Source organism: Blennius ocellaris, assembly GCF_963422515.1.
Source record: "Blennius ocellaris genome assembly, chromosome: 17".
NCBI classification, from domain to species: domain Eukaryota; kingdom Metazoa; phylum Chordata; class Actinopteri; order Blenniiformes; family Blenniidae; genus Blennius; species Blennius ocellaris.
This window is the reverse complement of record NC_137666.1, coordinates 10,734,017-10,874,768: the sequence shown is the minus strand read 5'-3', so window position 1 is coordinate 10,874,768 and position 140,752 is coordinate 10,734,017. Positions and strand designations below refer to the sequence as shown.

At 41.1% G+C, this 140,752-nt stretch overlaps 12 protein-coding genes across 18 annotated transcripts; 8 read left to right on the top strand and 4 right to left on the bottom strand.

The window, feature by feature from the left end:
* Positions 1–2,116: 2,116 nt before the first annotated feature.
* On the bottom strand, positions 2,117–7,679 carry fuca2 (alpha-L-fucosidase 2). Of its 2 annotated transcripts, none has more exons than XM_080513230.1 (7): positions 7,438–7,679; positions 6,754–6,941; positions 6,287–6,626; positions 5,815–6,025; positions 4,975–5,165; positions 4,103–4,208; positions 2,117–2,967 (listed from the first exon to the last, which is right to left on the bottom strand). In XM_080513230.1, exons 1-7 carry the CDS (start codon positions 7,632–7,634, stop codon positions 2,830–2,832), a joined length of 1,371 nt encoding a protein of 456 aa, XP_080369356.1. In that variant the 5' UTR covers positions 7,635–7,679; the 3' UTR covers positions 2,117–2,829. The 2 variants fall into 2 exon arrangements, with proteins under 2 accessions (XP_080369356.1, XP_080369357.1); XM_080513231.1 differs by having other exon boundaries at positions 6,287–6,581.
* Positions 7,680–7,947: 268 nt separating this feature from the next.
* LOC308142126 (putative deoxyribonuclease TATDN3) lies at positions 7,948–12,319 on the top strand. 3 transcript variants are annotated; one of them, XM_080512451.1, is made up of 10 exons: positions 7,948–8,222; positions 8,314–8,346; positions 8,440–8,513; positions 8,606–8,690; positions 9,538–9,600; positions 9,685–9,794; positions 11,339–11,394; positions 11,482–11,594; positions 11,796–11,870; positions 12,014–12,319. In XM_080512451.1, the coding sequence occupies exons 1-10, from the start codon at positions 8,169–8,171 to the stop codon at positions 12,155–12,157; spliced, it is 807 nt and encodes a 268-aa protein (XP_080368577.1). In that variant the 5' UTR covers positions 7,948–8,168; the 3' UTR covers positions 12,158–12,319. The 3 variants fall into 3 exon arrangements, with proteins under 3 accessions (XP_080368577.1, XP_080368576.1, XP_080368575.1); XM_080512450.1 differs by having other exon boundaries at positions 11,793–11,870; XM_080512449.1 differs by having other exon boundaries at positions 11,790–11,870.
* A 4,501-nt stretch (positions 12,320–16,820) lies between these two features.
* On the top strand, positions 16,821–25,364 carry LOC308142285 (atypical kinase COQ8A, mitochondrial-like; the record flags this gene model as incomplete). The annotated part of the gene is made up of 14 exons (XM_080512633.1): positions 16,821–16,955; positions 17,856–18,158; positions 18,288–18,354; positions 18,483–18,554; positions 19,033–19,158; positions 19,321–19,406; positions 19,599–19,739; positions 19,824–19,905; positions 20,035–20,128; positions 21,381–21,522; positions 21,619–21,726; positions 21,808–21,873; positions 24,064–24,150; positions 25,083–25,364. 14 exons carry the CDS (start codon positions 16,821–16,823, stop codon positions 25,362–25,364), a joined length of 1,791 nt encoding a protein of 596 aa, XP_080368759.1.
* Positions 25,365–26,470: 1,106 nt separating this feature from the next.
* On the bottom strand, positions 26,471–33,246 carry LOC308142284 (proton-coupled zinc antiporter SLC30A2-like; the record flags this gene model as incomplete). The annotated part of the gene is made up of 8 exons (XM_080512632.1): positions 26,471–26,592; positions 26,858–26,992; positions 27,060–27,165; positions 27,271–27,451; positions 30,964–31,117; positions 32,335–32,481; positions 32,896–33,098; positions 33,185–33,246. 8 exons carry the CDS (start codon positions 33,244–33,246, stop codon positions 26,471–26,473), a joined length of 1,110 nt encoding a protein of 369 aa, XP_080368758.1.
* A 10,587-nt stretch (positions 33,247–43,833) lies between these two features.
* LOC308142409 (dnaJ homolog subfamily C member 5-like) lies at positions 43,834–50,240 on the bottom strand. 3 transcript variants are annotated; one of them, XM_080512790.1, is made up of 6 exons: positions 50,100–50,240; positions 49,686–49,815; positions 48,176–48,389; positions 47,920–48,079; positions 47,596–47,652; positions 43,834–45,921 (listed from the first exon to the last, which is right to left on the bottom strand). In XM_080512790.1, the coding sequence occupies exons 2-6, from the start codon at positions 49,796–49,798 to the stop codon at positions 45,830–45,832; spliced, it is 636 nt and encodes a 211-aa protein (XP_080368916.1). In that variant the 5' UTR covers positions 49,799–49,815; positions 50,100–50,240; the 3' UTR covers positions 43,834–45,829. The 3 variants fall into 3 exon arrangements, with proteins under 3 accessions (XP_080368916.1, XP_080368917.1, XP_080368918.1); XM_080512791.1 differs by having other exon boundaries at positions 47,596–47,649; XM_080512792.1 differs by lacking the exon at positions 47,596–47,652.
* Positions 50,241–51,929: 1,689 nt separating this feature from the next.
* Positions 51,930–53,938, bottom strand: tp53i3 (tumor protein p53 inducible protein 3; the record flags this gene model as incomplete). The annotated part of the gene is made up of 5 exons (XM_080512631.1): positions 51,930–52,115; positions 52,296–52,492; positions 52,666–52,878; positions 53,348–53,615; positions 53,798–53,938. 5 exons carry the CDS (start codon positions 53,936–53,938, stop codon positions 51,930–51,932), a joined length of 1,005 nt encoding a protein of 334 aa, XP_080368757.1.
* Positions 53,939–58,471: 4,533 nt separating this feature from the next.
* On the top strand, positions 58,472–73,196 carry plb1 (phospholipase B1; the record flags this gene model as incomplete). The annotated part of the gene is made up of 35 exons (XM_080512630.1): positions 58,472–58,544; positions 58,666–58,729; positions 61,385–61,454; positions 61,551–61,658; positions 62,152–62,220; positions 62,893–62,979; positions 63,058–63,118; positions 63,202–63,260; positions 63,849–63,922; positions 64,044–64,087; positions 64,648–64,756; positions 64,856–64,907; positions 65,020–65,100; positions 65,352–65,417; positions 65,524–65,624; positions 65,708–65,789; positions 66,595–66,699; positions 66,784–66,879; positions 66,975–67,046; positions 67,130–67,207; positions 67,299–67,359; positions 67,440–67,498; positions 67,710–67,777; positions 67,889–67,932; positions 68,043–68,142; positions 68,243–68,294; positions 68,397–68,477; positions 69,411–69,476; positions 70,423–70,517; positions 70,748–70,829; positions 70,920–71,024; positions 71,176–71,271; positions 71,849–71,923; positions 72,054–72,168; positions 73,132–73,196. 35 exons carry the CDS (start codon positions 58,472–58,474, stop codon positions 73,194–73,196), a joined length of 2,715 nt encoding a protein of 904 aa, XP_080368756.1.
* On the top strand, positions 73,163–87,215 carry LOC308142729 (serine/threonine-protein phosphatase PP1-beta catalytic subunit-like). Its single transcript, XM_080513265.1, has 8 exons — positions 73,163–73,250; positions 77,723–77,854; positions 83,238–83,468; positions 83,562–83,666; positions 84,194–84,265; positions 84,445–84,596; positions 85,182–85,316; positions 85,440–87,215. Exons 1-8 carry the CDS (start codon positions 73,199–73,201, stop codon positions 85,542–85,544), a joined length of 984 nt encoding a protein of 327 aa, XP_080369391.1. The 5' UTR covers positions 73,163–73,198; the 3' UTR covers positions 85,545–87,215.
* Positions 87,216–89,253: 2,038 nt separating this feature from the next.
* Positions 89,254–94,612, top strand: manea (mannosidase, endo-alpha). The gene is made up of 5 exons (XM_080512982.1): positions 89,254–89,334; positions 90,813–91,440; positions 93,131–93,240; positions 93,311–93,387; positions 93,572–94,612. The coding sequence occupies exons 2-5, from the start codon at positions 90,921–90,923 to the stop codon at positions 94,203–94,205; spliced, it is 1,341 nt and encodes a 446-aa protein (XP_080369108.1). The 5' UTR covers positions 89,254–89,334; positions 90,813–90,920; the 3' UTR covers positions 94,206–94,612.
* Positions 94,613–102,393: 7,781 nt separating this feature from the next.
* fut9a (fucosyltransferase 9a) lies at positions 102,394–103,476 on the top strand (the record flags this gene model as incomplete). The annotated part of the gene is made up of 1 exon (XM_080512272.1): positions 102,394–103,476. The coding sequence occupies exon 1, from the start codon at positions 102,397–102,399 to the stop codon at positions 103,474–103,476; it is 1,080 nt and encodes a 359-aa protein (XP_080368398.1). The 5' UTR covers positions 102,394–102,396.
* Positions 103,477–112,580: 9,104 nt separating this feature from the next.
* Positions 112,581–116,098, top strand: fhl5 (four and a half LIM domains 5). 2 transcript variants are annotated; one of them, XM_080512777.1, is made up of 6 exons: positions 112,581–112,722; positions 112,922–113,102; positions 113,445–113,619; positions 114,801–114,970; positions 115,145–115,331; positions 115,498–116,098. In XM_080512777.1, exons 2-6 carry the CDS (start codon positions 112,941–112,943, stop codon positions 115,647–115,649), a joined length of 846 nt encoding a protein of 281 aa, XP_080368903.1. In that variant the 5' UTR covers positions 112,581–112,722; positions 112,922–112,940; the 3' UTR covers positions 115,650–116,098. The 2 variants fall into 2 exon arrangements, with proteins under 2 accessions (XP_080368903.1, XP_080368904.1); XM_080512778.1 differs by having other exon boundaries at positions 112,642–113,102.
* A 1,246-nt stretch (positions 116,099–117,344) lies between these two features.
* Positions 117,345–121,605, top strand: LOC308142281 (transforming growth factor-beta receptor-associated protein 1; the record flags this gene model as incomplete). Its single annotated transcript, XM_080512629.1, has 11 exons — positions 117,345–118,026; positions 118,162–118,356; positions 118,548–118,702; positions 119,315–119,397; positions 119,542–119,889; positions 120,015–120,072; positions 120,162–120,305; positions 120,503–120,637; positions 120,723–120,873; positions 120,955–121,376; positions 121,465–121,605. The coding sequence occupies 11 exons, from the start codon at positions 117,345–117,347 to the stop codon at positions 121,603–121,605; spliced, it is 2,514 nt and encodes an 837-aa protein (XP_080368755.1).
* Between the last annotated feature and the right edge of the window lie 19,147 nt (positions 121,606–140,752).

Here is a 140,752-nt window from a genome sequence, read left to right as displayed (position 1 = left end):
GATTCTGCCAGAATACGAGTAACAGTTCTAAATGCAGTTTAACGCCACAGCTCAACCTCATTGATGCAGTGAAGTGTACCTAAGCAGTGGCCACTGTTTTCCACATGGTGAGTGGGTTTCATATGTATACATCAAGATAGTTAAATTCCCTGCAAGGGAAAGCTTAGATGGCAATAAGCCCAGTATTTAATGCACAAATGTCTCGCCAGAACGAAACCATCGACATAAACACGACAGCTCAAATATGGAAAAAAAAAAGTGTTGCATATCAGTTTTAGTATTTTATCCATCTTCAAATGATTGAGTGAATCTCTTGTATGCGCTGATATCCTTTGCCTTCAATTATAGCTCTACTATCAAAAGTCACATCTGACAGGTTAAAACGTAATTTCCCCTCACTTCTAAATTGATTTGCATTTTTTTTCTTTTTTTTTTAAACAATGGCTGTGAATTAAATGTGGGGCTGGCCCTCTCTGCAGGTTTCCTCTCACATGATTTGCATCCTCGCTGCGCTCCCGTTTGTTTGTGTATTTGTTTGTTTGTTCTGGGGGCGATCAGCTGTTGTGCAGGGGACCCGGGGTGGGGATAGACCTGCCTGCTGAATTGGGGGGGGAAATGCATCGACGTGAAAACCCCTTGCAAACCCCCCATCGGCGCGTCATGGAACATTTGCAGAGCAGGGACCTCCCACCTTAAAGGCGTGCGACGGAGAGCAGACACAACAGAGACCTGCCCTGCTCCGGACTCTCCATCTCAGGTGACAAAATACACCTCCAGCTCGCTGCTGGTCGGCGGAGGAGAAGCTCCATGGGAGCGGCGCGGCGCGGCTCTCCGTGTTGCGGTGCGCGGCGCGCGGCGCGGAGGCGCACCGAGCAGGCGGGCTTACCGGCCGGGGCGCAGGGGAGCCTCCTCACAGCGACGCTCTCAAGGCTGTCTCATCGGGTCATCTGTGCACAGCAGGGGTGCAAGGAGATCAACTTTGCATCGTCAGGGTGCTTTAAAATGTCCCCAGGCGACTCGAGTGGCGTTACAGCTGTGGGCAGCAGGGGGCGCCAGAGGGCTGCAATAACTGAGACGATTCAGACATGATCAGGATGCAGAAGTCCACCTGATGGCATCAGAAATGATTTAGCCTTCCTGGTATGTGGCTCTGGTTGCAGCAGATTAAACAGTCCAAACCCAGACTTAGAGTCATAATTAATTTTAGATCTTTGAATAAAGTAAAATTAATTAACATCCGGGTTAGTATTACACTTCTTACAGATTGGAGTTCACTAATGTTGGCCAACTAAAGTCATAATTAAGGGGACAAACGTGTGTTTCACAAACAACAAGTATTGAAAACTGTTTTCACTGCCTACAACTGGTCTATGGAGACTTTTTCCATCCATCTTCTTTACCACTTTACCCATCTCGAGGTTGTTAACGTCGATCCCGCCTCAGTAAGAGTGACTACACAGGTCATCAGTCAGGGAAAACAAGGAGACAGACAAGCCCACACACTCCAGAGTCACAATTACAGACAATTTAGCTCGCCTCAAATACATGGTTTTGTACTGCTGGGGGAAATCTGGAGTACCTGAGGAATAAAAAGACACATTCACAGGGAGAGCATGCAAAAACCTAGTAAAAAAGTTTGACCTTAAATTGAACCCACAACCTTTCACACTGTAAGGCTGCTAATCACTCAATCACAAATCGCTTCAAAGCAGTCAGTCAAATATTCTCTTCAAGATTTAAAAGGTTTTTCTTTGGGAAAAGTCATTTTATATTTTCTGTAAATATTCCTATAAATTAATACAAGCTATTTTTAAGATATACTATTATGCATCATAGTCAAAATGTTTTAATGTTTACAGTTGGGCCTATGATTAAAAAAATGGAAAGAGTTATGCATGTGTTTGAGTTAGCAAACATATTGTATGTACAGTGTCTGCTACAGTCATCATCATTAACATTCCCAGTTCAAGTCCGTTTTTTTTAGTCCACCTGCAATTTTATGTTTCGTAAAGTGTAAAAAATATATATATTGTCTTTTCCTAAGAATGAAATGAAAAGCATAAATGCCATTTTACACGTACATGACATTTCCATGATGAAAAGACATGTGGCATTTTTTTATTCACAATGTTATTGCAGTAATAAAGGCCATTAAAAGAGTAATTTAAATTAATATGTTAAAAAAAATCATCGTGAACAGACGAGCCAAAGCAAGAGACACAATATAAATTGACAACAGAGATTCAACTTCAGACAGACATGCAGCTCGACCCACCAATCAGCATGTTCAGCGAAGAAACTCTTGTAACACACCCTCTTCTTTCCCCCTTAGCTCGAGAAAAGCTGCCGACACTTACAAAGACACACAAACATATGACAAACTCTTTTAAGCTGCTCCTCTTTTTTTGACAGCAAGTCCATTGAAGACTTGACTTTGAGAATTACAAGCAAAATAAAAATAAAAAAAACTCTTTATTTGAACATTGAGACAAATCAAACATCTAAAATAAAAATACAAAAATTAAATCACAAAAAGTCACATGTACACACCCCCTGTAAGCAAAGTTTTCACAGCTTCTCGTTCACACCTGAGCGCCGACATAAATCCTTCACCGGTAAAACTGCTGCGTACAAAAACAATAATCGTGTGTTTGATTTGAGTCCCTGCACACACGCATTGCTAAAGATTACTTCACACAACCAGAGTGCAAGTTATAGGCCGTGTCCTTGGACTTTTCATGCAGATTCACGCCGCGTCGCTTGCGATTCAAGCGTCTGAGAGCGGCGACTCCTCTCGTCGTCGGCTCTTCAAGTGCTGCGGCCTTTCCTCTAAGTGGCACCTGTCAGCCTCAGTGTCCAGGCCCACTGGCATGGCATCTGGCTGAAGGGCAGCGGAGGCAGCAGCACCCGCAGTCCGCTGGGCTGTACAGGCTCCCACTGCAGAGACCCGTGACCAAGAAGCTCCACCTAGTTTTTTTTTGTTTTGTTTTGTTTTTTTAACAAAAGAAACACACGGGTGAGGTTGACGTGCCTCTCAATGAGCAACCGGACAGCCTCGTTCTGCAACACTCAACATTCCTGCAGGGTGACGTCAGTTTGCTGATATGTTGAGCCTTTAATTAAAGAGGGTTTGGTTATTTCTGACTGCCATTATGATCAAGTTTCAGTGTGACTGCAGCGGCAATGAGTGAGTGGTGTAAAATTAACTTATTATGTATCTTAAGAAACACCCAGCTTGATTTATGTATTGACCTGTACATATTAATTTATTATTAACACATGAATTAAGGAATGTCAGGATGACAAGTTGTGTTATTGGAACAACGCAGCACTTTGTGAATCAGAGATGTGCCATAGAAAGCGAGCAAATGGCAGCTTTTAGATGTGAAGTCAGGGTCATAATCGTGTTTTACATTCCCCCAAAAGTTCACCAGAGAGTGCAAATCTCTTAACAAATCAACACGTGGTCAGCGAGCTCACGTATCTGAAGTGAGACGCCTTTATGAGGATTCATTCTGAATTTTTTTCTCTCACCTCACAGATATTGTGCTCTCTAACCAAGCAGTACATTTTGATTGAATATGGAAATATTAATATTTCTCAGCATAAACATATAATAGTCAAACTTCCATGGCAACCACACAAAAAAGGTATTTGCAAGTGTGTTAGTTAGAAGGTTTCAAGAGGCCAGTCGTTATAAATAGTCACTTTTAACCTTTAACTGTCACATGTGTTACGCCTATGATTCTACAATATAGCTTACGTCATTTTTTTTTTCAAGAGTAAAATTATCTTCATCATCTATAGATTATCGAAGGTTTCCCTGAATTTACTGCTCGGGAGTCTTTGTATTGACATTCCCAAGGATTTAAAATGGACTAAGTCGTCTGTTGTTTATCAGCAAATGTGTCATTTCAGCTGCAGTTACTGGCAAATAACAGCAGAATATCACATATGTATATAAACATACAGGCAGAGGTAAATTGAAGAAATTAAAACACTTCTTTATCAACAAATCACATCAGTGGCAGTAACAAAATCTAAACGTGAAATTAGCTTTTAGCCCATCGGTCTTTCCGAGGCTTTGCTGCTCCAGTCTTACCTGAGTCAGTTCTTGTGAGACGGGTTCACTGAGTACCACTGATCCATTATTCGGCCACTCAAGTAAAATGGCAAAGACGGCCTTCTCCTGTGGCTTGAAAGTGTACCTGTTGAACATTAAAGCCAGGAATGAACACACTGACATGATGGCTTCACACAAGAGGAAAAGATAAATGACATCTTTCACAGCAGCTTGAATAACGACAGCACATACAGCATCACCTAAATCACCTTCCTTTCCTATTGTACTGCTCAGTTTGTACTTCAGCTGGTTGTCTAAATGTATACGTGCACTCCTGCTATTGTATCATACTGATGTGATCAGAGGATTTAATAACAAGCAGTCAAACAGGTGAAGTGACTTCCACATTTTTCCTGTTTTCTGCTAGGGCCAGTGTGCCGACTTTGAAACATGAGCGCAAGGCCTTTAGTAAGTCATATTCAGGCTCCTATTAGAACATGGTTTTTAAATAATCCCATTTATTAGCAAAAAATGTGGAAAGGTGGGTAATTTTAGTCATTTTCACACTTTCCAAAGGATTGATGGGAAATATAAATGGTATATACAGTAGCTGTTGACTGAAGACCAAAAAATGGAAAACAAACTGTAAACATATCATCTCTTGGGTTAAAATCCAAAAGTATTTCAATGTGTGTTTTATAAATCTGCTTCAAATTTTTTTTTACCACCACAAGAAACACAAATTTTGGTGAAAAAAGTGATACATTGATATAAGATCTTCTGCATAGAACAATAATTAAATCAAGAGATGGGAAACTGTAGAAATAACACACCACACCTCCCAAAATATCATTTGAAATGGACTCTGAAGGCTCAGGGGGATTAACTAAAAGGTCCGAATAAGCACCCACCACACTTTTGGGGTCACACTGTCGTTCTGAGCTCTCCACGCCGTCGTGTTGTAGATGGCGTCCCCGTTGACACCCAGCCACTGACCCATCTGCCTCAGACGCTCCTCAAAGATCGGCGAGATTCGTCCCTCGTGTGTCGGGCCGACGTTCATCAGCAGGTTTCCGCCGCACGACACCGTCTCCACCAGAGTCTGAAACACACAAACACTGTGTTAAATGTGTGCGTTTACAAGCTGGGGGGGGTTGTTAGAAATTTTTCAGGTGTTAATTTCAGCTCGGAAAATTTTTTTATGAGGATGTTTGCCCATTTCTTAACAACTCACAACTCAAGATTGCAATAGAAAAACCTCGTTGTGTAATAATCGATGAGAAAAGAGGTTATACTTTGAGTAGTGTTGTTTTTCTCTCTTCAACAATTTAATTCTGACCCTTTTTTCCATTATCTGTCTTTCTCAAGTCTCAGCTGCATTACCTTTTATTCACCAGTAGGTGGCGAACCTATAACGACTGCTGGTGTTTTTAAAGCTTAAAAATCCGTCAGAAATTCGATCAAGTTTTAAAATTCTAAGACATACCAGGATGATCAGTCAGACTCTGAGAAACATAGAGTAATCCCATATATTGAGATTTACTAATAAAGATCTAAATTCATTTTTCGCATCAATTATAGTAAATTAGAATCCTGTATAATCTGTTGCATAATTATAATTTGCCCATTATCTGACAGTAGCAGAAATACTCCAGCATAGCTTTGCATTTTCACATCGTGATGGAATTGAATAAATCATCACCTCTGAGGAGCTGGGCTTCGATTATAGTCAAATGAGAATTTCAGCTCACCGTCACAAGCGTCTCAATGGTGAGGTAGTCACTGAGCGGCGCGTTACGTCTGTAGCCCCAGGAATGCTTGTCGATGGTCATGCAGTTTTCCCACTTGTGTTGGAGCAGGTGTCCCGGCTGGTAGCGGTCAGAGCAGGTGTAATATCCACCGTGTTTGCAGATGCTGCCCCGGCCCCAGCGGTCATTAGTCACCACCGTGTCTCGAACTGGACTGCGAAGAAAGACAGACTTCACTGTAACAGGGTGACGATGGCAGCAGGGAGGAAAGTTTACAAGAGGCGGAAAGAGAAGAGATGTTGTCCATGAGAACATGGAGATAGAAGTGTACAGCTGAATACAGCTATTACTTATTTTTATTGGAGGGAGCAATTAAAATCACATTTAACTACCTTTACACTGAAATTTGATTGACTGAAATGTTAGGAACCATGACGGGACAACAATTTCTTTTTTAAGTTGCTTTTAAGTTTACCTGTCATTATAAAGCCAAGCCAGGAAGGCCGTGCTGTTCCAGTAGGTGTCAGGTGCGTGCCCGTCCCCGTCGGACCACAGCAAGTCTGGTTTGTATTTGACAACAAGCTCGTAAAGCTCAGGCAGGGTCTTGGCGGTGGGGAAGTAATTTGTGGTGAAAGCATTGGCAGCGTCTGCTTCAAAGAGCGGGTTAAACCACTCAAAGAGAGAGTGATACAGGCCGAGGTGAAGGTCACTGTGAGCCCGCAGGGCGCTCGCCATTTCATCCACCACGTCTCGCTTTGGCCCGACGTCCACTGCGTTCCAGTTCCAGGAGTTTTTCGAGCCCCAGAGTGTGAAGCCTGAGAAGCAGACCAACAGAAACAGTGCAGCTCACATAACAGTCTGAGCTGTTACTGACACATGCACCCACATGCATCAACAAGGTTTCCATGTATTCAACAACTGTGTAATTAATTCACCATGTACCTTCATGATGTTTTGTGGTCAGGACGATGTATTTTGCTCCTGATGAGGTAAAGATGTCGGTCCACTCCGTAGCGTCAAAGAACTCGGCCGTGAACTGTGGTGCAAAGTCCTGATAGCGGAAATCTGGAGGATAATTCTTCTGCATGAAGTCAACATAGGGCTGTAGTTTGCTCTTCTGCCAGTAGAACCTGAAACAGAAAGTGTTTGAGATTTCAGCTTCATAAACAGCTGATTGCGTTTATCTTATCTTTGTTCAATTTTTCAAACTTATATAATCTTCAATAACAAACACCATAAAACTTAATCATAACTTTACATGTGGAATCCAAAACTTGACATTGTATGTATACAGTTCTCCCCTTTGTGCTATAACCGAATCGAATAGATGCCACATTACCACAGGGCAACTGAACATGGAGATGCATAACGTTCACCCAGATATTAGGAATATATACAGAATAACTCCAAAACAATGTGAAGTCCCCTCAAAGAGGCTCAATATAAATCTAAATAGACTCATGATGGAAAAGGACATTGCTTATAACCACAAAGAAATGTAAAACTGGCAGAAAAGATAATAGTACAATGATACGATAGGACAAACACAACATCTGATCTCAGCACTTATCGTGTGTCGTCTTTAAGGTTAGGATGCATTGATTGTATGAAAGAGGAAGTGCTCACCAGAACCACTCGCTGCCAAAGCTCGGGACCGAAAACACACCCCAGTGTATGAAGATGCCAAACTTGGCCTGATCGTACCATTCGGGCAGTGGTCTGGAGTCAATAGATTCCCAGCTGGGTTCATATCTTCCTTCGCTGACTGCGACCATCAACAGAAATAGCGGTAAAAGTGCGGAAAACACATTCCGCGACCCCATTTCAGGTCAGAAACAGACGGTGTGCGCGAAATAATCCGGTTTTACGTGTTGGTTATCACATGAGGAGGCACACAGTGGAAGGGAAACAACAAAACGGTGAATAATGAATAACAACACAAGGTGGAGACGTAAATAAATCACGTGACAAGGAGGTCCAGCTTCCTTGTTTGGTCTCCTCTGATTGGTCCTGAATTTTCCCATTCTGCCAATCAGGGCCTGTATGTCTCAGTGCGCATGCGCACTCGGCTTTCCATACAGGAAACATGCATGTTTTGGTTTTAAGGACGGGTGTTTCGGATTTTGCAGTTCCCCCTCTTAACTGATGACCGACTCCCATCAGCGTCATTAACCAAAGATAACGACTCACGGACGACTTTTATATTTTATTGCCCATGCGGTCAAACACTGTTCGCCAGTACAGCTCCGGATTTCTGGAGATTTATTAACGTCTGCTGTTAGGAGACGGGACGCCAGAGGAAGTCGGTTACAGGTTATCAGGGAAACCACTTAATCTGGAACACCTAAGTCGTCCACATGTCTGGATACGTCGACTGTCACTGTCACATCTCTGCGGGGGATTTTGACAAGGTTAGAGCCCGCTGCTTGAATTTTAAAACAATCACTGTATTTTTCAGCCTCTTATAACGACTCGTTAACTTATATTATTTTGTGTTGTCAGGATATAAATGAGGTGATTGACAATGCAAAGAAGGTGAGACGTTTCATCCAAAAGCTGAATCAGGTTGTAACATCTACTTTGTGCTCTTTTTTTCTTTTTGTTAAGTAACCTAATATTTTCATGCAGGCTGGACTGTTGGCGTTGTTAGCAGTGGCTGAGCATGCTGGAGAGTTTGACAAGATTATTGATCTGTCACAGAGGTAAGTGTTAGCACTATAATGGTAGGTACATTCTGTTTAGCATTTGTTTGTCACGGTTTTAACCCCCCCCCCCCCCCCCCCCCCCCCCCCAGATTTCCAGGTTTTATTTTCCCCTGTTTAGGAGTCCACCCAGTTCAGGAAGTCTCTCCAGAGCAGCAGAGAGGAGCTCTGACCCAGGTATGAAGCCTTCTGTTGGAAGGGATGGGTCACCTGTACCACCTCATCTAAAGATTATACTTTAATTGCCAGGTTGAGATGGTTTGCAGCTCTACCCAGAAGACTTGATAGATATTTTAGACAAATTATGTTAGAAATGGAACAAGATTGCAGATTATACATTTTGGGGGGGGCCCTGACTGCAGCTCTGAAAAACCCACAGCAGTAATGTAAATATCATTACAGTGTTTCATCTCTCTATATATCTACTTCCAGTCCAAGAACAATACCATAATTCGCACTGACTTGGGAACTCATTTACTAAACTTGACTTTACATCACTTGATTTAGTTTTGCTCGAATTACAGATTAAAGCATGATTGAAACCAGGTGAAAAAGTGCTTGAAATGACTCTCCTACAACCTGTCAAAGCAATAATTAGTTCATATTTGGAAATTAGCTCATAGCTCACACCAATATGGACAAAGGTGGATTATCAAAGACTTTCCAGGGTTCCAAAATCGGCAAGAGTCCCTGATAATGTCAGTACTTCTGTTCTAGTGAGTGGTAATCAGACGTTGGTTCATCAACTATTCATTATCTTTAAATGTATACAGTGCTATTTTTTTTTTTTTTTTTTTTGTAACGTTGTATAGTAAGCATTAAAGGAAACTTCAAAAATGACCAGAATATGATGAAACGGCAGTAATAACATCTATACTACAGAGGTGGTCCGAAGGTAATTTGTCATGAGGATGAGTTGTACCACTAGATGGCGCAGTGGCCCACTCTTAAAGTCTAGTCTGCTTTGAATCAGAATAAGGACGAAGATGAAAATCATCGATGTTTTAATGTGTGTGTTTTACAGGATCTTGATACCGCTCTCCCAATCATCGAGAAATACAAAGACCAACTTGTCGCCATCGGGGAGGTGAATACGTTGCATCTTCAACCTCGGTAATCTTTTCCTGCGTTACCGGAAGTCTATTTAAAATTTTACATATTTCTGTCGCAGGTTGGTTTGGATTTCACGCCCAGGTATGCGAGCAACGACACCGACAAAGCGAATCAACGGCACGTCCTCATCCGTCAGGCACAGATAGCCAAGGAGCTGGACCTCCCGCTGTGAGTTTCACTCCCAAGTGGCACGAGCTCAACTTGTATATTTAATTGTGAGGTTCCAAATCCTAACACGTTCTCCTTTCAGCCTCAAGTAATGACATATTTCCCAATGAAACATGAAAAACAATGCGTTGTGTGGTTTGACTGCTTTGTGCCGCTTTGGAACGCTTTTGTGAAACGACGTACCTCCTATGTAGATGTGAAAGGTTAATTGGAGTCAGGTCATGTGGAAGCATGTGCCTTTAGGGAAGATAATCACGCTCATCCTGCTACAACAGTCTGCAGGCTCAAGAGCGGGAAATCAACTTAAAATGTAATTAACTTAAAAACAACAAAATAGAGTAGTGTTTCACTAAGCAGTAATATTTGAGATGATAAACCGTAGTGTCACACTGAATATCAACAGGTGCTTCGTCTAGTCTTTGACGCTCTGGACACATGAGAACCCGTGTCCAGCCAAAAGAAAACATATCAAGTTCCACGCAGAAAAGCCTTCCAATCCAACTGAGGTCTTCTTACGGTGACGCGCCATCACTAAACTCAGCGTGCTCCTGCTCGCCAACAGATAGTCCATTTTAAACAAACTATCCACACAATCCAAAGATAATGAAATCAACTAGAAGCAGAGGCAAACGAAAGCATCATTTCCACATTGATGTTTCTTTTCACGATAAGCTGCAGTCTGTTGATAAATCTGGATTAGACCAAACCGACATGGGATGTTCTGTTGGCGAGAGGGTGTAATACGTCAACATGCGTCGATGGAAGATAGAAAGTAGAAAGTGTGTCACTCTCACAGAAGTAGCACGCACTGCAGTTCTTAACCATTTCTTACTACTGAACTGATAACAAATGGCCTATTTTCCAATTAGAGGAAACCACATCCTGCTGGAGTTCAGTGGTTTTGCAGCGATTGAGGCTTTTACGCACTGTCAACAAATTACTTGCTCATAAAAGAAATGTGTTGTCTGCTGCGTTAAAATAAGGGCCGGTGTCGTGGTAATCACTCTCCTTTTGTCAAGAAGGTTTGAGTCCGAACTCTGGAGCCTTTCTATGTGCAGTTTAAGATCAGTAACGTGACACACAACTCAACCTCTCGCTTCAGCAGACACCATTTTCATAAAATTTTGGTTCCATTTCACATCATTCTTGTTAAATGACATTGGTGTTCAGTTCTTGTACTTCAGAGTTATATATAGACCTCTAAGTTAAAAGTTGTTGTTTTTTTTATTTTAAACTCAGCAAACAGACCTAAACATGGTCAATGAGCTAATTGTTATGAACCGACTGTTAGTGACGGTTTCCCCTTTGTCTTTCTTTTATACATGAAATCATGGTTGATTTAATTAAATAATTGCCATAGATTGACAATCATTTTTCATTGTGATAATCTAATAAAATGTATATGGAACAGATTTTCGTGTATAAAACCAAAGGATGAAACGTCCATTGGGATAAATCCGTTTTATATTATACAAAGTGCGGTCGCACTGGGTTGATGAAATAAGTCCATTCTTCTTTTTTTTATATTTGTGTTTTATGTGTAGAAATGTCCATTCGAGGTCTGCGGGGCGGCCCACCATCCACCTGCTGAAGGAACAAGGTGAAGCTTCTTCTCTGCTGGTCACATGTTGACCAACTGTCTCGTGGTCCAGTAGTCGGCTGCATTCCCACTGTGCCGTGTCTCCAGGTGTCCAAAAGGCTCTTCTCCACGCTTTCGACGGGAAGCCGTCCGTTGCCATGGAGGGCGTGAAGGCCGGATATTTCTTTTCGATCCCCCCCTCCATCGTGCGCAGCGAGCAGGTACGGCCGAGCGCCTCGCCGTGAGGTTTCTGTGTGTAAAACGTCCCGAACCTGAATGGCGGCGTGTGTTCCGTGCGTATTTACACTTCCCGGAGAGCACGGCTGGTATGTATGGCCGTGTGTTCATTACTTGACTTTTTATCGCGTCGATTTGAAATGATTGATGGAGGTTTTCTTTGTGCGTTTTCTTCCAAGAAGCAGAAACTTGTGAAACAGTTGCCGTTGGAGCACATCTGTCTGGAAACCGATTCACCTGCACTCGGCCCAGAAAAGCAGGTTAATTATTTCTTTGCTTTTGCATTTGTTTTTTTTTCATTATTTGAGTGTTTTTCTAAATAAAATAAAAAAACTAAACATCTCTCATATGAAAGTTGTCACACGTTCTTCTTTTTTTTTTTTCTTGTATTCTTTTTTTGCAGGTGAGAAATGAGCCAAAAAACATCTGCATCTCTGCCGAGTACATCAGTAAGGTTAAAGGAGTGTCTCTGGAGACGGTGATGGAGGTGACCACACAAAACGCTCTCCGACTCTTCCCCAAACTGAAGTCTGCCATCAAACCTTGAAGAAGCGTTGAAAGTTCATTCTATCAATAAAAACCTTAAATTCTTTGTCCATAACCTCCTGTTACGATCTGAGTTTTTAATCTCACAGTCCTGAAATGTCAAAGTCTTGCATTTGAAATAAAAAAAAAAAAACCTCAAGGATGTCGATATGTGACTGTGATGGCTGGAATAAAGAAAAAACATGATTGCAATTTGACAAGCAAGTTGTGTATTTTTCCTGCACACGGCGCATCCGAAACACGCAGTATTTCATAATCACCTCGCTGACCAATATAATCACCTCGCCGGCATCAGTCACACTCGCTTGTTTAAAGATTGATGTTGTACAGGAAATAACCTCAGCGCGCTGTTTTAATTTCTATACCGTCCATCAGCACGTTAAAAGGTGGTCTCTAAAAGAGTTGACTGCAGGTCTGTGCTATTAATACCAAAACACTTGATACATTTGATGTTTAAGATTAGAACTAAACATTCGTAAACATATGTGATTTTGATATACATTTGAAAAACTATTGTATTGCATTTACAATGTTTCGTAGTAGAATAAAGTTTTTAACATGTTTTATCCCTTTAAAAAAAAATCTTTACTGCTTTTTTTGGTGGATTTAGCCAGTTGTTGGCTTTTGGTTTAAGCTATTTTGACAATTTCATGAAATTCTAACAGTTTTAGCTGTTGGTCATGTTCACCATTTTAGCGGTTTTACTTTTGTTTTTCTTCTTCTTCTTTTTTTTTTTTTTTAAACTTTTGTGAAAACTTTAGGGAACCAATACAGAGAGACCAAAGAGCCACATATTGCTCCACAGCTGCAGGGTTGCACTCTTGATATTGTTGTTTTCAGGTGAACCTTTGATGCTCTGATTTACGATACTTAGTTAAACAGTGCATGGAATGAATGGTGAATGGTCACTTATTTAGCTCTTTACACTGTTTGTCTCTCTCACACACAGTCCAGTGTCCTGCTAAAGGGCTTTTTGACAAGATTAGATGGGGAATTGAGCCAACAAACTTTCAAATTAAAGATTACCCACTTTGCCAGCTGATCAATTGCTTGTAGCGGAACAGCAGTTTTTTCATTGTATGATTGTATGATTGTGTATGCGCGCGCGCGCGTGCGTGTGTGTGTGTGTGTGTGTGTGTGTGTGTGTGTGTGTGTGTGTGTGTGTGTGTGTGTGTGTGTGTGTGTGTGCGCGCGCGCCCGTCTATCTGTCTGTCTGTGTCTGTCTGAACCTACAAGAATAACAAATAATCAATAGAGTAATGGACCACATAATTATAATAACAAACTGCCTTCAGAACATCTTAAATCAAAACAGGATGCAAAGTAAAGATGAACTGAATTCACATGAACATATGAACGTTGACTAACTGATATATACATCGAGTCAACAGTGACACCTGCTGTACTTAAAAAGTACAAACCCGCAAGTCCCCCAGATGAGTGTCAATTAACAGATAACATAAACTACAGTAATTAACACCATTGGAAAAATAACACACTTATCTTATAAGGGACTGGCACACTATATGCTTAACAGAAAACCCTAACTTCACGAGGAAAATGTCCCAAATAATAAAATGTCACTCATTACAAGCTAGTATTCACACGGCTATTAGAATACAGAATACCAGGCTAAAACATACTACAACAACATCCAACACGCAATGAACACTCTATAAACCACACATGAACTGGTAATCAAAGTAAATATACTCAGAAATACAATTACACACTATCTTCCCCACTCACATGGCAGCCATGGTCAACTGAACCAGAAAGAATTTAATGGCATTTCACTGCCAGGAGGTGGCACACGACTCCACAGAACCTCAACTCGATATAATCCACGCGTCAACATAATCAGCGTGGTAAACAATACCCATTAATAATGAAACAAACATGTCCAACTTCAGTCGCGACACCCTCTGTCCAAGCCTTTTAACACTGTCTAATTGTGTGTGTGTGTGTGTGTGTGTGTGTGTGTGTGTGTGTGTGTGTGTGTGTGTGTGTGTGTGTGTGTGTGTGTGTGTGTGTGTGTGTGTGTGTGTGTGTGTGTGTGTGTGTGTGCGTGTGTGTGTGTGTGTGTGCTTACGTTGTTAGATAGTGAGATGAGATTCAGCTAAGTCAATGTTTACATCCCATCCTGTGAAAATGTATTTATCTTCAGCAGATTAGTCCACTGTAATGGACTTTATTCAGGTCTGCCGAACATTAAAGCTTCTGCTGAAATACAAGGATTTACACCAAAATGTAAGAAAATCGGGCAAGTGATTTCATTATTTTATCTCCTGGGTGATCCATAGTGTTGTCAACAATTCAGTTCAAGACCATCGGACCTAAAGCTCAATCTGATGTTACTTTTAATCAGGATTACAGTCTCCTAATGGCTTCCCCCCTTTCCTTTCCTTTTTTAAAGCAAGAGCATATAATCATTGGCTGAAGTTCAGTACTTGCCATTGTGAGACGTGATTGATTCAGTCAGAAACTGAGGTTTTCTTGTATTGTGGTATGTATGGAAAGTCTGTTCATAAACCAACCAGTAACATGTTCCCCCCTTCATGTTTCATGTAAGTTAAAAAAAAAGAAAAGAAAATAGACCTTATTCATCACTTCAAGATTTTAATTCCATAAAGATTTAAGGAGAACGAGAACGTATGCGCGTTAAGGAGATACAATTATAATGAGACTGTTATTTTACAGAGACAACTGAGTGAAAAGCGTTCTCTTCACCACTGCATATTTAAGTGTAACATACATCGTAATAGCAGATGGCTGTTTTTAATGCGTCCCATTCACTCTTCTAAAGGAAGATGTCATATATTGCAATGAAACCAAACAAAAACAAGCGCAATCGGAGATTTCTGACTCAGAATAAACACGTTTCCGATCACCTTGTTAAAAGTGCTCGAGCGTCTTCTGCTCGTGCGTTTCGCCGACGTCTCAGCTCGGGTCCGTTTTGTTGCGTCCGCTTCGCTCAATGAGCGTCACTGTTTGATTTATCGGGGAAACTTTTAGATTTGTTTTACGTTTTGTTGACGTGGGTTGTTCAAGTGTGATTATTGTTGTTGTTTCCAAGAGTGATGATGTCTGTCTTTTGTTGTATTCGTGTTCAAAAAAAAAAAAAAAAAGGAAAAAAATCTTTTGAGCGCGTCTTCTTGAATCTGCGAGAGCCGCCGGTCGCGTCACGTGACGGAACGCCCCAAAGCGGACACTGGAGCGAGCGCGCGAGACCACAGTGAACGAGCTTAGCTACTGACCTTTGCCTTCAGCCTTCATCTTCTTCTTGCTCACCTTCCTCACCTTCCTCTTCCTCCTCCTCCTCCTCCTCCTCCTCCATCTATTCGTATTGAGACTCGCGCTGGTGCACGCCCTCCCCGCCTCCCTGCGGTTAAAGAAAGGTGAGAGGCTACGCGGTCCTCACTGCTTCCAGATTCTCTGACCTCTCAAGAACCTGTTGGCTGTTCTTCCCCAAAACTCTCGTTTATTCTCAGCAAACCTTCAGTTGGTGAGTGGATCCCGTTTCCTTCCTGTAAACGTGGCTCATCCTGCATTCAGACACATTTCTTCATATTTACTTTTTTGGCAAATAAGACCACGCGTGTTCATACGAGATTGTTTATTTTGATTCTTGTATTCGTGCATGCAAAACGGATTTTTTTTTTCCTCGTGAATTTAGCCTCGTCACAAGCTACGTTATGGTTGTTAGACTTTAAATACCCTAAAGATACACCAATGGAAATTACATTTATTACCGGAAAAAATCAGATTTAAGAACAATTCGCCAAGAAAAATGTGATAAAAGCGGACTTTTTTATTGCGGAGCAGCGCAAAAAGACTCCGCAAATAGACTACGGGAGAGCAACTAAAATGATAAGAGCTGAAAATACAGTATCTCATACTATTCGACTATTTCATCAAATGCATTTCATTTATTTAATCGGACCACTTTTTCGATCATTTTTTTGTTTTTTTTTAAAAACTTTTATTAAAACATACTCGGAATGATGTTCACGTTTACAGACCGGAGGGGAGAGAGGATCGTCTTTACACGTTAAATATCCCGTTACCGTGTTTCATCTTTCCAACGAGACGTCCGTTTTCCTGTCATGTTTTCTGTACAGTCCACATTTCTCCGTCGCTGTATCAACTGCTCCGAGGTCCGCGGTGAAGTTAAGGCCGCTTCTCCGTCACCTCTTGACCTTGCCGTGCTGTCGAAGGAAAAGCTCTTACGGCCTTTAGTTTTTGATCCTTTTAATGGGCACACATCCCCAAAAGTTAGCTGGCATCTCACAAAAGTTTCACAAAGGTTTAAAATAATTTCACGTTTTTTTTTGTTACTCTTTCTCAAAATGTTTTCGTACAATTGTGAAAAATGGGAGCTCTCCAATTGCAGCACATGGCCTCCAGCAGATAAGGGAGGCCTTCTTCACAATTACATGCATTTAAAGTTAGTTTATATGTTGTCATTGTAGAAAATCAAAAAATAGGAGGTACACTTATTGATATTTCCCTATTTCTTTGATATACCTGTATATTCTCCTCTATTCAGCTGTAATATATGCATAAAGCAACACATTTATTTAAAATATGTACGTTTTGAGAAATGTTGTGTAGTTGTTGTTGATCACCTGCAGTTTTCTCCAATCAGACCTCCGCAGGAAAACATGATTGGTGACTTCGTGATCCAGAAGGGTATCTCCTGGGCCAGGCTTGTGGCCAACAGGTGCTGGCTGGGTAGCCAGACGTGCAATTGGAATCTGAGGCTGGCCAGGCTGAATCAGGGCGTCGGATCAGTGAAGGTGAGTGCTTCGGGCAGGTGCTTCCCAATTTTTACGTGACCGAAGTTTAATGGAAATTTATTAGCTTGGATAAGTAGTGCGTCACTGACCACAATGCGGAACACGAATTGGGAAGAAAATAGCGGCCGCGATCGGCGTCAAGCATTTTCCAACGCTATCATGGGCGTTCACGTGACAATCATGTGATCGCGCCCCGCGGTGGCGTGATCCGTTCCAAGTGATTTTTGCTGGGGGAAAAAAAAAACGTCAAAAAAATCGCTAGCCGGTTCGGACAAGCTCGGTAGATGATTCACATCCCCGAGCAAAGCATTTACTAGCTCCAGCAACTCTTAATGTTTAGCCCTGGCTTTTTTTCTACCGTACGGCGCATGACGGAACTTTCCGTAAGTTCCGGACTATAAGCCGTTAAATTTCTCACATGCTTTGAACCCAGCGGCTTAAACAACGAAGCTAAATTGTGCATTTTTTATAGTTAAACAAGCTTCATGCCGATAATAACACATGGGTGATGATGAATCTGCCAAGACATTTCAAACCTTACTTGTCATTGAAACGCCGCCATTGTCTATGGCGCTTTGTAGTACTCTTTGCAGCACCAACTGTGGTGACCTTGATGGGGCCCCCAGTGTTGCTTATTAGAGAGAACACACCATTTCTAAGGAACAATTGTTGGTATTATCATTAGAATTTGGTGATAGTAGTATTGGATTGTTTAGCCTGATCATTTCTGTTTTTCTGTTGTACATTGGGTGGCAGTGTTTAGTCACTTTATTGGCAGTCTGTCCTTCACTTGACTTTCAGAATTTTGCTTTACTCTTTGTTTGGCTGTTCTAATGCTCCAGATTGTGTTAAATGATTATGATTTACTTAATTTGACCAGTTGTGCTGTATTTCTTACAGAAGATGTCGGCCAGTCTGGGAGAAGACGGCTTCCGCAGAGTTACCACCGCTACGCACTTCCAGCGATTGTCTGCGGGAGTTTTTGATCTCAGCAGCTGCTTCAGTCGGGCTGCGTGTGGACTTCAGGGGACCATCGGTGGGAGATGGCTGACGAAATGTCAAGGCGACTGGTCCAGGACGCTGTCCGTTGTACCCATAAGGCATTTCAGCCAGGACAACTCCACCCAGGGAGGGCCGAAGTCGGAGGACGTCGAGAAAGCGAAAAGCCCCAAGAAAGAGGATGGGGAGCAATACAAGCAAGAGGTATCCTCCTTTTTATTTAGTTTTTTTCTAATCCTTATCAAAGTTCTAGTAATCTTGACTGAGCACGTGATCTCGACGTAATGGAGGAACCTGGGGTTTTGTAATTCATTCGCATCTGTCGACTTTCAGCTGAGTGAAAAATCTCAAGAGAGGAAGGTGCCCACGACACGGATCGGAAGGCTGATGAGCTTTGGAGGTATGTGTATGTTGGTGTGTATTTGTTTGTTCGATTTGCGTTGGTATTTTTTCTTTTTTTGCTCCTGAACACTGCAGGACATTTTCAGATCTCGTCCTCCATTTTAAAACACAGATTTGTGTTTTCAGGGCTGGCGATTGGGCTCGGCGTGGGAGCAGTCGCAGAAGCGGCCAAAAAAACCTTTAAACCCACAGAGCAAGGTGACCGCATTAGATTATTTGTTGAATGGGTTAGTTTGGTTGTTTGGGTTTGAAAGTGACACAGAGCACGTTTCACACCATCAGGTAACGGAAACGGCAAAGATAATGGCGACTATGCCACGTGTACACAACGTAGGACTTTGAGTTTACCGACAGAACTATTGTGAAGGCAGAGAAACCGTTAATACGAAGTCCAGAATTTGTTCCCAACAATGTCGAAGCCAAGTGGTTCATTTACTGTGGTACAGCTTAAACAAATGAAGGTATACCATGTTGATCGTTTGTTGTGTCCGGTGTTGCCATAGTTCCCTTGAAAAAGTAATCCATTAAGTCGTTATGCCTTTAAAAACTAACTTATTTACTTTACTGATCACTCGTTTTTTATCATCATGAAATCCTATCAGGGTTTTTTCAGAATTTGCAGTGATTAAAGCGTCACGTGTCCGGTTGCACTCAGTCATCCATCTTGTTTCTTCAGGGGAGGAAGGTAGCATCCTGGATTCAAGCGCCTTCATTTCTGAAGCCAACGCTCTCAGGATTGTGCGCACTCTCTGCAAAGTTCGGGGCGCAGCTCTGAAAGTTGGGCAGATACTCAGCATTCAAGGTTCGTACAAACGTATCCGATAGACGTATCACTAATCTGATGGAAAAGTCTCCGGTCGCCTGGGGCTCTAATGAAGCTCATTATGGGAATTAAACCCAAAAGTTATCACGTCCGCATGTCTCACTGATGTGTGCTTTTTTTTTTTTTTTTCCTTCCTATCAGATGATGCCTTCATCAACCCTCACTTGGCCAAAGTCTTCGAGCGTGTTCGTCAGAGTGCTGACTTCATGCCCAAAAAGCAGATGCTGGTACCTTCAGGACAGAAATTGAAATTATTGACCCACTAAAATGGAATAAAAATACAGTCATAGTACCACATAGAAATATTAATTACTAAAAATATGTCACAATATATTATAGACAAAATGACTGGCAGTATATTAATAAAATAATCATTAATTTGTTTTTATGAATGATTATTTTCCTCCCTCCTCATCCAGAAAGCCATCACCAAGGACCTGGGCCCGAACTGGCGCGACCAGCTGGAGCATTTCGAGGAGAAGCCGTTTGCAGCCGCGTCCATCGGTCAGGTTCATCTGGCCAGGATGAAGGACGGCAGAGAGCTGGCCATGAAAGTCCAGGTGCAGGCCGATGAAACTCACACGCACTGTCCTATTACTCGACAAAATGATGACAAAATCAATCAAATCAATCTTTTCCTTCAGTACCCGGGAGTTGCCGAGAGCATCAACAGCGATGTGAATAACATCATGACCGCGCTGAGCTTCAGCAAGATGTTGCCTGATGGTAACTTTTTTTTTTTTTTTTGTTAATCACTATGCGATGACAGCAGCTATTGTCAGTATCTAAACCTCCACCAGGAGTTAAACTTCCACTGTGTGTGATTTAGTTTTGGCCCTTTGTCGTCTGTCGCAGGCCTTTTTCCGGAGCACCTGGTGGAGGTCATGAGCCGTGAGCTGGCGCTGGAGTGCGACTACGTAAGAGAGGCGGGTGCTACCAAAAAATTCCAGTGAGTCATTCAGCTTTTCTTTTTCAATATGTTTGATTGATCGATTCATATTTCAAATCTTAATTTCTTGAAATGTTGATGATTATGGCTTACAGATAGTAAAAACCCAAAATTCGGTGTCTCAGAAAATGTGAATATTCCATAAGATCATGAAAAAAATGGATATTTTAAAATAAAAATGTAAGGCTTCTGAAAAGTGTGTTCATTTCTATGCGTGCAATACTTGGTTGGGCCTCCTTTTGCATGAATTACCTCTAATGCGGCAGAGGCGATCAACCGGAAGCACTGCTCAGGCGTAACGGAAGCTCAGGTTTCTTTGATAGCAGCCTTCAGGTCACCTGCTATTGTTGGTCTGGTGTCTCTCACCTTTCTCTTGAGGACTCTGGGACCTTGAGTTCCAAATGATATGCAAAATTTTATTGATCTTAAAAACAAAAAAGGAATTGGGACCTCTCCATCGCCGAGGTAAGATGGTTCCGACGTTGCGTCTTGTTCAGGAGTGGCTTGACACGAAGAACGCACCATTTCTATCCCATGTCTGGGATTGGTCTTGTGCGTAGCGGCTCTTTATGCGCCGACTCCAGCCTCAGTCCACTCCTTCTGAAGCTCCCCCGAATTCTTGAATGCATTTTGCTTGACAATTCTCTGAAAGCTGCTGTCGTCCCTTCATTCATTCATTCCTTGCTTCCAAATGTGAATCACAAAAGACTCCAGAAACAAGAACACAAAAGTAGAAGGAAGAAAAACACCCAGACCAAACAAAAAAAGTCATTTTTATTATTGTTTTTCCACTTAATTAATAAATACACAATAAATCTTAAGCCACAGTGCCAAACACAAGTCAGCATGCAGTTTAGAATATGCAATACATATAGATTTCATCTCTGGATTCGCTTCAGAGGGGATTTAAAAGGTTAAATTGTCAGGTTTTTGATGTATTCGCCGGTTGTGCGTCGATGAATTACATTTAAGACGGGGCGAAATTCATCCGATAAATGTTCCGTCAAGTGTAGGAAAACAGTGACACTGCTGACACAGTTCTATCTAAACTCGCACTAACATGCTAAGTTTTGCACCACAGGTTTTTTGTTTTTGGTTGAAAGACTTTCTGCCGACAAATAGCTTTCCAATAGCAGCTGCTATTGGCTTTATGCTATTTTGCCCCTTTCGTGATTTAGATTTGTGTTCAGGACTTTGTTTGGATCCCCTTCCTGTTCCATTAGTCCAGTAAACCTGCTGTGTTGTGCTGCAGAGAGCTGCTGAAAGACCACCCCTTCTTCTACGTGCCCGAGGTGATTGACGAGCTGTGCAGCAAGCACATCCTCACAACAACCCTGGTGCCCGGTTTCCCCCTGGACCAGGCCTCAAACCTCCCCCAGGAGCTCAGGAATGAGGTATGCCCACAAGGAGTCGCCCCACACCAGACTCGCCGCTCGCCGCTCAACAACTTGAGTACTGAAGCCGCGCCGTGTCTCGCCTCCTTCCCTCAGATCTGTGAGCAGATCCTGACGTTGTGCCTGCGGGAGCTTTTCGAGTTCCGATACATGCAGACGGATCCAAACTGGTCCAACTTCTTGTTTGACCCGAACAACCACAAGGTCTCTTTCCTGCCGTTTGTTTTCAGAAAGGCACACACTCGCTTGTTCCCCATTTTACTGAGACGCCCCTTGTTTTTTCAGGTTGCGCTGCTGGATTTTGGAGCGACCCGAGGGTTTGATAAAACCTTCACTGACGCCTACATTGAGGTGAGGAGCTGATAGAAAAGATAAATGATGGTTCTTTCCTGTGATTGTGGTTATTAGATGCAATACAATTGTTTATTTTATTATTGCAATGGAAGATTTGAATCCTCATTGTGTTGAACCTTGGTTGTTGTAACACTGATGTATTAGTTTGAGATTTTAAAATATTTTGTTCTAACATGAATCCATGTACATAAGACCTAAAATAATTTGTTTCCTTAAAAATAATGAACATTGACATATTTATGTTTATGTAACTTTACTTTAAATTAGATGCAGTGAAATTGACATCTTGTTATGATGCAAATTTTCAACTAAAAGATTTATTTTGTCATCTTGACAAACTATGTAAGTGCATGACTATAAAATGGATCCTCATTTGATCTGAAAATTAAACATTCATTTGAACGCAGTTGTTGCTATTCTGGGGCTGAAAATGAGACTAACTAAGTGACTTAAATCTACAGCAGTGACACAGCAAAGCAAGTTTCACTGCAGACTACAAACTTAGATCATTTTTTAATGTCTGTTAATGTTTGTTACTGTTGAGCTTTACACCGTGATTACACGATTAAAGATAATGTGTAACAGATGGTTGGAGTGGGAACTGGTGTAGCTGAGAACCTGCAGGAGAAACGTCCGGACGTTTAAAATCTCTTTGCCATCAGTTGTTGAATCCGCTACCCCTCAATTTTAAACGGCACCTTAAGACACACACATTGCATCCACCGCCTCAAAACACAAATACGCACCTCTGCATGCATCCAACGCGCCACAGGAGGGGGGTGGTGTCTCTTCTCTGCACTCTCCATCTGGTGCCTTCTGGGTAGGAGCGTGGCTCTCTGGGGTGATTTGCCGGGGCCTCCCCAGAATCATTTTATTTTGTTGTTGCCACCTTGCTGATTTATATTCCTGCTTGAAAGTCATGCTACTGTCTAGATCAGGGGTCGGCAATTAAGTTTGGCTTTGGGCCCAATTTTTCTGACCAACTCAATGGCGGGCCACCTCATTGCCAGCACTGTGTGTGGAATCATTGTCAGTGGTCCGAGTCAGGCCAAATACTTTTCTCTGGTAATTATTGTGCACGCAGATGTAAGCCAGATGTCTGTCTATGTGCAACCTGTGTCAAACAGTTGTTTTTGTGATAGTAAACATATTTTGGCGAGTGAAGTAGAAGGAGCACTTGGACTCACTTTTTGTGCCAGCTGAATTAGAGTGGCTTTTATTTTGACATCGTCACACCAACAGGAACTTCATGTCAGGAGGACACTTAACACCTTCTTCACTCCTGGTTGGCCACCCACAACTAACGAACCAAACTGAACTAGATTAACTAATTAACTCCATGAACTAAGGAACAAAAACACAACACAGCACAGTCATACACACACTATAAAAAGTGAATATAACCCCTAATAATCTTGAGAACGCGACAAACAGAACTCCCATCATGCACTGCAGCGACCAGCTCTGTGATCGCGACAATATTGTAACGTCTGCCCGGACATTGTAAGGACGACAAGGTGGCTCGTCCACTGGCTTTATTGTTGCCCGGTTACTGTCGGCCGTGACCACGCTGCAGACAAAATAGGGACAAATCAGTTATCAGCGCTCCGTTCGCTCCTGGCTGTTTTGGCCGCCATTTGCCAACCCCTGGTCTAGATAGAGCTGCTCTGGCTGGTTTAATGCTAAATGGATTTCACTTATATAGCACTTCATAGCTGTGTGAGCAGCCCCAAGGCGCTTTACATAGCTCATCACATTCACCTATTCACTCACACATTCACACACCATTGGAGGAGACAGTCGTGCAAAGCGCTGTCACTCCAATAGGAGCAGTTTGGGGTTCGGTGTCTTGCCCAAGGACACTTTGACATTGGGAGACTCCAAGTCTCCTTCTGTTGCAAGAGCAAAAATGGTTGCGCTCCCGACATCGGAAGCTGCTGAACAGGACAAGGGAGAAGGAAAAAAAAAAGTTATTGAATAAAAGAGTGCAGCACATGAGCAAAGTTCAAATAAATCATTTGTAGTATTTAGTTTTACTGTATATCTGTTTCCACCTACAAATCTACAGCAGATTTCTAATGTTAATTGGTATTTCATTTCATTTTCATGATTTCTACATTGTTTTAAAGCATTTAGAACATGAGTGAAGAGGCTTTTTGTCGAAGTTTGGCGGATTTCTCTCCTCAGCTCATCAAAGCGGCGGCAGAGCAGAAGAGAGAACTTGTCCTGGAGATATCCAAATCCATGAAGTTCCTCACAGGAATGGAGACAAAGGTAAAATGTTTACATCGAAGCATCCACAGCATCACATCCTACATTTACAAGCATCTTTCCTCATCGAAAGTAGCAACTGTATACCAGATATTTTTTCTTTCAACCTTAAATGTTCTTGGCGGTGGCCACAACATAAAGCTTCTTGAAATGATGGAGTTCCAGTAGCTTTGTAGCCAATGATTGACTGCAACCCTTGTCCCATAATACTGACATTTCTGTAAAAGTAAAGAATGATTGATGGCGTCAAATGCTTTTCTCAGATTAATAAATATCCCAGTTGCACCTTCTCTGTTCTCAACAAAACCCATCACTGCTAGAGATGTTGACCATTGCATTTGGATTAATATTTATATCTTGATTGGTCACTGCCACACGCATTTGTTGCATTTCTAATTTTAGGTAGATTAGAACCCACGTTGCCAAATAATTTTTTTTAATTCATTTGCAATTTCTTGGACATTCTCATCTCTTACATTGTCAGTTTTAACAATATATGTTGGTAATGGTTGAAAGTTGTTCTGATCAAGTACCTCTTTAATCCCATTTCAAGTAGCTTTTATATTAGCTTTATGTTTTTCCAGCAATGCACTATAATCATTTTGCTTATGCTCTGTAATAGTTGTCAATCTATCTTTATGTTGTTTGTACTTATGTTCCTTCTCTTTGGTTCGGTGTTTTATTAAATCTTTGTATAGCTGCTCCTTCTTTTTACACGCTTTTTCCAGACCCTTTTGTTATCCACAAATTCTGCTTATTTTTTCACCAGGTAGTGTCAGAGAAAAAAGCTTTATAATGAGATTCTAATTGTTTGTTTGTTTGTTTTCTAAAAGTGTAGACTTTCTGTTTTCTAGTGTTTTAGAAATTTACAGAGTGATATTTCATTGTGCCAATTCCAACTCTTTATTTCCAACTAACTTCCTCTGGTGCTCCAGTCGATGGAGAACGCTCACGTGGATGCCGTGATGATCCTGGGGGAGGCCTTCGCCTCCGCAGAGCCCTTCGACTTTGGCAAGCAGAGCACCACCAAGCGGATCCACAGCCTCATCCCGGTGATGCTGCGCGAGCGCCTCACTCCGCCGCCCGAGGAAACCTACTCCCTCCACAGGAAGATGGGCGGCTCCTTCCTCATCTGCTCCAAGCTCAATGCGAAAATCTCCTGTAAGAAAATGTTTCAGGACATGTACAACAAGTACCAAAATGATGCACCCGCTTAGGCTTAATGTTAACAGCCACCATACCAAAGGAAAACATGGTTGATTCTTGTTTTTTGTGGTACATAATGAAATATTAATATAACTCTAATCTACAAATATATTTTAGGACAAAAAAGTGCACTTATCATGTTACAAATACAATAATAACCTACTGTGCAATATGTACTCCACATATCAAGGACTTTTACTACCTCCCTCTGTACTCAGACCTCACAACAACTCCGACCTCAATCTTAATCAACTGGAACTTAAAGGACCCATATTTTCATGTTTCACAGTCCATTCTATGCTCATGTGGGATAATAATTTGGGTGATACAGTACACAACACTCTAAACTTGTGAAATTATAGCTATTTCTTGGATTGAGCTGACATCACCTCATGAAACGGGTGGTTCTCAGCTCCTCTGCCTCCCCCACCAGTTAGAACAGAGAAACATCACTGTGAATTCAAGCTTGAGGGAATCAATTAAAAAAAACACTTTGGGGATGCATATAAACCCCAAATAGCACTTTTATGATGGTTAAAGTACAGAAAAGTCGATTTAGTAAAATATGGGTCCTTTAACATCCCAAAACGATGTGTGGAGATTATTTGTACGTTTCATTTGTGCCTCTATTGTCTCTGTATGATCTGTGTGAGGTGTGTCTTCATTAAATTTCCAAATAAATTGACTCTGAATCTGAAAAGATAAGTTCCATGTGTTTTTCTCTGCACTGAAGATAAAACGGCCATTTTAAAAGCTCTCATGAAGCTCCACCCAATCATCTCCTGAACTGCTTTACCCAGCTCTTATAGTGCATTGACAAGTTACACTCTGACAAACAAGAATTGGCCAGGCACAGTTTGCCATCCATGGGTATTTTGTCATCACAATTTTTGTTGTGGCTTGATTCAGCGAAGGCTAATTTGCCTTCACTGAATCAACTCAGAACAAAAATTGTGTTGAGATAAACTCTTCCAGTTCATATTTTAATATGTTTGCCCTTTAGTGTTGGCGCTGGGTGTATCTGATTGGACAAGGTCAAACAGGCGGCTGTTGCGTTAAAGCAGTTGGCGTTTTGTGAATCTTCTGGTTTTCTTGCAGCCATCAGTCCATAGTCACCTCAGAGTCGGTCAGCAGAAGTCCTGCGACACTCCATTTGGATTGTGACGCTGGAAAATCCAAACTTAGAGCGGAGGAGCTTTGTAGACTTAATGAGGATCTTCTGCAAATCAGCGTCTTCCTCTGAGAAGACACAGACAGGAAGTGGTCACTTCGCAGAGGAAGTCCACACGTCCATGAACAAATCAACACATCCATCCATTTAGTCCCCCAATCATCCATCCATCTATAATCCATATCCAAACCAGTAATTATTATTATTATTATTATTAATTTAAAAATGTAAAGAGACATGGCCAATAAAATTAGTAGCACCATTTTGCCAGTGGTGGATCTTTTCCTTCACCATGAAGGAAAAAGCCACCAGCAGTGTTGATTTCTCCTCTACCTGTGTCAACGTGGACTGAGAGCAGAGACTGATTCATGTTGAGGCTCCACATGTGCAAGCTGTGAACGTCTGCGACTCCTCTCACTGATCTTAGCAGGTTTTTCACCGCACCGAAGTTCACGTCTCGAGGAGCGCCTGCAGAAAACACGTCTTTGTTACGGTCGTGTTGTCACTGCAGGGCGAGGAGGTGGAGCGAGCTTACCTTGCATCAGTATCCTCAAAACCTCCCTTGAGACCGGCAGTGTCGTCCCGAGTACGAGAAGTGAGAACAGGAACGTGCAAATTGGATCGGCAATTTTGTATTCAGGCTGTGAGAGAGATGGAAGCAAATAAAACCGTCACAGCATTAATCTACACATTTGGCATTTCTTGGGAGTCACCCTCTCTGTTAAAATCGTTCGTTGTTTGCTCACCCAGAAATGAATGACGGCGGCAGCCAGGAGGACGCCGACACTTTGTAGCAGATCTCCCACGACATGTATGAAGGCCGCCTTCACGCTGGCATTGCCGTGGCTGTGGGAGTGATGCTGGCCGGTGGAAAACCCGTGGCTGTGGCCGTGTGAGGTGCCGGACTGATGCAGGATCAGCACCATCCTGAGTGAAACAAAGTTTTCTAAAGCCCCGTTTCCACCGCACAAAAAGTGCGGGGATAGACCGGTATAGTCTGTTACGGTTCGCGTTTCCACCGCAGGAATGCGGAAACAACCGCTCCAAAGGCGGTCGCTTTTCCGCTACCCTTCCGTTGCGGTACCCGGGACCATGGAACGGGTCTGAGCTTGAGGATCCGTCTGCTGATTGGTCAGAGATTTACTACACGCCCTCAATATTTTAATTTGTGGCCTGGATGAATCCTCTGCTGTTAGTGTGGTCAGCTTTGCACTGGTTGTTTTTTTTTTTTCTTTGCCGCTCAACTTTAGTGTTGGTCGTGGGGCTTGGGACTTTGCATCGCGTTGGAGCTTTCTGTTTGCAACATAACGGCAGCCGCAACTTCCGTGTTGGTTCTGAGAGAGCAAACGTCTCTGGCGACTTGCCCTGCACCAGAGCGCGCCCCGGCTGGCTGCGGCACAGAGCTGTGCCGGTGCGCTCAGAGGCTCGCAGCTTCTCTGCATCGCGTCCGCGGTCCGTCCCCGCGATGCAGCAGCACTGACCGCGGTTGAACAAAACGCTGACCACCTCTACCACGCGTTTCAACAGAAACCACGCCGGTGGGTGCACTTTTTTGTATTTTAGGACAAAAAAGTGCACTTATCATGTTACAAATGCAATAAAAACCTACTGTGAAATACGTACTCCACATATCAAGGATTTTTATTACCTCTGTACGCAGACCTCACAAAAACTCAGACCTCAATCTTGATGAACTGGAACTTAAAGGACCCATATTTTCATGTTTCACAGTCCATCCTATGCTCATGTGGGATAATAATTTGGGTGATACAGTACACAACACTCTAAACTTGTGAAATTATAGCTATTTCTTGGATTGAGCTGACATCACCTCATGAAACGGGTGGTTCTCAGCTCCTCTGCCTCCCCCGCCCGCACGGAGACCGCGGCCCAGCTCATAGCCGCCTCCTCCCACCTGTGAGGATCCACACCTCGCTCCAGCACCAGATCTCCCCTCACTGACACTCCTGCAGGTAATCAACTAATTGATTGCTCCCAGCTCTTAAGCACTGCAGTGAGGCGGGTCTGGTGCCAGAAGATTGTGTCTCTTGTGCGAGTAACATGTGTGAATGCGCTCCACGGCTTCCCTCTACAAGCATCCTCGGCCAGCCTCCTCGCTGTGCAGCTCTCCCTGCTGTGCTCCTCGTGGTGCAGCGCACCTCCCTGCTGCCGTCCTTCCGCCTGCGTACTCTGCATCCCGGAGTCTCCGCTTCCTCGTCTCCCAGGTCCTGGTTCGCAATAAAATCACTGACAATTGCACCTGTTCTGCCTCCTGGTCTGCTTTTGGGTTCTAGACACTCCACGCACCGGCTTTCAGCCGTAACACCACCCCCTCGGTGACGTAGCCAGCAGCTCACGCTCGCTTGGTAGTAATGTACTTGCAGATCTCTTCTTACAGTTGGCGTCTTTTATTGTGGGAATGGCACCAGGTTTCAAGATTAGTTTCTGAGTAAGTCAAGTTTCAAAGTACCCGTAGTTCTGGAAGCAGTCTTTGAGGAAAAGAACAAAAAAAAAGTCTAGCCACATTCTTTTCAACCACTGTGCTTCTTTCGGCAAGCCAAATAGTGTGGACACATACTTGCACCCAAAAACACATTTTGCCCAAGTGGGCATGATGGCAAAAACAGTTATCGACAGCAACAAAAACAGCAGCGTTCAATGTGACTCAGCATAGACTGAGATAGCGTGCAGAGAAGAGGCTCCACGTGCTCCTTGGCACATTTGTGGGCGTGTCTTGTTTTGGTTTCTCCCCATGTCAATCTTCCTGGCTTCTCCAGCTCTGTGCCGCGTCAGCAAATTGAATCAACGCGTTGAGCTCCCCCACCAGTTAGAACAGAGAAAGATCGCTGTGAACTCAAGCTTGAAGGACTCAATGAAAAAAACACTTTGGGGATGCATATAAACCCCAAACCGCACTTTTATGATGTTTAAAGTACAGAAAAGTTGATTTAGTAAAATATGGGTCCTTTAACATCCCAAAACAATGTGTGATTATTTGTACGTTTCATTTGTGCCTCTATTGTCTCTGTATGAGGTGTGTCTTCATTAAATTTCCAAATAAATTGACTCTGAATCTGAAAAGACAAGTTCCATGTGTTTTTCTCTGCACTGAAGATAAAACGGCCATTTTAAAAGCTCTCATGAAGCTCCACCCATTTATCTCCTGAACTGCTTTACCCAGCTCTTATAGTGCATTAACAAGTTACACTCTGACAAACAAGAATTGGCCAGGCACAGTTTGCCCTCCATGGGTATTTTGTCATCACAATTTTTGTTGTGGCTTGATTCAGCGAAGGCTAATTTGCCTTCACTGAATCAACTCAGAACAAAAATTGTGATGAGATAAACTGTTCCAGTTCATTTTTAATACGTTTGCTCTTTAGTGTTGGCGCTGGGTGTATCTGATTGGACGAGGTCGGACAGATGACTGTTGAGTTAAAGCAGTTGGCGTTTTGTGAATCTTCTGGTTTTCTTGCAGCCATCAGTCCATAGTCACCTCAGAGTCGGTCAGCAGAAGTCCTGCGACACTCCATTTGTATTGTGACACTGGAAAATCCAAACTTAGAGCGCAGGAGCTTTGTAGACTAAATGAGGATCTTCTGCAAATCAGCGTCTTCCTCTGAGAAGACACAGACAGGAAGCGGTCACTTCATAGAGGAAGTCCACACGTCCATGAACAAATCAACACATCCGTCCATTTACTCCCCCAATCATCCATCCATCTACAGTATAATCCATATCCAAACCAGTAATTATTATTATTAATTTAAAAATGTAAAGAGACATGGCCAATAAAATTAGTAGCACGGTGGTGGATCTTTTCCTTCGCCAGCAAAGGAAAAGCCACCAGCAGTGTTGATTTCTCCTCGACCTGTGTCAAAGTGGACCGAGAGCAGAGACTGATTCATGTTGAGGCTCCGAGTTCCGAGCTTCTCTGCATCGCGTCTGTGGTCCGTCCCTGCGATGCAGCAGCACTGACCGCAGTTGAACGGAACGCTGACCACCTCTGCCTCGCGTTTGAACAGAAACCACGCCGGTGGTTGCGCCGCGCGCTCGGAGCCAGTGAGCCTCCGAGCGCACCGGCACAGCTCTGTGCCGCAGCCAGCCGGGGCGCGCTCGGGTGCGGGGCAAGTCGCCGGAGCGTTCGCTCTCTCAGAACCAACGCGGAAGTTAACTAAAAATAACAGTTAATTAAACAACAAGTGCAAAGTGGAGGATGTAAACAACTGAGACGACTGTTGTACCGTCACATATCTGCAGAGCTCTTAAGCCCCGCCCACTTTTAAAGGTCTTTTCTGCGGTGGAAACCGGTATTTGCTCCGGTTACGCTTTCCGGTTACGCTCCGTACCGCTCCGTTCCGTCCCCCCACTTTTGTGCGGTGGAAACGGGGCTAAAAAGATCGCCCAATCATTGCTGCCCGCCCTCGAAATATACTCACAGGACGTTGACTCCCACGGCACAGCCCGAGGTTATGAGCATGATCTGACTGTCAATCTCGTAGTTGTCATCAGTGATCCTCTGGACAGCACAGAAGACGAGAACGGCCGTCACGGCCCAGATTGAGGCGATGGACAGCAATATGCCCAGGATCTCTGTGTGACATGAGTACTGAAGGTCATAAAAGCAGAGTTAAAAAAAGGGGGAAGGCACTCATTATTTGGGGGTAGGCGGTCATAAGCTTCTTGCTTCAGCTCACTCCTTTTGAGCAGAATGTATACTGCTCAAATAAACAGATAAATAAATAAATAAATAAATAATGATCATGCAGATATAACCACTGAAGATTTGCTTGTTCCTTGTTATTCTTGTCATACACGTCTTATAAAGCCTGGTTCATGTTAGTGTTAGAGAAATCCTGTTTTTTTTTTTCTCATAAAGAATGATGGTGTAATTTGCAGTCTGAGTTCAAGGTGTCAGTGTTTTTGGAACCTCTGTGCTCCTTTTGGTGGCCTTCAGTGCAGACTCAAAACAATTCAGCCTTTACGAGGAAATTCTCCTGACGATAAGAAATATTAGCTGTGACTGTGTCAACCTGGCCATACTGCTAGAGAAAAACCAAGGATTGTTCTTATTCTCTTAAGGAGGAATTGTAGGCGAGAGTACAGGCACTTCTAATTTCTAAATTGGAAAATGGGAAGCATTCATTTTAAATTTTTGTTTTTTTTAAATACTAGCCTTTGTGCTTTTCGTATGCATGGTCAACTTTAACTAGACATTAGCCATCTGCATGTTGGTAGCTCCTGTTGTTTTTGTTGCTACTTCTGCTTGTCATGAGATCACAGATGTGTCTTTCTAGAAACAGCGACGTCCAGGTTACAAAGCAATTTCCTCCAATTAACTGACGTAAGTTCAGCTGATCTGACTATGGAGGCAGAAATAGTGATTCTTCCTTCATTTAGAAATGAAAAAAAATTTCTAATTAACACTTCTGTGCTCCACCTGTTGAATGGGATGATCTGAATGGATGGGTTTGTGGTATGTACTCTACGCCAAATGCTTTCAAATCTCCTCAGTGTTACCAGACACGTCGCCAATTTGCTCTGCGGAGTTTCTGCTTCTTTGTTTTCCTTGCTTCTCGAAGACTCTGGTAAGCCTGTTTCCACAGCTTCCATTTTGTTCGTTAGGTTTCAGGTTTGTGTGTTTAGGGTGGAGATCATTGTTCTTTTAATGCAACCTGTGGCTGGTCCGAATGGTGGTTTTAAACTGATCCAATAATCCCCTTCTGGGTGGTTTACGAGGTTGTATTGTTTACTCAATCGATCAGTGATGGCTTCTTTTTCATTTTTGAGCTCCAGCTCGCTCGGGTCACCTGCTCGATGCCATCCAAACGTCATGGCTTGTGTTGGAGGCCTGGACGAAAGCCACAAAGAGAAGATGCTGATGCTGATGCTGCCGAAGTCTGCGAGGAGGTGAGCCGCGTCCGTCATGATGGCCAGACTGTGAGCGGCGTATCCACCTGCAGAGGTGGGGGGGGGGGATTGGGGTTGCCACTTAGATTTTGCATAAAAGCTATACGCATAGGTCCAGCTTCCACAGACTGATAAAAATCGTGTGGGAAACGCTGCAGATCGCTGCTGTGCGCCACCTGGACCGAGGTGGTTGTGTACACACAAGCAGAGTCGCGTGTGGCCATAATGAGCGCCTCTTTATCAGGACTTCTGCAGTTTTGTGTAAAGCAGTAAAGGCTTGACTTAACAATACTTTGTTTGTTTAAAACATGAAACATTTAAAACGCTCTGCATTTGCTGTAGAAAAAGTAGCAGATATGTTCATCATTGTTTTGCTCTTCCACTTCAGATTCCTGAAAACTTGCAAATCTTGGAAGTCTGTGAAGTCAGCACAGTTGGTGGAGAAATCCATTGCTTCTTACCAATCACCTCCCCGATCATAAACACAAGGCTGACAGCACAGGCGAAGAGGAGTTTCCTTCTGGCCAGACGTCTCTCCTCTCTTTCCGACCCTGACATGGGGTCCGACCCCTGGCAGACCCACTCAGGCTGCCACAGGCCGTCCACGCTGGAAGCTTCTTCAGTGGAATCAGAGTCTGAAGCGTCTGTCTGGTGAGGGCTCATCCTGACTCAAACAACAGTGACAATAAGAAGAAATAACTCCACAACAAATTGAAAGGCAAAAACAAATGAGGAGGTAGAAGAACAAACCATATAAGAGGCTCCAAGCTGGCATCAATTAGCTGTTTTTCTGAATCACTTTGTAACTCCATATTTACAAGTGGCGACACATGAGGGATAGTTTGGTGTTAAAGTGAAGCCACCTGTGCTCACTCGTGTTATCTGCTAGAGGTGGAGCCCTCCAGGAGCCAATGGCAGAGGCCCACAAGTGCTGAACATCCAAAACCAACAACTCTCTTCAGCCTCTCTGCAGCCTCCACAAAGTGACCAAGTCATTTCTTTCTCTTAATTCTGTGGCAGACCAGAAAATCTGCCACGACTAAAATAGTGACCATCTGCCTGCTTAATATTTCATTTGCTTAATACAAGACTCAAATGTGGGACTGCGTCCGAGAACAATGGGGAACAAGCATAAAATAAAATTGTAATGGACAAACTGAATCTGACTCGAGGGAAGATAAACTGAAAAGCGAGAATGAATTAGGGAGCTGAATTTTTTTAATTGAATGAAATACACTCTCAATTTTATCATGATACATGATACATGATCAAATTGGACCGTTCAGATTTGGTTTTAAAGAATTCCAATTCACTTTCTACTGGCACAAGGTTTATCCCAAAGCTTTATGTCACGATCAGTCTTTAGGGCAGTGTTTGTCCTTCTGTTGGGTTATTAAACAGGATTGTTTAGGAAATTGAATGATGCATGTGTTTTAAAGAAAATAGGTATACCTTCATTTATTTTCATGGGAATCCACAATAGAGAATGGGAATAATAAACAAAAGGGACGGTTTACAGTAATCAGCTATAATAATACGCTAATAGCAAAACAATTCACATTTTCTGACCATTCTAAACAAACCAGTTGGTAGCGTGGTTGTCTCCCAATCAGAAAATTCCAGGTTCGAATCCCATCTCGTTATATAAGTGAAATCCAAATCCATCCTCCGTAACCACCTGAAAAAAAACAAACATCCCATGACAGTGGGTTCATCATCCAACAAAGCAAGATAAAAAAAAAAACTTAAAAAAAACCTAAGGTGAGGTTGTTTCATAGCATCTTCTTCCAAACCTGAAGCAAAATCTTGGTAAACAGGCTGTGATCATGTTTAGAAGATAAAACTGAAACTTCTCTCTTCCATCAGAAATAAGACAAAAACAAAACAGTTCTGAGTGAACACGATGCCACTTTAGGCTTTTCCTGTTAATGATTTCAGAATTTTGTTCATACGACAGCTGCAAAACTGTATCACGTTAATGTTCACAGCATTTAAAATGACATCTGTTTGCACTGCATGTTGTCACTTGGGAGCAACAAGCAAGTTCAGACATTTTTCTTTATTCCTTTCTAATGTTGTAAACCGTCTCAAATCATAAAATATAGAGTTTGATTGGAAGAAAAAATATGTTGTGGATAACAGTTATTACAAATCTACCTCAAAAAATCAGAGTAGAAATCAAAGAAGCGTACAAGGCTTTGTAGTGTGAACATAGACTATAAATAAGCTATAAGGGTATATATTTAGTGAGATTACTTGTTACTGGAGAAATAGGAGAGAAACGCGTCACTGCCGTCACTGCACACATGGTTTGACTATTTTGATGTTCATAGTGGGCTAAAGGATAGATAGATAGATAGGTAGATAGATAGATAGATAGATAGATAGATAGATAGATAGATAGATAGATAGATAGATAGATAGATAGATAGATAGATAGATAGATAGATAGATAGATAGATAGATAAGTACTTTATTCATCCCCAATCGGGGAAATTAACATGTCTGATTTGTGACATATGATCAGTGGTCTCATATGACCATTTTCTCGCGTGTAATCTAACACGTCACTGAAACCAGTAATCAGATTAAAGTTACTTGTCCTAGTCAATGGGCCTTACTATTGTAGGGTCCCAAAGCCGCTGGATTATTAAACAGAACCAGCTGCTCTTTGGTTGACACAGCCAGCAGCTGCGCATGCATGCATGCATGCAGTCTGCAACCTCATCTGACCCGCCCATTTCTCCACTCTCAGCCAGTCTCAGGCTAACTTGCTCTAACAGCGGTTTCAGGTGACACAAAAGAAAGGGCACAAAATAAGGTCATCAGTAAACTTTACCAATACCACCCACCGTTTTTTCAATCACTCACTGTCTTGTCTTGTCTGTATGTCCTGTGGTGCACGGTGGCTCTGCAGGAGTACCCCCCAATTTTCGTTGTACTCCCCGGGTACCATGACAAACAAAGCTATCTATCTATCTATCTATCTATCTATCTATCTATCTATCTATCTATCTATCTATCTATCAATTAATCAATCACAGACTTTGTCTCCCAGGGGCAATGCATAGAGCAGGCAATGCAAATGAATAAATGGATAAATCATGCAACAACAAACTACAACTATATCTCAGGGTAAATAAATACCAGTAATAGCAAAAATCTAATAATACCACCGTGAGTCAGATATAAACACAACAAAAAAAAATTAATAATGCAATAAACATGGTGCAGGAAGCCAGGCAGTGATCAGCACAGTTTTTGGTAAAAAGCAGTTGTCATTTTCATGTTGAGATCTGGGTAGTGTAAGTATAAAGTTACTTGCAATCTAACTTACTTTTAAAGACACTTGAGAATTATAAGCTATAAAACTCAAGGCAAAAAGACAAACACTTTTTTGTAAGCGGTAAAAAAAAAAAAAACATACAGGTTTTTGGATCATAAAAAACGCAGATATCATCAGTATTAGGACTATGCAGAGACAGTGCAGCGCTGGAGTAACGCTATAACTCGAATGCCTGTTTATGTTGCGTATTACGGTAAAGCAGTCAGAAGCCGACTGGAGCTTCATGGTGCGTTCAGCACACCTCAGTTACAAGCAGAAATCACAACAGTACTGTACAGGCGTATTGTAACAAAAATTCATAGAAAATCAAATTGTTTTCAGCAAACTCCACCAGATTCTTGTTCTACAGGCTCACAGGTACCTCTGTGCCAATTTCTAACCAGAATTACTGCAGCATTTTCTCACAATTACACTATGAATTCACAACAATATACATTACTGTACATCCATAAATTCATAGAAAATCAAATTGTTTTCAGCAGCCTACACCAGATTCTTGTACTACATGCTCCCAGGTACCTATGTGCCAATTTTAAATTGCAAAAAGCAATTTCTCCCAATTACACTATGAATTCACAATATACATTACTGTACATCCATAAAAAAATTCAAAGGCTAAAAAAAAAAACCTCATGTGCTTCAGAAAAAGTTTTTTTTTTCATGGAGAGACTTCTGTCTGTCCCTCATCATGTCCCATGGATGTGGAATCACATTAAATCACTTAATTCTGACTATATCGGGTTGCTTACTGCTTATGGACGTGATAGGATTTCCTTGATTAATAAGAGCACACTTTAAATGTTTAACTCAAATTACTGTAGCAATTTCTCCCAATTACATTATGAATTCACAATATACATTACTGTACATCCATAAATTCATAGAAAATAACAATTTCATTTTCTACAAATTTATGGATGTACAGTAATGTATATTGTGTAAATTCATAGTGTAATTGTGAGAAAATGCTACAGTAATTCTAGTTTAAATCTGGCACTGAGGTGCCTGGGAGCCTGTAGAATAACAATATTGTGGAGTTTGCTGAAAACAATTTGATTTTCTATGAATTTTCGTTACAACACGCCTTTACAGTACTGTTGTTGTGATTCATGCTCGTCACTGAGGTGAGCTGAACGCACCATGAAGCTCCCGTCTGCTTCTGACTGCTTTACCGTAATACGCCACGTAAACAGGCATTCGAGTTTAAACCGCACTGCAGCCTGCAGCTCTCAGACCCGGAAGGATTCGGGGTGGCTTTTAAAGTATGCTCTTATTAATCAAGGAAATCCTATATAAAATCACGTGCATAAGCAGTAAGCAACCGATATAGTCAGAATTAAGTGATTTATTGTGATTTCACATCCACAGGAAATGATGAGGGACAAACTCATGAAAGAAAAAAGCTTTTTCTGAAGCACATGTGGGTTGTTTTTTTTAGCCTTTGAATTTTTTTTCTCTTCAGTGGCTCTCGTACTCTTCTGTAATAAAACAGCCAGAAATACCACACATTTTTTAAATAGATTAATGCATGAAGAAAAAAAGTTATATATATATATATTTTTTTTTTTTATTTTATTTTATTTTTTGTATTTTTTTCATTCGACTTAATAAAGTAAATATTTAATACTAATAAATTAGCTGCAAATATTAGGTATGTGACAAAAAAAATTGGAAGTTCTTTGAAAAGGTTTTGGATCATACAACACGGTGCAGCATGGAAAAAGCAACACAATGACGCCAAGATTTTACTTTCCGTGGGGAGTATTGCCATTCTTTTCCCTTGACAACTGTGATTGCAGATCAAATGATAGAAAATGTATCATAACTTCTTTGTTTCTCAAGATATTCAAGTGAAAATTTCAGGATATTGACAATATAGTACCATCATATGAAAACTGAAAATAAGGATTATCTGAGCTAATTATATGAACTCCTTAGTATAATAAGCATCAATGTAATCTCGGGCCCCAGCTGCAGTGACTGTTTAAAAATTGCTATTTATCGGACCTCCAAGTTTCATACCTCATTTATGACATCTGAATATGTCCCCTCAAATAAAAGTCTAAAAGTTTTCTGATTGTCGGATCTCAATTAAGCTTTGTGGGTTTTTAGTTGGAACATAGTAAAATCGTCTAATTTTACCTTGGAAAGTTCTGACTTACACCAGAAGGGAGTGTAAAGCAGTTAAATTGCACATAAATGTTCAATTGCCTCGATCAATCTGGAAAAACCTGCTGATCTGAAAAATCTGAAATGTACGCGACTTCATTGCAAGAATTCCCTCTGCAAGAATTCCCTATGCAGGAATTCCCTATGCCAAACAATGAAACGGGGGCTTTTGTCCTCCTTGCAATGCCATACATCAGCAGCAGCTGAATGCAAAATTTACACAGGGGGGGGGGAGAAAAAAAACGATCACAAGCTGCACGCAAATGCTTATCTCCAGAGCTTCAGAGAAAATAAAATAAAAAAAACCTTCTCCACTTACCTCCTTCCGAGGAGGACCAGCGCTTTCACGTCTTCCGTCCTGCTTGGATCAAACCGCAAAGACTCGATAAGGGACTGGAAACTTCGATGGAATAATGAATGTAAAGTATGCAGGTGACCAATCAGCTGCCAGCATTGTGAAACGTCACGACAGCATCAAATCTTCTCATTGGTCAAATGGGGCAACTTACCTGCTGCCTGCTCAGCGCATGTGTCTAGCGCCGACAAACATCTAATTTCTTCATAAATGTTACTTTAAAACACTTAAAAGTTGACAATAGTCAGCTATTTGATTCACAGAACAACCCAGCAGGCTATTTTTGGATGACATTTAAACCGTTGGGATGATCTGAGTTGGTTTTGCATGTTTTTATAAACCTTTAAAAGTGACAAATTCACTCCCCACTTGCATGTATATGCTTTAAAATCGCCCTCCATTTTTGTTTTATTTTTATGAGACACTATGGCTTTTTAATGGATGAAATATATTTGAACTGATGTCGCTACACCTGCAGAAAAGAAAATCACAGCATTAAGAAATGGACACAAGCTGATCACAATCAAGTAGCAAATCAAGACTTGTTTTAATCAAATAAGTGAATATAAAGACAGAATTTGTCATCTTGTAAACCTTTAAATCATGAGTACATTTAGCAGGGATGCAGGTGTACATTGCCTCATGCTAATGTCAAGCTAATTGCCCCCAAAAAGAAAGTTCTTTATCCATGCAAAAACCTGTAGTCATGCAATTTTCCATTTTATTTGAGTGTTAAAAAAAAGAAAAGAAAAAAAATGTCAGTCTTTGTCAGTGCATTAAAGATGGAAGTTTTATTTTCCTCCTAATACACCGACCAGGGACTGAATATGTGTGGAAAATCTTGAAGAATAGTTTTTAAATATGGTCAGGTTAAACTTGCTTTAAACCAATGCTTTGTTAAACTGCATAAACATTAGTGGGGGTTTTTTTGTTTGTTTTTTCTTCAGTTTGTAGCCATTTGAAGAAAATTGCAAACATAAACGGATCCTGAGCCCCTCTGAGTAATGCTATTCTACCTTGAAAGGTTTTCTTCAAATTTAAGCATGGTAAAAAGGTAAGATCTTTTTTTTTTTTATTATTACATTGAGTTTAATGTTTTTATCCTTCTGCTTAGGTTGTATAGTTTGTGCCCCTCTTCTAATTTATTAATCAACACTCCACTGCGCCACTTTTATTTTAGAAGGTAAAAAATATTGTATATCACTTAATGACAACTTTAAGGTACCTAATAATGCATCCATTGGTTGCCTATGCATGAAAACACTAAGGTTTTTCACTTTGAAATGATGAAACAAAACAATTAATACATTACAAACAAATGCATTTTTATTTAAAAACCCTCAGGAAGAAGTTGCTTCTGTATGTGAAACAAAGATGGACACTGCATTTCAAGCACTTAGACGTCTGTGTCCCTGTGTTTTGGGCTGCAGGCGGTGGCATCTTGGCACCAGGGACCGTAAAAGTTGTGGTAAGTCTTCTTCTCTCCTCTCTCCCCCGGTGATTGGACAAATCAGATGACCTCTCTTGTGCTTCGTGGTCTTTCCACTTCCACTTCTTTCAAGCTTAGTTCAGTGGCGGGATACTCGCCAGTGGAGTTATAGAGAAGGATTAATTGAGGGCTGATCATATCATTTCACCACATACAAAGTGTCGACCTTGTTGAAGCTTCCATTGATCATGTCAGCTGCTGCCTGAGACGCTCGGCTGCCTGCAGGCCAAAACATGCACGTGGCCGGCCAGTTCTTTAGTTGTGAGGTTGAGGGGATCGCTGGGGTTATGCGGTCAACCATATATATTTGACCAATCGAGTATTAATTCAAGGATTTATTCAGAATAAGAAAAATTATGAAATGTGATTAAAAAAATTATGAAAATACAATTTAATACAAATACACATAATATTAATAAGCAATTAGGACATTTGAATGGCTCATGCAAGCTTCTCATACACAAGCATACACATACGCTTGTTACACATACTATTTTGACCTCTGCCTATAAACTCACATTCGAACAGAACCTGGAACTTGAGTCTTCTCCTCTGCCACTTCTCACATGTCCTATAAATGATTATGTTGCTTCGTCTCCAGTCCAGCTCATTTGCATCAGGGATGTGTTGAAACTGCTGCATGTTGTTTGCATGAGGACCAAGAGTTAATAGATGAACCACCACTTCGCCTCAAATGTGACCAGTGAGACATTCCTCCCGATGTTCTGATTCTGTTACACATTGATGATATCAGTGAATGTATGTGTTGTGTACACACTGAGCTGCACGTAGGCCAGGGATGACAAGGAGCACCTCAAACCGCCATGGACAAATCTAGACATATTCACACATCCGCAAGTGTCACTTTATTTCTCTTTGTGACTACAGATATCAGGCTGAAGTGTAATTACCTTGTTATGTGATTAGAAAACTCATATGGCAATACTATAGCAATGGTTTTGTTTTCTTTTAGTCACTTCACTCAACTGAAAATATTTCAATAGAAGGTGCTTGCAGCCAATCAAGTGCACACATTCCTACATATCATCAGTGGAATTGTAGTATTGGCTGGTCAATTAAAATATGAGGTGTTTTCACCTGCATTTAATCACCTGCATTTTAACTCCAGGTCACATTAAAAGAGAACGATTCAGATATTGTATTGCAATTTGACTCAAACTGTAAGATTTAAACAGAAATGGGTTTTTTTCTTTATTTGGGATGATTCCAACTCAGTTAAGAATCACACAGAGAGGGATCATGTCACAACCAGAAGCGTCTTCTGATGAGGTGTAGACAGGTTGTAAGAGAAACTGCGAGATGAAATGATGTAATAAATCGTGAGCTGATGTCAACTTAGTGACTGAGTGCAGTTCTAAACAGTCTTAACCCACTTGTAAAAGATATTCAGTCAATACAAGGTTCTCACAGTTGGCTTAGAAACATCTTCAGAGAAGCATAACCCACCTTTGGACTGGTGTTTTTTCAATCTAAACAGATGCAGTGGACAGGAACCGTTTGACCAATACAAATTTCCATTTAGAAATGTTAATGACAAACTTCTCCCTCAGCTGCCTCTTGCTGGATCCCCGGAGTTACACATTGATTGAACTCGCCAACCCAAAAGAGTGCCACCATTTAAATCTTAAAAATGGATCAAGTGAAGACTGAATACATTCACGCATACGTGATGACAAATAGATAGAAATATAGTTGGTAAGGTTTTTTTTTGTGGTTTTTTTTAAAGGAGCACCAGCATATTGAGAAAGAGCCTTTTAAAGGACAATTTATACGAGAACGTTCTGTTGGTGCAGCAGAGATTCTGTTACACAGCGATGATACCAGATCACACTGAATGTTTATGAAGGCTTGAACTCATCCACATGCAGGTGAAACACTGAATTGCTTCCGTTGGAGAGACCATGAGCAGGAAGGACCAGGACTGAACCAAACACCTCGAACGTGCATGGACAGAAAGAGAGACATTCATACATGCATGACAACATTTCACTCTACTTCAGTTTGCAACTACAGAAGTTGGACAAAAGTGTAATAAACGTATATGATTAAAAAGCAATGTTTTGATCCCTCTACGACAGTCCCACGGGCTGTGGTGGCCATTTTACGGCTTCTCAGTGGCGCTGGAGAGCACATTCTAGCACTGTGGGGGTTAATTTTGACATTTTCTTAAATTGTTCATCAGTTATAACAAGAATGCCACATTTGGTGAGGTTTGAAGATGTTTAGGGGTCAAATGGGGATCCAATGATAGGGGAATGATGATGATGATGATGATTACAATAATAAAAAGATAGAATAATAATAATAAACATAAGAAATACAATGGGGTGCTTCCCTTCCAGGCGAGGCCTTCCCTCCCAGGCTGTATAAGTAAGCAGTGACTTACTCTCTTTTCTTTTCTCTTCTTTACTACCTAGTCAACGTCAAACATGTCAAAGTCACTTATCTCAGGTGAGAATACTGATAGAGGTTCCTTTGTTAACTGCTTTGCCGTACAGACTGTCCAGGATGTATCCTGCCCTCGCCCACAGCAAAGCTGGGATTGGCTGCAGCGCCCCACCGACCCTGACCAGGATGAAGCAGCACAGAAGATGGATGGAGGTTATCTGCTTCCCTTTGAATCATGTGACTGCCTCACACACATTACAGTCGGTATGTGTCTTTTCTTTGCTTGTTAATTCCACCTATTCCGTCTTTGAAGTTCTCCTGCTCCCATCAGACTGCAAGAAGGGATTCAGGGAAAGAAATTAAAGAAGCGAAAAGACAATTAAACATGCAGTTCAAGGACACAGCAGTGTCACAGATATGTGTGTGTGTGAGGAACCTGATGTGGGGAGACCCACAGCGCCGTCCTGGTCTCCGGGCCCAGCAGGCCGGGGGCAGTGGTGCTGGGGTGCTCAGCATTGATGAGTTTGATCAATGATTATCTTCAGATAAACAGGAACCAAGAGGTCTCTCACTGTGGCGACAGCCAAGGCATGTCTTATCCCAGAAGAATGGTCACACCGCCCGAGCAAGAGGTCAAAAAAAGTTCGTGATCGTTCGTGTTTAACTCCAACTACTTCTATTTTACTTGTTAATTGGGTCATAACTTTTTTTTTCTCTCTTCCAAAAACAAATGTTGAAGCCTGTGGAAGCTTTTCAACCCAATTGATAGATTTGTTTGTTTTAAAAAAATGCTGAAATAGTGTTAACGGATCCAACACTAAACTGTAAAGAGCAGCCAAGTGAGAAGGACCCACATGTCAACGTGCTCTGAACCACAACACTATTTAGGATAAGCCCCTCTCCCCCAGTTGCATTCAAACACACACAACTTTCTGTTACTGTTTCACATAAATCACTTAATCTATGAGTGGAAAAACAAACCTCCATGTGGACTGCTCGGAATGTTTACATTGAGTTTCCTTAAAAGTCATTCTCGCAGCAAGTTTCTCTTTTTTTTAATCTATGTTAAAATTAAAGATTCAAATGGTGTGATTGAAAGGTTTCTATATAAAATACAATAAGATGATACATAAACAAGCCAACGCATTGTATAAATAAATGCCTTCTACTTCAAATCATTACCCATCTGAGCCCAAACCTCAATCCAATGATCATAATAATCAAAAGCCACATTAAAACACTTGCAATATTGAATGAGTTTCAGGCAATGGGGATCAAAGAATCACTGCTGCCAAGTCTGTCAGGTTATGGATTAATCAATATATTCATTAGTATATTCAGTCACTTGGTTTAGTCATGTCAAAATCAAAAAGGAGTTATTCAATTACCACACAATGACTGTGTGTGTGTGTGTGTGTGTGTTTGAAAGGGCCTTTTTGGTGGATGTGGTGGACCAGTACGAGACCTGAAATAAAATCTTGCTCCACCAAGGATTTACATATAGAATCCCAATGCTCCTTATCATGATTTAAATAAATAAATAAATCCCTGCCACACACACACACACAAACTAAACAAGCCACACTCATTTCCAGTATAACCCAAGTTTATTCCCACAGGCAAACCTCACTTTTATCAATTTCATTCTTACAACAGCAGCTTTGAATAGGAAAATATGAGGGAATGTTTAAAGGATAAAACCTTATATATACAGCTTTTATTGTCAATCTGTCATGAAAAACATTTGAAGGAAGAAAAGGAAAAAATGTGTTCAGGCACTTGAGATCAATCAAATAAGGGTTATGGCATGCTAGCACAGACTTTTAAATACACCAGGCACCCAGATTGTCCAGAACTTCGATTACAATTGTGTCCAGCTGTAAAGGAAAACATCCACAACATGTAAAACCCATGAAATCGGGAAAAAAAAACCCTATACTTTACATTTCTCACTGAAAGCTTCACATGTAATGCTACATGATGCACTTGAAGGAAAAACATGTATTTCAAACCAGTCAAGAAAACGTGTCGTGAAAAGATTGTAACTATGGCACCTGTTATACATGTCTCGCCTTATGTGCAGTGAATCAACCAACTAAATAAATCCTTTTGTATAAGAAGCTCATAAACCTTCCGAGTTAAAGGAATTCTCTTCCGTGAGTTACATTAATCTCAGAGAAACCCGATGTTTGACTTTGAGACTCGATGTACCTTTTCGCAATGTGAACACAGAAATTACATTAAATGACAAGAAGCAGGAACGTTCTAGATGCAGGACAGATGGTTTATGAAGTCAGCATTTGTTACTGGTTGGAAACACAAAGACTCCATGAAGTCAGATCAACAGGATGTCAAGCTCAACTCATCACTTACTTTCAGCAGGGAAACGAGAGTGACACGTGCATGTGGCGCCCCCACGTGGCGGTGAAGTATGAACCTCAGACTGTTGTTAATTTTCAGTAACTGTCGGTGACAAGAGAAAATGTCTCTCCCACTGCTTTTCTCTCAGCAACGGCAGAGAAAATAAAAATATTTGTGTTCTTTTCAAGTAGAAATCTTAAATGTATGTTGTCATCAGGATCCCAATCTTCAATGAGCTATTTACAAGCTTTGAGCCAAATGTGCCACAGATGACAATGTGATGTAGAAATCTTACGGTGACAATTTCCTAACATCTGTGAGTCTTTTCCACTGCAATAATACTTGTGTGTGTGTGTTAAGGCTGCGCCATCATTCAGAAAACTGAATTGCAGCAAATTAAATTTGTGCTCTATGGAGAATTTATCTGACCGATCAGATGCAGTCCGATGGTACAAGTTGGTGTTGACAAGGGATTGGATTTCACTTCATCATTAAAATATAACAATATTAAAACAAGATAATAAACAAAGTCTGTGTCTGAAGAGCTGCTGGTAACAATTGTAGATGCATATATGTTGAAAAAGAAAAGAAAAGAAAAAAGAACAACACAACAGTTAAAACTGGGTCCAGGAAGAGAAACAACACTGTTATTTGGAAGAACAAATCTCAAAGTCTGAAGACATCAACGTTATACGCAGAGTTTATAGTTTAAGTCACATTGCCAATATTGCATTCGCATATCGTTACTTTTACTCCAGTACAAAATTCCTATGTGTAACCTGACTGAAGTGGTTGGCATCTAGCAAGCAATCTGAAGGAAACCTGAACACGCCTGTTAAATTATATATTAAAATATTCCTGAACCTTGAGTTCAGATTTTCAGACCATCATGGCAGTTTTTTTTTTTTGTTGTTTTTTTTTAAAGTGCACATGGAGGAAAAAAAATTATCTTAGTAACAATTTATAGGATTTGATCTGCAAGGCTTCGTCATTTCAAAGAAAAAATAAATACGAGATGGGATAAAAGACGAGTCCTCAGCTCTTCAAAGTACATGGCAGGATCAAATCTGGACTCATACGAACAAATTCGCCTCTGCGATGAACACAGTTCCTGCACATCCAGTATTTTGGAAATCAAGATGCAGAATCTGCAATTACTCTCGCCGTCGACTGCCGCTGCTGATGAAGACGGCCGAGGACGATACGAGGCAGTCCTGGACGACCTCGGCGCCGACGGCACGCGACCCGTTCTCGCCTCCATTTCTTTTATTTTTCACCTGACAGCGACATCTGGGCGGCTTCAGGTCCTGACGTGCCGTTGGCCGCGTGCGGCTGAATCACAATCGGCGCTTTCTCGCCTGCACGAAACAGAGAGGGTCAGTGGAGGGAGGAGCGGCACAGCACTCCACCGCAATCGCCCACCTCACAGTGTTCTACGCTCACACTGCATTTTAAATGCGACCTGCATCGGACTGCGCCGTGAACGTGATCCGGCCCCAAAGCAACTCGCATGCGCGGATGAAGGCGTTTACAGAAGTAAAAATGGACAGAGATTCACTGAAACCCCACAACTTTTTTTCACTTGTGATGTCGGTCTCACATCAGTGATGTAGAAATCACAAATGTGATACTATACTACACTAAAAATTGGAATTGTAACATTCACAGGGTCAGAAAACCGACGTAATACGTTGCATCAATGCAGCACTTCTCTTCCACCACTCAACAGTCAGTGTGGCTTTTACCGTTTCCACAGCTCACTATGTCACAAGCAGGTCTCCTTTCTATGTCAGTATGAAAACTATGCGAGGCGATGGACTTGCATAACAAGTCGGGGAAGAGCTAAAGTTCTATTTCGACTGAAGCGGTGCGACTAGATTTGGAACTGAATCCCTGTCCGTTAAAGCTACAAACACTCCGGAGAGTGAAAAAGTTGTAGTTTGGCAGCATCCAGAGGATCAATCGTTGTTAATGTTTGTACAAATGACATCAGACATCAGTTTGATGAGTCCGATTCCAGTGGATGAAGTCACATGCCAGTGATGTTATTGGCTACATTGTTTCCTCTCTAATACCACAGATGTAATCTCGACATTAAGAAGCAGAACCTTCAAGCGCTGCGGTTTGTGAATAGAAGCTTTTAGGAGATGAGCGACCGTATCACAGGCTCAAAACGATTCCCAAGCTCAGCTCATATTATTATTTTGCTTCTCCACATCTGTGTGAACCAATAAACATACATTTGGTATACATGGATTAAATAAAACAACATAGAATTTGGAGTTAAAAAAAACAAAAACAAGGGTTAGCAAAGAAAACAAGCAGACTAACAAAAAAAAGGAGCAGCTTTAAGATCAGCGGTTCTCACATTGACTTATAAGTAGGAAAGAAATCTGTGTGCGAGCTGTACGGCAGACATGTAAAAGCCTGTATGACAGTTTCTGCCTCAAGAAAAAAAACCTGAATCCACACATAAATATCTATATTTTTTTAGGTTGTTAAAAATTAATACACCAAATAAATAAATAAATTCTGGTTATGACAGGAGAACTGTACGTTTGTGGGACACAAACCTTTCCATGTTTAAGACATCGGTGCTGCTGCATTTACATCCAGAAGGGATTCTATAAGTCTTCTTATGAAAATGGAGGAGGAAATTGTGTTGTTTTTTTTTAAATAGCCATGTTCACGTGGACAAGGCAAGAACCCCTCTTCATTTCCTCACGTAGCACCTGAACTACGAGAACCACTGCTCTTAATGTTGAGGTTTGACATTTTAGAACATTTTTCCAACTGTAATCAACTTTTAAAAACGACCCCCAGTTAGTGACGGCATACATGTTAAGAAACACACTCACTTCAGTTCCTGTCATATACTAAAGTTATTGATTATACACAGATATTAGTAAGGGACTTGACAAGAAAGCCGAGTTAAAAGCTTCTGAAACATGAACTGCTGCACAGACAAATGGCGTTTTCAAGCAGTGCTGAGCTGACGAAGCGGACGACCGCTGAAGGACGGAGAACTTTACCTGGCGTCTCAGTGGCAGCACTAGAGTTGGGCTGAATAACTATTACAGGATCTCCTGCTGTAAAACAGAATCCAATACTGAGAAAAAAGCCCAGCTGCGCTCTCGTTTCTGCCTTGCTACATGTTGTGTGATTTTATAAATGATCACATTAGACACATGAAGGAATCTGCTCAGTCCAAGATGCGTTTCATATGATCATGAACAATACCTTGAAAACACATAGCAAATAGCCCATTGCTTTAGTTAGAGTTGAAAAATGTAACCGACCACAGCGAGATGTCATAGTTTCACTTTTCCAAGCTTATGGGAGTCAAACTAACTCACCTCCGTCATGTTCGTGTTCCCTGATCTCCGCCTCCAGGTCCTCGGGGTCCACGTACACAAAGTTATCGTCCTCCTCTGGTGCTTTGCATCTCCCGCAGCAGAAACAGCAGCAGAAACAGCAGCAGCAGCAGCTGAAGATTCCAACACAAACCACGAGACCCTGGAGGGGGAGAGATCCAAGCGTGAGTTCAAACTGCTCAGATGGAAACCAAAACTTTGTTTTTGCTCTTTTGAATCCACTTTGAGTGCCTCTCACCTTAAACCAGCATCTGGACATGAGGAAGTAATATTTGACCATATCTTCTCCAAACTGTTCGGCCACGTAGAGGCCCATCGATCCGTACTTGTCATAGATGTCCCGCTTGTTCTCGTCACTGAGGATCGTGTTTGCGTTGTTGATCTCCTTGAACTTCTCTGCCGCTTCCGGATTATCTGGGTTCTTGTCAGGGTGATGCTTTAGTGCCAGCTTCCTGTGGAAAACAGAAACAAACAAAAACACTTTGAAGCTCTTTACTACTTTTGAAATCAGTTGTTACACCTCATTCTGTATGCATACGTTCTCATTTTGAACGGCAAAAGTGTCTGAGGTTGCTGTTCTGAGGCATTTGGTTTTAACTCAAGTGTTCATGCAGCTGTCACACGACACACATCTCTACAAAATTGACTGAACAGTCAACTGTTTTACCCTCAAGTTGCGATTGCAATATGAAACACAAGCCAATTATTTTCATTTACAACACTCATATCTGTTTAGCTGCATATATTACTTGTATCTTTATAATTGCTTTACAATACTCACATCTGTTTATCTGCATATATTACTTTTATCTTTACAATTCGTTTTAGGGTTAAATGGAACCCAATCATATACGTTGTTTATGTCCATTTTTTCCAGGCCTACAATATAATCAGCAGATATCGGTTGTTCAATCAGAAGAAACCAACACTTGTGCCGATATGACAGAATGTTGAAAATACGCTTTTAAAACGTGTACCCAGTGTTTTGCTGGATAAATAGGTCATTTGAGGTCACAGTGTGGCGGTCGCATCAGTGGAAGAGGAGCAGGGCCCTTTCCTGTGTGACGTTTGCACGTCCTCAGCTATTTCAGCGGCTTCTTGCAATCCAAAGAAAAGCTTGTTAGTTTAATTGCTAACTTTAAATAGCTCCAAGGGTGTTTATACTATGTTTCTTGCCAAGCACTTCCCGTCAAAGTGTGATAAAGAGACAGATAAATATAGATGCTCTTCTGAATATATCCTCATTATCAATGTTTAATTCAATTCAATCTGGGTCGCCTTTATTTGTGCTGGTTTTGTTTAGCATAAAGCGGAATTGATCATATATTCTGTAGCTAAATATAAACTTAAATAAAAATTATTTGAGGTAAAACACCTGTTTTAATCATTTTAAGTGGAGTCATTGTTTTGTGGGATTTGATCCTATCAATGGTGTTGACAAATACTGTACTGACTTAAAAGTATTTATTACTTATCTACTTGAGGTTTTCCCCATCAGCAGCGATCAGACTCTTAAACAACAGCTGCCTGGACCTGTGATATTGTGATAATGATCATTTTTGTAGTGTTGAAATAAAGCGATGTCCCGTTAAGCTTTATAAAACATTCTATTCTGACCAGGGTGCGGCAGGATGGTTTGAGAACTAGTCTATGGTCCAACTTTCAACACCTGGCTGTTGTGACATCCTTTAACAAAAAAAAGAGGCTTTGTTTATTACTTCTATGTGTAACCTGGACAGAAAACAAACCTGTAGGCTCGTTTTATTTCCTCAGGAGAGGCTCCTTTCTCCAGATTCAGGAGTTTGTACAGCGTCTCTCCTGCTGTTGACATTTTCCTCTGAGGCCTGTTTGGATCCTCCATACTTCAGGATATGCTGGCTGAAATGCACACATTAATTAAACAAACGTTAGTGGCTACTTCCTGACAGATGCAGGGCGGAGAAGATTAACGGGGAGATTAAGCATCAAGTGAAGACTACTGTAAAACATAAAAACAACCCACACGCGTTATACCTGGCTCGTTTTAGAGCAAGACGAGAAGCCAAATACACTTGCAGATATTTGCTTCTGTCAAATAAGTCGTTATTACTGAAACGCTCCGGGGTCAAACTGCTAAACACGAGTTACTAGCAGGGCGGCAGTTAAGTGATTTTTTCACCCACCGAACAAGTGAAAGCGGCCGTTTCCCCTCGAATCATAGAGTCCGGAGGTTGTTTGTGGACCGGGTTGAAGAGGAGTCCATAAAGTGGAGCACTTAGGAAGTTTCACCAGCTTTAAATTCCACACCTCATGACTGCGACAAGTGACCACAAGAGTCAAATCAGGAAGTTTGAGAGCGCGCGGAATTCTGGGAAAAAAAAGGAAATCTTCTACGTCAGTGGCGAGTTTGGCGCGCGCGCGCTCAGGCGCGTGTGTGATCAAGTTGCACAAACACGTTTGAAGAATGTTTAGAGTGTCACATCTCTGCTTTAAATAGCATAGAGTTCTGCTTAATTCCACGGCGAATCAGTGCAACTTGTTAAAAATCACTAATGAAGGTGTCACAGCTTGTTCTGATGTCGGATGAAACAAAAATAAATTGTGACTGGACAAAAAAGAATGCCTCATAGAAAGACGTCATCTGTTACCTTATAAACCAAGCACTAGTCACATTTATTATAATTCATTGAGATTTCTCATTTTTTCCTTCTCGAATGTTTAATCCTCAGAACATTTTGGACCATTTTTGAATATGTAATTTCTGTCAATCCTCTAGTCCTGCTTGCCCTCTAAAACTAATATAAAATAATATATGTTAATGTTACAATCATAGGGTGGCACAGTGGCTTGCGTTCTCGTGTTGCAGCACGAACGTCGCGTGGGTTTCCTCCAGGTATCCTGGTTTCATCTCGCAGTGCAAAAACATGCATGTGAAGTTAGTTGGTGATCCTAAATTGCCCATAATTGGTGGTCTCTTTGTGATTGCACTGTGACCTGTCCAAAGTGTCCCTGCCTTCGCCCATAGTTAGCTGAGACTGGCTACAGTGTCCCGTGACCCTGAACAGGACAAAGCATTATAAAAGATGGATGGATGGATATTAAAATGATAAGAGAAATATGAATTTTAACTTCACATCATTTATGTGTTTTTTTTTTACTTCTAACAAACTCTTCTTCAATCATTTCATTATATTTCAAAAATGTTGCTCAACTAGTTAAAACTAGTAAACACAAAAAAGCAATAAAAATATATTACACAACCCCCCCCCCCAGAAAGAAAAACGCCACATAATCTTATACTTGCTTTTGTTTCGTTTTACTTTGTTGTTCCTCTTTTCATTTCGTCTTGATACTCGTAATACTATTGTGCTTGTATTATTACCATGATGTTTTTGACCCCTTTTTGTTTGAATCGACAAGCTTTGATCTCACCTTGTTGAATAGCACAATATCCAGTATATACTGTGAGTTCCTGACTATGTGTTTGAAAGCTTTGTCATTCATTAGTGGCAACCAAATCATGTATATTTATTTAGGGGCTTTCTTTAACAGGACTTTTAATGTTGACGATTGTTTGTTGTTTAAATGTAACTCCTTGTGTGTGATGGTCACCAGTCCATGTTTAGCATTGAGGTAATACAAGAGGCTTGAATTACTAAGGTGACATGGCTTAGCTCACTTTATTAGCCATATTTTATTGAATACTTACAGTGTTTAGGGTATTATCTCCCAATGTAGCTGAACTACCTTTTATTCCTAGTTTTAATAGTACTGATAATGTCCACTTATGACATAACAATTCTCACAAGAGAAGAAAGTACACAGTGAAAATGATAGTTGAGACATTTTATTTAAAAGCAAAGTTTTCCATTGATGCCGTGTTGTATAATTGACTAAAGTCAATTTACAACAGTAAAAATAAACATTATTCTGTCATTATTGTCATATGATACAAACCAATGAATCAAAACCATTCACTACGACAATTCTCTTAATGTCATTGGTGTTCATCACTAAATCTGTGGATTTAAATCAATGACAATCTTTCCCATGTTTCTGTTTGCTTCCATGTGTCTATGAGCCTCCGCCACTTCCTCCAGTTTGAATGTGCTGTCAATCACTGGCCTCAAGGAGGCAGGCTGGGTTGAGAAATGAGGCAGCACCCTGTGGGAAAAAGCCGCCACCAGGTCCGCTTTGTACTGTGGAACAGGAATCAGACCAAGTTACAGATATGTCAATACAAGCGATGTGTCAAATCTTCCAATCGATTCATTATGAGAAACCTTTCTTTCTTGACTTATCGGTAAGTCGTGCAGTCATGTTTACAGTCATAGACGAAGGCACAGTGTTGAGGAGTCACGTGCGGTTTGTGTTTTCACCTGAAGGTTGCGAGATCGGAGGAGGCTGGTGAGCAAGTGGCCTCGCTTGGACAGAAGTCTTCCCAGCAGCTCTCCTTCCACGGTCCTGCCTCCCATGGTGCCATAGAGCACCCACCTTCCATCCACGGCTAAAGAACTCACATTTTTCTCCCAGGTTGACCCACCGATGCAGTCCAGGATGACGTTTGCTCCCTTACCTATACAATTCTAGATATCAGTTTTACAACTGAACACACATCTGAAGCGTTTTAACTCATCACGGCCTACTGTTGCATGTAAACCGAAATGTACTTGATTAATCGCAGCTTTCACTTTGATACCCGTAAACCCGTGCAACTGAGCAACGACCTCTCTAAAGCTGCAGCCTTACCTTGTGTAAACTCATGGACTCCCTGCACAAAGTCGTCCGTTCTGTAGTTGAATCCAGTCGCCGCCCCCAGTTTCTCAGCCAGCTTCAGTTTTTCGGTGCTCCCTGCGGTGATGATGGGCACGCCACCAAACAGACGGACCAGCTGAACAGCAGCCGTCCCGACTCCGCTGGCTCCGGCATGGACCAACACCACCTCGCCCTCCTTCACCCGAGCTGTGGGGAAAAAAAGATAGATTCCCACAAAAAAGGATCTAAATACTGACACGCCCCCCCCCCCCCTTTTTTTTTAATCCTATAAAAGTGATATTAATTAAAATGGGAAGAAACTGCTTAACTAAACCTATTATATATTTGAGGTAGTTTTAAGATTTAAATTGTTGTTTTTTTTTTTTAGAAATGATTTCTTTTTCAAACAATCTGATGTATTTATTTCACTATATACAATATAATTACTACTATTAGCAATAAAACATTTTTAAGTATGTCACATTAAATAATATTAAACAATATTTTTACTACTACTGTTATTATTTTTAATATAATAAAATAGAAATTGCACAACAACAACTTTATTTGCTCATGTCTACTTCTGGTTTCTATTGCTCAATTATACCCCTTTGTCTGTGTTTCTAAATATCTTAAGATTTGAAATGATAAAAAACTAATGAAAAGATCATTATACCTATAAAATCCAGGAGCTGGAAAGCAGTGAGCCAGGCCTCTGGGATTGCAGCAGCCTGGCCCAGTGTCAGATTGGAGGGAACAGGTATGAGAAGCTGCTCAGGTACAGCAACATATTCAGCGTATCCGCCTCCGGGAAGCAAAGCCATGACCCTTTCGTCTGGCTTCCAGGAACTCATTACTCCAGGGCCCAGTGTGTGCACAGTACCAGCAACCTCCAGGCCGATAATATCGCTCTCACCAGGGGGAGGTGGGTACAGGCCTCGCCTCTGTCAAAAACACAAGAATAATAATAATTTTAAAACAATGTTTATATGAGCTGGGACACATTCTGTAGATGAATGAAAGACACGAGTGAAAGCACAGTGATTCCCATAACATTAACAGAAATCATTGTGTTCACTAGATTCTATTGCGCAGGCTTTAATGGGAATGCATGCACACATTTTACCTGTAGTAAATCTGCCCTGTTGAGAGCAGCTGCATGAACTTTAATCAGGACTTCTCCATCTTTGAGTTGAGGTCTGGAAATGGTCCGCAGCAGCAAATTTGCTACTCCTCCAGGTACATGAACACACACTGCCCGCATCATTTTGGTAAAACTAAGGCAACACTTATGGGACACCTGAATGAAAGAAAAACAGGTTCAAATCTTTCTTTTATTATAAATAATATTTACACAGCTTGTTGTTTCGAAAAGAAGGCAACTATGGTTTGATTATACAAAGGAAAAACCTTGTTTTGATTAAATCTACAATAATGTAGCAGAGGTAGATTAGAAATGCAGTATATTTAATGTGTGGTGCGTGCGTGTCCCATTAAAGTCCTGTTATGCATGGTGCATCTCACATTATTTCAAGGTCAAACCACAGAAGTTAAACCTAAAAGTTATTTGTCATTATATTAAGTAGAATTCCTTGTGTTTGTAAAAGTTATTTTGTTCAAATTAAAGACAAAGATGCTTTAGTTAAACAAACCTTAAGTATATATTTAGAAAAGTCCTCTGATTATAACATCCCCTCTTGTATTATACTTCTTAATACAAAAGAAAAAAAAAACCTTTCAAATATTGTATTTAAGTTAAGTATTTAAGTTTTTGCATTTGTTGCAATATGATAATCTTCATCATAATCTTCTAAGATCCAAAACAATCCTTTGACATTATGAGTATGTGAGGATTGTGAGTGTGACTATAGGATGGTGTTGAAACATTTTGGCTTTACATGTGTCGAATGTATAAATACACCCTAATAACAGCACAGCCATTAAGCAGAAGGACGAGAGAAAAAGAGAACGAAAAAAGCAGAATAGGATAGTAGATTGAAAAAGTCCATCATGACACAAGACTCGTTGCGTAAAGCGCATGCGCAGTGGGATCAGAAGTGGGATCAGAAGTACAAGCGAAGCTTCAACGTGCGTAAAAACAGAAATAAAAAGTTTGTGCATTGAAATTACGACTGCTACAGAACAACTAAGCAAATGTGAGATGGTCTTCAGCTGATGACAATGTGGAGGAAACACCATGTTTTCTTGAATGTACTCACCAGCAGCAGACGTCAAGCGTTTCACGAGATGTCTGTAGATTCAAACTTCCCAGATCAGCCCTCAGAGATGATCTGTGGTCAACTGTGTGTGTGTGCGCAGCCTCCAGCTCGAAATCTGTGCAGGGACCGTCAATAAAGTGCGAGAACGAAACACAATGTTTTGTTACAAAAGTCACTCAAGAATAAACTGAATCTCAGCTACTGCTCCTATATTAGATTTTATATAGAAAATGATCTGATCCATATATTATTATAAACAATGTTACTGATTCTATTGTAACATCAGATTGTGTCGTTAAACTTACATCCCACTGTTAGATTTGGCGTGATCATAATACATTATTTGGTCAGAAAATATACTTCTATATATTATCTATCTTCAATACGGCTTAAACTAATCCAGAGTGGCAAGTTGTTGGAGACAGAGACAATTCCCGAACGCTCACAGTTTCACCCACAGATAGTGCAGCCTGAAAACATAGAGTTTTCAAAAAATTATTGTATTATTATAGTTCCTCTTTGAATAAATATGCATAATACCCACTGATATTAGTTGTATTTTCGCCAAATTCGATAAAAACAGTAGGTGTTCTGCAGATAACTGTATATTCAATGCCATTACTGTTCCAATCGATATCAACTGGTTAAACTTTAGTTTTAGTACACTTCGCTGAAATATTGACTCAGTGATAACAAGTCAAAACCAGGGAGGACAAAGACATAGAAAAATATGCACATCATCAATATTTTCATGTGATGAATGATACATTAGTCAAAAAACTCAATAAATAACAGCATGCATTTAAATAGAAAGCCAAACCTTTTTGATAACCAGATATATAAAACCCTAAACATTACATTGCAGAGCAGAATTATATAGATGGGGAAACTAGAAAAGTCACCACTTGGAGGCTTATTTAATCCTATTCTTCACAAATCCTCTTCAATGCAGTCATGTTTGTACAAAAGGTATTTCTTTTACTATTTTTCCAACTTTTTCTTTCCAACTTTTCCCCCTCTTTACTTCCTTAAGAAGTTAGAAAATACTCGTTTAAAAAAAAAAAATCTATATACTCGTCTTTTTTTTTTTAAATATAAAAAATAGTCTTATGGAAGAGGCCATAACAATATAAGCTACAAAAACAATGCTGCAGGATGAGAATCTGATGAGTCCTTTCCCTATGCATTGACACCAAGGGTGAGGTTATCTGCAAGGTCAATCTGAACACATAAAGTATTCTGCAATCTCATCATATCTCTTAACATCTCCAAAAGTTATCTGTTAACTAAATTGCTGGATGTCACAATATAATTATGCAACCACAAGAAAGGAAACACCTACAATAAAATTGGCATGCAGCTGTGGATGTCAACAACGATAGAATTACATACTTATGTCCGCATATGTCTCCTTCATAAATTGAATAGTTTTGTCAATATTGTCACTGTTGTGCCTTAAAATGGAAAATCCTCCCTGAACGGTGAGATCACACACTCTGACAGACGTCAGAATTTTGATGATTGTTTGAGCTTTTACACCTGGAAGAGTTTTATAATGGATGAGAAATGCATTCATTTCCCTGGAAATAAATGGCTACGATCGTCTGGCTACGATCACCCATATTATTCCCTGAAATAACAGTGAAACCTTTTAATCATAAAGTTTTTAACTCTTTTAAAAATTAGCCTGACTTATAACAGGTTAACTAGAAAATGGTCAAGGGTGGTGGAGCCTGGTTGTTAAGAGAGAAAAATATTAAAACTAAATATTTTCCTGAATCTATTGAACCTTAACATTACACTTGTGTTTCTATTATGTCTCTGCTACATTTGCAATAAATATTCTATAAATGTGTTTCATTAGGTAACAATCAATAGTTTTACCCCCAAAATGATGCTGAGAAAAAGGATCACCCTAATACCTAGATTTTGCCTGCATGCGTTCACCTTGCCGAAACCACTGTTGTAGGAAAATATTAACCAAAGAAACTGATGTCTTTTTGAATAAGACTTCTAAACCTTTATGTCTAACATGTCAATCACAGACTGTATTGTCTTTAGATATTTGTGACCAATAGTTATTTTCCAATAAAAACCCAAAGTTGCCGCTCATTACGAAAGCATTGGTATCTTTCAGCCGTCAGTTGGAAGATAACATTATTTATTTATATGATCTATTGGGATTTAATAACTGGTTGACCTTTGTTATCTTTCAGTTGGATCTTATGCAACATACGAACACCTTTTTGATTTTATGGATAAAACTTAAATGAAACAAGGACACATTTACACTTCTTTGACTTTAAAGATAAGAGAAAATAAGACGTCTGATGTAACAGAATCAAGATGGCTTGATAGAGGAAAGCTATAAAAGTCTGCCACAACAATATGAGATAAAAACCTGGAAGACTGCTGGAGTGTGTGTGAGAAGCACTGGAGAGCTTCCACTCCGAGGAGGGCTGTGTGCCGTTCTGTTAGTTCATCATTAATTCTTCAGACTTTGACAGTCACTTCGGTGCAACCAGAACTGCTATTATTTTTTTTTGACATCATAGTGTTTTTCGTGCCTTTCTTTGAAGTTTTAAAACCGTGCCCTCTTCTCAACACCCTTTCTCAACAGCGCTGTTTCAGGGTCTGTCGAAAGCGTACAGTATTTAAGTCTTTTACTGAGGTTGAGGGAGAGAACCAGTGGACGGAATTACACCGACATCGAAGACGCTCACCACCTCACCATGACTGGATCTGCTCTGCTGGTCGCTCTTTTTATATCTTGCACTTTTTTTACAGGTAAATATATAACATGGTTGTATTTATTATTGTGAGGATTGGTTCAGTGAACTCTTCGTTGCAGTTATGTAAACTGCTCAGTGACAGAGGGTCGGATCTGAACTTCATGATGAACAGTCAAATATTTGACTGAAATGTTGTTGTCATGATTATACAGTATGTTTCCTGATTAATGTTTAGGCTTAATTCACTACTTTCACCTCATAGTCCATAATAGCGGATGCCAAGAGGACATTATTGCTCGTTCAAACATGTAATTCCCTTCGTTTAAAGGCGGACAGTGTTTTATGATGTTTGATCTTTTGTGATGTGCAGTGAAGGGTGAAATCTCAGTGCGTATTTGAGTTACACGTTTGACGTTCCACAATGTTTGACTGAAAACACCAATGACACATCTAACACAAAGTAGTTATTAAAGATTGCCTCATGACTCAAACATAATTACATATATTAAGATTTGAGCAAGAGGTTTCTTGCTATTAGCCATAATAGGAAATGTAAACAATTCTACATGTATTGAAAATCAAAATGTATTCTAATATTGCTTGCTTGATCTTGTAGTTTCAGTATCGTGCAAATGTTTTAAACCAATTTCCCTCATTGTGAATGTAGATTCTGTTGAAGCTGGTGCACAAAACAATGGACTTTATGCAGAAATCCCACAAGAGGTATTGTATTTCAGTTATGAGCTCTCATGCTCATTAAAAATAGATGTAGACCTGCAGTCTACTTACACATTTGTGTTCTAAATGACTGTTGTGATATTGTATCATGAATAGTCTGTCACTCTTTGCATGAAACAGATAGAAAGTTACATGCCGATACTCTGCTCACCTTTGCCGGCCCCCTCGTCCTCATCCTCTTCAGGTAAAGCACTCTGTAAATCAATAAGCGCATTGATCCATCCACTCAGCACATTCCATGAATACAGCAAGCTATTTACTATTGAACGTCATTGCCCACGTTTAATTTGTTTTCTCACCATCAGTTGACACAGTCAGACCTGCAGAGATTACAGCTGTTTACACACTGGGAGTGCCACTCTTGCTCAGGTAAACAGCTAAATATTTAATTGACAAACACACTTCACAATAAAGACTGGATACTGGACCAGGCATGCATTAACAGTGTGTTTTCATCACCAGGAAAGAAACATCCAGAGTTGTCAGTAGATTAGCTGGTAAGTCCAGTCATTCATTGAGAGCTTGTTTGACTGTTTCTATTTGGCTATAAATGCAAATACTTTTCAGTTATTCAACATGGGGCTGTTTAATAGGGCCATAAATATTAATGTAGCTAGTATTGTGTGTGTTGTTTTTTTTCAGTTTTATCTTCATGTTTAACAACAGAGTTGTAAAATTTACTTTGATTTCAATGCTGAAAAAAAAGACATGGAACCAAAGATAATCTTTATATTATGAACAAGCAAACGTCTTGTGTTTCATCATATTTTATTGCATCTTAAAATGATCATCACAGCATTTAGTGCGTACAGTTTAACTTCCCCCTAATCTGACCACGGTCATTTATTTTGTTGTCGGGAGCCACATTTACTTGAACATATCACTCATTAACTTGAAAGCAAAAACGGATCTCTTTGCACACCTTCGGCTGTTCATGTGATCGAGTATGGTTTTGCAGTGGTTTTGCAGTGAGTGCAGTACGGGTCAGAGTACTTTTTTGCAGTACGGGTCAGAGTCAAGCAGAGGTCATGGGAAACAACACTGAGCACACTTTGTAGGCAGAACAATATGGCTCTCGTTTGTTGAGTTTATCTGTGTGGATAAGATAAGGGTCCATAAACACGGGTGGCTGGCTTTGATTGAAGTAAGCAAACGTGAATTAAAGCTTTCTGTGCTCACAACCGCATTATTGTCTCGTCAGCTTTAAAATAAGCATTTTCTTCTTATATTGTATGCCATGGGAGTCACTAAATCATGCAGAATTAGTGCATGAAGAGGTTCAACCTGGCTGTAGTATAACTTTGAGTGCCACAAAAATGATAAAGCAACCAATTTTTAAATAAAGATAACTGCTTTTCAATATGAATCCACTGAGAGTTGCCCAGTTTCAGTGATATTAACAAACATAACACAACATTGAGCACTACAATTAAACATCGGATTGCAGCAAGATGTGACACCTTACAGCCAGCAACATCACCGATAAATCCACACTGAGAGATCAGAAAATATTTTGTTGTTGGATAAAAACACATTAAATGTGAATATTTTCCAGAAACAAACAAACCGAAATCTTTTGAGTTGCTATTACTGTAAGTTTATTGGCTATAGCTGTCCTGTATGTGGAAGCTGAAGTTAGAAGTGTTTGACAGGTTGCCTTCTCTTGGATATTAAACCAATATAAAAACATGTCTACACGGTTTGAACAGAGCTGCTGTCCATGTTTAATCCGGAGGTGATCATTGGACCTCAGAGATCATCACAATGCGGGTAACGACAGACACACACACACACCCTCATAACATGGAAGTGATGTCACACAAAGAGTAAATATTCTGTATTAGACAACTACAACAGAATTTCTCACGTGTGTTGCAGGAGTTTACAGGAGGAAGCTCAAGACTTATCTCGCTCCCTTTCACTTCAGGTACAACTAAACTTCTCTGTGTGTTTTTAAGTAGATCTTCACAGAATCCCACTGCTTGGTTTCTGAGTGTTACAACAATCTCTGAGAACTGGTTATATGTAAAAACTGTAAGATTTATATCACTCCTCAGTAAGCCAAGTGAGAGACAATTGCAGGACAAGAACAGAGTCGTCTTTAACAGTGAGTGAGGCCCGTGTGGATCATATAGAGAGAGTGTACCCAAAATAGCATAACAAAAAATTTAAATTAGTTACATTATACATGGTCTAAAATGTAATTATCTGATATAGAATTATGGAAATGTGCACTCTGTGGTCTGTGGAAGAAAAAAGACATTTCACTAAAATGAGAAAGAATGTGTAACAAGCCTCCATTGCAGGTGAATGAAAGGTTTCACATTTTAAAAGTCTGATATGGAAGAATTCTTCAGCCACCAATTCATCTGGCCATAGAACAGTGTTTAAAAAAAAAGAAGAAAAAAAAGCAGAGACACATGTCTAATTTTGGACATTTGTACAAATGAAATATTTACCAGGGCAAACATATTCTCCATTGAGTTTTTAAAATTGAACAGTGTAGTTCCTGTTACAGTGCTTTTCATTTGTCTCTGCAGGCGACAGACTGGAAGCTTGTGCTGATCATCATCCCTGCAGATTTGACATGCATCTGTTCACCACATGTAAGAATGACAGTCTCATGTTATTTCATGAAAAGTTCAGTGTGATGCTCTAAACTAAGGTTTGGAAAAATATTGAAAGCAAGCTTCTTTTATTTTCAGGTTGTTGCCAATGTCAATTCTGTGGTGCAAGAAGTGGAAGCAGCTTTGCAGATATTACATGACCAGGTATTCTTTCCTGAAAACTGTTTTCTATGAACAAGATTGATTTGTAATAACTACTAAAGTGCTGTTTTTTGGGTTGTTTTTTTTTGCAGATGCATCACACTTTAGTTCACATGGTTGTCTGGGCTGGATATCATGAGCAAGACAAGTGAGCAGTTTAAGTGTTTTTAGAAAAAAGATAGCGAAATAGCATTGTGTTTTATGTAGATTTCACAATGCTCAAGCTTCTTTGTTTTTCTATTTTATTTTATGACAGGTGTGAATGTAAGAGCGATGAAAACATAAATCTGGGTTTACAAAAAGCAACTCTTCTGAAAACCCTGCAGGTAATTCCTTTGCAACTATAAAGCATTGATAAGTTTCTGCGCCTGCATTTGAGGTATATCTCAATGCTGAATTGACGAGTGTCTGATTGTTCCCAGGACTCTCTAAGTCGTGTAGTAAAAAATCCAAGGTGGCACAGCGGAAGAGAAGACTTCACTGTTCTGCTGCAGCCTGTTCCGGTTATCACTGAGCCCAATTCAGATCATGTAAGTAATGAAACGAAAGTGTGAAAAACAGATCTTTAAAGTCTGAGATATGCAGCCTTCCCATGAACCCATTGGCTAATGTGTAACTTTCATGTCCCTGATGTTTCTTTGAAGGAAAAATCAATGGCTGATCTGAACCGACCAGCTGTCCAGCTGTGGTCAAACCTGGTAAAATCTCAGCTCATGATATTTTATTTAATATGCATTCAAAGCACAGCCTGTATGATAGGAATCATTTATCTCAGGGTAAATGTCAGATGGAACAGTGATTCGATTGGCTGTCGCCGAGCACTTGAAGAAAGATTAGATAAGAGATGTAAAGATTAACCTCAAGAGATTATCTCATGGTAATTGTTTCCCAGCATAGTTCAGTCTACGACATGGAGAAGGAATCGTGTAATCAGGACCTTTTAACGCTCACAGGTCATTGGCTGCACTGAGTGGGCCCACTTGACTCCAAAATGTTAACCAATCACATCGTTTCCTCTTCCAGCTCCAGGCACCAACAGGCCAGGCTGAGGCTGTGGATAGGAGAGCCATTACCTTTCCTTGCCCCTCCCAGGTATGGCACGCCATTCAAGCCTGTTCAAAAGTTGCATACAAAAGGACTTATAATGTATCTGATTCCCGTTAACACCTGTATGTCAAAAAGATTAGTAAGGTTTTATTTATTTAATACTTTTTACAGTACTGTTTAATACTTATGTAGCCTACTTTTCCCTTAAGGGAGTACAGTTCTTTAAAATGGATAATTTCCCAGTGAGATATATACAGTATCTTCAATTTTTGGCATTGATTTATGCACTGAGTAGCACAGTGGTATTGATCCATTGCGTAAATTTAATTTCTTCAGCTCCAGGATTGTCCTCTGCATGGTGTTTGCATGTTCTCCTTGTGTGTGTGTGGGAATTCTTCATGTACTCCCACAGTACACACAGAAAGACCTAAGCTGAACTCAGACCCACAAACGTCCCATATTGAAACCAGAGTGCCCTTTAATTCTTATATTCCTGTTATTGCTGACAAGCACAATTCTTACAAATATTACTCCAGGTTAATTGTATTTATATTTGACCTCCTACAAACAACCAAAAATAAACCCAGTCACATGATGATTAAGTTGTAGACAAACAAACCAATCAAAAGAACCAAATTTGATCTTAACAGCACGTCAAAAATAAACTGTATTTTGTGACACAGTTAAATCTATTCAAATGCTAGCTTTTCATTTCAGGAGCGACCTTTCCTGAGGACACAGAGAAATTCTCCTGGTGAAAAGGAATTGGATCCTGATGCCAAATCCTTGAACCAAATAAGCCCTGTAAGAACTTCCTTCGACATATTTACAACAGCTCAGTGTCTTGTCTGTTTAATTGAGCTTCATTGTTTATATTTATAGGATATGGGAACAGTGCTACCTTGCACAGACCGTAAACCATCTCCGGTCATTCCCACCTCAGGTAAGAAGATTTTTAAAGGTTTGCTCATTTAAAAGAAAAATGTAATTCCGTTTGAATGAACAGTTCTTTTTTCTCCTCTGTAGTTCATAAGATCAAACCTGGAGACATCAAGGTGGTGGCAGCAGTAGGAGATTCTCTGACAGTATGTATATCCTTCCATCCCAGTATTCACACTTATACAGATGTATTCAATATGCAACGACTCACAGCACACAGCCTTACTGAGTTTGTTCAGTTTGTAGGTGTATTTGTGTAAACATACAGCAATGAAGTCCTAAATTTGGCACAACACAAAAACCTAACGTGTGCCTGTGTTGAACATTGGGTGGCAGTATTGAATCACTGTACTGTAGTGTTTACCCACTGGATCTTGGGAAGTGTTTCAGCCATTGTTCTGTTTACTATTCTTTCTGCACTTTCTTTGAGTAATTCAATGTATTTGATTGTGCATCTATGTATTGTAGGCCTGCAGCCTACATCTCTGGAGCCACATGAGTCCTTTAACTACACTGAAGATTTTCCAAAATAATATATACATATATAAACTTTATTTTATTCCATCTGGCTTAGAGCATGTAAAATTGTTCAAAAATGTCTGAAATGGCAAAATTGTTTGCATACTGGTCATTCGCTTTTAGAGGCGTTTGCGCGACACCCACAGTGGTGATATAGCAAAGGTTCGGTTGTGCCTTTTCTGGCCTCGCTGTCTCACATCTGGTGATTCCTGTAGGCAGCCAACGGCGTGGGCGCAGACACAAACAACCTTCTGCTAGTGCTCACTCAGTACAGAGGACTGTCATGGAGGTGGGTACATTTATTTGTTGTTCTTGAATTTGCTGTCTTGTTATGTCTTGTCACTTGTTATTTCAAGTGATTCTGTGAGCTGCATTCAAAGCTGACTGGAGGCTGTTTCTGTCATTTTCAGCATTGGTGGTGATGAAAACCTCACCACAGTGACCACCCTACCTAGTAAGTGTGTCTAATGCATTCATTCATTCATTCGTTCATAAAGTGAATGAAGTGCTCAGCAACAGTTTAAATCACTGCACTGGATCGCTGGGTGTCAAAGGATCAGGCCTAAATACTTTTAAGACTTACTTGTACAGCTGAGACACCTCAGTCCCCGGAGGCCCTCAGTAAGAGGTTTCCTAAGTTACCAGAGTCAGAAGCAAATAAAGTGAAGATTTTCCACTCTCCTCACCTGTGGAACAAACTCCCCTAACGCCTGAGGAATCACAGAGGCCTTAAAACGTATTATTATCTGCTCAGGCTTTCTATTTAATAATGGATTTTGCTTCTTTTATTTCTGTTGTTTTATTCCACTTCCAAGGATCTTGTGCAGACTTGGCCGCTGCTTCTGTTTCGATTGCTTCTACTTCACTATAATGTTGTGGCCAATCCAGCAGGGCTGTAACAAAAAACTTGAGAACTACATTTTTAAACAGTTGTATCTACTACAAATGATAATACATGCACCTTCCTGCCTCTGAATTCAGTATCATCTTTTTTTTTTTTTCCTAACTTTGCAGACATCCTGAGGGAGTTTAACCCCTCGCTGACTGGATTCTCAGAGGGAATAGGTAAACAGGACAGTCCTAAAGCATTTCTCAATCAGGCGGTTGCTGGAGCAAAGAGTGGGTGAGTTATGTTCTACATTAACTTAACAACACGGGTTGGTAAAAACATCACAAACCAGCTGGGGTAATCATTGGGTGTGATTAAACCTTCTGTTATCAGTGACATGGTCCGACAGGTGCGCATCCTGGTGGATATAATGAAAAATGATTCGGTAAGATACTGATACGAAACAACAGAGGCACATTATTACACGATCCAATGTGCCCCCACTTTTAAATCCACAATTGATCACCAGGACAATGTTTGCTTCTCATCTCCTTCAGCGCATCGATTTCCACAATGACTGGAAAGTCATCACCATGTTTATTGGGGGCAATGACATCTGTGACTTCTGCATGGACTCTGTGAGCATTCGAATGTTTTCATATGCCACTGACAAAACTGTGAAAAATATTTATTTCAATTATTCTGAAGCTCAAAAGCATCATATAAAAACAAGGAACTATTTGAAAAAGATTTTAAAATATCAATTTTTGACTCAAATTGTTCTACTAATTGCCTAAATAGATCTGCTGAGCCAGTGATATATTAATTTACCTTTGAGGTTGACCTTCGTTCACATTTGCTATTCATTTTCATCTTATTTCCTCCACAGATTTTACTCTCACCCACAAATGTGGTCAAAAATATGCAGCAAGCTCTTGACATACTCCACAGTGAGGTATGTCTCCATCTTTTTGTACCATCGTCAAATACAAACCCGTTGATGTCCTGGTACAGATCACAGTGGATCTACAGTCTCTTTCTGTCTTTTTTGCGTCTTCCAGGTGCCTCGTGCTCTTGTCAACCTGGTGGAAGTCTTAAACATTGTTCCTCTGCGTGAGCTGCACAAAGACAGCAGTCTGGGTTGTCCCACCTGGTTTGTGGGGTCAGTGAGTTTTTATTAAAGAAGATACTTACAACCACACTCTCTTGGATATGATAGTTCAACCGTTAATGTTCACGTTTCAGTTTGATTTGCCCCTGCATATTGAAGCCAAAGGAGGGGTCAGCTGAACTCCAGACGGTCCACAACTTTAACAGAGCTTATCAGGTATTTTATAAAGAAGCATAACACCCCCCCCCCCCCCCCCCCCCCCCCACACACACACACACACACACACACACACACACATCTGCAGCCATTTTAACATTTTAAACTCAACATATTTTGTAACTCCATCATTTCTTCCTTTTTCTTCAGACTAATGATGAGTAAATCTACAATGATTGGAACTCGGTGTTGTTTATGTAGGAGTTTTAGAACTGACATGTCTACTTATAATTTCTCATGTATTTGCCTAAACACTGGTGTGTCAGCTTTTTAAAAGGTTAGATTACTCTCAGTTAGTGCACAGGTTCATTTGAATAATGTTAGAAATAACAAATCACATTGTAGGATAGCATTACTGTATGAGTTCTACCTACAACATTTTATAAATTCTTACCTAAATCCAATGGAAAATATCTTCCATTGAGACTAATTATAGGATATTAATGAAGTTGGTGTAATTTTGGTCAGGTTTTCAGATTTTATTTCTGTTGATAAATGGCATGTGTGTATATTTAAATTACCGTTAATATAATTTTTGCAACTTCAAAAAGTCTTGTTGGGACACAGACTATTAAAATCCTGTCCATGAAGAATTTAAAACTCATAAGTGATCAACATCATGATTTAAATCTGCATTAAGGACAATTTAAAAGTTAAACATGGACAAACACAACACAGATGGAAAATCTTAAGAGCTTAACATACACATTTCAGTCTTGACCCAAAATAGTTGTCAAAATAAGATTAAACCCTTCTGTACACTCATCTTTTCTATCTTAACATCATAGCTTTTTTTTCCTTGCAGCAAACTATGAGAGAGTTAATCGACTCAGGACGATATGACACGAATGATAACTTCACTGTCGTACTTCAGCCCTTCTTCAGAGAAGTTTTCCTTCCCACAGTGGAGGTAAGTGCAGTCAGGTCTGCAAAATTAGAACTTTAGTTTAATTATTTGTTTCATTATCATTATTATCTTCCTTCTTTTTAAAAGGATGGCCGACCAGATCGCTCTTACTTTTCCCCAGACTGTTTTCATCTCAGCCAGAAAGCTCACACCGTCATGGCTCAAGCTCTGTGGAACAACATGGTAGATGTGGCTTCAAGAGGAGTCGTGTCCCTCATTTGCATTTTATTCCTCCGAAAATGATCCAAAGTAAATCACTAACTCCCTGAATATTTCAGATAGAGCCAGTGGGCAACAAAACCTTCACACAAGACTTCACAACCGGCATTGCTTTGAAGTGTCCTACTGAGGTAACACAGTTAAATAATACATGTCATTATTTATCATTATTTGAATTACTTTTATGTATTGGTGTTTTTCTTTCCTCTGCAAGACTGAACCATTTATCAGGACAGCAGTCAACAGCAACTATACATTTCCAGGTCCTTTACCCACTCCACCTCCAGTCACAGTGAGTTATGATTTCTGTTCAAAATACTACAAAAGTTCAACATCAAAAAAAAGTATATGATTATACATATTATGTTTGTGTCATTCTGCAGAACTGGGGAAGTGACTTTTCCTGTGATCACACAGCTCCATCCAACTCTGTGCCCACTTCAGGTAAACATCCAGTGATACTCAGTTATTTATTGCACAAAGTGAAATGCAAGAGATCGATGCTCACGTTAACATTTTATCAGCTCACAGTGTGCGACCAGCCGACATCAAGGTGATAGCTGCTCTTGGAGACTCGCTTACTGTGAGTTTCCACACAAGACATATGTAAAAGTGTGTGTGTGTGTGTGTGTGTGTGTGTGTGTGTGTGTGTGTGTGTGTGTGTGTGTGTGTGTGTGTGTGTGTGTGTGTGTGTGTGTGTGTGTGTGTGTGTGTGTGTGTGTGTGTGTGTGTTTTGATGAAGGTACTAAATGTGATCATACAAATAATCTTATCTTTCCTTATCTTGCATGAAGGCAGGTTTTGGTGCAAAGGCAAAGAGTTTGCTGCAGCTGAGAATTGAGTACAGAGGCGTGTCGTGGAAGTAAGAGACTGCTCACCAAATATACAATATACCAATAAACATTTTAAAGCACATTACGATTTGAGTGCATCTTTCAGATTTCACTAAGTACATTTTATTTCCATGACTAAGCATTGGAGGGGATAAAACCCTGGAGACTGTCACAACATTGGCAAGTAAGTCACTTTTCTGCTGAAATGCAATGCTCACAAAAGCCACTAGATGGGACAATTGATTTGAAAGACGGTTCGGTCTTCTTGCAGTAACAGCCTTTTCTGTGTAACAGATATACTCAAGAAGTTCAACCCTGACATAAAAGGCATGTCAAAAGGACAAGGAAAAAAGCAAACTGGTTTCAATGTGGCTGTATCAGGCGCTAAAGCTTCGTAAGATCCTATATTTCTCTATTGTAAGACTTGCAGCTTGTATTACTGTTCCACGTTTGAAACTTTAACTAATTAAAACCTCTTTATTTTTTGCACACAGAGGCCTCCCAGGTCAGGTCCAACGTCTGATTGAAACCATGAAAAACAACTCAGTGAGTTTTATTTGCCGCACCGTTTTAAAGTCAAGTACAAGAAAAGCAAGATCATTTCATTTATATGACTGTATTTTCTTCACTATTGCCCGGCAAAAATAGACCGTGGATTTTCAAAATGACTGGAAGCTTGTGACCCTCTTCATCGGCGGCAATGACCTGTGTCAGTACTGCAATGATCGGGTGAGTCGCTTGAAGAAACTGAACATGATCCAGTGGATGAAGGACACTACAAAAAGAAGGAGCACTGTGGCACTGGCTTAACGTCCCTTGCTGCTGTGTGACGCCCCTGTGTGGAGCTGTCTCATGATATCACTCCCCAAGTGGAACTGAGCACTGGAGCAGAATAACCAAGCTTTGTGAGCAGCCCTCCCCTGATTGTTTTATTGTATCAGAGTGTGATGAGAGCAGACATGGTTTCTTTTCAATGAGCACATTCTGTCACTTTGCCCCTCCAACACAGATTACCCCCTCCTCCGGCCCTCCTGTATCCCAGCCTCTGTCTGCGTTAAACAAGCACACAGGGCACAGTGACAGGCCTTGTTCTCTAAGAGGCATAAACAACACACAAGTCCACCCAGACTCTCTTTCTTCATCTCTCTCTCTGCCCCTCTCCTGCCCACTCTTTCATTCTTTTTTCCTTTCTTGTGTTGCCTCTCCTTCCCTTCTCCTTCCATTACTCGTCCAACAGGGCAGTCTCTCTCTTAATGCTTGTGCTTTGAAGCAGAATATCAAAGCGTAGCATCAATTTAAAATGAGCACTGAGACTGTGGTAGTGACAGCTTAGGGTTAGTTGTTGCTGCCGCGCTCTTACATGTTGCATGGCTCTTTTGGCTCATATGAGCTTGAATTCCAACTTGGCCAGTCGCTCTCCTCCTTGATGTGTTTTAATTATGCTGTATTTTTCAGGCCACAACATAGAGGCTCATGAAAAAATGCATGAGTGAGCTCATACATATGTTCCAGTGTCCATCATGAATTACTAAGCAATGTGCGCGTGTGTGTGTGTGTGTGTGTGTGTGTGTGTGTGTGTGTGTGTGTGTGTGTGTGTGTGTGTGTGTGTGTGTGTGTGTGTGTGTGTGTGTGTGTGTGTGTGTCTTTGTTTGAAAACTACAGGTGGCTTTATCACCTCAGAACTACAGCCATCACATGATGACAACCCTGGATACCTTATACAAAGAGGTGAGGTGACGTCAAATTGAATCAACACTGTTTGATCCTATTTGCAATGATCTTGTATGAATGGTGTATGGACTCGTTGGGTTTTTCGCTTTTCTCTCTTAAAAGTGTTGTATTCTGTGCTATATAAATAAAAGTTAATTGAATTGGACCCAGGCACCAATGGGCAGTTTGCATGGTGGAAAATGTAGGTTTTCTCCGCAAACTATTGTTTAAAAGGGTCCGTTCTTATTGCACGGTCCCACTTTGAAGAATATTTTAACAAAATTGAAGTTTTCCACAGGTTGGTGCAAAAGGAATGCAATATGTAGAGACTAAATAATACAGTATGTGCACGGAGTATGTACTTTACAGTGCATATTGTTCACTACACATGGTCAATCATCAAAAATACAGTTAATCCGATCAGGACAAATACATTAAAACTGTATTGTCCTGCTGTAAAAGAGGATCTTGAGTCTATTCATCCATGACCTCAGTCCATGACCTCAGCTCTCTACATCTTACACTGGCAGCTCACACTCCCTCTGTCCCAGGTGTGTGTAGTCTCAAGAGGATGCCGTGTGCCCTCCTGAGACAGAGGTTGCTGTATAGGTCCTTCAGGGGCAAAAGATTATGGTAATACTTTTCTGGGCAGGAGCTGTGGCTCTTCGTAGTCCTTTCTTTTGTTGCAATTTTCTGTTTTATATACATAACCTTTATAGCAGGTGGATATTGGGCTATCTGTGTGATTTAGTTCTCAAACATTAGCACATGTTGGTACTCTATAAAACATTTATATTTTGCACGAAACTGTTTAGTTCGACCTTTCCTACAATGAGATTTACATTTGTTCTAATAGTGTTGGCTTACCGAAAAGGAATACCTCTATCTACCGACCTTTGGATTGTTATTGATCCGGAAAAATATCAATGTTAAAGATTCATGATTTCATGTGCTCTGACTTTAGGTTCCCAGGACGATTGTCAATGTGGTGGAGATCTTGGAGATTGAAGGCCTTCGCAGGATCAAGAGGGACAGTATAGGCTGCAATGTCTTACAACCGTACGCTCATTAATCTACTTGTGATAAATTATTCTTTCACAGTATTGAGGTCACTAAGTGAAAAGCACCATTCTTGAAATTGCTCGAGTACAGGGGTTTTTCAAAGTATAGGAGAATAAGTTCCTTTCCCTGAGCTGGAACCGTGCTCCCCGTGACATATGAGTGAAAGTTTCTTTTGATTTTTTCTACAATACCCAGTAATATATTTTGATCCTACCCTTGATCCACAGGTTTGTCTGTCCATGCTTTTTGATGCCAGGCGATGATTCACCAGAGCTGGCTGAAGTAAAACGGATCAATCGGGAGCTGCAGGTTAGTCAAGAAAAAAATAGTGAAAACAAAATATGACGTCAACAGGGTCATTAAATTTGCAGCTATAACATCTGCATTATTTCCTGGCAGGTTGATACAGAGAAACTGGTGTATGGAGGCCGGTATGATGGCAGGGAGGATTTTGCTGTGGTTGTTCAGCCTTTTTTCAAAAACACCATCGTGCCTTTGACTGCTGTAAGCTCGCTGTGTGCCCACCACCCTCCCCTCAGAGCACTCCACATATACAAACATTGATCTTCACAGTGGTAACACGCCTGTGTCCTTGAAGCACATCATATCCATGAAGAGCGATGTTAGATTTTTTTTTTTTTTCTCCCTCTTCCAGGACGGCAGACCTGACTCCACCTACTTTTCTCAGGACTGTTTCCACTTCAGTGAGCGGGGCCATGCTGACATGGCTTCAGCTCTGTGGAATAACATGGTGGGTCCAGGCAAACAAGAAAAGGCTAAAAAAAAACAAGCTACTAACACAAGTCATTCGATTTGCACTATGGGCACTTTCCCCCCCCTGTGGAACACTTATACAACAAAACACAGTTGTGACAAAAACAGAAAAGCAACTAACTGATAAAATACATCCTAACATTGAATAAAAGGTCAGATAGTTCATGTTACGTATCAGGTTACTTCAGACAGCTGGAGCAGAGGAGAGAACGTCAGGAAAATTAAACTTCACTAAGCATTTTAAGATGAATTTTGTTTTAGAAAATCATGTCATGATTATTTCACCTTTGTTTCTTACAGTTTCTATATGCTGAAGATTCAGCTACTTTTGTGATTCTCATATGGCTCTGTTTATTTTTCATTTCTTGATTCACATGATTATAATAACAGAGGATGCTCTTTATTTGACTTTCTTGAGAGCTTGGTGAAAACATAATCATCTTTATATCTGTATATCAAGTTTGTTGAAGCAGGAAGACATCCCTGGACTAAAAAAAGGCTCATTGCAATTTGGTAAATAAGTAACAAAAATATTTTTTCTGTTTTGTCTCTAGTTGGAGCCAGTTGGTAAAAAACAGACATACAACAATTTTAGAAATGACAGAAATAGCATCAAGTGCCCTACTAAGGTAAGAGATCTGCCACTCAAACCATTTGCACATGCTACTGCTGACCTAGTTGTGCACAGTTTATAAATAATGACAGGTCATGGAAGTAAGTTTGACTCATTTTAAAGGCCTTCCTGTTAATGTGTTTCAGGAGCATCCTTATATCTTCACAAGAATGAACAGCTTTCCCAATCCAACCATGATCCCCAACCCAGAATGCACAGACACTTTGCCATTATGGGTCGGACCTGTCCTGGCTGTTGTCGGTGTTCTAGTTGGCTGCGGCATGAGCTCACTTTTCTTCATCTGCAGAGCAAAGAAAAGCAACAAGAAGATGTTAAATACCACATTTTAAAGTGCTACTTCCTGGAATTTTCATTGCACAACATGACAAGAAAAAGAACCAAAAAAAAGTGAAATAGTATTATTAAGGCTTCATATTAAGGCAGTATCAATAATAATGCATGAAAATATGACAGTGTTTTCGCCAATTTGAAAAGAGATGTTAATTGTTCCTCTGGAACATTAGTAATGAAAACAAAGATGGAAATTAACATTCACACTGAAATATATTATACATACTGCATTCCAGCAGAGTAAGCCATTTTTTTTTTTTACTTTGTCTCATGGATTCTATGAATGATGTATTTTTGTAAGTATTCAACTGGGAAATCTTATTTAAAAGTTATTGCTGGTCTGACAACCTAAACTAATAAAACCACCACCTACACCTGCCAATCAGTGAATTACGTGTGTAAAACTACTAAATTACGTCTACTGACTTCCATTATCTTATTGATATTTGGTATTTTTAGTATTATCGAAATAAAATGTATCTTAGTACACCGATGTAACATTTTTCATCTGTGTAATGGATTGATATAAACAATAAAATACCTGATGTCAACAGCTCAATTTAGTGAGTTTTGTTAATCAAACAGCAATACAATACAGGGACACGCAGAAATCATATCTTTTTTATCGTCATAAATACTGGAAAAACAACAACAAACCTGGAAGTAAGCCGATCATGTTTGACAACCTGGACGAGACAGAAAGTCTACTTTCACTCACTTTTTTTAAACATTAAAAGCAAGATGCCAGTGGCAGCCCTGATTACTATTTTATCCACCTGTGCCCCAATAAAAGGAGAAATCCTCCCCATTTTTTTTTTAAATAAGCGTATGTAAATGGTTGCCGGTTGGTGCGTCTGTGTCTCCGCACCACAGCGCCCCCTGGTGCCCACACGAGTCGCCCCGAGCAGCACTGTCCAGCAGCACAGCACCACAAGTGAAGATGGCGGAGGGTGAATTGAACGTGGATAGCCTCATCTCTCGGCTCCTGGAAGGTGAACCATCTTTACGCGGATTATTGCATTAATCCGAGGTTCGATCTATTGCACGCGGCTCCCTCCAGCTCCCGGTGGCTTCTCCACGCAAGAGGCGGGGAAAGTGTTAGCTCGCTGGGCTAGCTGTGGCTAACGGCACCGCTAGCTTCCTGTGTTTATAAACAGTTAGCGGTGAAACGCCTGCACGGCTTCTTTGGCGCAGTATTTACCCGACAACCGAGATTAGTTCAGCGCGGCATACAACTTCTTTTAGTTTTTCGTGACGGAGACACACGGTCTCATTTATATTTTCCACGCTATCGAGGAGTGGCAGAACCGTTACGTTTTTTTTCTCATGCGCGTTGTTCGTGAAATCATTAGAAACGTATTTTACCACGTCTTGAACTATTTTCTGTCACTCGCCAGCCTGTTATCATCCATAAAAAAGGTGTTTAATGCGTGTTGGTGGCGTGCTTAGTGTCTCCCTTTTATATTATTTGTTTTTTGGAGAAATAGACATTCTCCGTCATCCATGATTTGAGATCCTTCCTAATGCTTGTCAATGTAACTTGGTTTGTCTTAGGAGTTTCGCAGGTTGCTGCCATCCAGGACACTGATGCTCACACCTCCTCTTCACATGTCTATAGTGTGTGTTAATACAGGCAGGAAAGGATAAACAAATGGCACTACAAAACCCATCCGTGTTTTTGCAGCCACTTTTTATAAGTGTATTTATTGCCTTTGTGGTTTGAAGGCTTGTGGGCCAGACAGAGGGAAGGGACGAGCACACAAAAACCTAAAAAAAAAAATAAAAACTCTGATGTTGACTGTTTCACCTGCTCCTGTAGAAAGAGCAGAGTTTTTTTCTGTTCTCCTGGGAGATGAGCACTTTGAGTCACTCCCGAACCACTACTGCAAATTCACTCGTCCTTGGCATACTTTCCATCTGTGCTGAGGAGAGGAGGCATCATGCTGAGCCTGGATTTGTTAGTTGTCATGATGTGGCTGCAGTTGTAGTTGCCACTGCGGTGAGACTCTGAGGAATGTGATTCCCTCAGTCATCTGCATGTTGTTTGATGACCGTGCTGTGTAGGTGTTGGACAGCAGTTGACTGTGATTTCTAGCAAGCCATTTTTCTCACTGTGACCTCCACTCAGGCCCTTTGTGCGCAGGCTGTGATTATGTTGTTCTTAAGTACAACATGAGCTTAACCAATGCTGCGTTCATGTACCTGGGAACTGTGTACCGGTGTTGCCGGAGTCCAGAAAACAGACACATTCAACACTTACATCAGTCAAAAGTGAGATGAAATGAGGCTCAGGGGGTAATCTTTATATTCACATTTTTTTTCCGCGTGTTCTCCATACTGCCGTTGCTTTGTTTTCTGTTTTTCATCTGTTTTAAACAATTGTTCTAACTGTTCCTATGAGGCTCGGAAGCATGACTTTTGCAATATCGTGGCAAGAGCGACTGTTTTGTATACCTGAGTACAAACACAATTATTAAAAATATATCTTCAGTAAGATTATTTATTATCTCATGACTTTATTCACCAACTTGCTTCCGGTGGCTCTATACACATCCGAGTTTCACTGAACACAGTTGGAAATGTTCTCACTTCCCAGAATTGAAATCCTGTGTAAGCGGTCATTATTTGTTTTGATCTTGGTGATATGCAAAAGAAAATGGTATCTGTTTTCTGCTTTCACACCAGTGAAGCAAGTGACACAAATGACTAACTGGGATGTTATCATTTCTCACAGGTTTGTAAGATGTGGTTAGTGGTGTGAGTTTGGGTGGAATATTATTCACTTGTTAGAAATTCTATCCACTACACACTATTCACTACTGTTTATCTCTTAAAAAGAAATAACTATTGCTGAAATGCCCCTTGCAAAGCATGAAAAGTATGCAGAAGGCAGCGTTCGGCGAGCTCTGATATTCTAAAGTGTGGTATCCTTGGTCTTTGTGGGGTTCATGGCAAGCTTAATTTCACACCACTGTCCTAGGAAATGCTGACGTTCTTCCCCGGAGCCTGTTTGGTTTTTTTCTTTGATGTCAGTCGGACTACGATGGCGTCGTCGTCAGCAAATGTGACGACGGTGTTACTGATGTAGATGACTTTTGACGTCCTATTTTGTCCCACTGTGATGGTCTGTTGCACAGTGATCTGCTTCAGCCCCGGGTGGCCAGTTTCCGTCCTCGCTGTGGGTGGACAACTGCGTTCAAGGCCGGACTGAAAGCCACACACAGAATCTTCAGAAAGATGATGTTCCGGTTAAAATTTGTGTCAGCTGTGCTTTAATATTTCTCCGTTTGTCTCGGGAGTTGCCTGGAAATAATCAAAACTATCTGACGGCTCGATCAAAAACTATTTATTTGCAGACTTTAAAGGCACTTGAAGCCATGCTTTAATATTTAATATTTAATATCAAGAAAATGTTTCCTTGACTTATTGATTCCAAGAATGTTCTGTTTTCCCAAAGTGCAAAATCTGGTTTTCTTAATATTTTGCACCATTGATTGTCATCGGGTTAGTTCTGGTAGCATCTTACTGGAGGAACCCATTAATTACAATACTTATTAGCGATGATTCAATACCATCCATCCATCCATTTTCCTAATGCTCAGCACAGATATACATTACTCAACAGAGCATCAAAAGGCCAGCCAAGTCACTTTAAAGAGGGTCGAGCTTTTATCCAACTCCTAGAATTTCACAGTAGCTTAATTATGTTTTACTAAATTGATTCTTTCACAGTGAGGAAATCCAATATATATGTAATATAATTAATAAGTGCTGGACACTTGATCCATATATATGTCTTCTCATACTTTTTCCAGTGAAACACAGAGTGTCAGTGATTTGGTTGATCATGTTTGCAAATCCCCGGCAACCATTTCTTCATTTTGGCCTTTGCCCGTTCGGTCTTCTTAAGGCCGTAATCTCTTTTTAAAAGTGCCAGCATGCGCAGCGCGAGAGGCGAACAGCGAAAGGTTAAGCATTAAAGCCGAGCAGACTTAACACCCGGGCTTTACTCGCTCTGTTCTGGTGAAGCCGTGGCAGTGAAGAGGGAAGAGACGCACTCCTGCAGTTTTGTGCCGTTTGGCATGCGCAGCACACGTGCATGAAGCATTGCAGATACAGTATATGGAGAATGAGAAGAAGAAAAAAAATGAACTGGATACAGTCCTCAGTAGTTTTTAGCCCTGAGATGCAGCGTCTGTCAGAATCCATACTCCTCCACGCTGTGTGCTTTTCTCAGATTTGCTTGGATTGCACGACTGATGAGACGGCGACGTCCTGACGGTTTGAGGAGATCGTCTCCGTAGCATGCGAATCCACGCGCGTGTTTATATTTGCTCAGAAATGCACGCGGGGAGGCTTTTGGGGAATTCCTCACCAGTGTACCTCTTAATCCACTTGCTGCGTTTTGTCTTTTTTCTTTCATTTGTCATGGCTTAAAGAAACGAAGAGGCAATTGGAGGAAGGATCTAAAAATAAAACAACCAAATGAATTTGTTTCGTTGGATTCAGCTTCAATTTATTGGACCCTTCCGTGGGCGTCTTGCTTTAAGGCAATACCAAAATGCTTGGTGATTGCATAATATCGCGGTCATGAGTTTGTTCCTCACTTTTGTTTCCATTTTGAATGGTTTATTTTCATACAGTATTTGAAGATGCTTTTTGTGACGTCAAAGCAAGACGGGCAGTGTTGCGTAAATGCGGTGCAGCTGCTTTTCACAGTTTCTACACCAAATGTGCTAATAAGGAAATTAAATCAGGTTTTTTTTACTATTTGTTTGGTATTTATTTATTTGTGTTTATCATTTTCTTATAGAAATGCACAACATAGCGCTTGTATTGTGTCGCTTATTAATAATCTTTTCACTGAATAAGCAGAAATGAAAAACAAATTAAAAAATTGTTGCATACCGACTTTTTTTTTTTTTTTTTTTCATTAAAGAGGCCCAATTTTTTTTTGTGTGTATATTCTCACTTTCTTCACATCTCGGGCTATTAAAGCTGCCGGCCGCAGTCGACGTTTCCAATTCTCGCCTCTCCTTTCATCGCGAAGAGATAAATCTTCACTGGGAGCGGTGGCGGCGCGCCAGAGAGTAGACTTAAGCTACCGGCGCAACCACACAGCCAATAAACCCACACCAATGCTGAAGATGCAAGCTGCTCTCGACGCCGGAGCGGTGGGTTTGTAAAGACGAAGCCTCTCTAAGCTACAGAATCATTACGCCCACAGTTCATCAGTTTGTAAGATAGCTTTGTGGTTCTGCCACAAGTGTTCCCCCCCCCCCCCCCCCCCCCCCCAAAAGGTGAAAAATCCATCGTGGCTTCATGAACAGTGACTGATGATAACAGTCGTCGATGGCCCTCACTTCGTCTTTTCTCGCAGGGCCTGGCGGTGTTGCGTTTTCGACACCAGCCGATGAAAACGGCTATCGATGGCTCTGAACTGTGTGTTTTCTCTCCTCTGCAGTGAGGGGCTGTCGCCCGGGGAAGATCGTCCAGATGACGGAGGCCGAGGTGCGGGGCCTCTGTATCAAATCCAGGGAGATCTTCCTCAGTCAGCCCATCTTGTTGGAGCTCGAGGCACCGCTGAAGATCTGTGGTCAGTGTGTCAACGGGTTCTATTTCACTCTGCTATTTGGTTTTTCCTCTTCTGTTTGTCCTGCTTCGGTAATTGGCTCTAAGCCGGGCAACACCCTCTACTTTCTTTCAACAGATTCACGTTTTACTTTTTGCCGAACACAATAAGTACTGAGAATCTACGAAGAGAAAAACATGTATATATGTATTTTAAATCTTCATAATCTTTCCAAACTGTGAAATGCGTCCCTTGACGCATTTTCTGCCTTTGTTTGGTTTTGTTTTTTTTTTTTGTTGTCCAGTCATTTATTATACAAGTACTCTGTGTGTTTTATTTTTCTGAAGCCATCCGCGAATGTCAAACAGCAATATAATCAGAATTTGTAAACAGCCGCTCGTGTAGACCGCTCCACTCGGACTCTCTGAAAGGTTGAGTGCACCAAATGGCAAACTCCCACTCAGCAGAGCATGCAGCACAAAGCCTGCGCTGCCTGGCCCACAGAGGCAATGTTTGATGCAGTCCAGGGTTTACTTATGTAACCAGACCACATAGCACAGCCTCAGCCTGGGTCATATATAAAGCCACTCCCGCTGTCTTGACTCAGCTGCCCTTTTTTATATTAAAGCCACATATTGTATACACACACACACGTATGCACAGATTGTATGTCACTGTCTTATATCCTTGAGATAGATGATTTAAGGCAAGCAAAAAAAAAAAAGCACAGTGATTAGTGAGCAGCTGCTGAAATAGCTGCAGCTCGCCGTCACGGTCTCTGCCTATCTCGGCACACTCCCACATCTTTTATCTCGTTCCTCCGGTGTGGAGCTGCAACTGCAAACAACACTGAACCCTCTATATACAGTGTGTGCCACTATCCTTGGGGGAAAAAAAAAAACCCAGCGCGCTCATCTACTATATACCATTCTATTCCTACACGCGGTCAAATATTTGTCCTGATGGTCTGAGATCATCTGCCTTTGAAGGCGCAGTTTGGATTTCAAGTGATAAATGATCGTGAGAATGAGTGATTTGAAGTCCAATTGATATGGTTCCCTATCAACTTAATGTTGAAAGAGTGACGGTGTCATACATCTGACCCCAAAGTGATCAGAGTTGGCGTTTAAAAAAAAAAAAAAAATTAGACACTGTGGTGATTGTCATGGTGTGATTCATCACTGTTAACCTTCTTCGCTACTAAACTTTTTCGCTTGACTCTGGATGGCAGTTGTGAGGGAGACCCAGCCCTAGGAGAACGTGTACACACCAAAAAGGGACAAACACAAGCTTTCGATCATTTACTAAGCCTTTCATGTTCTTCGTGAAACCGTCATTTGAGGATTTGTCAGATCAGACATGTTACAGGTGGCTCCCAGCGACATGTTGGAGCTGCAAAGCGTGTGTCTGGAAGACCGACGTGCCCGGTGTGAAACGTGTGCCAAATGAAAACGTGGCTCAAGATCCACCATGGCGACGCCAGAGACGTTCCTGCGTCGGATTGTAAAGTCATTATTAAAATAATCCAACCTCACCGTGATGATTATTGACACGTCAGAACTTGATAGCATTTATTTAAGTCTATCTGTAAACAACACGGTGATTCTGTTATTTGTAGGCGTGAGATGGAGATGTTTTCTGACTGGAAACACGAGTCGGACTAAGGAGGTGTCACATCGCTACATGAACTTTGGAAGGGATTTTGCTGGCAGTAATTGTCCCTCCGTTTAAAACTTCCCCTTGGAGATGCCATCTTAATATGATTTTAATGAAACAGATGGAGGTCAAATTAGTTTAATTATAACAGAAGGCTTCAGCGGCTGGATTTCGACCTGCAGTCCTCGAAGTGTGAGTGGACGAGCCCCCATCCAAAGAGCTTGAATCACATTGCTGGTAAAAAGAAGGCACAGATTTGACTTGATGCCACACCCCTCAGGGGACAACCCCCCCCCCCACACACACACTTTGAAACCCAATGATTTAGCCCAGTCAAATGACCATTCCCCAGCTTTCCTCATGCCGTCACTATTATTCCAATGCTCGGCATAAAAAAATAGTCTAGGGAAACATAAAGGAAGATTTTTGCACACACAAAAAAATCAAACATTATGATATATCTTCATTTGAGCAACGCAGTGAAACATAATGTGATTCCCACATTAATTTCTCTGGCCAAGTGAACCGGAACTCTGTGGTGTTTTAGGGTGGCATGAGCATTATAAATCATTGCAGCACCGAGTTGGTTCTTGGTATTCTTGTGGCTTCCTCACTGTTGTTTTGAGACGGACTCGAGTTGTTGCAAACCTTTCCTTTAATTAGCAGGTCTGTTATTTTCACCCCCCCCCCCACCCCCCCCGGGTAAAGAGTCTGGGATAACTTGATTGCAAGTTTGCCAAAGAGACTAAATTAGGAACTTTTTGGCCAATCGCTCTTGTTGACAGATTCAGTATTTGGCTGGACAACTGGACTTTTATCTCGGCCAGAAGAGTGGCAGGACTGCACTTCCACAATGTGCACACGCCGAGAGCAGCGGAAGCTCTGACAGGTTTTGACTTCAGCAGGAGAGGATCGGTGTCAGAGACACTCCAACAGACTCACAACAGACTGCAACAAAAGCTGATTTAAACACTTAAATTACTGAGATACAACATTACACTATGTTGTATCTTAAAATAACTTCTGATCTTATTTTGAATTCCTTGTGTTTTGCCAGTGCATATTTTTGCCAGTCTGCAAGTGTCGTAACTTTAACAATACAGCCTATTTTTAGTTGTCGGCTAATTTCAATTACGCTTAGAATGAATTCAGTTTTCCACGTGTCTGCTTTAATGATACAAATAATTATCTTACCCTCCACTTATTAATTGTTCTCGTGATCCTCCTATTTTTTTAAAGGATAAAAAAAACTCATCCCATGATGCCAGGATTGATGCCCCCCCCCCCCCCCCCCCGAGGCTCTCTAAAGCACACTTTAAACAGTTAGGTTGTCCTTCTGTAGAATGCTTTCTGAGTAGTTTAATTCTGTGTCCTTTACACTCATGTTGTGTTTTTATGGGATTTCTGCTCCACGAGTCGATCACTCGACAAAAGGTCATTGCAGCAGCGCACTTGATTACTGTCTCATTATTCAGGTACCTGTGCTCGTCTGATAATACGAGTGTCTGTTTATTTACCACATTTGAGAGCCTGCGTGCGATTTTTATTGCCGCAGAGCTGCGGTCTGACCTTTTCTGTGGCGTTGTATTGTCATCTTTAAAATCCCTGATCTCAGGATTTATGTTGTTACTGGTTGCTTTTTTTTTTTCTTTTTTTTTGTAGTTTCTATGTTTACTGTGTTTTTCAACCCTAAATCTTTTGGCTGCTATTCTTAGATAGTTTAAACGTGCAAAAACAGGCTGTGTAAATAATTCACCCCGTCGTCCTCCAATTCACATTCACGGCAATAACTCCTACAGCAAGCCTTGTGTAAAACTTACAGGCAACATCATGAGTGTGGAAAACTGAAATAAAAATGAAAACGGCGGCATCAAAGACCATCTTTTCTTTCTATTTTTTAAATAATCTGGTTTATCCAGGTTTTATTACAGCACCACAGCTCATCTGAAGTTAACCCCGCTCTCACAATAGTAGGTTTGGAGTTCACTCACCCCCCAGCTGTCTCCTCAGAGATTACAGTCTGTCCAAATGTTGGCCTTCATCGGCTTTTATGAGCAGACGCTACAGCAGAAACGAGCTGTGTAATTGTCTTTTGATTCATTCTTCTTTTTCTGTTGGCACAAGTGGATATTATTGTCTTGTGTTTACTCACTGCTCCGTATTTACTCTCTTGTCCAGTATGTGCCACTTTCTTTTTTCCACCCCCCCTCCCCTCCCCTTGTCCTGTTTGGCAGCTTGGACAAACAATATGATGTGATTGAGAGTTGTCCGGTGTCAGAACAGTGTTTGCTCTCGCAACAGGACGAGATTTAGGATCTCCTCCTGTTGCTGCCTTTATTGGAAGCTGGCATGGCGACCGCACACGACCCAGGTGGGAACGCTCAGATGGGCCACTTTCGGAATTCCAAATCAAAAACCATCTCTTTACAAAACCATCATGTTTTGTTTTGTTTGGGTTTTTTTTTAATGAAATATTTTTAACTTTCAAGTCCCTTTCAGGTTGTGCAAGTAAGTTTTGGTGCAGTGGCATAAAATAGGAAACTGGGACACCAACAAGCTTGGATGATTTTTAAAACCCGCAGCAGTATTTTTGACCTCGGTGATGTTGGCAGATGATTGCCTTTCATTTACAAATGGCATTATCTATGGAAAGGTCGGGGACGTTGTGGCGATGCGGTACTTGGACTGCGAGCCCAGAATGGACACAGAAATGTTGGTGAATCACAAAGGACCTCGGGGCCTTTTTTAGTACGAGACAGAACTAGAAATCAAACATTCCAAACTATTCCTTAAATCTTTCAATTGCATGGAAAAGTGCGCACATGCAAGCCATTCGAAGGCGCAATCAAAAATAAGTGTGTCTGTGTTGCCATAGAGGTTTTGATTGCCACTTGCGGTTTGGGTTTTGGTGCGCGGATTCGTGACGGGCACAAGCAAATCCCGCCAACCAGACTCCGAACTGCAGCGCAAAGTTGCCAGTTTTGTTGGCCACCTTTATAATCTCTTGGCCAGACAGCTGTGCAGCTTAAGAGCAGCTATTTCATTTAGATTTGCATTTTGCTCCGCCTCGTAATGAGGCATTGCCATAAAAAGAGTGTGGCACATTCAATTTGCTCTCCCGCTTCGGTCAGAAAGGAGCCCTGTCATTATTGTCCGAGCCTTTCTCGCATTGGCTCTCCTCAGCCATCTCTGTCTGGGGCACTAAATTAGAGCAACTCTTGAGTCGGCGCGAGAGGATATAAACGGAAGCGGGTCTCGGCGAGGTGATGAAGCCAGTGTTCTCTGCAGAGATGCTGCGAGAGCAGCTCATCACACTCTGACTGGTGTCAGAGAGAGAAGATGTTGACCCCGAGTCCTGTGAGAGTTGTTAAAATTAAAGTGTCTGTGTGTGTGTGTGAGTGAGTAACCTGGATTGTGAGGCCTCTTTCCCTTGGTAGCTCATTTCCTGAGGGCCACGGCATTGATCCTGTTGGCAGTGGCAATGACTCATTTCTTTTTGTATGTGTGTATTGTAAATCCTTCATGTTGCTGCTGCAGTACAAGTAAAGCCCGGCTACAGCAACTACATACATCTCCAACAAACCTTCAGGTCTTGGAATATTATTAATATCAAAACGACTTGAGAGATTGAAGTGGGGGGGATGAGAACGTGTTTAGCCCTGCAGATGCTTTGGTTATTTTCTGCTTTCTTTCAATGATCTCTTCTAATACCCAACTCTTCCTCTTCCTCTGCTCTTTGCGTCTCATCCAGGTGATATTCATGGGCAGTACACAGACCTACTGAGGTTGTTTGAGTATGGGGGTTTCCCTCCAGAAGCAAACTACCTGTTCCTGGGCGACTATGTGGACAGAGGGAAGCAGTCCCTGGAGACCATCTGCCTTCTGCTGGCCTACAAGATCAAATACCCAGAGAACTTCTTCCTGCTCAGGGGCAACCACGAGTGTGCTTCCATCAACCGCATCTACGGCTTCTACGATGAGTGTAATGATCTCTCCTCGCAGGCGGCCACCGCCACCCGCAGAGTCCGGCTCTGAAAATGTGTGTTTGTGTTTTTTTTTCGTTTTTTTTGAGCAGGCAAGCGCAGGTTCAACATAAAGCTCTGGAAGACCTTCACCGACTGCTTCAACTGCCTCCCCATCGCTGCTATTATCGATGAAAAGATCTTCTGCTGCCACGGAGGTGAGTGACTTGACGCTAACAATACATTTCCACTTGACCTCACCGGTATATTTAACCCAGAATTTAATAGGATGTCAGTCGACCCTCAACAATAACAGGATAGGACAATTAAACATAACGCTTTTGTTTAATGGCCCTAAGTTCACATAAAGTTTGGAGGTGTGTAGCCATTGACTCTGCAGATGGTTGACCACCTCGGCACTTTGTTGTCGAGTTGCTGTCGTCCCCAATCGCTTCCACTTAGATGCAGTACGACTGACAGTTGATTGGATATTTAGTAGCAAGGAAATTTCATGCCGTCACTGCACCGTGTTGGAAATCAATGAGCTCCTGAGAGCGACCCATTCGTTCACAAATGTTTGTAGTAGTCGTCTGTGTGTCTTAAGTGCTTGATTTTATGCACCCGTGGACACGGGAGAGATTGGAACACCTCAATTCAATGATTTGGAGAAATTGAGGAGATACTTTTCGGTAAATCAAGTGTATACGTCACCAATATTAAACACTCCCTGCATTTTGTATTTCAGGACTCTCACCTGATCTGCAGTCGATGGAGCAGATTCGCAGGATCATGAGGCCAACAGATGTACCTGATACAGGTACCAAATCATGTTCACTTCCTCTGGATTTCTATGTTTAGGAATATACTACATCAGTAAATCATCTGTGTCTTTTGGATTTTTAGCACATTAACACGGCTGCGGTGTGTTCATGTTTATTCTTTTTTTTCTCTATTTGTTCCACCTCTCCACCTCCCCTCTGTCTCTCTGCTTCTCAGGCCTGCTGTGTGACCTGCTGTGGTCAGATCCAGATAAGGACGTACAAGGCTGGGGAGAAAATGACCGCGGCGTCTCCTTCACGTTCGGGGCAGACGTGGTCAGCAAGTTCCTGAACCGCCATGACCTGGATCTCATCTGCAGAGCCCATCAGGTGATTTAGAAGAGGGAGCAGGTTCGAGAGCCAGTGCGTGGCAGTGAAAACCAAGACAACTTTTTTTGAATAGCTTGTTAAAATATCCTCATTTGGATTTTCACTGTAAGACGTAAAATGTCTGGTTTTGTCCCAAGAGAACGAGGCAGTATCTTCAGGAGGATGTTTTGGGGGAAGTTGGTCATCTGGAAACTTTCCATGTGTGGGGTTTAAAAAAAAAAACAACAACCAAAAAACCCCATAGTGCAGCAGTTTGGTGAAGGCTTATCTCCATTTTAATGAGAAAACCCTCAATCAAATCAAAATCAAACAAAAACCTAAATCGTCTCTCACAAGCTCAGGAGTTACGGTTAAATTAGCCGCTGCTATTTCAGCTGTGTGAGTGTGTGTGTGTGTGTGTGTGTGTGTGTGTGTGTGTGTGTGTGTGTGTGTGTGCGTGTGAGGCGTTCCGTATCGATTCACATGTAGGTGGTTTTTATAAACTCGACCCTGATCGCAGCGTTGGACTCTGAGACGAGCCGAGGATGTTGTTCCTCGGTATCGATCGGCGCGGGCGGACGAGTGATGTCGTGTGTCTTCCAACAGGTTGTGGAGGATGGCTACGAGTTCTTTGCCAAACGCCAACTGGTCACACTTTTCTCTGCTCCAAACTACTGCGGGGAGTTTGACAATGCCGGCGGCATGATGAGCGTCGACGAGTCGCTCATGTGCTCCTTCCAGGTACAATGACGAGCACGCGTGCGTTTGGTTGTCGTCTCCATCCTCGATGTGCTCTTTGTGTTTTGTCTCTAAAAGTTCCGCGTGTATCTTCTCTCTCTCTCTCTCTCTCTCTCTCCCGTATAGATCCTAAAGCCCTCAGAGAAAAAGGCCAAGTACCAGTATGGTGGTGTAAATTCTGGTCGCCCCGTCACTCCACCCCGCACCACCCAAGCCCCAAAGAAGAGGTGAACAGCCGTGGCCTCCTCCTCCTCCTCCTCCTCTCCCCCCATCCTTCCCAGGTCTGCCATCGCAGCAGCCCCTGTAACTCCCCTGTATAGCGGCGATACAGGGCTTATCTAATTGCCCCCACCTCCCCTCCTCCTCCCCTCAGCTCCACTGACAGCTCTTTTCTTAATGTGTATGTGTACATACATTTGCTGTGACCAATCTGTTTTATTTTATTTACATTTTTTTTTTTGGCTGTTTGTTGGTATTTTTGATATTATTAACAAGTAATCCTTCTAGTGGTTTTACTTCCAACGCTATTCGAGGTTTGCTGCGGTCCTGTGTTGCGTGAAGAGACGCCTTCTCTAAATGTAGAAGGACAATGTGACGTTAGAAGGAATCCCTTTTGAGTTCTTTCAAGACAACATGAAGGAGATTGAACTTTAATTTTGCCTTGACCTCTCAAAAAAAGCCGAGAGGATCCTTCCTGTGGGTTGGAACTGAAGTTTCTGTCTGATGCTAAATCCATAGAAGAAATTAACACTCCTTGTAACCCAGTTTAACCCTTTTACGGCGTGTGCAGTGCACTTGGCGGGTGTCGTGCACGAGCACGTTTTGTATATTTAACCGATGAGAGAGTGCACATCCCCGCGATTTAGCCAAGAATGTGAAAAGGCCGGCTTGAATGAGACGCAGAGGATAAACGAGCTGCTGCTCGGCAGTCGACGTGCTCGACCCCGACACAACGCCCCGTGGCCATCCATTACTCTCCTCCACCATCCCTCCCTGTGCCTCAGCTTCACGCCCACTCAAAAAACTCGCCACTTTTCACTCCGAACTGGTATCAACATTCTCTAGTTGCTCTCATCCACCTCATTTTCCCCCATCCCCGAACAAATCGCTTCATGTTGAGAGAACAAAAAAAGAGAGTTCATTTCAGACAAGCGTGGAGAGTTCTGGACCATAAATAAATGGTACATTTTTTGTAGATTTGTGTTTTGCTTTGTTCCACGGTAGAAAAGCAAAACTACTGATTGCACGTGTCTAACTTGTCCAAGTGTGTCATTTGTGTGGTGAAAAACGGAGAACGTTTCTACAAAACAAAACTTCACAAAGTGCTTCGCAGTATGTGAATTGTGCAGTGTGTGTGTGTGTGTACGAGGCACTGAAAAGGCCCGAAAAGAAAAGGTTGCCTGTGTGGTAAAATGTCGGCCATCCTTCCTTCTCCTCACCCAGTCTGTGGAGGTACAGGGAACCAAAACTGAGGCTCTGACGGTGCAACACTTTTTTGTTTTAGCATGGCTATGTGAGTGTGTCGCCACCCGGTGTCCAAATTCAGTATTACAATGCATAGTCGCTCCTAGTGATTGGGCGTCCATCACTTTACTGTGTCGTCATTTGCTACAAGGAGGTTCTACTGTCTCACTGACCAGCAGTTCACCCGGTTCAAGGTTTGGCTGCACGAAAGATGCAGTTTGATTTTTAGTTGAAACCGTTGCCTCTTTTTCTTTCTCTTATTGTTCTGCTCTTCGTCGTTATGTTCTGTTGTATCGTTTTGTTCTCTTATTTACATGGTTTACTTTTGAAATCATTTAATTTATTTACCAATAACAACAAGACAACAGTAAAGTGTTGCCAAAAGCTGTTTTGCAATTTGTACAAGTTTGTTTGAAAGTCTGAATTCAATAAAATGTATGGAACCTAAAGAGGCTGCTGAGTGGTGTTTACGTGCATGCATTACCAACCACTACACTAGTGGCAGGCTCATCAAGTATACATATTTAAATTAAACCATCTCTGATTATCTCGAGCAAAAGTTTGGAGTTGAAAAAAGTGGTATAGATATAATATTAATCCGTATGAATAGACACATACCTACACATTGCAATCCTAAAAAAACCCATTGTAAAATAAGAGGAATGATGACAGAATTGGAAAGCAGAAATATCTTTTAATTGATTCATTTGCTGAGCCTTCGTCTCGGTGTGACAGTAGTGGCAGCTGAGCCGTTCAGGCGCCTCTTTGCCCAGACCAGAGCGCTCTGCATCGGGCCTGAATACAACCACCCGGTCAGCATCAGCAGGAAACATGGAGCGCCCATGTGGAGGTGAGATAAGATCCAAGCAATCGTAACCCACAGTGCCACTTTGAGAAACAGGAGAGTGTAGTAGGTTATGTTCTCTGAGCTGAACGTTGACTTCTCCTGAGGAGAGAGTAGAGGGGCGACATTTGGGTTCACAAGAGTAATTAGTAATTATTTGTACACGTCAGCACATTTAATCCTGATGTTGGTTCCCACAATAATTAAATCTGGAGGGAAAAATCATCCAGATGAGTCTTCATAGATATCTTTGTGAAAGAACAATTGCATTAAGTCTAAATTGCTCCCGCAAAAAGTATTTTAGTTTGAATTAAATGCAACATGTGAAACAGCAGTTTATTCTCCTACTTCACCTGTTTCTTTGTGGTGTTGGCTTTGTCAAAACAAATTCTTGTCTTCTTTTTCTTGACTAAACATTGCCGCGATGGTGTTGCCTCCATCATTGATGCAGGGATGAGAATTCAGTGAAGTGATACCTAAAACAAGTTATTGTAAACATTACAGCACATATAAACAGTCTTCAGTCACACAGAAGTCATTACCAGGGCTTTACAGACAACATGGAAGCAGTTTCTAACAATAAGAATAACCCCATTATCAGGAACATCTTAAAAAAAAAAAAACACGAATTTATACAAAGCCATAGTAGATTAGATGATTTAAACAAATGCAGATATAGCAAAATAGTGTAAAGTTAACGGGAGGTAGAAATTGAGACATCAAGATAAAGATAAGTAGATGGGGTAAATAGTTAGAAATGGAAACAAATACAAATAACCAGGGAAGTGTATCGTTATATATACAGGGATCAAAATGCACAGATTTGGGGAGGTAAAGATAGAAATATAGAAAGAGAGGGAGTGAGAGAGCTACAGGGAGGTGTATAGCGATAAAGTGGTAGATAAATAGAAAAAGACTATAGTGTATAAAGATGGACCGATATCGAGTATAAAAAGAGTTGGTAAAGAGAAATATGGTGATAGGGGAGACAGAAAAAAAATAAAGACAGCGATAGAGATGTACAGATAAGCTAGTGATGTAGATAGATCAAGTTCAATGCCTCTTCCCAGCTCTTAACACAATCAAAATAACATATTTACAGAGAAAATTAAACATTAAATTCACTTCTAAATACACTAAAAACAATTGGTGTACACATATGTATAGTCAGATTAGCTACACACAGGAAACTGACCTTAACGGACTTGGTTACCTTCACTGACGCTGACGTTAGCTGAGATTTACAGATGTAGTATTACAGTTAACTAATAATACAGAATTAAATTTGCATAAAAAATTAGACGACAAACCTTTTTATTTGAGGGACTTCTTGTATTGTTTGCAGTCGGTTTTGCTGTCCGCAATCAATACTTTTTTGCTGAAACCGCAGGGTAAACGTATTGTCTGACGTTTTCTTTTGAAACAGTAAAGACAGGAATAGTTCATGTAGTACGCCCTCCAAACTGAAGGGGGTGATATTGAGCACTCAAGCGTTACAGAGCCTCTTGTATCTGTGGTTGTATGGTGACGTCGGGGATAATAATAGCAGCTTCACGCACCAATCGGATAAGTCAAAGTCGGCCATATTGGACCATCAGAGCGTTTGTAGATCAGTGGTTATCGTACACGACGGGCTGAACCAGAAGTGCGGGGTATGTCTCGTCTTCTACCTCTCATGCGGATAAAATAATTCATGGACATCCTCGGGACGAGGTGTGTTTACATTATTACATGTTGGGAAAGCTTCAATATAGAGACAAGCGAAGTTTTGCCGCAGCGGTAAAGCAGCGTTGTTTTTCAGCACGGTGTTTTCCCGGGGTTGTTTACAAGTCCGAAGTTCAGTGCAGGTGGAGTTGAAGCGGCTAATGTTAGCTTGTGGTTTGTGTATGATGAAGCAAAGTGCATGATGAAGAAAACTGCATGATCAATAAACAGTGCATGATCAAGCTACAGTGCACGAAGAAGCAAACTCGTCATGGTGGCTGTCACTGTACGTTACGATGTGGCCGACGTTGCATTTCAACCAGCTCTTTTATTATCTTCTCCACAATAGTAATATACAATACTCTGATCAATACATAACAGCTCTCCAAACTTGTCAAACATGTTATTTGATTAAATACGTATCAAACATAACCAGATGCAACTCGTCATAGTTGCTCTATACCAGTGTTGTTGTTGTTTTAAAGTGTAGGGTTATTGGGGGGGGGGGTTGACCTGGGGGAAACCAGAGGCCTTTTCCTGACATTTATTCTCTACTTTTAATATTTAAAAAAGTTATTACATAAGGAAAGTGCCAATCCCCTTTCTCTCTGAGTCCACATACTCCAAGGAACACGGTACGTCCAATAATGTCCTGAAACTTTCTCCATCTCATCTTCTGTTCTGCTGTGACCCTGAAGTTCAGTCAGACCAACCGAGAGAGTGAATCCCTTTCCTCTTCACCCTGTCGTGGAGAGTAATGCTCACCACCCCGTAGCCACTTAAATCTTGCTGCGTCCAAGTTGCAGTAACTGGTAAACAGAGCTTTGAAGCTCAGTTCCCTCTTCGAAAACTATTTGGTACAGCGATGGCGTTTCGGCAGCCACTTGCTTAAACTTTCAGCTCCTCTCCTGATTCCTAACCTAGTCACTCAACCAAAGCCCCATCCATCCACCAGGCGTTGCACCTTTTTTTTCAGGATTTAATTTAAAGTAAATGCCAGAGAATGTGTTCTAGGGATTTAATGATTTATTCAGCAATGTTTGATTGGAAGTGGTTTGAAGGACCGACATCATTTCGTGAACATACTGGTTTGATTTAAAGCCTAAGTAATGAAAGACACCAGATTTGCATCTCAAATGAGAATGTTTTTCAAATCTCATTATTTGATCATATTACTTGAATTAGTATTTTTCTTCCTCTTAATTAGCCAAAAACATTTGAAGTTGTCAGCTCGAGCTGTATCCCCTCAGGTTCAAAGACAAACCATATAATAATTCTTACTCTCATTAATGAAAATGATGAAACACTTTGTTTGAGCACTAAATTTGGCTTTATTTTTTATTATTTGCTTCAGTCTGTGGGAAGCTGATCCAATTTTTCAGAGACTAAACATCACTTTAACCAAGAAAAAAAACTTGTAAGTTGCTTTTTGTAATTCTTTTCTAACACGCTCATTCCTTTTTTTTTTTTTTCCCTTAAACTCCAAGGCGGAACACAAACTCTTCCACTGATCTTCAATGGCAGCCCGTCCAACATCATTCCCTCACTGCTGTCTCAACAGTGAGCCATGGAAAGCCTCAAGCACTGACTGAAAAATGGCGAGGTTTAGACGCAAGTCTTGCGTCACGTTAATTGCGCTCGTGCTGCTCGTGCTCGTGGTTACGGTGGTCTTAAAGGCGTTCTCGCCAGACGACTCTCCGCTCATCAGCCCCGGAGGCGTCGAGCTGTTCGCGGACAGAAAGCATGACCCCGAGAGCCATAAAGACGACGACGACGACAGCAAACCCGACAAGACCAAAATGAACGACTCGGCTCAGTCGGACAAGGATGCAGAGCTGGCCGCCACGCTGAGGAAGTTCCCTCCTCCCAACTACTATCTCCACGCCTTCTACTACACCTGGTTTGGAAACCCCAAGTTCGATGGCAAATACATCCACTGGGACCATCCGCAGCTGCCACACTGGGACTTCAAAGTGGCCCAGGGGTATCCGCAGGGAAGACACAGCCCACCTGATGACATCGGGTCAAACTTTTACCCCTCTTTAGGGGCTTACAGTTCCAGGGACCCCTCCATCATCGAGGCTCATATGCAGCAGCTGCGCACTGCAGCCATTGGTAAGAAAACAAATCTTAATTTCCCTTTGACGTGGCTTAACATTGAGATTTATAGTGGTTAAAAAAATTTAAGTATGGTTGCAAACTAATGATATGTAATGAGAAAGTGATTCAGTAGATTTTAGGTGCATATTAGAGGCCGAGGCCTTTACAAAGCTCACATTCATCTTGTTAGATTTTAAATGATATAATAGTGTAAATATGGCTATGTTGCAGCAAGCTCTGATATTATATTACTTTGCATTAAGAATAATAAATACAAATATAAGTAAAACTAACAAAGAGAATTAAAACACTTGTTTTTAGCAGAAACATTTTTTTTTTATTGTTTTCCTGTGACAATATTTTCTAAACAACATCGTGAGACCCTGGAGGGAATGTCACGCTGTCTGCTAACAAAGACGGGGAGTGTATATTGTAAATGCAGAGGTTTGTAAAACTTAAAAGCGCAGACTCGTCAGCAAAAACAAAAACAAAAACAAAAAGGAAGTGCATCTTCTTTCAAATAAGGAAGTTTATAAAACTATTAACCACAAATTGCACAACAGTGTAATTTGAACATAACGACGGATGTGCTTTAAAATCACACATTGCTAAAACTAAACGAAACACAAAGTGAGGGCCTTCGTGCCTTCGTGCCTTCGCAGATTATTTCCTTCCGTGCTGTAGCAATACTTCTTTGTCATAGGTGCCACGTTTGGAAGTAACATGCATTTGTGGGATGAGCAGAAGAGTTGATTTTGTGCCCATGGGAAATTGTCATGTGCTCTCAATTCCCCAAATGGAAGGTAATTACAAATGCAGCAATTTAAAAGAGAAATGATGTATTTCTTACTGCCAATAAACATCATTACAACAAAGAAATAACCTATCAAGCACACATTTCCTTATATTGTGTGCATCGGTCACATTCACAGGAGAGTTAAAGCTGTTAATTTCAAGTCATTTTTTTTTTATAATTACCGGTACCAATATTTCAGATAAAATATTTCACAGACAAAATCATTTTAATGGTTTTGCCATTTTTAGTGATTCTGTAAGATTTAACTATAGGATAAATAGATTGGTATCTGTATAATAATAATAATAATAATTAGGCTCTTTTACTAACTGAAGTTGGCACCATTGTGTTTTGTAGTTTATATCAAACATTGCAACCTGAACCAAGAGATCAGTGGTACAGCTATTCCTACCAGCATTCATCACCATACTGTGTGGATGAAGAAGAACTTTGTGTGGAAAAAGGAAGATTTTAGATCTTCACACAGATTTGGAGAGTAAAGTAAAACAAAACACAAAGTGAAGTCATCTTTTGCTTTTGTGCTTAAAGATATTTAAGATTTTTACATTAAACTGTTTGGCACAAGGACGCGTCATAAAAAAAAATTGCATTATGTTGGAATCATGTGAATTTTCTTGAACAGTTTTGTCAAATGCTGTATTTTTCAAAAGAGCTGTCTTTTATTTGCAACAAAACAAGGCAAATTTCTAATTGTCATTATCATTACTGATAAATCCCAGTCATGGTTCCTCACGTCTGCCTGATACGATGTGGGATTCAATAAAAAAAATAAAAAAAATCTCCATTGACCAACTTTTCCACTTCATATAGCCTGGGGAGTTTATGATCAGTGGTCTGGACTGTTTTCTTGTCAATCAGTCACTAATCATTCGGGGTTGATGTGTGCAGGCGTGGCTGCGGTCTCCTGGTATCCTCCCAATTCGAAGGATGAGAACGGCGAGCCAACGGACAACCTCGTGCCTTTGGTCCTGGAGGTGGCACACAAATACCACATAAAGGTCTGTATGAAAAACGGCAGCTGTGCTTGTTGTCGAACTCGTTTCAAAAGGGTCAATTCTGTCTTCACAGGTCGCATTCCACATTGAACCGTACCAAGGAAGGGATGAAGTCAACATGTTCACTAACGTCAAATACATCATCGAGAAGTGAGCCTTGCCAACGTTTCCTCGGTGTCAGTCAAATGTCACCACTGTGGTCTCACCCTCTCTCAGGGAATCGCTCTGTCGTGACTCATTACTTCAGTCTGTAATCGCCATGTTATTCCCTTTTCATTCCTCTTGACATCTTCCTCTCTCCGCTTGTTTGTGTGTTTGTGTCTCCCTTCCCCAGATATGGAAGGCACCCAGCGTTTTTCAAGTACCGGACCAACACTGGCAAACTGCTTCCGCTCTTTTATGTGTATGACTCATATCTGCTGAACTCGGAGCAGTGGAGCAAACTGCTGAAACACACGGAGAGTCAGAGCATCAGGGATACCCCATATGACGCCATCTTCCTCGCTCTGCTGGTAGAGGAGAAACACAAGAGAGACATCCTGACGGCAGGGTTCGACGGCGTCTACACTTACTTCGCCACCAACGGTTTTTCCTATGGGTCCACGCAGCGTAACTGGGCCTCCATTAAAGCTTTCTGTGAAGATAACAACCTCCTATTCATTCCGAGCGTGGGCCCGGGATATATCGACACGAGCATTCGTCCCTGGAACTTCCAAAACACTCGAAACCGCATCAACGGCAAATACTATGAAACCTCGCTGAGCGCTGCGCTCGAGGCCAGGCCTGATTTCATCTCGATCACGTCGTTCAACGAGTGGCACGAAGGCACTCAGATCGAAATGGCAATCCCCAAAACGAGCCAGACGGTGTATCTGGACTATCTGCCCAATAAACCCACAATCTACCTGGAGATAACTCGCAAATGGGCCGCGATATTTGGTGGCGAGAGACGAAGATGGCAGGAGTGATCTGTCTGGGAACCCGATGAGCTCCCGTGTCCATTCAGGGTCTGAGATAGCGTAGAGAAGACGACAGAATACCGACCAGAATTTACACCCGCGAGAATGAAACGAGATATTTCTTCAGTCACTTGCAAGTGGACAACTTGATCAGCTTAACTTGAACTGCCGTGATGTATATGTTTTGCACTTTAGTGATTTATTGTTAATTTATCTGCTGTTTTATTGCCGCCTGCATAACCAGCCACATCGTGGGATTCATTGTGTAAATCAGCATGTTTTTTTTGTTTTGTTTTTTTTCCCCCCTCCTCTCTCATAACCAGTTGTCGCTCCATTGGCTTGTTTTGCCTCTCGGTGATCTGTGACTGTATTAAAGCTCAATAGAAATAAAGTGCACCCTGGAGAGGAGGGAAAGACGTGAGTAAACAAAAGCAGTCTGCTGCTATGAAACTGCTCCCTGGTTGAACCCAACCACGGCTCAAAATACACTTCGAGAAACAATCACAACATGCATCCCCATGTTTCAAATGCGCGTCGGACTCAAATCTTAAGATGAAGCGTGGCGAGGCAAACAGCAGGCACTCAGGAAAACAGTGTTTCACTTAAGAGAATCACAGAGCAAGATTGTGGTTATCTGTGTGAGATGTACTGGAATTTACCGTGCAAACTGTGGTCAGTGTCACTGACGACCTGAATGAATAAGAAATTAGATTTTGGAGCAAAAAACTTAGATAAGGCATTAATGCATGCTTTTGCAGTGGCTTGCAAAAATGCTCATTCATACCATACTGCTTGAATATTTATACATTTAGTCTCATTACGACCACGAAGATAAATGCATTTTCTTGGGATATTTTTTTTTGTGTGAGAGACCAACACAACATGCTGCATTATTGTGAAGTGGAAGGAAAATGATTCATAGTTTTCAAAAAAAAAAAAAAAAGTCCTTGATGGGATTAAAAGATTTGTTCAAAAGAAGTTTGCCATTGTCGTTCGAAATGAAAAGCACTCGTCCCAAGGTTTTGCCTTGAAGATTTGGCTTCATTTATTCAGTCTTTTTTTCATCAGGAAAGTCCCATCGGGCTCAACACCGATATGATTTTTAAAATTCAATTTATTAATAATTTCACATCCATTATGTTACTTGCTGCTACAAAAATGTGTTTAGAAATAGAAAATTGCATATATTTGATCAGGATTAACATGATCTGGTTAGAATTTTTTATTTTTATTTTTTCAGACTCATCAACTTTTAAAAACATTTAAAAGCGAAAAATGATGCTCACTTGACCAAAAACATGGTTATATCAAACCCTTTTATTGAAAAAAACACATGAGTGTGATCATCTGAAACACACATACAAATACCCATGATTCCAGAGTTCTTTGTTTGATTGGGAATTAGTGTTTTTATCCCCAGAGCTTGACTCATGACTGAGTGGGTGACTCTAAATCAGACGTGGGCATGGTAACTCAGGTGTGTTTGAGCAAGGAAACATTTAAAACACACAGGGCTGCGGCCCTGAAGGACCAGGATTGCCCACCCCTGCTCTTAAGTTGTCCGCAAGGGTCATTATTTCACGTCTCATTCCAACCAATGGAAAAAATAACACACGGCTGACTTCAACATACCTTCTCTGGGACAAAGTTCGTTGACAACTTCAACACCTTGTGGAACAGTAAGGGCCGCTTCAGACCGGATGGGGTTCTTGGGGGGTGCCTTCACTTCTGCCCTTCTCCTTCCTCCTGTGATCCTTTGCTCCAGACCACTTGGGGCTATTTTGGTTATTTCCAAAGGTCTAAACATTTCTGAGGTTGCGGTGAAGGATATTGCCATTTCTGATTATCACTTTGTTATATTCAAAGGCTCTCATCTCGTCTTTACCCAGATTTCCAATCACACACCAGCTCAGCCTTCAGCTTCTGTCAACAACCCTGTAGATAAACTTCAGCTGTAAATGTATGAACATAATTGATACCAATGTTCCAGCCAGGGCCAAAGCAGTTGTCGGAGAAAAGCGCCATAGAGGAATTGTTGAAAGTCGTTCCCTGGTGTGAGTCAATGATCAGACAGTCTTCTGAAATGTGTCATTTATTTAAACAGTCTGGAAACATCCAGGATAGCTCACGAAGCTATCCTGGATAGGTGCCTCCATAAGCCACACAATTTGTTATTTTCTTGTGTTTAACAAGTTGCTCTCCAGTGTTCATTTGGGCGAATGTTGGCAGAGACATCACATTACGTCTTGCTCCAGTGTCCACTTTCATCTCAATGGCTCGGTCATTTATGCATATAGTGACAAAGCCTTCATCCCTCTCTTCTGAGTTTACAGAGTCAACACAACAGTCCACTGTGACACCATCAAAATAAAATGTTTTGGGTTTTTTTTGCAGTTATGGCAATGTTGTCCAAATGTAGCTGTCTCCCCACAGCTGTTGCATTTTGTGATGATCTGTGTTGTCTTTTGCTGGTATTTCTTGTTTACCACTGGCCTTATCAAATCAACATTGGTGGCTTGTGTGGCCAGTGTCTTGCTAATTTTCTTCAGTCATGTCGTGAATGTGACATATTGAGATGGTCTTGGGAAGCGTAAAATAATTTTCTCTCAACAGAGATTTCCTTATAGAGTCCCTGCTAATGCCACGCACAATCCTGTCGCAGATTAGCTCATCAGTCAGTTCTCCAAAGTGACACCTTTTAGCGCCTTAAATCGCTGATGAAAGACTCGATAACCTCACCTTGCTTTTGATGTCTTGAGTGGAATTTGTGTCTTTTCATTGTTTTGTTGTTTTGGGGGTTGAAGATTTCACTGAACTTTCTTTTCGGCTCTTTACATTGGGAGCAGCTAAAAAAACCCAACCAAAAAAAAAAAAAAAGAAAAAGGAATTCAGACCAGCAGAAGACAAATGGTGAAAATCTAAGTTCCCAATTGAGATATAGAACTTAGAACTGAGAACGCCCAGACAGTTATTTTTCTCTGAGATTCTCACCAAACACAGTAATAGTGCACATGCTTTGTTTAGTGTTGGACAGACCGACTACGGTAATCCCTCATCATCAGTCAGGTCTGAGCTGTTCTCTCTGTTCTCTGGTACCGCGCACCATTACCTTGCATCCCGTTTCACCCAGTCTCAGACAGTATGACTGTAATACCTGTGCCTGTGCAGCTCTAACTGACATCATTCTGCTTCTTGAGCCCACAACTTGCAGCTTTGACACTCTGCCCGCAACCTGTTATAAAAATGTTTTTAACGTCATAGCTGCAGGTGTACTATGCATAGTGAATAGCTCTCTTCATGACAGATGTTATTTCCAAAAGGTCTAAATATGCATCAGTAAAAAAACAATTAAAGACCCACATCAAACCAGCCTCGGGCAGTTTCTATTCAACTTAATGCTTTTATGGTACAAAACATTTCAACGTTTCCCAGTCTAGATTTACGTCAAACGGCCACACTGAGACCACGTCAAATAAAGTACTAAACAACATTCATATCACCACGTAAAACAAACACTGGTTAGTTTCAATGAGAATTAAAGAGCTACTGCAAAAGTAATAATAATGGCACATGCTTGGGAAGAAAAATAGGTGTTTATTTATTGTTTCACAAGTTTATTTCAAATACATCTCTTGAGGGAATTCCCTTTTTTCAGACATAATCAAACTCAATGACATGTTGATTAAATCCCCGGTTTACAAGAGTCTAGAAATTGATAATTAACAAATTCTCCTGCCTGATGGATGTCAGACTTTTGTTATGGAGTCCTTGTAAATGAAGGAAGGAACATTTAGTGCTTGATCCCCGTACAATGGTTACAAAATGAGGTTATCTCAGCCTTTGCAGCCTCAATTATTCATAAATGAATTCCTCACAACCCCTCCAACTTTATGGAAGTGCATTATTAACTCAATATTTTCCCACTGTGAATGATTAAAAATAGGTTATCGGCAAGTGTGCAAGTATTTGTTACTTTTAGTCAGTTGCAGGCATTTGAGCCACTTTATCTCCATGAAATATTCAAAGCACATTTCTTTCCACAAACGATAAAGTATATAAGGCAAGTGCTTTCTCAAAGAATGTAGTTCTCAGCTATAATGATGTCGATCAAAAGGTTTGAACACTAATTCCAATTGATCCATCCTGCACGCTGCTTTACACCAATGGTGGGGGCTTCACTGTGGGTGAAGGCAAGATATATACAACTACACACGCTCATATTCATATCTGAGAGTCACAATCAACCTAAAACGCATTTGGTTGGACTATTGGGGTAAACTGTAGTACAGGGACTGAACCCATACATGCACAGAGAGCATGCAACCTTGTGAACAGGCTGGTAGGTGGAAATAACAGATTACAAACAGTCATAGTGCTGAATCCTAAATAAATAGAATTCTCAGGTATGTTATGGATATATCTTTTTTGAGTTGGCCCATGTGATTGTTGCCTAATGTAATGTGTTAATTTTACAATCATTATTTGCTATTGGGAACACCCAAGTTGAACGGTTATCTAAAGTTTTTTCAGTCTGCGTTCCTGTAGACAACAAGTTTGTTCTTTTAACAAAGAAAATTGCAGATTTGGAAATGACTTTTGTTGACAACACAAATGGACCTTTTGTGAAATGTGCTTAGATATGACATGAACTGGATGGAAGCCCTGCTCCTGGCTATTGGTGCAGGGTGTACTCTGCTGTTTCAGACGATAGATGAAAGTTGCTGCTAAATACGCCCACAGCTTGAATATCAATTCAAACCTTTTGATCTTCCTTCTTTTAGCCAATAAGTGTATTCTTTAAAAATGCCATTTTAATATTCGTCTGGTAAATGTGCTTTGAATGTAGATATTTATTTGAGGGAGAATAGACTGGGAAATGCTTCATAACAATTTGTAAATACTTCGAGGAGGACTTTTGTACTTATAATATCTATATATATTATTATATTATATTATATATATTTTTTAAATCCTAGGCACAAATTAAACAAATGATGTTTCTTTCTTCCGGTCTTTCTTCCTCTGGTTATTGAAGTGAGCTTTGGGGACCATTAAACGGGAACTTATGAAAGGAAACCTTTGGTAAAGTTGGAGGAACTGTTTTACGTGACGTATTTTGAGTTTGGGGCGCATTTGGTTCCATTTCTCACGGTGACTAGTTTGCGTACGTGCATCCGTTTTAACATGCACAAATCTAGCGGTAAATGATTCACCTGTTTATTCCAATGGAAAACTTGAGCAGATGATAAATGTGTGGCAGAGCCTCAGCATCACACTGCCACGCGCGCCCGCGCGCACGCGGCCACAGCCTGCAGCTGCATTGACGGTAAACAGAGCAAGGTAGCGCATGGGCAGCCAGCAGGGAATTATTCCACATCGCATCACATCCCTGAGCATACATGGCGTCCTCACACACCGAGCCATGGATTTAGTGTGCAGATCGACGGGCTAGCCGCCAGTTCCGTGCGTGCATATACGCGCGCGCGCGTGAATGTGTGAGTGTGCGTGCGTGCGTGCGCGCAGCCATCATTCATTGCGTCGGTGTGTGCAGCAGCAGCAGCAGCAGAAGCAGCAGCAAAAGATAAAGCGGGTGAAGAATCAGTGCACATTGCCACAGTAGGTATCATCATTTTTCGGGATCAGGACGATGGATGTGGGCTCCACCGGATCTCTTGCTGCAAACACGGCGGACGGACTTGATTTTTTATTCCAAACGCATCCGCATCTCCCCTACGTTGCAAGGTGTCTGTGCAAAGAGCTGTGGAGGAAATGAGAAGACGGCTGTATTTTTTTTGACTCCCGCCAGTCGAGATGGTGAGTAAGAATAAATGCATGGATATTTTCTTCTTCTTCTTCTTCTTCTTCTCCATCCCTTTTCTGTCCCTGCACCCCCACGACTGAGCATCGCCTCCCGATTTGAACGGCAAATCCTCCACAGCTAATTAGAAACCATGGAAATTCCACAAAATACCCTGAAAGGTGTTGTTTTACCCATTTTCCACCGGGTGTTTGTTTTCACGCTGCATTCCTGCATTTTTAATGTATCCCACTCCAAGGTTTTTGTTTTTCTTCTTCTCTTTCTTCTTCCTCCTATAGATGTGATTTATGTTGTGATACATGTTCAGCATCATCCTCTCACGCTCGCATATTCTGTGCGGTTGTTTTGTTTTGTTTTTTCACACAGAGATGGGCTGTAGTGTGAAAAATTGCTGTGAATCACCACTATACTACTTCAATGCAGTGTCACCCAGAAAGACAACCATTTTAAAGAGTGGCTCCTCTATAGCATCACGTTTTAAAATGACCTTCACTGCTTGGCGGCTGGAAATTAATTCTCACCTGGGATGGATGTCCGTTTGCAATCCGTGTGTGTGCGTGTGTGTGTGTGTGTGTGTGTGTAGGACTTCATACCTAAAGACGTAAATCTATCATGTATTTCCCTCTATCGCACCCTTGAGCTTACTTGTTACGAAAGCTTCATATGTGAGATTTGATGCATTTCATTGGAGCCACTAAAATAAATAAAAATCTGGAGCTGCATGTTTTTCACCTCTCTGCTTCTCTCCAGTCATTTAAAACATAGCTCTACTGCAGACTACTCACCCATGCAGTGCTCTTTTCGTGTCCCAAATACATCACAATGCATTTGCCAAAACCACAGCAACATTTTTTTAAAATAAATAAATAAATAAATGGGAATAAACACATTGTGATCTCAAATAATGGAGATATGGAAAATAAAAGCACTGAAAGCCACATCACTCTGCTATACTAAACTTTGACCTTTGCAGCATCTCCATACACCGGGAAACACTTGAACTTCATCACGCGCTGCATATTTGACAGGCTGAGGTCTGCTCGCTGCACTACAGTCCGTATTTGCTGCATACCATTGTGATTGTTTTCATGTTCTATATAAGAGATATCAACATATGGCGGAATCTCGTGGGCTGCATCCTCAGCGAAGCAAAGAGCTTTAACCTACAGCTGAGAGAAAGTGTGGTTCAGCAGTGTAAGAGGATTTGTCTACATGAAAATATATTGATATCACAAGCCTCGACAAAAGAGCCGTGCTCATATGGCCCGATTTATTTAGCCTTAGGGTGTAGATTTGTGTAGCATAATCAAAAACAATGATACGAAGGGAGGGGATAAAGGCCTGCATTGTTCCCCGTGTATCACATTCTGCAGATAAGAACGCCAAGCAACCCCGAGTTATGAATTTAGATCTGTTTTTGTAATGCACAGAGGAGACAAAGCCACCTCTCGAGGCATCCGAGTCTGCTTGTATGGCCTCTTTATGCAACATGCAGGTGTATTTGGAGCCGGAGAGCTGAAGAAGCAGAGATGTTCTTTCTACTCCCCTCAGCCTTAAGATGGCAGCATTCCCTTACAATACACAGAGTTGGATGCTCACATGCATGCTTTTCTGGAAAATTGCAAATAATGCACAGACTGAGCAAGCCATTTTTGAAGTTACTGTGGTGTTTTTAATGTATTTTCCCCCACTAATGATCAGATTTGTTTGTGGAGATAAAGCTTATTGCTGCATGCAGATTGCATAAAACCTCCAGACTTGCTTTTTTTCTGTGGTGATGTTTTCTTTCCTTTCCCTCTTCCAGCCTAATTGATTTTTTTCTCTTTCTCTCTGCTCACGTATAGGAGGCATCGTTAAGAAGACCTGTACCCTCAAGTTCAAACACACCACATTAGATCATTAAAGATCATTATTACTCAGCTTAAGAGCCAGAAAGCATCTCTTTGCTGCGACCTGCGTTTTGTTTCCTATGAGCGCTGAACAACCGAGAAGATTGATCCAACTGTCGATCCGATGTAGAAGCTGCTCCCTCCAGTTTCCACCACCTCTAGTCTCACTTGGATTTCAACATTCAGTCGAATCCACCAGGTCTGTACAGCGATGTCCTCTGGGAGCCTTCACACTATGTTTTCATTATGATCCAAGGTGCTTCTGGTAAAACTGTACATTTATAAGAATAGAAACTGCATTCATATGCAGATCCTCCAGAGTCATCTGTGACAAAGACACAAATAATACATATAGCTAACGATCGGGTAATTAATACGTGGTGATACTCAGCAAGACCTTTCCATGATGAGGTGATTAGTGTCGATGTTGTAAAGTTTTAATCACAATTATAATCTGGCTTTTTTCTTTGGGTTGCCCTTTGCAGGACAGAGTATGCCATCTGCACCTTTTCACAGAATCCTACGACCCCTTCTGCTCGGTACCTTCATCCTGGGATGCTTTGTGACTCTGTTTTTGATGTATTTTAAACCATCCACCAGCTGGTTGTCAGGTCCCGTGGAGTCAACAGTGTCCACAGACAGGGTCAAGAACCTCTTCTCCAAGAGTGACAAGAACGTGACCACGGTGCTGATCTGGCTTTGGCCGTTCGGGCAAACTTATGACCTGAGTGTCTGCAGCTCTCTTTTTAACATCGAGGGCTGCTTCATCACAGCGGACAGGAACCTGTATAACAAGTCTGATGGAGTCGTCATCCATCACAGAGACATCTGCACGGACCTGTCCAACCTGCCGCCTCTCCAGCGGCCATCGTTCCAGAAGTGGATATGGATGAACTTGGAGTCGCCATCACACTCGTCCCAGCTTCCCGGGATAGAGAACATGTTCAATCTGACTCTCAATTACCGTCAGGATGCTGACATTGAAGTGCCTTATGGGTCCATCGTAGCAGCAGAGGGTGAGGAGGACTTTGTCCCACCCAGCAAAAACAAGCTGATCTGCTGGATTGTAAGCAACTGGAACCAGGACCATGTGCGGGTGAAATATTATAACGAGCTGTACAAACACATTGAGGTTCACGCCTACGGACAAGCCTTCGGGGAGTACATCTCCGATCAGGACTACTTCCCCACCATGGCCAGTTGTAAGTTCTACCTGTCTTTCGAGAACTCTATCCACAAGGACTACATCACTGAGAAACTGTACAACCCGCTCTCCGTGGGGACAGTGCCAGTTGTTCTCGGCCCGCCCAGGCAGAACTACGAGAACTTCATCCAGGGTGACGCCTTCATCCACGTGGACGACTTCACCTCGCCCAAGGAGCTGGCCGAATACCTGCTGCTCTTGGACAAGAATGAGGAAATGTACCTCAGGTACTTTGAGTGGCGACGACACTTTAAAGTAAAAAAGGCCTATTTCTGGGCAGAGCACACATGCCTGGCTTGTGATTACCTGCGGAGGCACAAGGAGTACAAGGCATTCAATAACCTTGACAAGTGGTACTGGGGTGGATAGTGCTTTGTAGGGCTATGCAGTGCTTGTTATGTCGTTCAGGCAGTGCTTTAAGACTTTTGTCCTTCGGTTAACGTGAAGGTTCATTACTGTTCTGTCAAGAGCAGCCAAAAGTGGTTTCCTATTGGCTCAGTGGCCCATTGAGACGTCCATTTACTTTTTCTTTGGTTTAGGTTCTTTTTCAATCTTATTTGCAAGCAGAAGTTGCGAAGCCTTACTTTGCCTTTTTTGATGATCCTTAATTATTTTTTATTTATTTGTAATGAGAATTTGACTGCACGCCATTTTTTAAATTGATTTTGCTACCCATGATTTGCTTGATGTAAACACATTTGCTGCTATCTTTTTTTGGTCTTTTATTTGTGTGCTTGCTTGATTGTATGAATGTTCCTGTGCAACATTCATGATGCAAGGTTATTATTATTACTATAATTTTTTAAATGTTTTTTTTGATGTTGCCTATTCGTGAAGTGACGTTGGAAAATTATTGGCTGCAGAAGAAAGCTGACATAAGAGTAAAAAATATTTATGTAATATTTATTCCAGTGAGGCATTATATGATAATTAAAAAAACAACAACAACAATGTCATCTGTGCTAGTGATGCAGTCACCTATGCAGTGTTTACCGAACTAAAATGTGAAAGTAGTTCAATAGTGTCATGTACATATTGTGTATTTTTGGAATTATGTAGCTGTCATTTCTTTCCTCCATATTTTTATAGTTTTGCACTGCTGATCCAAGCTATCTTCACGTATGTACAGTGAGAGAGACGGTCTTTGTATCATGTGGATGTGGATGGCAGATGGGGGGGTCACCACACCCGGTAGTCAATGACAGCAGGTGTGAGAGGGAGGTTGTCATTTAATCATGTGGTGAATTGTTCATACTCACATGTAGCATGTCACAGTGCATTTGGATTGCATGTGTATGATAATTGTACAGTACAGGAGCTAGTGTCACTCCATATGCAAGCCCTACACTTGTCATTATGTTGTATTTTGAGTGGCCGATGTGGCAACAAAGAGCACAAACTTAATACATGGGCGAGGCATCAGATGTCGCTATTCTCTATGTGCTGTACGATCGTCCCACAATGTGACTTTAGGTATCGACACTGATCTTTCTATAAATGTGCTCCAGCAGATGTGACGAGTGAATTGAGATCAAATGTATAGTATGTGAAATCTAGGGGGAAAACAAATGTAACATTTTTCCATCACTGTCTTTACCTGGGAGCCAGCATGCAAAGATTTTTTTTTCCTCTATCCTTTTCTTTTGCACTCCCGTTTACAACACTCAAGATCACATGGAAAACAGAGTGCTCAGTATCTGTAGATAAGATATCACATCCCTTTCACACAGCTAATCCTCTGAACAATGCATTTTAACAGCACTCAGCAGCTATTGACATGACGGTTATGGTTTTTTTATTTTTAAAGATAGTACTGTGCAAAACCACGTCAACATTTTTATGCAAGATGAGCCGATGGCCTCTTGGTCAAAGTTTGTGTTATATGTGATCATTTTGATATTTTTTCACTGTCAATGGGACCATTGATGTACATTAGGATGAATTTAATTATTTTTCTTATGGAGTATGGTTCCAAATGCCATAGTGAGACTTGTATATAAACCTTGTAGTGAACTGAAGCATCAGTTGGATCAAACCAGTCCACTAACACAGATCATACCCGCATGTGCAGCAGACTGAGAGAGCACCCCCTCACCCACTCACCCCCCCGACCCGCACGTCTGCATTCATGGGGAGAAGAAACCATGTGTTGTATATATTTTTAATGTTCAAATGTCTTTATAACATGCAAGTGTTGTCAGGAAGTGAATGTGATTTAGCTGTACCTTTGTAAGTAACGGCTGGTGCTTCATGAGGCTGTGAATCAAATGTGAGAGAAGAGACACTTGAAAATGAATTAACAGCATCGGAGACAATGCTTTTAGTGTCGTGAGGTGGACGTTTTTGTTTTTTTTGTTTTATTTTTTGTCAAAGGGGGCAACTTTACATTCAAGTCGTTTTTAATTTTTGCGTGTGTGTGTGTGTGTGTGTGTGTTCAGTGGTAATCCTCTTGGCATGACCTAATTGAGAAAAAAAAAAAGAGTTGTGCCAAAATGCAGCAGAGATATAGCACTTTTATTCATGTGGAGTTGTGTGACTCACTGTGCTAGTGGCCGTCTTAGATGGAGCTATTGTGAGTACAGAAACTGTCACCCAAGACCTCTGCCTGTCCTGTGGATTAACTATGAAACTGCCACTTATGGTTTCACATTGTACAGTCCAATCTCCAGTATGAAATCAAGGCTTTCTTGTCCAGTGTGGTTGGTGACTTTAAGGATCAAAAGTTTTATTATTATAATTTTTTTTTTTATGTGTTGTCTGTCTCTGTCATCTTTTCTCTCTTTCTTTTTTTTTTTTTTGTTTGCACAAAAACAAACTCGAGGAGCCGCAGTGCTTCTCCAACCCCCATCTCCTGCTGTCTGAGTCTGTGAGTGTGTCACAGCCCCTCAGAGAGAATCAGGGTGTCTCTGGATACTCTATGGCCTGGCACTGGTTTTGAAGGTGTCCTTATTAAAAAAAAAAAAAAAGAAAGAAAAAGAAAAATCACTGTATACTGAGTGGGATGAAATCGACGAGTGTGGTTTCTTCACAATTGCTCGTTTTCTGCCAGTTTGCTGAGTCAATCAGTTTTTTGCCAAATCATTGAATTTTGCCAAATGTTGTGTTTTAACTGTAGATGTCTGATAGTGTCAAAAAGAAAAATAAATATATTGACAAATGAGCAAACTTAAATGAATCGTACAGCATTTCTTTTTTAATAAAAGAAAAAAAGCCATGTCTGCTGATGTTTTGGACGATCACAGTGTAACGTTAGTGCCTCTAAATCTTACAATGCAATGTGGAAATGGAATGGCGGGAACTCATGTGTGTGTGTGTGTGTGCGTGGGTGCGTGCGTGTGTGCGTGCGTGCGTGCATGCGACTACCGAGCACACCCTGACAGGACGTAAATGGCAGGCCACCTTCACTTTCACCTCCTCCAGAGAACCATATAAAGATAAAAACCATTAACCTTTCAATGGTATTGTAGTTTTTTTTGAGATGCACCTTTACTGAAAATAATAAATGATCATTCTGTTTTTAACATCAAAACAAGGGTCCGGAACTTTTATGGCCAAAAAAAAGCCATTTCCCCTCTTCTATCGAGTAAAATTGATCGGGAGCTGAAGAACACACTCCCCTTTCATAAATAACACAAGACGGCTTTATAGTTTTGCTATATACAATAGAACTATGATTCATGTACACCTAAATAAGTCCAAAAGGAAGTATATTCATTGAATGCATTCAACCTTGAGTATTTTTGAAGGTGTGAAATCGCATCAAAACGCTATTAATTGTTTAAAAAAGAGAAGTCTGAATGGAATAAAATGCTTTCTGGATGTTATCATTTTCTCTACATCAGGGGTGTCAAACACATTTTAGTTCAGGGGTCACATGTGGCCCATTTCTATATTGAGTGGGCCGGACCGGTGCCATAATAACTTTGAACTGTACACTCTAAACTTTTTCTTGTAAACCTCTTATACACTGAGATTACATTTTGAAGTCTGTATTTGAACAGTTAGTACTTAAAAATTAATGCAATCTCAAACATAAAGCCAATTGTAGTGATCTGTTCTAATGAAACATACAGTGAAAAAAAACCTAACAAAGCTCTCAAGCTTCCGGTTGCAGACCTCTGTCCTGAATGAATGCCTTGTGTTTCTGGAGTAAAATGAGAAGAGCAGTAAAATTGCGCCGCTCTTATGAACATGCAGTAAAAACCAGGTGCTTGGTTAGCCCATACTAGCTTAGCATAAAGCTTGGAAATAATTATAGTCAACATCCCTCTGTTGGTTTAAGCTGCACTGAAGGAGGACAGCAATCGAAAAGGAAGGGTCAAGTAAATACATGTTTCTCTTGTTTCCAGTAACTAAACTAAGATAAGCTGACCAGCTGCTGGCTGTAAATTTACTGTACAGACTTGGGAGTGTTAATGGCCTCGTATAAACCTCAATATGAGTTTGACACGATTCTTGTAGGAATGAAAAAAAGGTTTATTTTCCAGGTCAGACAGAATAAGACGGCCCAAACACATCTCGCACGGCACCAGATAATTTGTGCTGTCTCTTCTCTATTGAATGAAATGTCCACCACCGTTGCCCTCACTGTTTTTTTTTTTTTCTTCATCTTTCTTTGACTGTGCCATGAAACGCAAGCAGGCATATTAATAGCAAACCTAAAATCCTTCATAAGTGATTGATGAGGCCAGAGAGTGTGTTGTGGTGGTTACGCCTGGATCCCCAGGCTGTTGTTAGTTACCCGGTATCCTCGCGAGCACTCTGGTATTTTGCAGTGGTCTTCTTCACTGCATCTCTATCACGTCCACCCCTCCCATGTCGAGCAACATAGGTCCAAGTGTGAGAGAACAGTGTGTTGATGGGATCGGTGGCGCAAATGATCTATTGATGTCAGTTGGGGATTAATCTGAAAGTTCAGGGGGGGGATCGGTCCTTCGTGTTTGTGTAGCTCAAGAAAGTGCCACAGAGGAGGTCATTGTCCTAAGCAGCGGATTTAATATGTGCTCAGTTACATGCAACACAGGTCATCAATCTGCATTTAGAGGGACGTAAACTATAGCCTGCAGCACACCTCAAAGGGACTACACCGCTGCTTTTAGCAACAGAGGATCAAAAGACTATGTGTGATTCAAATAGAGGGATATTTTAACACGTTTTGGGGGATTTTAGTCTGTAATCACTGCGTTGGATCAGTGGATTTACTCCCTGCGTTGCGTTTGAAGCTGCTGCAGGCTGTTCTTTTTCTGCAGAAAAGTCCTAAAAGTCTACTGCACACTTCCTGCCCATCAATCGGCTGAAACCTATTTGCAAATGTTCTTCAAAATGTGATAATGATGCACATAGGTGTACAGCTCATTCATCGTAAGCATAGACAGTTTCTGGCAGCGTTTGATTCTGCAGAACAACTGAAATAAACATTTTGTAATTTCTTTTGGTAGGTGCAACACATTTTACATTCAAAATGATGTAAACTGTAGCCTGCAACATGCTCCAGGGACAACATCACTACTTAAAAAGGAAAGTGCATGTGTGATTCGAGAGGACTTTGTCTTGGCTCTGAAGAGGATTGCCATCTTTCGTTTTGTTCTATTTGTGGCTGATGCAGGCTGCTCTTTTTCCGTGGTTGGATCATAATACACTTCCAGTATACAATACACTTCCTGCTAAACACTAAAAAACAGATACAATATATTAACAGCAGTCTATGCTGAGCATAATATATTTTGCAGGTACTTCATTCTATTAAAAGTACCATTTTTTATTTATTTTTTAACATTTCTCCGCTCGCTATAAAATATTGACTTGAATCTGATCAAACAAATGAGACACTGGATTAGCTACCTGCCAATACAAATCCTGGACTTATCAGATCCATTTGTAAATGTATATTTATGCTGCATTGCTCATATATTGGATGGAGTTTTGCTGAGGATGAAGTTATTTTATCTGGAGTCTGTCGTTGAGAGTTGAAGAAGACTGAAACGTTTTTGCAAACTGAAACTGAAATTTGATCCTAAATGAGGTGTTTGAAAATATATTTATTGTTGCTATACTTGTGTCTTTATTGATATACAACACAAATACCATGGTACAGGTACTCGCATTCTATACAAAAGTATAGATACTTTGGTACTGTTGTACAATTTCATTGATACACAAAATCATCAAGAATCACAGTTTTTGTGGGATGGGGTGCAAATGCACAAACATAGACATACATTAGAACTTTATACTGTGATTACAGGGTTCAACATCTGAACTTTACACTCGGCTAGTTCTTTCATCGAATGTACCCGGAGGTCAAGTCTTTGTAACTCAGTATAAGTAGTTTCTGTTAATTTTCACCTCTGGTTGTGAGTGAGCAATCGTAATATATTTTACCTTCTTGAGAAAGACCTACTACACAGGTGTCTAACCAATGACCAACATTTGGCCTTGGTCCATTTTTAATGATAAAATCTGATCCACACATGAAGCTTGACAGCATTGTATGGTTTTAAAATCATCTTGAATAAAGTAGTTTGCAATAATAGCAAAAAGAAAATGTTTTTGCTGCTGGTGCCCAAAATGTCAGAACTAAAGTAATGCAAGATGGAAATCGAGTGCCTTTAGTATATATTTGGTGTATTATTCTGTATGTGAGACCAACGATGGAGGAAGTTTCGACACGTCACTAAAACTATGAGGCAAGAGATTGAAGATGGGGGATGTTTTAATGGGTAGCACATTCCAACAAGGAGACAGATTCTCTCCTCTTTACAGTGGAGATCATATATCTGGCCCCGTGTCAGGTCCTGTCACCCACACATACCATGACTCACGTTGGTGAGAACTGGGGTGGAGGTGGGTAATGGAGTTGGTGGAGGCATCGGCCAGCACTCACAAGGTCTCCCTGAAGGGGTGTAAGGTTCTGCGAGATTGTAGTCTTGGTAGATTGTTATCTCGTCGCCCCCCTGCAACCCCCTGTGTGGCTATCCTGTTCAGTAGAAAATGCGGCGTTGAAAGCGAGCTCGCCACGTCGCAGAGGAGCACAGAAGACTGCTCTGAGGGACAGGATTGTGTGAGTCCTCTTATTAACTACCAGAGCCGCCCCTCATCTCAACCTAATGGATCCCACTTATGCTGTCATCACCATGCCAACCAGCTGTCAGCTTTGGTGCATCGAGTCCTTTGTGTTTCAGAGAGATGCAACTGTGTCGTGTTGATCTGTCTCAGCCTCCAACAAGTCGCCACCTCAAAGGAACCACCAAAGTAAATGCTCCTCTTCTTCTCTGAGATCAGTTGATTAAGGGGCAGAAAACAGCGACTGACACCTTATTGTAAAGCCTGAATACATTAAGATAAGAGGACACCCGAGTCCAGGTCAAATAAAGGCCTATTTATTGAGGCGAGACAGGCTGCATACGAAATCTGTTGGCAGCTGTTGACTAGTTGACTTCAGAGGATTAAGCCAGCAAAAAGAAATGTGCAAGATCAGCAAGGTTTTTGCTGAACAGAGTTGCCGCTGGTTGCTGTGCAAGTTAATAATCCAAGAGACAAAGACGAGCACATGTTATCCGTCAGATCAAAGTCAAAGCAGTTAAAATGATCCGCAAAAAACGTGCCCGTGTGAACGCAGATTCGTTTCTGCTTCAAACAATATGCAGTAATCTCTGCTTTAATATCTGGTGAACAATGCAACGCATTGACATGCAATTTATTTAAAAAAAATTTCTATGACTGTGATATCATGCCCACACACTCAAAGAGATGAGAGTTTTTGTTTGCTGGAGAATATAGGTCACCTCCTCTCTGCCTGGATGTCACATGGTGGCAGGCATACTGTGCAGCAATGCAACAAAGATTAGAAGCTTTTAAGAGGCAATGGCTATATTTGTCCTACAGTTGGTTCTGGGTTTAGTTGAGGTCTGCATGGCATTGTGATTACAGGCACTGATCTAGACATCAGCAGTGGGGGTGAGGACACAATACAGTTATAATTTTAATCCGGAGTAGCAGATAACTCGGTGTAATCCGGCAGATCTGCCTACTCAGAGCTGAGAAGAAGCTGAGGAGTGGCTTGATCCGAGACCAGAAATATTTCACAAAAACTTGTATTCCTGGCATGAAGCACTTATTTTGTGCTTGAGGCCTTATGTAACACTTCGTGTGGGTCAAAAATAACACGGCCTTACATTATCCCTCAGAGTTTTGTAGATAACTCCTACATACACATGCAGTGCCGTGTTCCAGCATCATCCGCTCATCCCAAATGGGATTACATTTACTACATGTGTAATTCAAGATGCAATGCTGTACAAGGAGTTGTGTTTGAGTGAAGAAGACAGAGGAGAAGAGAGTTCATCCACTCAGAGATGCATTCCTCTTTGACTCATCACTGTCTCTGACCTTCCCGTGTGTGTGTGTGTGTGTGTGTGTGTGTGTGTGTGTGTGTGTGTGTGTGTGTGTGTGTGTGTGTGTGTGTGTGTGTGTGTGTGTGTGTGTGTGTGTGTGTGTGTGTGCGTGTGTGTGTGCGTGTGTGTGTGTGTGTGTGTGTGTGCGTGTGCGTGTGCGTGTGTGTGTGTGTGTGTATGTGTGTGTGTCTGTGTGTCCGCGGATTAGGCCCGCGGGTTGGGCTGGTGGTCTTCTCAGGCTATTTTTATGAAGATGATAGTCTCTCTGATCCTTTTGGAAAACTGATATGAGCACACAGTTCAAAATTCAAATGTAATTACCTGACTGTCAGTCAAATATGTGGCTGGATTTTAATATTTAATCAGGTGGAAGTGAGAGAGACAGACCTGTGGATGATGGAGGCAAACAATGCGGGAGTCTGGAAATAGCTCCGCGGCTTCTGTCCGCTTTTGTTGCTCAACAACACTCTAACAATCCCTTTTAAATGCAGTTCGGCGGATATCGCTATTAGCAAGATGGCAGTCACTTAAACTGTCATTTCTGCTCCTCCTCTTTCATTTCACTGAGGATAGATTGAACGTCCATGGGCCTGCAGCTTCTCCCTTCTGAAGTGCTGCCAAGGACCTCTCAATAGCCACTGAGAGGTCCTGGCAATATAGTTCGGTACCTGGCAACCACAAAGCTGCTGGCACCTTCTTCTCGTAAACCATCTGCAACTGCTTGTGTGTGTAGCAGGAACTGACAGAGGCCACAAGTGTGTCCAAAACTCATCACGACATCGAACCGGCCAAACTATCCATGCAATGGTGCTAATGATCCAACTGAACATTGTCAGGAAAAGATTAAGTTCGTCGAAGCTGAAATTGAATCTTTTTTTTTCATATTTAGGATATTAACAATTGGTATCTGACTTCAATTTCCCCACCAGCCATATTCTCCTTGTATCGTTGCAGTAGGTTTTTAGCAACTAGGACAAAGCTACAATAATTAAATCTGTTCATTGGGTCAGTGATCTGTGCAGCGTCAGCTCCCTTAAAAGGTTCAGAATGATGTAGTCGAGTACGTCTGCTAATAAGAGGGCCTGTATTTATAGATGATCCCCCCCAGTGGATACCCCATAATCCTGCCTGACCCCTTTCCATTCCAGCCACATCCCTGTGTCTGCTGTCCACTCTCCACACTCACTGGCTTCAGTCTCAGCTTCACCTTGAATTAACCGAGGTAGAAACTTCTTAAATACAACACTGTGTTTTTTTTCTTCTTCACTTTTTCTTTCTTTTGTCAAAGAAGGACGGCATTGCTTTGCTTTCTCTTTACTTGCTTGTTAAGAGGAGTGAAAAATTGGACTATTACTGGGCGCTTTCCATCGTACCTGCTCCTTCTTATTGTCCAGCTTTCCTGCTTCTCTTTGACCCCACAGCTAAGAAAATCAAACGAAAATGTCTATGCCTGAGCGTTTCGACTGCCATTACTGCAAAGACTCCCTGCTTGGGAAGAAGTACATAATGAAAGAGGACACACAGTATTGCACTAAGTGCTACGAGAACCTGTTTGCGAACTGCTGTGAAGGGTGCTCTTTACCAATTGGCTCCAACTGCAAGGTAAGTAGAACAACGAGCACTGATCTGAGAATAATGGCTCCCATGTCAGTAATGTGAATTTAAGTTATTTATACTTGTGTATTTCAACTCAGGTCTATTTCATCTTACAGCTTCTCTTTGTGTGTGTGTGTGTGTGTGTGTGTGTGTGTGTGTGTGTGTGTGTGTGTGTGTGTGTGTGTGTGTGTGTGTGTGTGTGTGTGTGTGTGTGTGTGTGTGTGTGTGTGTGTGTGTGTGTGTGTGTGTGTGCGTGTGTGTGTGGTTTTTAAAAAAAATTCCACATCAATTTTACATAGATGCTTGACTTTAAAGAAATCTTTTCAATGACATGTTAAATATGCACAGGACCTGTCCTACAAGGATCGCCACTGGCATGACCAGTGCTTCAAATGTTCAAAGTGCAACCGCTCCCTGGTGGAAAAGGCCTTTGCTGCCAAGGATGATTTGTTGCTGTGCACCGAGTGCCATGCCAATGATTACTCATCCAAGTGTAGCACCTGCAAGAAAACCGTCATGCCAGGTACATGAAATGGGTTGTACACTGTGATCTGAAATTTGCATCGCATTGTCGTCAAAAGACAAGTAGCAGTCACTGTAAATACATTTGTTATTTCAGTTTAATCTGGAAAGCAAAACAGTTGAGTCCCAGCAAGGATACAGTTAACTTAACGTAGCACCAAGGTTAGAATCAGTGGGAAAATATTGACTGATTTATTTTAAACAGGTAATAAAAAAAAAAAAAACCTTCTAGACATTGACAGAGTATGCCAGTTTGACCGAATCCAGTTTGTGTGAGGATCCAGTCTGGTCAGCACATTGACCTTGCAAGTATAAATTAGATATCATTGACCACATTATTTTTCATTGTGTTTAATGATTGATGTTATTAATCATTTAGGACCAATCAAACCCAGAACTGAGCAGTAATTAATGATAATATCTGTATTAATGCCACAGATATTATAGTGCTCGTGAACTACCATGAGCATGACATTAATATTCAGGTAAGTTTGTGAAAGTGGGAAATGTTGTTGAGCTCAATTATGCCAAAATTAGTCTGCAGAGAAACAGCGATAGCAGTTTGCATTTTAGTCTTGTAATGACATTTTTAAAAAACGATTAAAATTGAGTAACCTATTTGGAAGTTACTAATGATTGCGCCAAGTCTCAGTAAAATGTTAATTATTTACAATTATTAAGAAGTACTATAGAGTCATTCTTATAAATCATTATGCCATCTTTCTACTGCTTTGACCTTTTTTGAACTCAAAGATTAACTCAACAAAATCATGCCGAAATACCTTCTAAAATGAAATAAATCGCATGTATATGGAGAAAATTGAACAATTTCTGAAATGCATGATTATAATTTTTTTAAAAGAATGATTATATGCTTAAAACTGAATGGTTTGTTAACCTTCCAGATGACACTTGCAAGTTCAGTTTATTATGTGGAGTCAGATTTCCAGGTTTCTGCTTTATATGTCTCCATGTCGACCCACTGGGTTGACATTCATCCCATGTAACACAACAAAAAAAACACGAGACATTAAAATGTCCAATATTCCCAAATTTTTTCCAACATTCTATAGATGAGATCGTCTCTTTCCAACAGAGAAAGCGGGGCTATTTTAAGCTGCAGGGTGTTTCTGTCATAGAGGAGCCATATGCTGACTAAGCTGCTCTCCTCCCCTGTGCCAGGTTCTCGTAAAATGGAATACAAGGGGAACAGCTGGCATGAGACCTGCTTCCTATGCCACCGCTGCCAGCAGCCAATAGGAACCAAGTCCTTCATCCCTAAAGACGACGGCTACTTTTGTGTGCCCTGCTTCGAGAAGCAGTTTGCATACCAGTGCTGCGCTTGTAAGAAGGTAAGGTTACAGCTGAGTGGTTCCCGTGTATTGACTGATGCAGTAAATCCCCTGACTCTGAGGTTTACTTACCTTGAGGCTGCACAGTCCAGGAAGAAATAGATAAGACAATGACATTGTTTTGTTTTGTTTTTTTAAACTTTTTTCTCTGTCATGGATTTGTGTCACTTCAAGGCTATAACTACAGGTGGAGTCACCTACCAAGACAAGCCCTGGCACCGAGAGTGTTTCTTATGCATTGGCTGCAGAAAGCAGCTGTCAGGCCAGAGATTCACCTCTCGGGAAAATTACCCATACTGCCTGGAATGCTTCAGCAACCTGTATGCAAAGAAGTGTGTGGGCTGCACCAAGCCTATTACGAGTGAGTCACAAGCGCTTTCTTAAGTTTCATTCATTCTGACACCAGTTTGTTGTCCTCGTATTCACTTACAATTATGTCGGAACCTTCAGCTAAACAAGACAAGGTGCAGAGATTTCATTAACCTTTACAGCATGTGAACAAACAAATCTTTGTACGCTGTCTACAGGTCTGGCCGGGGCCAAGTACATCTCCTTTGAGGAGCGCCAGTGGCACAGCGAGTGTTTCACCTGCATGCAGTGCTCAGTGTCACTGGTGGGACGTGGCTTCCTCACCAAGCGCGACAACATTGTGTGCACTGACTGCGGGAGGGAGAAATGACCTTTTCATGGAAGGATCACACCTTTCCCCCAACGACGACAACAGCTCATATCCCCATACAGATGTTACAGAGCCATGATGAATATTTCTTATTAGCATGCCTGGTACACACACAAACTAAATGTCAAAAGCTTGTTTTGGTGTCACGAATGACCATGACTTCTCTTCCACACACTGCCACAGAAACAGGCATAAACTACACTTACTGCACAATGTTCCACTATTTACATTACGTTGCACTCAATACTATTTCAAAAGAAATACGAAATAAACTTCACAAAATGTTTGATGCTTAAAATAGTTTTAATTGTCATTGTTATTTTATTGTATAGTTATTGTACATAGATGAATTAGAGCCACACTAATGTAACAATAAATGATGCATGATTTGTCTTGTTTTCAAGTGAAATGCTCCAAACTCAAAAAGCTATTACAATAAACATGATTCAAGACTTCTTTTGCTGATTTTGTGTTTTTTTTGTTTTGTTTTTTTTATGACAACCAAGTAACTGATTACTATTGTAAAAGTTTAAAACTCGTTAAGTTGTTGTACTGTCTCTCTCCTTTCTTCTCACTGAGTCGACCGTAAGGCCTGGAACCAAAACATGTTTAGTTCTTGACAATTAGATAATCACACTCAGATCAGGCAATCATCAGAGTATCACCAGACCTCATGGCTGGTGGTTCATCTCAGCTGTTTTATTGCAGTGTCTTTTCTTTACGATCAGTTTTTGAATCCCAAGATTCCAGATTATCAAGCATCTTCCTTCATTAACTGTATGACACCTCAGATGTGAATATAATGTGTAAATCAGTTTTCAGACTGTTGATATTAAGTGGGTTTTTTTCTCAGTAAAAACTCCACTACTTTATGAAGAAGTAACAACTGCTATTATATATTTATCATCGGATCTTATCCAATAATGCCACAGAGAGGAGGCCTCTGTACATTCATAAGAGATTCCTAGTTGCCTAAAAGTAAAGAGTGACAATGTTAGTTGTAACACTCGGTTCAAAAAGCAAATCTTTTTACGAGCAGTCATGTGCATGTGCAGATTGCTGTGGGAAAAAAAAAAAAAAAAACTCCCAGCTCTTCTGTTGCCTCTTGACCTCCTCACACCCAACTCATGGAAGTTGTAAACAAACCATATTTAGTGTGCTGTTGTGCACATCGCTTGTTCTCCTACTTGTCTATTATCCACTAACCGCTTCAGCCCTTCCACATACCAAGCACACCAATGACCGCTACTGTGGCCACCTCAAAATATCGGTCTTCCCAACCATACACATTGTAGTGAGTCTTGTAAAAAGCTGGTTTTCTTGGTGAGGGCGCTGGATGGGTTGTGTAAGTGTCCTCACATGGCAGGATGAGCACCGTAAAAAAACGCTGACATAGATTTCCTGTCAGGACATAGTCACATGGGACAGGCAGAAGTACTTTATAGTACATAAACTTGTGGAGGAATTAGAGGGAGACAGAACAGCAGAGAGGTAGGGTGTCTGATTGTACATATTTCACAGAAGAATAGCAGTGGCTTTGATTTAAGCAGATATATTTCATGCCGGCTTTTCACAGTAAAAAGATTTAGTACTAAAGAATTATTTTCCCTCGCTGCTTGCTAGTGAATTATTGCTCGACTTTTGCTGCGTTTGCCTCTTTAATCTTTTCACAACCATCATCTATAAATTTGTACAATGGCTTTAAGAGCTTTCACGCTATCACATCTCTATGAAAAGCATGTGGCCTCAAAAGAAAGGGGCAGATCCGGCATTCACTGCGTTGAGTGCTATGACCGAAATGTGTACATAGGGACTAAAGATGCATCAGTCCAGCACTTGGTTCTTACCGGTAGCACAAAAGGAGATCAGAGTCTTGGCTCAAGCAAACTCAGAGAAGGGAGGATAAGAAAACTGGGCTCAAGCAACCCCATCGCCCAACTGAGGACAGTCCCACTTTTCAACCATCTGCTCGTCCTATGGGACCGCAGCATCAGTGCCCTCAACATGTTCTCCTTGGAGCCAGTGTCTGCTCTGAAGAAGATCCAGCATGTGTCTTTGTTCGAGGTGTGCGACTCGTCAGCCCAGGCTGGCAGTGTGGAGATGGTGACGTCGTCCAGCCGCCGGAAACTGATCCGGATCTATGTGGTGGGAGTGGACAGGTGGGAGGTTGTAAAAGAAGTCCTGATGCAGCAGGATCCAGTGGCCTTGGCGGCGGAGGGTTCCAGCCTGTGTCTTGCCACCAGCGACAGGTATCTCCTCTGTGATACGCAGAGCGGGGGAACCGGGGAGCTTTTTCGTCACAATCACAACAGGCAGCACGTGGTGGTTACCTCGGTGGGGCCGGGGGAGTTCCTTCTGAACGGGCCTGAATATTTAGGTAAGACCAACCTGGTGCAGATGTCATGTATGCGCAGCAAATGTAGATTTTATACTTTCATCTCACCCATGGAGCCATGCAGCCTGAGGCTATTTGTTTTACCAACATATTACTTCTCCACCCTCATCCCTTCAGGCATGTTTGTGATGAAGACAGGGATATGCCAGCGCCCTCCCCTGCAGTGGCCCCAGGAGGTGCTGGCAGCCAGAGTATGCTTCCCTTACATACTTACCCTGCAGCCCCAAATGCTGTCTGTCTACAGCATGTTCGATCAGCAGTGCAAACAGACTGTGAGCCTCAGTGAAGCCAAGGGTCTTCTTTCCACGTCAGGTAAATCTACACAACGCCGAACTCACCGCAGATTGTAGAGCGAGAACCTGGCAAAACCTGAGGTTTGTTTTTATTTTTTGAAAGATGTACGTAGCTCCGCTGCTCTCAGTTTTCACTTGTTCAATCATTCATTCTTTGTGTCTGCTGTTCCCACGCACTGAGTGCTTCTTAAAAAACAAATCTCCCCTCAGATGGTGCACTCGTGTTCACAGAGAGAGACATTTTCAGCCTGAGCATGGTGCCATTCAGAGAGCAGATCCAGGCTCTTGTGGGACATGAGAGGTTTGATGAGGCCTTGGTGCTGCTGGAGGGAGTTCAAAGTCATCGACCACTTGATTCACACAAGGTGAAATGTGATTTATAGACACACACAGCAGGGCACAGAATGTCCCTGCTTTGAAATGTAGTGGTTATATGATGTGACTTCATGTTCTTGTTCTTTTTTTTTTTCCTTTTGCAGTTTGAATACTGTTTGCTTCTGCAGGGCAATACACAATGCTGCTGTCACTCCAGTATTTTATAAAGTCACACATTGCACTGATGCGTAGATAACATGCATGCATCATAAACCCAGCTGGCATTGCATCATAGCCCCCGATTTTAATATTCCATCGCTGCGGAGCAGATTGTCTCAAGATGTCAGACTTGTGGACCGATGACATTAATGTGAGTTTGTTGTAGGTGTGTTCCAGCTGAACAAATGCAACCGAGAGGAAGCAGATGGTGTCTGACATTTAGAGTAATCTGCACCACAGCTCACGTCACAGGTTGAAGGTGTTCACTGTTAGAATTAACACGTGGATCAATTATCAGTCCCTGCGATTTGTTTGTTCTGTGAGCTGCTTTCAACAAGACAGTCATGAAGCCTTTTTTTTTTATCCTCACATTAGTGCATCAAGAATGGTCAAGCAATGTGTGTCTGCTTCTGAAAAGTTTTTTTTTTTAATCTAACTGGCAGGAGTTGCAGAAGGTCATCACTTGCCTGGCTGGATTTGCTCATTTTTACCAGGAGGGTTTTTCAGATGCCAGAGATCTATTCATGTGAGAGTAAAACCTCATTATCACGACAGTGAATTCAAAACTCCCTAAATAAAACAAAATAGTCAGGGTATGTGAAGTGTGTATTTTCTGATGATCCCACGCAGATGTGTGACACAAATCAATACTAATTTCCTATTTGAACAGTACAGGTGAGCTGGACCCCAGAGAAATCATCCGTCTCTACCCTGACATACAGCTGTGCCTCGCAGAGGACTTTCAATCTCGTCTTGATCAAGGAAACAAGAGCAGAGACCTCCAGGTGCTCTGGCAGGAAGACAGAAACACATTTCATCATTACCTGAAATTCCTGGGAGATCTTCTCAGAGCAGTCAGGGGCACTGAGCAAGGCCTGGGGTGCAGTAAAGAGGTGGACAGCGCCCTCCTGAGGTTGTATGTCATACTGGAGGACACAGAAAATCTGCAGCAGCTTGTCGCTTCTCCTAATGGGTGCAGCCTGGACCACTGTGTTCCTGTACTTGAGCAAAACAACAGGTAAAGAACAGAGATGACTCAATACTTAAAAAGACTTTCATTCACACATGTGAAATAGCGACACGTAATGTAAGAATAATCCCACAATGTCTGAAGGTTTGTTATATTACATCTTTGATTTTCAGATTATTTGCATTAGGCTCCCTCTATAACAGCCACGGGATGGAAACTAAAGCAATAGAGGTATAATTTTCTTTAAACAAAACGTAAAATTAAAAAAAATAGCAAACAACGTGGGAAGTAGTGTGTATTATCTTGTTATATTCTTTCAGACCTGGATGCAGATTACAGAAGACCTTCACAGAGATCCTGCATGCTCAGATGTCTATGGACACATAGTGAAGACACTCAGCGAGCTGAAGAGCCGAGATATTGTGTGGGCATTTGCAGACTGGACTCTGCAACAAAACCAGGAGGTGCAATTTTTTCTCTCTCCATTTTCTATACTCGTAACTAAACTGTAGAGGGCAGAGTTGTACAACATGTGTCTCAAATGAAATGAAATGAAATCATGTTGACGTGATTTATTTCCCATGTTATTAAAAAATGCCTCATTCGCTTTTTAGTAACTATTCACTCATTGCATTTAACAATGTGGCCTTATTTGACACAGACAGGGGTGCAGATTTTCACCAAGCGTCCACCAGATGAACGATTTCAGACAAAAGATGTCCTTGCTCTCCTGGACAAGTATCCACTGGCATTGCTTTTGTATCTTGAATTCCTAATCGATGATCTAAACAATGAGGTGTGTGCAGCAGGGGCTACATAATATAATATCTTAAATCCTTCATTCAATGCAAAGAGACATAATTAATGTAATCTGTCCTCAGGAGGAGAGCTATCACAACCGTCTGGCCCTGGCATATGTTACTCGCGCACTGAGACAGGAGGAGGAAACAGAAGCTGATGTGAGAGTGACTCGAGGGAAACTGCAGCAGCTGCTGTGGGAATCCAAATCCTACAACGTCTCCATTCTATATGGTGCGTGGATGCGTCACGAGATAATTAGTCACAGAACCATCAGCATAATATAGCAAAAGCTGCTTTTTTTTCTGATTACAGAGAGTGTAAAGTCAACAACCCTGCACACTGAGCAAGCAATTCTCCTTGGTAGGAGTGGTGAACATTTGCAGGCCCTTCAGACCCTTGTTTATCTGGAAAAAGACCTCCAGGCTGCAGAGGTGTACTGCTTCAAGGCTGCCCGGGGCCAGGACCTAAAGTTCAAGGAGGTCTTGCTCCTGGCCTTACTCCGAATCTACCTGAGCTCTCAGGATCTCATAAGCGCTGCCGTGGATCTGCTCAACGGGCACCCTCAGGTTTTCCCAGCGGAGACTGTAATCCAGCTGCTTCCTGAAACGTGGTCCGTTCAACTGGTCTCTGCGTTTTTAGTTAGATCCTACAGGCAACGCTTTCACCAGAGGCAGATGGCGAGGTTGCAAAAGGCTTTGGCCCAGGCGGAGCTCTTGAGGAACAAAGTCGTTTGGGTGAATACCATGACACATTCAACATTGTTTGCGCTGCAGTTGAACAGTGCATGTGACCATGCCTCCTGTTTTATCCTCTCATCTGCAGATCCAGGCCTCAAAAACAATGTTCAGAGTGCAGAAAGAGCAGAAGTGCCGGGTTTGTCAAAGACGACTTGCAGAGCCACAGTTTTCCTGCAACCTGCAGGGTGACCTGATTCATATCAGTTGCACTGGCTGCTCTGCATAATAAAGTTATCAATACACCAAAGTAACAGTCTGGTGTTGGTTTTTGGGAAAATAATGTGTGTCTTTACACTCTTGACAGTCACATTCATTTCTAGCTGGTTAAGTGTCTCTTTTCCCAACCGATCATTTCACTAGATTAGACTGTGTCATCGGGGTTAAGCCTACAAGGATTCCATTCATGGACTTTGGAACAGACATGTTCTCTAATTAGATAAAAGAAAATATATTGTGTAAATAACTGGTTTCAAAATGCAAGAGAGCAAAGAGTGCACTTTTTCAGGGCGTAGTGTCTGGAGCCGTTTCCTAAAAAGCACAGTGGACTGCAATATCTATGAAGTGAATTGTGGAGGACACCGATATATATTCACTGATCAGACAGTGGTGTTTTACAGGAAAACCAAGTGTGGTCATGCTGATGAGCAGACAGAATACAGCCATCCACAACTGTATATATACATCTCTGCCATCGTGGTTTCCACTGTGTGTATTTGTCTGCAATGAGTTGGAAATAGAAAGTCAACAACCGAGCGGCGGCACGTTAGAGACTTTTCCTATTCAGATCAGACATCAGTACACAGTTATGATCCCACCGAAATAAAAGTCACAATTACAGACTTGAAAATGAAATAAACGCAGGTTAAGAAAGTAAACCTTTTAGGGTCAGTTTATCTTATAAACTAATTTTCCAAAAACCAAACGACATGACTCTGATGAAGCACAAATCAAAAAGTAGCACACACAATGTCACGTTTCCCCATATGCAGTGTGGAAATGTGTTTAATAAACTTAAATATGTGTAATAAACCTTTGATGGAATGTGTGACAATGTTTGGTAACTTCTCAATTTCTTTCTTGAACTTCAGAACGAAATATGAGAGATTTATGAAAATTAACGATATGTCATATGACATCACACTTTGCATAACAACCAACTCAATGGTGTTTTTGCCAGTTTGACTATACATGCATGCTGATATCCACTGCACAACTAGAGCAAGATACAGTAAGAAGAACACTCTTTAAATACATTTAAAGACATCACATTTAGAGTACCTTTTGTGAGCAACACCCTATTTTGCATTAGTTGCATTGGCGGTGGTCTACTGAAGTCACCCTGACAGGACGTAAATGGCGGGCCACCTTCACTTTCGCCTCCTCCACCAGGACCTGTGACATGTCATTCAGTCAATATGACAGCAGCCTCACGCTGTCATTGTCTATTTTTATTTTCTCATTTAGGCTAAACATGATGGTGTATTTATCCTAAAGAGACGTCTTAACAAGCTGAAACTAACCTTGTGGTTTCGGCTGGACTTAAGTATGGTCTTGGCTCAGGGTGAGGAACTAATTATAGTGCAGTTAAATAATGAATCAATAGTGAGCCTGTTGGAAAGGATTATTTCTTCGTGGGTCCCTCGCCAAGATTTCTTCTGTTTCTCTCAGCTAATGAAGCTTCAGGGGAAGTTTTCCATTCTCTGTCAGGTTGTCAGAGTTGTGTTCACTTGGTGGGTCTTTTAAAGCATTTTGAGGCAGTAACTCGGATTAAGGGTTACACAAAGAACACCCCTGACTTAAGCTTTAACTTGAAACTTGTCACTTTGTGTGGCTAAATTTAACCTCTGAGTCAAGACAGTAAAAGGACTCACAAAACCAAGAAAAAACATTTTTTTTGGCTTGTACTTCTGATGTGGTTTCAGGAAAATTGCCACATCCACTCCTCCATATCTGCTCCCTGTAATTTTGATAATCTTGGCATTTAATTTTCATCGACTGTTAAGCCCTCGCAGCACTTCTGCATGGGCTGGTGACGGATATACAGTAAGAGCTCGAAGCAGAAGAGAGCACGGGGGCTCTTTGAATCACTTGTTTTGAAATGTGAGGGAGGCTCTCTTCAGTTTGCATGCACTTGGATGAAGGGGGCTGCTGCTTTCTGACTGGCTGGCGTTCGGGCCGTGCCCCATGACCAGTGACCACTGGGGTGGACCAAGGGAGCCGAGATCATGTCCACTCCTTCCTTCTCACGGATATCCTCAGGGAGCAGTAATGTCTGTTTTGAGCCCTCGAGGGCTATGTTGCACCTCAAACATTTTTTTCCCCTCACCTTTTATGTTTACCATCAGCCATAAGCAACCCAAAAGGTACAAATATACAGAGACAAACACAAATATGCTTTCATCTTCACAAAGTGAGACTGCTGGCTGAATTTTAAGATTTAAAGATAGCCTGTGACGCATCAGTAAGAATGAGAAGAAATCCTTAATGTCCGTGTAATGTTTAACGAGCTGCTGGCTGGAAGCCTGGGTCACAGCAGGTCACTGCAGGCTGCCGACCAGACTCATTTAAGACGTATAAGGGAAACGGACTGGATGCAAATGGTTATAGAGGAAAGTATGGTGGTATCCAGACGTTGGTCTCCCATTATAAATATCTCACATAGCCACAAAAGCAGCTTGAGGATGGAAAACAAGAACATTTTCTTCTTGTGCTTTTCTAAATATAAAGGGAAAATAGTTTGCCGTCTGGACTGCAGGATGTAACTGTGCAAAGTTTGTTTTGGACAGTGAACGCTTTAAAAATGGATAAATCGCCTGTTTGGGGGCTTATTAAGGCACATGATATAATAGTTTTATCAGTGCTGCTTTGAAATGAAGAATAGAATAGAATAGAATAGAATAGAATAGAATAGAATATATTTATTCATAAATATTTATAAGCATTGCAAAATGAGTCAATTCCAAATATATTTGATAAAAAACTGATTTTGTGTGTGTGCATTTTATTTATCTATATGGTGAGGTTTAATAGAGTTTGTAGCAACCAATAATGTAATAGCTGGCAGTAATGTGATAATTTTGGAATTATAATTAAGAACAGCCTCATAAATTATAACGCTCAGTCAGAAAATGAGGTTCAAACAAGGAACAATTTCACACTTTATTATTCAAAGTGATAAAAAATATATCACCATATTGTGTATTCTGTATTTTTTTTCTCTTTTGTTTGACATTGACTCAAAAGAAAACTACACAAGACATTGATGACATGGCAATATAAAAATAGGAGCAGGTACTACAGCAAACAAAGCCAATGGGGAAAACACGTACACAATGCTTCTCTGTGCATCATGCATCATATTTATAGTCAAAGCCACAAATTACTGTATCATCTCTCGTATGACGTGTTTTTCAGTCTCTGTGGTTACCAAAAGACAAGGAGAATCCTAATTTGCAGCCTTTTTGGTAGCAATAATGGTAAGGTAGCAGAAAACCTAACCGATTGAACTTTATTTGCCACTTTCCCCCTGGAAAACTAATTCTGTCGATATAGCTGAGAAAGTGTGGGAATAAATAACCAAAGAGGATGATCAAAACGTGTCTTTTTTTAAACTCCTAAGGCAAGACTGTCATTTGCATGGCTTGCTACCTTGGGGTTTGGCTCAGAGCCACTGGGAGAAATGTGTAGGGTGGCCCACTGGAGACACAGAGTGGAGACAGTGACCACACACACCCACCCTGGTCTGCTGCGTCGAAGCTTGAATTATATACATGGTGCCGAGCAGTAAGCCGAGCCGACCCATGTCCACAGGGCTAATATTGTTCCCCATCGCCTTGACTTGGTATTTTGAGGCAGATGCGATATATTTCTATTTTCTACACAACTGCCACTTACAAAACTATTATTTTTGCTGCAAAAATATCAGTTACTTACAGATAATTAGTTTACCAAAGAAGTAAATTCTATAAATGGTTAAAGTGTCTTGCGGACAGAAATGGGAAGGGGACTTTTTCATTTGGAGGCAGTTTATAATTTACTTTCTGTACATAATAACTTATCCATGCAATGTTTTCTGTTGAAAATTATTATTTTTTTTTTTTTAAATCTAGTACATGCCATGATATAATATATACAAACATTTGTTATTTATCCTTGGAACTGATACAAATCAACATCATTTCCAGTTTTGGAGTTGTTTTTTTTTCCAGTTATCAAGTGTGAACTTTCATCACACTCTCTACCAACTATTCCTGAAAGAAAATGACACAAATTAAAGTTAATTTAAAGTTTTATGTAAATATTATAATTTTATCATCTTTACATATTTTTTAAGACTGCTACTGTCAAATCTTCATAAAGTTATATCTTAGTTACCATCTCTCTTGTATTATTTTAAATGCCAAAGTGACGAATATGGACAAATGACAAAGCAGTGTAGGTTACATGAACAATATTTTTATACCTAAGCAGGGAAGACAAACTCAAAAACAATATGATGAAGCAAACGAGGACCTGCAGTTATTAGTTACCCTCACAAAAAACAGGACAAGGGACAGACAGGACACAAGATGAGAAAGAGACTGGAGGCAGTGCTACTGTTGTAGAACGTGGTGAAAGTCACTCTAATATCGCTTTATTATTACAGTATCTGAGGAAGTCGATTATTAAATGTGACAAGAAAAACCCCCATTGTGGCACAACCTGGACAGTCCATCACTCGGCTAATGGAGAAAGACAGTCTTTCTCTGTGTCTATTAAAAAAAATAAAGTAAAGTAACCCTTAATCATAAGGAACACAAATGAGCAGCATCGGCAGTATTTTAACAAATTACTGCTGCAAGAAGTGAAATACAGTTTAACTCAGTTTTCTCATACTATTACTTCTTATACAGCCTCCCAGTCTTTTCTTTTGCGGTGAACTTTGGAGAAGTCTTAGAAAAATATGAATCATAGCCGTGTTTATGTAAAATGTCTATCTCTGACCTGAATTCACCCATAAATAGATGTTTTCCTGCACAACGTAATTGGCATTAGCTTAATGATAGGTACTTTTGGAGACTAATGAGTCCATTTTGGATGGCGAACGAGGGTTCGGTTTTTGGAGAGTGCAAGACCTGTTGGCAGCTGCATGTGTTTTACACTGAGTGACTTTCAGGTGGAAAGTTGAGCGCGTATACCCATGGGGTCTAGCTGCTGTCATCTATGTGCTTTTTGATGGACTTCGGTGATTGTGTCTGTCTGCTTTCCAGTTCTTGTATCTTTCATGCAAAGCAGGTGGAGTATCTGGGAACAGAAACAAAAACACCTTCTGCTTAATCTCAAAGTTGTGCAAACAGTGAAATCTGGCAGTGAAACTCTTCATTGCTTCACCACCACTCATGTGGCAAAAGAAACAAATATCCAATTATTTTCCAATAGGCCATATCCATCTTTTGCAAAAGAAGACTGGGGGTACATGTTGACGCTTGAAAATCATAATCTGAAGCAACTGTTGAGCTTACTTTCTAAAGATGTCAATTCAGAAAGCTGTAGGTGATGGATATAGCCCCACAGAAATGGTCCCATAGTCTTTACTATGTGAAAGGAATGTAATTAAAGGGTTAGGGTACCCCTGTGACAACAGAGGGGGCATGTGTTCAATACCACAGAAGAGCTTTATCAGCGAACCCAGGCCTCATGTGGTGTTAGACATCAGTGATTACAGAGCCATGCCGCAATAAGTCACTGTTTCTGTGGACTGGGAAAGCTGAAAAGTCGCAATATGCATAATTAGACATACAGCACCAATCTCTGCCTCAGATGGCACACCCTTCACCACAACATATACTGTAGGCCAGGGAGTTAAAAATGTCACTGCGTCCCCCTGATATCAACCACTGGAGTCTGAGACGCCCTGCTGATACTATCGCACCATGAACTCACAGCGGAGGCCTGAAGGCTTTTGGGATCCAATACTTACCACAACAGATTCAATGTGCAGAGACAACCACGCAGTAATCTCACGAAATCTGTATTTTTCTACCAAAATAAAAGTCTTCTGAACTATCATACGGTTATATATAGAAATCAAAGCTCCAATCACAGCACAAATTAGAGGTATATTGTGTTCAGGCATAGAATTACACTTCTATTTTGAAGGATCGAACATATCTGGACACATTGAATGAAGGACAGTTCAAGGCTTTCATTAAGTCTTTCATGAGCTGTAACTACCACCGATCCCTGAAGAATAGGACAATTCTCAGCTGACATGAAGCTGCACACCATCTCTACACTTTGTGGTTTCATTCGGCAACACATACCCATACTTTTCGGCATTTCAGGAGTGCACAAGCATCACGTTGCATCGACAAAACTGCAAGCAACAATTCTCAAAGAGTACATCGTGTTCCGTGACCAAAAAGTATACGTGAAAAGCTAACATTTGTTTAAACCTTATAAACATACGTGTCATGTTCTTCCCTTCCTTTCTTTTTAAATGTTAACTTGTTTTTCTTGTCGGTGTGTAAGTATTGTGATTAAACGCAAAATGCTTTGTACAACCGCGTGTTTGGAGCTCCTGGAAGCAAAGTTGTGTGGAGATCAGTTTACGCTGCTGATGCTACTTGAGTCAGAGCTGTTTGGGTTGGAAGACTTGTAGTTTGTTCCACGTTTCTACTTGAGGTACCGAGCTCAAAGCTACTCAGCTGAATGAAGGAAAAGACAACTCTTTTGGGTGATTGTGGCTCAATTGTTTGAGCAGGTTGTCATCTGATCCCAATGTTTGTGGTTCAATAGCCCCTCTCGCCCCAAATATATTTCAAAGTTTCCTTTGAACAAGACTGGGAGCTTCAAAGTGCTTAATTGAAGTCGAGACTCTTGCATGGCTACAATTGCTGTTGGAACTGTGGGTGAATAAGTAATGAATTAAATTAAAACATCAGGGACATGTGTGAGTTACAAAACACTAGATTTTATTCTGATGGATGAATGGTTACGCTTTTGAAAAGTAGCCTGTTATGAAAGAGACAATGCTATAACAGTTCCAAGTAAAATTAAAGTAGTATTTCATTTAATAGGTTGGTAAGTCATTCTCTTAGCATTTGTAAGTATAGTAGGACCAACATTTCAAATCCAGGCTTCGGGGACTTTCTGTATGAAGTTTACATGTTTTCCCTGTGGGTTTTCTCAGGTGCTGTCCTCCCGTGCTCAAAAACAATGTGTTTGACATGAGTGAGTGTCTCAAAATTGCCTGTAGATGTGAATGTGAGTGTGACTGACTGCTTCTTTGTTTTTGCCCTCTGATGGACTGCGGGCCTGTCTGGAGTTTAACCTACCTTCACTCATTCACCCTGAGTGAGACAAAGGCTGTACAGAAGATGACTGGAGAGATAAATGGTATAATGTCATATTTTTTTTAACAGTCTTACAATTTTTCACCTTTCTGTTCTCTGCACAGAAGATATTTCATCATTTGGAACTGGATGTTAAAGCATTGTTACTCAAGTTTACTCAAGACATTTGTCTAAAACCTGAACCCATGAGATCTGAACAAGTTTTTCACCACTCCTTGGTCCAGCCCTTCACCATGGTACTTTTCTTTGAACTACTTACTGAATGACACGTTCACTTAGCTTTCATTGTGTGCAAACCCCCTCTGGTCCAGATAAAGCAGCAAATCAAAAGGCAGTCATCACTGCGGCCACGGCGCCATGAATCACAACCGTCCTAAAAAAAAAGCTCTGCAGCTTGCCATTGTCTAAACACCAAAAACCAACTCTGAGTCCTATAACATGACTGTGTATGCTAAACATGATGCTTAATGAAGCAACCAAACCATGGCAACAGCCGCTATTATATGTGTGACTAAACCCAAGTTGGCATGTTTGCAAAGCCCATAAAACCTGGGGAAGTACATCTGTACACTGTGTTCAAATCCTGAGGCTAAAAGTCCTTTAAACATTCCCAAATGTCTTTTTTTATGTGTGATGAAATTGTACATGTAAATGTACATTTGGTGATTTACTGTGCTACCGAAACTCCAAATTATATTACAACGGCTCTGTCTTTCTGGTAACTAGTTTTTGTGTGTGTATTGAATGCATCTTATTTTAATACACAGATGACTTTAATATTAAAAAATGGTTCAAATTATGACCAGAAATGATCCAAGTCGAAGTGAAAATCTATTTAATTATCCGTGATGATTGTGGTTTGAAAAAGATGAAAATACCTTCCAGCAAAGGTCTGGTTGAAAATGTGCCTGACAAACTGTGTGTGTCTGTGCACCTCTGTGTGACTGCTCGTACCACCCTCTTCTCTTTATCCCCAGGTGTTTACTGACATTTGCAGTTTATTGCCGCATTTCATCACGAGGCAGAAAAGCCCAAAATGTCTGTGGGTGCTCACTTTTGCTTTTATGCTCTTTGCACGGGCTGAAGGAAAAAGACTGATTTAAAGATGCAGAAGCTTACGTTAAGCTCCCGGTTGGCAGCTGATGTCAAGCTGGTGTCGACTGACAGGCCAGAGAGACGGGGCAGCCTTTAACTGTTTAAAAAAAAAAAGAAAGAAGAAGAAAAAAAAAAACCTCCCCAGCTTATAATGTCAGGTTTTGGCACATTTCCGACCTTTAATTTGAAGAGGGTGTTTTAGAGTCATGAAACCGTGCTGAGATAATAGCGGGCGAAAGTATAGCTTACAGTGGCTGCATGCGTAGAGGCGGGGGAATATAATTAGCTTAATTTCAATGAAGCAAACCACTTGTCTGCGAGGTATAGACAAGATCAAAATCAAACTCAACAGAGGGGCTTCACGCTGTGTGCAAAATGAAAGTGAAGGGCTTTGGAACACAAAAATGATGTCATTTAAATTTCCAATCCTTCATTTCCAGTGGAAAAAAGCAAATGTATACCATTTGCACTGGCACAACAACAGACAAATACAATCCTGTCATAAGAGATGCGGTTTGATGCCTGATTACAGACATTTCGAATTCACGGGTAATCTCTTGTAAACTATGACCTAAACTTTGGGTCAAACTCCTCCCAACGCAAGTTGTATAGAACATATTTAATACTTGTATTCTGCGTATGTAAGCAGCGTGAAGAAAACTACATTTGACTCAAAGAGATTTGTAGTTCTGCTGTTTCTCTGTTTTGGTTAATGATCAATAACACATTCTTTTCACCATATCATTATTGATTCTGCACACGTGAAAGTACCAGCAACAGCCACAACAGTAGATACACCTGTTAAACGACTTGTCACAACAGCACGCTGCATTCAGGAATGTTAGCGTAGACATGTTCAAGGCATGCTGCCGAAGCTCCACCACCGCAACATAATGAGGAAGAAACTGTGATTTAAATTACTTTGAGTGCAGCAACAAGCGAGTTGTTGGTGCCAGACTGGCTGCTCTAAGTATTTCACAAACTGCTGGTGTTTTTTCATACACATCCATTACTGGACTTACAGACTTCGGTTTGACGATGCCTTGTTGATGGCAGATCAAACGGTTTCAGAAATGACTGCAATGCCGCAGTGACTAAAATAATCATGTTTTAAGACAAATAAAGCAGGAGGCCGTCTCTGAATGAATGGCATGCTAAATCTTAAAGCAAACCAGCTACTACAGAAGAGGACCAAAATCAGTGATCCTGTTTTCAGATGGTGATTTAAACTACATTAAATCATGGATCCATCCTGTTTTGTATAAAATGTTCAGGCTGCTGGTAATGTGTGTGAGAAATGTTTCTGAAAAGATTGGAGTCAGGGCATCAATAGCCTTGTTTGTACAACGTATTGTCCAGCAACCTACCACGACCACGGTGTTGTGATGTTGTTCCATGTTGATGCACAACGCAGCCAGCCACCATACAGCATCAAGTAGAGTTATAGCAACACACAGTTTTAAAATCTAATAGTCTGTAGGAACCATGAGCTCTCCTCCGAACTCCAGCAAACGGAATCTGTGAAGGAGCTTCTTTGAAAGTGTGAACAATAGGAAATGAGCCAGTCTGCCAAATGTGTTTTCTGATGAATGTCATATGAACCTCAAACATGTTTTCTGTGTTTTGACCCAAATTTCCCCTGGTGTTTGCACATTATTATTACAATGTTTGTGTGACAACTGCAAAGTGCAAATTCAGTGTGATTGAAAGTATTTTCATGCAATTTTGTCTGTCTGGTGTGTTTTAAATGTCTTCATCCCGAACCCTAACCCTAACCCTAACCAAAGAGACATATGCAATGCACATGACAACGATTCTCCAACACTGATTGTACAACTGCGTCTTAGTGGCTAATGACTCTAAAAAGATCTTTCTGTTAGCTGCTAATAAAGCTTTCCAACCAATTGAATGAGATTTTAACAAGACATTAGATTATTTTGAGTTCCAAAATGCATTATTTTTGTATAAGCTGCTATTTCAATGGAAACTTCACTGATAAGAACTCTCTATCTTGGTGAATAAGGATGAATAGGGATACTGGGCATGATTTCATTATTCGCACTGAGATAACTCTGGGCCTGCAGTGATACCAAGAGTGCATGACTGATGGCGGTGTTTATTCACCCAAGCATTTCATATTCGTGCTTTATCCTGAATACAGTCGCAGGGAACTGAACAGCATCCCATCAACTGAGAGAGACAATCCATCCACACTGACATCCACATCTACAGCCAGCTTAGAGTCGATCATATGTTTCCATTGTTCGAGGAAGGAAAACCACATGAAACATCCAGACTGAAATGGTGGCAGGTTGAAGTGTCACCAATGTCTTACTGATGTGAGGCAACAGCGCGAACCACTGCAACACAGTGCCAGTGAGTGCATTGACTCGGATAGTGGTTTACCTGTGTTTCCCCACTCGCACAGTGGTGTTATTATCTGACAGGTTAGTTAGCATCGATACGAGCTAATGCTAGTGATGCTAACTCAGTTCCGCAAACAAATGTAGCGTTGGCGAAGGTACGCGCTCTGTTGAGTTCATGTTGTAGTTTTAAATTTCATTTGGCTTGAAGGAAATGAAAAAGCTTATTTATACTTTATAAACAGAGAAACAGATGGAACTTGACTGAAATGTTTATTTTTTGTATTTACTGCTACAACAAAAGAGGCAACAGACTGGTGCTGTGGCCAGCGGAAGCTGGTTCAGCTTTCTGAATGAGTTGCACGCAGTCTGCTGAGAGTTTCCATTCAAGGGAAAACATGTTTGATCAAATGTTCTCTCCCGTCATTAGACAGCCACTTGAGAAAGCTGCTGCCATTTAAATGCGACTGCAATAGTTTCCAGACACAGTCCACCTGTCTGTCTGGCACAAGACGGGACACAAGGAGCAGCAACAACCACAGCTTCATTCAACCACAAGCTGTTGCAATCTGACCAGAAAGCGACTAGACCAATGTAAACAGTGCCGCAGGAAAAGGGCACCAATATTAGCACTGTAATTCGCTCTTCCTTCACCACAGGACCTCAGACTTCCACATTTGGAGAATTTGTTTGAAATACGGGACTGTAAATAGATGAGACAAATACCAATTGGAAAGCCTTTAAAGGCTTGAGCCGAGTTAGCAGTTCACCTTATGCCATCCAGGCTCCAACTGTCCAGCAACTCACTGCTATAGCGAGAGACATATACTTACAGGTTTTAGATATGCCTTTAACGCAAAACCCATAACCTTGGAAAATGTTATTTACAGTCGCTGCGTTATCCAGGGAAAAAGGAGATTTGGTAGAGGAATTACAGAAGAGATTAACATAGGCTCTTTGTCGGGAAAGAAGGTCAGAGACCCAAAATAGTCATCAGGCCTGTCCTAGAAAGATCTTCCAGCAAGCTGTCATTGCAGTTAAACCTATACGTGCAGCAATTGAGGGGGGCGAGCTCTGTGAAGGGACATTATAATTATTTTGTTAAGAGGAAGGGAAAGTTTTACATGTGGATCAGGCTGGTTAACAGGTCTACAGTCGCGGTCACTTAGGACAGCTGCAGCGTGCCTAAATTATAGAGCACAGTGAGTCACACTCTTTCTGTGTTGGCTCGGCCCGGGATGGGACGAGCCCTCACAGTAAAACAGGCTCTCCACAGCAAAAACTGTTGCCTCATCAAAATAACAAAGTCTTTGTTCTGCTTTGGCCCCTGCGGACCACCGGGAAGCTTTTGTTGTTTCTGTCATTACATCTTGATTGTCTCTGAGAGTAAATTTCATTCTGTGATGTCATTTTTTGGAAATCATGAAGACCTCCCAAGATTATCATTTATAAAAACAGAAATCTCTATGTCACACTTTCTTATGACACTTAAATCTTACTCACACTCTTAGAAACATTGAGTGAGTAGTGCACGAAAATAATGAAAACAGACTTCCACATGTGCACATTTGTTATACATCATCAAATGCTCTGAAGTTACCTGCTAAAAACCTGGCTTTAACAGCTCATTTAATATAAATGCAGCTGGAATAGCTCTTGTGAACATGTGCCAAACCATGACTTTTCTTTGTTTAAAAAAAAAAAGAAAAAAAATTTAAATTGCTTTTAATTTCAAAGCATTGTGCCAAACTGCAAACACAAAGTCACTGTGTCCCACACATTTCAGAGAAAGTATCCATCAAATAGAACGCTCAATTTTAGCACAAACCTTTTTACACTTTGAAGGGAGATTTGTTTTGTCTGCATGTCAGGGACAGTCTCAGATCAAATGTGGTTGAGCAGGTTTAATGCCCTATGGTTTCCCCTATGGTAGGCCATTAAATGAAACACAACAGGCAAAAAAAAATAAAAAAAATAGCTCGATCCCATGCTGTGTCAGACAGCGTCCCATTTCCACCATCGAAGGCTTTGGAGAAACTCCCACCACACAAATGTTTTGCATTCAGGATCCACCTTTGGCTCGTCTCTTCAAAATATCGAGCAAATATGAAGTCTGGTCCTGTCAACCCTTTAAACAAACACAACCAGAAGCCAACTACCACCAAACAAACCAAATGGAATGAAACTTCAGTTCGTGTTATTCTGGGGTGTTTATGGATGACCAAGAAGAAACTCCAGAACATCTGCAACAAGCTGCACATCTGAACGATTGTTTACCGAATAATAAGCCAAGTGAATATTTTGACCTGCTTTTATGGAAAAGCTGTAGACACCATGGCCACATCTGAGCTCAACGAAGAGGCTACAACATATTTAATATTTCTTAAATGCTTTAATTCTGCGGAGCTTACCGTGGATTTCAGTCACTATTTAGTTTCCTACAGATTAAGTACTTTCTGTTTTTTGGTTTAAAAACCAGCATAACTCAAACCAGCAGACATGCTGACTCATGGCATCTACAAGACAGACACTCAACTGGGAACTGAAACGAACAGTTTACAAGCATCAGTTTGTTTTTCTAAGCAGGCTGCAATCCAAACGGTTTCCTTTGAAATGCAAGAGTAATAAATTCAGAATCTGTTTAAACTGTTCTCAGTGAGTCGAGCATTTTATAGAAGCTGAAATAGCCTTTGCAGAGCTCAACAGCTGACGATGATGTTGACAAATGGCAGTGCATGGTCAGTGTTAAGAAAATCCAAGAAGAATTATTCTTGACACAATTTTGTATGTCCTGTATTTCCCCAGTAAGACCCTAAGAAATAATAAGAACAATGTGTTACAAGTAATTGTACATTTTCATACTTTTATTATGTGTTCTAGTAAAAATAGGGGCTTGTTTTAAATTTGACTGATATTTTCAATACTGAATGTGGAGTACACTCCTTCAAAGGTGTAAGCCAATGAAATGCTGGCTGCTCATCCATTTCTAACGCACACAGGATTCGAAGAAGGGCCTTGAATGCAGGATCAGTCATCAGACATTTGACACCATTTTTCAGGAAATGCAAAGAAAAGGAATTTTTTCCCCCCTGAAAATACGATTTTGAAAATCCCCTCAACAACATCATATCTTCTGAGGGGCAAAGGTATTGTAACGGTAACCCTCATCTTACCGTAATGCTGTGTGCCAATTGTTTCCTGGATGGATGGATGGATGGATGGATGGATGGATGGATGGATGGATGGATGGATGGATGGATGGATGGATGGATGGATGGATGGATGGATTGGTCCTTAAGGTTGTAATGTTCCAGGTTGAGCGAGAAATGTAGCTTTTTTTCTAAAGGCAGAAAAAGAAATCAATATGGTTATTGGATTTTAGGAATACACACAATTTCACTGACTGTTCACTTGCAGTCCAGAAAAACCTTGCAAACCGCAATGCCAGTTCCAAACTTATGAAACAGGAGTCTACATCATTAGTGCCTCGATGTTGTTAGTAAAGAGCAGACAGGATGATCGTGTTTGTGTACATTTTATGTAATGTGGAACCATTCCCACCTCGACACAGTCGGGGCAACTATTTCAGCCTCTGGACGGAATATCAACCCACACAGTGTCCATCAGCCAGCAAAACAAACCTCTAAACCGCAGCGGGTCGAGTCGACCCCGGCATTGTTTTGGTCGTCCTGAATGTTAAACATCAACTGACTTTCTGTGGTCACGTCTTTCTATATGAATGTCACAAGCAAAGATATGTGAACAGTGTGGGCAATAAAGAACAGCTTAACTCCAGGTCTTATTTAGATACAGACATGGCTGCATCTGAATATAGTGCGCCAAAACAAGCCCCGTCGTGTCTTTCCACAAGTCATTATGGCGCAGCGCTAACTACCTGCTCCGGTGAGAGAGGTGACATTGTGTTGTGTAAACATTGTTTCCCAGTTGTCACCCTGCGTGGCACAGAAAGTGTCACTACCCGACACACGTTCCTGCTGCAATGTGTGTTTAGGTCAAATGTAATTAGAATGAACTAACAAGTCCTCCTGCTCCTCCCGTATTGCACAAGCACCTCTTCACACACATTACCAGGTTTTATGTTTTGTCCCATGCAGACAGTGAAAGCTAAAGTTTTCACATCCAGATGTAGCGGATTAGTCTTTATCCTTAAATATAGGACTGTGCCACCTATGCATTAGCGTCAAGAATCCCATTCGTGTGTGTGTGTGTGTGTGTGTGTGTCTGTGTGTGTGTGTGTGTGTGTGTGTGTGTGTGTGTGTGTGTGTGTGTGTGTGTGTGTGTGTGTGTGTGTGTGTGTGTGTGTGTGTGTGTGGGTTATCTTTTTACATTTCACTTTGATATGTTTAAATGATCCCACAACACATACGAGATCCTGCTCGGAGACTGTCATCTTCTTTTTTTTTCATTTTTTTTTCATTTCAAAAAGCTTTGACAAGACAAGAAGATGAAGAGCAGAAAGTTCTGATATCTAAAACACGTGAAAAGATTATATATTCCCTCAAGGACACATCAGGAAAGAATGAATATCTTTTTGTCTTCTTCTGACCTTTTTACCTTTGCGGTTCCTTCTGCACAATAATAAACTGTCTGGCAGTTTTCAGCTGAAGCAGGTCTTAAAAGTCTGATTTCCTCCCTCAAACAAAGCTGAGTCAGAACTTTCCAGAAATAACCTTAAAGCAGCTTCGACTACGGAAACAGAAACAATCAAATCAGATAAAAGAGCACTTGACTTGGTTGACTGACAATGAGTCCTCACTTTCACACGTGTGTAGCAGCAGCTCCATTGTGCAGGCTGACGATAACATCGCAGCAAACGTCCAACTTGTCTGCCTAATTACACCGCAAATATTCAGGGCGTACATAATACAACACCACTGAAGTAAAAAAAATGTAAAGTGGGCATATAATGTTGCGTCTAGTCGCGGGAAGGATCTCATGTCGGCACGCTATTTTACAGCCATCCAGCTTCACGCACTCACACCTGGGAGTTGCTGAAGGACACTGTTACTTTCTCAGCCATCCCACGAGATTCACTGTCATTCTGGGTTTTATCCAGTGTCCTCCCAGACACCAGTGCTCTTCTTTAAGGCTACCATCGCCTCTGTTTCTCAGTTACTTTTACACTTCCGGCTCAGTTTGGGTCCAAATTTGTTTCCAGGACCTGTAATTTCCCCACCAATCACTCACGAGGGCCCCCGTCAAGTCTGCCATTCATAAAGTTTAAAGTAGTTCTTAGTGGTCCATGGAGTTTATTGAAACATTAAATTTGAATCCCAGCAGTGACGGTGTATCTTTAGCTTTTGCCTAACTCACGTGCTTGGTTGGGTCCCTTTACATCAACCAGCCAATTATGTTCTCTCTGTTGGGTGTGGGTTGCGCCTCGGTCAGCATGGCGAGGAAACCAGAAACATCAATTCTTGGACAGCGGAGTGAACAAAAACAGACAAAATGCAAAAACTTTTCTTTTCAACACTGTTATCATTGCGGACTACAACCAGAAACATTACTGGCACTGCCGGTAATTCTGCTCAGCCGTGCTCTCTGGGGAATTTAGTGAAATCCACTGGCTGTAGTTAGATACAGCTGAAGGCCTGAAACACAAGCCGGATCTCACAGTGCCAGCTCCTGTCTTCTCTGAAGGGTCAAACTGAGACACTTTGCCCTGTCATGGGTTCCCATGCTTGTTTTTTTTTTTTATTATTTTAAAAAAAATCTTTCACTCTCAGTCTATTTCTGCATTGCTGCTGCGTTTCTTGAGGAACACTCTTGGATCACACACAAGTTAGTAAACAGATGATTTATTCAGTGCTTAAAGTGCTTTTATATTCACTTCAGTTCACCCATCTACCCTTCTGTCTTATACGTATACACAGTTGATCCAACTGGGGTCACATGGCCAGAGCTATTTGCAGCTGGATAGACTTCATACTCTCTGAACAAGTTATCAGTCATATTCAGTATGTATTGTAAACTCAACACAGAACAACCCCCGGGAATGGATTTGATCTGGTAATCTTTTGGCTATGAGGCTCAGTTCAGTCTGTTAAACTTAATTTGAACTGTAAAACAACAGATCCTTTATTACAGTAACAAATATGTCAATAACAAATGTCACATTAAGTCTTGAGCTTGTGTGAGAGGGGACCCAGGCCGCCGCAAGATGTAATGTAATTACTTAAAAAGTTAACTTGATAAAACTTGAATAAAACATAAGTAAACACATAAGTACACAGATTAAATTGAAGATGCAAATTTTCTTGGAAATCTGGAAATACACAATTAAAGTGTAGTATTATACTTAAGTACGCTACTTCCGTAATGTAAATGTACCATTGCTGAAAAGAACTATCACCCAAACTAGATACAAACATCCAGTTTTATTCAAATACAAGCCACTGAGGCTTTATTTGAACTCGGTGACTTTGGGTGTGTTTTTCATTATTTTCTCACTTCTCTAAATTCAGTAAACCCATTTTATGTCATGTATCTGATGTATGAAGCGACATGAACCTCCAACATGTGCGTATTTTACAGCGAAAACAATATAAGGGCAAGGCGACGTCACCTTGAAAGCTGTTAACCTAATTCTTAATGGTTATTACAATGAAGCTTGCCAACCACATCAAGCCGCTGCGGTAGTGTAATGAGCAGAGCAGAGAGAGAGAGAGAGAGAGCTCTGCCATCCACTTTCGGAGTCTTCAATTCTGCCACCATAAGCACAAGAACACCGAGTTCCTCTCAAATGAGTGCAGTGGCGTGTTTAGAAAATGAAAAAATATACTGCAAAGTTATAAACAACATCCAAATTACACTGTTAATTCAAGTGTTCCTCGAAGCCAAAGTATACTCTGTCTCCAGGGCTCAGTGTGTCTCTGTCTCTTTGCAGGCTCACATGCAGATGCAGGTTTTATTTTGTTTTTTCTGCATAAAGAGGTGAATCATTGTTCTCAGGACATCGTACTAAAAAAGGGAGAACCTCTTTTTCGGCGGTTTAGACATGTTTGAAAAGCGTAAATAAACCAAAATGATCTGAACCTATAAACATGTAGAATCCTGACTCCACCCTCCATTGCTCTGTCATTTCATCTAAATCGGACTAAAGCCCTGGCCTCCTCTCAGGGCATCGGCATAAAGAGATTTCAAAATGATATAGTATACCTAAATAAAAATATCAAAACTGGTTGCAAACTGGTGTGGCATTCACCAGTAATTTATTCAAAATAGATTAAATTACTGGTCAATGCAGCTGCGGCATAAACATACGTTTCCACAGCTGATGAAAGAACAGTAAACATGAGCCATCAAAATGAGAATTGGAACTTTTTTTTATATCATGTTATGACACATCATGTCCGGATTGCATGATATGTGACTTTACCTGAGCCTTTCCAAAGGCACGGGTGCCCTCACTCCAATTTTGGTGACAGAGAGAATTTGAAATATTTCAAAATGAAGATCACAAATTACATTAGGTTTTATTTAATGAGAAGAGTGATCTCTAAACAATGCTGGCCAGATATGATTTAGTGTTATAACTCAGAGAAGGTGCCACTTTGGAAAATTGCAGATAATTTGCTCTAATTTACAAAAAAAGGTTTCAAACAAGCCGTGCTCTCGAATCTTTAATTATACCCCCGATGAAAGATGCTTGTCACAGTCACATGCAGTATAGACGCCCGGTATAGAAACTTGGTCAAGCCCTCAATCATACTATTCATCATCATTTCTGCAAATATACACATGCTGTCAGCAGTATGTATCTACAATATGAATACACAGGAAGAACATGCGCCATAAATGGTCGTGTGTTCACAGAGTTTTTTGGGATGGGATACAAACTACCCTACACATCGTTTATGGCTACTTGTGCGCTTGAGAACATGTGATTATTTGGGTGTATGCATTTCCTATGTGGCTGGGTTGAAATTGAGAAATTACAGTTGGAAGATCTCAAAGTAAGCAAGGCAAGGTGGAGGGTGAACGTGAGGGAGGATAATACTGGTGGATCGCGCTGATTGAGGAAATACAACATCATGACAGAAACCGACTTTAATTGCAGGAATAGGCCTGAAACCTCTGATGATGTATATGCACCGAGGAGGCCAAAAATAACAAGTGACCACAGGGGCATGGCTCCTCTGCTGCAAACACCTCGTTCAAAGATGAGGTGTTGTGCATCAGTAAAACGTGCCCCCTGGTGTCCTGACTTGAGCATTGCACGTTATGGCTGGCACACAGCACTGCATTCACATGGCTGCAGAGAAACAACCCTAAATGTCTTTTCCAGTGACTCCCTACATAGCTTCAACTGGCTGTCTGGAAGGTGAAACACTAAGAAAAATAGACATTTTATGAGAAAAAAAATGTTCATCCTGAAATAGATTGTGCAATCAAGGCAGGTTTGTCCTACATGAACCACAATAACACACCAACCCAATAATACCCAGGAAATGTACCTGTTCAAATATACATAGAACTATAAATATATGGAAATTCATTAAATCAGGAATTTACCTAAGGAGCAAAACCTGATTATTTGATTTCAGTCCGAGTCAAAAAG

Excerpts from the sequence above, each read along its gene's own strand:
- fuca2 (XM_080513230.1), bottom strand. The coding sequence starts at position 7,634 with ATGGGGTCGCGGAATGTGTTTTCCGCACTTTTACCGCTATTTCTGTTG. Across the intron at positions 6,627-6,753 it reads GACCACAAAACATCATGAAG|GCTTCACACTCTGGGGCTCG; the intron begins GTACATGGTGAA and ends TCTGCTTCTCAG. Across the intron at positions 6,026-6,286 it reads GCTTGGCTTTATAATGACAG|TCCAGTTCGAGACACGGTGG; the intron begins GTAAACTTAAAA and ends CTTTCTTCGCAG.
- LOC308142126 (XM_080512449.1), top strand. The coding sequence starts at position 8,169 with ATGTCTGGATACGTCGACTGTCACTGTCACATCTCTGCGGGGGATTTT. Across the intron at positions 8,347-8,439 it reads TGATTGACAATGCAAAGAAG|GCTGGACTGTTGGCGTTGTT; the intron begins GTGAGACGTTTC and ends ATTTTCATGCAG. Across the intron at positions 8,691-9,537 it reads AGAGAGGAGCTCTGACCCAG|GATCTTGATACCGCTCTCCC; the intron begins GTATGAAGCCTT and ends TGTGTTTTACAG.
- LOC308142409 (XM_080512790.1), bottom strand. The coding sequence starts at position 49,798 with ATGGAGGATCCAAACAGGCCTCAGAGGAAAATGTCAACAGCAGGAGAG. Across the intron at positions 48,080-48,175 it reads TGTCCAGATGCTGGTTTAAG|GGTCTCGTGGTTTGTGTTGG; the intron begins GTGAGAGGCACT and ends CTCCCCCTCCAG. Across the intron at positions 45,922-47,595 it reads TGCTGCCACTGAGACGCCAG|GCGAGAAAGCGCCGATTGTG; the intron begins GTAAAGTTCTCC and ends TGTTTCGTGCAG.
- LOC308142729 (XM_080513265.1), top strand. The coding sequence starts at position 73,199 with ATGGCGGAGGGTGAATTGAACGTGGATAGCCTCATCTCTCGGCTCCTG. Across the intron at positions 84,597-85,181 it reads TCATCTGCAGAGCCCATCAG|GTTGTGGAGGATGGCTACGA; the intron begins GTGATTTAGAAG and ends GTCTTCCAACAG. Across the intron at positions 85,317-85,439 it reads CGCTCATGTGCTCCTTCCAG|ATCCTAAAGCCCTCAGAGAA; the intron begins GTACAATGACGA and ends TCTCCCGTATAG.
- manea (XM_080512982.1), top strand. The coding sequence starts at position 90,921 with ATGGCGAGGTTTAGACGCAAGTCTTGCGTCACGTTAATTGCGCTCGTG. Across the intron at positions 93,241-93,310 it reads CACACAAATACCACATAAAG|GTCGCATTCCACATTGAACC; the intron begins GTCTGTATGAAA and ends CTGTCTTCACAG. Across the intron at positions 93,388-93,571 it reads GTCAAATACATCATCGAGAA|ATATGGAAGGCACCCAGCGT; the intron begins GTGAGCCTTGCC and ends TCCCTTCCCCAG.
- fhl5 (XM_080512777.1), top strand. The coding sequence starts at position 112,941 with ATGTCTATGCCTGAGCGTTTCGACTGCCATTACTGCAAAGACTCCCTG. Across the intron at positions 113,103-113,444 it reads CAATTGGCTCCAACTGCAAG|GACCTGTCCTACAAGGATCG; the intron begins GTAAGTAGAACA and ends AAATATGCACAG. Across the intron at positions 114,971-115,144 it reads AGTGCTGCGCTTGTAAGAAG|GCTATAACTACAGGTGGAGT; the intron begins GTAAGGTTACAG and ends TGTCACTTCAAG.